This window comes from Cyprinodon tularosa, unplaced genomic scaffold (assembly GCF_016077235.1).
Source record: "Cyprinodon tularosa strain WSP-4 unplaced genomic scaffold, ASM1607723v1 ctg186, whole genome shotgun sequence".
NCBI classification, from domain to species: Eukaryota; Metazoa; Chordata; class Actinopteri; order Cyprinodontiformes; family Cyprinodontidae; genus Cyprinodon; species Cyprinodon tularosa.
Window position 1 is genome coordinate 1540750 of NW_024038652.1, and position 144179 is coordinate 1684928.

Below are 144179 nucleotides of genomic sequence, written 5' to 3' on the forward strand. Positions count from 1 at the left end.
ACTTCAACCAATACCTTCACCTCATCCATCATCTGTGCACCTGAACATAAACGTATCCTAGGAGACTTCCACAGTGGCAAATTCACAGATACAATTTTATTTCATAGAATACGGGTTGTCAGCTTTATTTGTTGCAGTAAAAGCTTGATGGTTTCTCATCTGCTCTAATACCAGGTCCCAGTTCAATTTATATAGTAAGCATATTTAAAGTTCATTCAAAGTAACCTGCAGTAATAAAACCTGTAAAAAACATAGAATCAAGACATGGCTGACCTTAAAAATCATGTGTGAAAATATAACGAACCCCACGGTCACACTGGCTTTAATCGGCACAAAATGGAAGAAGATGCTATGTTTTCCCAGAATCTAAAGCAATCAAACAAAGTAGGACTTTAAACATTAGACCCTCAGGAACACAATGAAGAAAGATATTTGATCAGGGAGAAAAATAATCTCTATTAACTTAAATATAATTTTAAACCTATACTTCAGTTGAGAATTAAGAAAAGATGACTTTGAAAACCCTGGATGGTTTCAGTGCATGTAGATGTTTAAAACTTAACTATAAATCCCAATTTTCAAAATAATTTTTATCTTGGAGATTGGATTAAATGAAATATAAAAAAATAATCAAAATATCTTAAAAAATGTTTTGCAACTCCTTTCTATTTATCTAAATCTACTTGAAAACTGCATTGAATCCACGGTTCACATTTTAATCTCCCAGACAGACGTCTGTGTCTTCCTCTGGATCCCTGAACATTTCAGAGCTCGAGCAGCTCGGTTTAATCCACCTTCTGTGTGTTAAAAAAGCTCTCATTGCTGCTAAACTGCTGCCAACCTGTTAAAGTCACTTAGAGGGAATGGACCTTCATAAAACATGTACACCCAGGATAAAAAAAACAAAACACTGATATGTTCTATTCCTGCAAAGAAATTCAAAAACAATGCAAACGCTTTTGGCATTTATTTAATCATATTTAGTGACTTTTAAACAATTGTTTTATGTCCTACCCTGCTAACGTGAAACAATTTTGTGAAAGTCACTAAATATGATTAAGTAAATGACAAAAAAGTAACTGGTTGGCTTAAACTTGAGGATGTGTCGATGCTTTTGTATAATATCGATTTAGAAAGACAGCCAGTGATGTAGAATATGAGGTTTATATAAACAAGCAGAACTTTACATGGAATATATGTTTGAGCAGATTAGTGTGATTTAATATTACATGTTAAATAATAATTCCCACTAGCTCACTGATGAGCCTGCTCAGTCGCTGTGATGTCATCTTTTGCTCTGTTTCCACCTCTCCCCCAGTGCTCTGCCTCACCATCCGTTTTTCCCCTCCTCCAACGCTTCGTCTCCCTCGGCCTGATTTAGACCTCTTGCCTGAGAGGAACATCAGAGCACAATGGGTTAGTGCTGGCTGAGCTTAAGTGGAATGAGGAAACCTGAAAATTCTCTTTCATTAAAAGACGCAAACAATCGGCTGCATGAGGGCGGACTTATGAGAGGAGGATGAGATAATGCAGGCAGAAAAGCAAAGGGGGAAAGGGCAAGGCTATGGGGGGAAAATGGGAGTTTAAGTGAAAGTGAAGGTCATGAAGAGGGCCCAATGAGGAGGGACTGATGGCAGCTTTCATTACTAAATGTCATAAAGGGAATAAATTGTCTCCTGACATTTGTGACTTGATCTGGTACTGCACACAATTTTGTGCTTGTGTGTTAAGAAGAGAATTATTTATTTATTATTAATATTCATTAAAGGAATAGTACACCCAAAACATGATTAGCCTTCATTTTCTACTCACCCCCATGCTGAACAACACTCTGGAGTACTTTTTTGATATCTCAAATGCATCTGGAGATCTGGGAGGCTTCTTGCTGTCTGCTGACATTCAAATAATGGAGGTCTATGGCGCCCGAGGCAGAAAGGTCCATAAAAGTCCACAAAAAACGTGTCAATATTCCTCCATACTGCTCGTCCAATGTATTCCAAGTGTCCTGAGTGGGTAGCATCCAGAATTTACTCGAAACGAAGTCATTTAGAATGTTTTTAGAGCATAAACAGTAGTGTATAGGATTTCCTAAAAGCGCGTTCACGAGTCTACGGAAACCGCGGCAGACCAAACCAGATGAAAGTGCGCATTCAGCTCGGCAAAGAACTCATGCTCTTCCTCAACACTGAAGTCCTCAGACATTTTTCTTTCGTTGTTTCTTTCTTTGCACAGGTAAACAGCACATTTCTTCTTCTACGCTTGCATTATCGGCAGAGCAGACGCTGAATGCGCACTTTCATCTGGTATGGTCTGCCGCGGTTTCCGTAGCGTTGTGAACGCGCTTTCAGGAAATCCTATACACTACTGTTTATGCTCTAAAAACATTCTAAATGACTTTGTTTCGAGTAAATTCTGGATGCTACCCACTCAGGACACTTGGATTACATTGGACGAGCAGTATGGAGGAATATTGACATGTTTTTTGTGGACTTTTATGGACCTTTCTGCCTCGGGCGCCATAGACCTCCATTATTTGAATGTCAGCAGACAGCAAGAAGCCTCCCAGATCTCCAGATGCATTTGAGATATCAAAAAAGTACTCCAGAGTGTTGTTCAGCATGGGGGTGAGTAGAAAATGAAGGCTAATCATGTTTTGGGTGTACTATTCCTTTAATGCTTAGAATTGTGTTTTCCCATTGCTCTGGAGAGTTTCTTTATTGCAGTGCAGTGGGATGGTGGTCTATTCCCAAGGCGTTCATGGACTTGCTTGATATTATAATGGTTAAAGCTCACAGACAAACAGAAATTGACTTTTCAAAAACATCGACTGTTAGAAGGGTAAAGGTATCATTCATTAATAGTAGGGCCCAGTTTATCTACAACAGCAACAAAGCGTCACTGATCGAAGAAGAAACATGTCACTTTCTTCTTCTTTATTTTGGCAGGATACAAGCCGCTCTCCCATTTAAATGGACTCCTAACATAATTTCTAATACTTGCCTCTCTCTGCCAATCTTCACTGGATTGTCTATCCTTGGTGTTTTCAGTATTTGTACAGTACCACAAGCATCGCCAGCATCCTTGCATTCCTGTCCTCAGCCTATCTTCAGTGGATTCTCATCAGGTCCTGAACAGTTTCATCAAGTCCTGTCCTGAACAGTTTCTGCCTGTCATCAGTTTGTTCTTCCTACTGTTACGCCCCCCCCCCCCTTTACTGGGGAGAGAGGGAAGTAACTTGACAGCCACAAAAAAATTCAGAGACCAAGTGAATGTTAGAAAAGAAAAATTAGGGATTTATTGGTTACAGAAAATCCCAAGCAACTCATACAAATGGTGGGGGAGAAGGGACGGTTAGGTGGTGCCAAATCAAAGAAAATAATAAAACAAAAACAGGGCCTACGTACGGTCTAAGCTAAATAAAACAAATGAAACAAAACCCTGCTAAACTAATCTAACAAAAAGATTCAGCAAAACTTTACAAGGGTGGCATCCACCTACTTACCTAGTGTGTTTAACAGAAAGTTTTCCTACGTGATGAAATGTACAGGGTACCCCAACCTTACTTTGTCCACTAACTCTCACCAGAGACCATTAAACACACAGAACAAAACATGCAGCCAGCAAGCCAAGGAAGGGGGTAGGATCTCTGAGTGGCTTTCTTATATAGGACCTCCCTGGATCCTGATTGGTCCAAAGGTAGAGAGAATCAATCAAGGGGAAATTGATCCCAGCTTCTGCTACCTGTGTAGAAGCAAAGGAAAGGGGGGAGGGGAAAGAAAAACAAACAGCCTGGCAGGCATGTAACACTACCTTCATCCAGTCTGCTCTGAGCCTGCTTCCAGCCTGTCAGCTGCCAACAGCTCAATCAAAACCTGCCTCTTGCTTTTCAGTAACCATTTACTCGTATAAAAGCCACAAGCTTGTCAGCCCCCGTCCAGGTGGCCAAAAGCCTGCCAGCAGTCTTTCTGTCACCATTCAGGCTGCTCAAACCCTGATTCCAGCCTGTCAACCATCATCCAGTCAACTCAAAGCCTGCCTCTAGCCTGTTGACCATCATCCACCTGCTCAAAACCTGGTTTTAGCCTTTCAGTCATCTGGATTCTTTAGTTTGAAATCAGCCTGTAGGGTCTGCCTTTAGGCCCCGTCCACACGAAGCCAAACCCTGGCCTAAACGCGCAAATTTTTCACCAAACCAGCCTCTCATCCATACAAAAACGGCGTTTCGGGGGTCTGTAAACGATCTTTTTTTTATTCAGCCTTCAGAGTGGGAAGATTTTGAAACGCCGTTTTCGCGTTTCCATCTTTAAGCTCTAACCGCATTTTTTTTTACACGCATGCCTCATAGCGTCGCCTCTAAACACGCATGCGCGACACAGTATCACAACAACAATGGCGCCGTACTGTGTTGAATGGTTGCTGCTCATGCTACTCACCCTGCTGTCGGGCTTACAACAGAATCTTCTTCTTCTGGAATATCTCCAGGAAGAACAGAGCAATATCGACCACATAGTTCAGCACCTGAATTTGACTGAACCACGAAAATGGACTCGCAGGGCAACCATGTATAAATATTAGTGCGCATGCCCAACATTTCGTCGCCTATTTTTGCTTTGGCACCACAGCGCCACTTACAGGCCTGGCATACATTTTGCAGCGTTTTCATGCATTCGTGTGGACGATCACATTTATTTTACGTCTCCGTCTTTACGACAAACGTTCTGGAAAATATTAGCGTTTCGTGTTCGTTTTGACTTCGTGTGGACGGGGCCTTACTCTGCCTCCCCCCGTCATCATCATCATCATCATCATCATCATCATCATCATCATCATCATCATCATCATCATCATCATCATCATCATCAACATCATCATCAACAAAAACTGACAATAAACCTTTTAACCCCAACATGTCCCATGTCTGGTTAAATATCAGGTTCTCATCACATCACATTATGTTAGACTCCACATATTCACATAGTCTCTCGCTAGCTTACTTAACACTACCAACATACAGAATAAAAACTTATTTCCAAACTATTTATATTTTGATTATCATTATCAAGTGTCCGTACATGGATTGTAGCAAAGGGCTAAAAGACAACAAGGCTTTTTATTTAATTTTCCAGCATCTCCCTCTGAGTTACCATGGAAGTCACTGCTGATCCTTCAATTCAAATATTTTGTTTAGCTACTAAGCCTGATCTGAATTTGCATTTGACCTGTACTCCTATCTTTATGTAATGGATCGAACAGTTACTATATCCTGTGTCTTTCCATTTTCCCCACAGCTTTCTCTCTGACCTGTGCTAGTTTTGCCTTTTTATATTTGTGGACTTATGCTCTCTTGCAAAACTCTAAAGACTTCAGAAAACGTCTTGTTTTTATTGGGATTAAATTATATCCAGATGGACTCTTTATACTTACAAGGTGACTATTGAATGCATTTCTTAGCACTGGATTTGACTTAAAGCAACAGAGTTAAGGAAGCTCAACCAAATTGTACTTTTCAGATCTTTACTGGTGAAGAGTTTTTGTCAAATTGTGTGTTATTTCACGTCAAAATTAAAAATATATAAACTAAAAGTCCATCATAAGTTTACAGTTGTAACCTGATGAAAGGGGAGAAGACTTAAGGGCTAATAAGGGGAATTAATTCATTTGAAATAAACTGTAGGTAGATAACATTCTTGGTTTTATGTTCTTCAGGTAGACGGACACATAATTTAATTCTTTCAGTATAAAAATAAATGAGGTCTACCTGTTTAGAGCTGTATCTTTCCTCAGCCATCAAAGATTCCACTATATTTACTATAGAGAGCCTTCTTCATGCAAAGGAAACTGAATCCACTGCCATCCACACACTCAGCCATCACCTACATTAGGAAGTACTTACCATCTACAGGAAAGGCAGAAAATAGCATAATATCCTGAACAATGTAATGTTCCCAGAGCTAAGCCATTCTATAAAAAAAAAAACACCAGCCTTGTGATCCCTCTGGTCACATTTAAGAATTCTTGCAATTCAGAGACAGATGGGTTCATATTTATTTATTTTGCTGCCAGAAAACCATCAAGATTTTGTTCTTGTTTTTTTTTTTTTTTGTCAGCCTACTAGCTTCTGTTCCTCTTACTTTGGGGACTGTAATTAGAGCTATGATACATTAAATATCTAACAAAAAGAAATTATACTATTAATTATTTATTGTCTGACTGCCTGATTGCATGAGGCAGAAATAAAGAATTTGCACCATTTTGCTTTTTTAAATCCCCTTTTCTATAGTATTCATTTTTGTTGTTTTGATTTCTTTATGAAAAAGAAGTTTATATCCTGCAAAGATTTCTTTTTCTGCATTAGGTGCCTAAGGCGGTCTGTTGAAGATGTCATACTGACAGATTTTTCAAAACAGCTCCTCAAACACACACCACCCTAGAGATGCTTTAAACATTCATTATTCCACAAAATATTCCAATCTAAACCTGTAATAGTGAAACAAAGAACAGCGTATTAATGAAAGAATGTTTGAATATAAAACCGCTTTAGAAACTAAATTGATTCACAGAAAGCCATGAACAGATCTCCCTCCAGGCCTGAAAAATGTCTGCTTTTTTTCTGAAACATAAAGGAGGAGCTGTTTAGATGCGGTATTATGTCGCAGACCTCCTTCAGGGACGGCGGTGCTTAAAGTGAGTTCACCCTCTGCTGTGTCTCTTCATGCATCAGACCCAGATATAGAGGCTGGTTCACCAGTTCAGTTACTGATGACAGCACAGGGTGAGTAGCAGCTCTGACAGAATATTAATGGTTGCCATAGAAAAACAAACTATAAGCAGTCGGGACATGTTGCATCTTGTTTGTTCCTCGAAAAGGAAGTAAGATTTTACGCTACTTTTGCCATTTCAATTTAATAAAATCATTTTTTTAGTCTACTCCAACTGCTGGATTTTGTTGGGTAAATTAATGAAGCTATTTGCAGGGAGTTTCATGTGTTCAACCAGGAGTCTGCTTGTCTATTTCTGAAACCCCTTCATAATGTCTCCTTTTGTGCATTCAGTTTTGTAACATTTAAAGGCTGTATCATGAAGGTATCGAAAGCCAACATTAAGCTTATATTTAAGATAAGAGATGGGAGATGAGAGCAAGTAAAGTTTCACTCACAAACGTGCATGAAAAAAACTACCAACTGTTGAAAATTTGTGAAAATAAACAAACAAAAAAACCCACAACAGTCTGGGGTACAGATTGAAAAGTATTTCAATCAACAATGTTGGAAATGCTACTCTAATAACACAGGTGATGCATGGAGTCCTTTTTTTAGGATGTAGGGTTAAATGTTTATTAAAAAACCAATAAAACTGAGTAAAGATTTCTTTCATTTCTTTTCAGCCGTCTCAAGGATTACCCTCTAGAAGATTTTAAATCATTTAGATTTAACCAAAATGCTTTTATTTATTTATATTTATTTATTTTTACAGTATCCTGTGTGGCAAAGTGGCAATAAGAATAACTGTCTTGATGCCAAAAGGAGCCCAACAGATTTTACTTTCACAAGTGGAGCAGTATGGCAATTGCCATACCGCTCCACTTGTTTCATGCATATAAATTGCTTTATTATAATTATGCAGGGAGTTTTACAGTTTATATGGACACTGCAATGTAAGTAGAGCAGAAAAACAGAAGAAGAAAAAGGAAAAAAGAGAAAAGAAAAAAAAGGAGAAAAGATGAAAGAAAGAGGAGTTAGAAAGGAGACAATGACAAAACATTTTCAGTCTGCTTCAACACCTGTAATGAGATGAAAAAAGAACAGCACAACCGAAAGACACGGTACGAGATATACAATAAAGCAACACCTTGAAACTATCGCTAAAGTAATTTTATTAAGTCTGACATGTACTCTGTGTTACCTGAAGATATAAATGTGGGGTTTCTGTTTGGAAGTGAATCTCTAAGTACCTGAAGCCTAGCACCTGTGACCAAAATGCTTTTAATGGTAGAAAAATGAAACATAAATATTAGTTTTGAAAAAAACAGATAAATTTGTATGTTTTTACTAACATTTCATAAAAAATTGGCATCACTTTGTATCAGTAGTTATATTTTTTAAAAATAATTGTCTTATTTTATTTAATTAATTATTATTATTAATTATATTTAATTATTTATGTTGCCTTAATGCCATGGCTTTTTTTCTTCACATACAGCACTTTGAATTGACCTGCCAGTTGCCACTGTAATGTGCTATATGAATAAGTTAAAAATGTTCAAATGTTGTTATTTTCAACCCACAAAATTATACCAGAGTTTACGCATTTAGGGGTATTTGAAAAAAATGGTTTTGTTAAATATTGACATTTCATTAAACAATGTTTGTATTGATTTTAAATACCAATATAACTGGAATTTATTGGCATTAATCTGAAATACCAAAATTTTGATATTTCACTGGATATTTGCATTGATTAAAAAACAATATCGAGATATTTCAACAGAAGATCTTTGTATTGACCCAAAATAAACATCCATGTCATTGTGTAACTTTTAAAACATCCACCTCATTTTGGGAAATTCTCGCCTGTTTTTTATACCCAAATGGAAAAGCAAATAACTTAGGAACTATAAGGCCAAATTACATGTGTGAAACATTATTTGAAAGCTAATACCTTCTAGTTTCTCAATATATACATAAAATTGGGTGAGTAAAACACAGCCAAAGCTGCATCAGTTCAAAGAAGACTCAACGTTTTTTTTTTTATTGTCGAAAATAATAGGTCTTTTTTTTGAGCAGCAGTAATAAAGACCTGCTTTGTCATGGTTACATTTTGAGATGCTGCTATATCTGTGTTAATTGTGCTTTGGTGCTCACTGTGTCCATAAAATGAACCTGGTGTTTGAATTGTGAAGAATCTAAGCTTTCCAACAATGTCTAACATGTCTATGTTGGTAAAGATTTTGCCTGTGTAATTTTCATGCATACAGAGTTATTATTTTTAAACACTTTAAAACGGGCCACCGGTGACCCTGTGGGTTTTGAGAGGTTAAATGACCTTAAACCTCCAGCCACCAGCTGGCAGTGCACCTTCTAAGAACTTATTATTTAGCTTCTCTGCTCCAGTAGCAGCAGAGCAATAAAGATATTGTGAGGATTTCCAGAACTGTATTATTCTAAATATAAATATTTATCATCTTTGTTCATTTATCTAGATATATCGGGAGAAATACTATTTTGACACATGTTTTGTGATACGTATCGTATCGCCAAATTCTTAGCAATTTACACCCAAACTATTGGTTGAGTCAACATATTTAAATCAACCCAGGGATAATAGAATTCAACGTTGTCATTCCACTTTTACAAGTAAAGAGCAAAAAAAATGAATTCTCTGCATTAAGCCATCCCCTTGGGGTGCAGTGGGCTGCCATTGTGCAGCACCCGGGGAGCAGTGTGGGGTTAAGGGTCTTGCTCAGGGAGCTCACAACCTCAGGATTCAAAGCCCCATCCCCTAACCACTAGGACGCCACTCCCCAATATATATATGACTGGGTATGCAAAATAGGGGAGGATTTAACATAACATAATAACATAAACAGCCTCAACAACAAAAATAGATACTTTTTTCCCATTTAATAATTATACTTTTTTTTTATCTTTAAGCTCTGTGAATTAAATATAGATTATATGTTTTAATTTTTGTATTGGATCTCAAGATCCATTACTTGCTGATCAAAGACCCCCCAACTTTGGGAATCAATGCGATGTGCTTTTTGTAACCAATTGACAGAAACATCTTTACTGCTATTTCATTAGTCAGAAACTCCCTATTTTGCTGACCATCTTTGCTAATCAGCCAAGTTTTTAAAGTAAGACATCCTTACCAGCACCCTAATCTTAAACTATCATCACTCTATGATATTTAGGTCAGGACTCTTTCCTGAACTTTGAAACATTTCACTTCTCTTGGAAGAAACATGTTGGTAAAATTACTATCCACTTGCACCTAAACTCTATCTAAAAAATTCAACATTGATCATGCTGGCATGATAAACAGAGTGATAGATGAAATATGTTGCTTCATAGAATTATAAAAGCTTAAAATCTGTTTTCTATTCCCAGCTGTAAGGCAAGAAGTGAGGGAAAAAAAGAAGGGACCAGTAGTGAGAGGGGGGTTGTTTTGAATACCTTCACAAGGCGCTGTGATTGCTCCACTCATTAGAGATGTGCCGAGCAGCTGCAGCTGTGCTAACAACCGGCAGCTGGATGCTGTCAGAAATAGGCCCATTGAACAGTCCATGGATCTTTCGAATTGTCATTTTACGTCTCCCTTCCTTGTCTTTGCTAAAGTGACGGTGCATGGAAATTGGAAGCAACAAGCACACCAGCTGTTTAGAGAAAGGCTGCTTTCAATTTGAAGGCATCCATGCTGGGAACTGGTTACTGGGCCTGTTACCTTCAGTATACGGCTGGTATTAGAACATTCATAAAGTAGCATTTGTAGAGTCTGATCACTGCACTGTGCATGCTGCACGTCTCTGCTCGTCTTCTCGTCTTATTATAACCCTGAGCTCTGCCCTGAAACATTATACTCCATCTGCTTCCAGTGTGTTCCACAACACTTGCTTTACGCCATGCATATAATAACATCTCAAAAAACATCTTCTGGTATCAGGAGTCAATAGCAACGGTCACCAGAAACCCTGGGGGGGTTTGTAGCCGTGAGGACACACTCCCACACACAACTATCTCTCCATCGTTTTTCGTTCATGTACCGCCATGCTGGCAACATGCATCCCTTTGTCCCTGATTACGTAAAACTGATGCCCCCAGCGCAGTGTAAACTCCTGACAGAAGTTATGACCCCATGTCTGCAACGCCCTCCTCACTGCTGCCACTGGAATGATGACGTTTTTCAGCGTAGAGTCACACGCAGCTGAGTCACAGCAGAACATGCATTTAAAATAAATACTGTTTACACTACGAGCACAAACTCCCACATTCTGAACTCAGAGACATCGCCATAGCTGGCTCCCAGTCAGGACGAGAGAGAGAGCTCCAAATGCCAAGGAAGAAGAAAAGTGCGGCGTGTGTGGGGGAGTGAAAGGAACTTTGTGGATGTTTTTGTGTTATTGAGATGCTTTCGGTGAAGATGATCAGCCCACGGGAGCTCCAGCTTTCTCCGTCTGCCACACTGACCCAGCTTCAGCTAACGTATCGTCACTAAGCGTGTGTCTGCCTCAGTCTGTTCACTCAGTGGAAGCGGTGGACGTTAACACAGCAGACATAGTCTGATCACTGAGGGCCCGGTGATGTAGGGACAGAGCAAAGCTGGAGACGTGTGAAGACACGTGTGTGTTGCTCATAATTTGAATCCTATAAATAGATGTCTGACATTTGTTTTCACTTTAATAACATTTTAGTGCCTGAATTTTGATGGTGAACAATTTTTTCCCTTCCTGTCAGCAAAATGTCAGCGCCCCGACATCTGCTGCAACTAAGGGCACCCTCTGACTCTCCCTTGCTGCACCTCGCTCTTCAACAAACACAGCAGACTTCTCATCGGGGCCCAGCTCGCCGTCCCCGATGACCTCATCCATTCTCAGCTCTCACACGTCGCTGCCTCCGAGTCCTTGTCATCCTCTGAGGCCTCATGTCTGTAAACAACAAATGTGCACAGAAATCCACACGGCGGTTGTGAGTTAGTGTGTGTCTGTGGCGTGCATGTTATGGGCGGGGCTAATCGCCCTCATCCTGTCACTTCCTGTGTTCTTCTGTCTGCTCAGGTTTTTGGAGGAGAGTTCAGAAAGACGGCATATCATTGACCATTGTTATGAGCAGCACAGATTGTCTTGTGTTGAAGTCGTCTTTTTATTTTCGTATTTCTACTTTGACACAAGAAATTTTGACTCAGGTCTTTGGCAGAGGAGTGAATTTGCATTTAGGGTCTTAGAGGTCACATCTAAGACTTCATCTATTTCTGCATTTACAGTCAGAGGTCCTCGGAGTAAAGCGCTGCTTACAGATTTTTGACATATGCTTTTATCCAATGTAACATTAAATAATACAGACTGTAAAGCAGTTAGACTAACTACAAGCATTTCAGTTTAATTCAAGCCTATATTTTACCTGATTAATTGAACCTCCTGAATTTGCTTTGTTTTAAAGATCACCCATCCAAAATCAACTCAAGGTGTATGTATATATATTGATTTATCAGGAAATATTACTTATTTTCCAGGGTTGTTTCTCCAATCCGGAAGGAAGATGCTTGATTTTACTGTGATTCTGCCTCCATGGCATTATCCATTGAAATCATGGAATAAGCTTTGTGACACTGCTATCACGCCATATAATAGAATATATAACATATAATATATATAATATAATGTAATTCTCATGCGCTTCTGTTACAAGCACTTATCTAGCACAATATCCCATTAGCTCTGAGCTTGAACAGCGTTAAAAGTCAGATTAGCTTAGTGTTGTTGCCTGTCCTTAAAGGTATAGTTCAGGTTTGTGCACTTTGAAGTTGTCTTGACTTGAACCGTCTGTAGCTGAGATGTAAGAGTGTCACTAACATCACCAAGCCTCCTGCTCTGAGAAACAGCCGGTAATGTACCGGGAAAAAAAATAGTTCTGATATGGTACGGGGGCACAAATAACCCAAAGTTTTTAGCTAGAAAGAATATACATGTTTTTTTTTTTACTATTTCAAAACTGTTATAACATTCTAGAGCTATGTCAGACCTGGATGTCCATTAGTATTATTTTTGGGCTGCTATCACTCTGCCACATAGGTGCAGAAGACAACAGACATAAACTAAACAGCTCATCTGTGTATCTGTAAACAGCTGTGTACTCCGACGTCGAGAATCAAGAATCCACCTTTCGTATTCCATTTACAGAGTTTTTTAAAGTGTTTAACAGAGACGTTAGCACCTCGACGTCGGAGTACACAGAGTGAAGCGAAAAGACTACAACTGTGTAAACAGGCCCCATTTCCGTTTCCGGTGGCAGGGGAATATTGACTATTCCAACAGAACTCAATGGGATTTACAAAATGCTAAATAAAACACTACAGGAACGTTTTTTCTTTACGAAACTTTTTTTGGAACGTCATTGAACAGCGCTGACGACCCGGTGAGTAGCATATTTTAAAAAGAGAATGTTTAAGGTTGTTTTAAGGACATTATCGGACATGCACTATGGAAGCCATTCTGAAGCAGCCAGGGGGGGATTCTAAATGAGCCAAAAAGCAGAGACAGGACCAATTGTCAAAATTTTGGTGTCGATCATTCGATTTCATCCTGGACACTACAGAAAATGGGCTAAAAGTGTTAAAAACCGGAATTCTCCTTTAAATAGGCGACAATCACCTGAGTGGACATTTTTTTGTTTTTTACTAAATATGTGTAGCTTTTTTTTTACCAGTTGAAATCGTTTAAGAAACAATTTAGACACTACACTAAATTAATTAATTTCCCCACGTCTGAATAGTGTCATGATTGGGTTTAAGGACTTAGCCCACATGCAGAACACAACGGAGTCTGAAGGTAAGTTTAACAAGGTTTATTGAAAGATGTACAATGATATAATACAGGATCTGGTTCTGGTACTGGTCCAGGACTGGTCTCAGAGTTTTCTGGAGAGATGAGAGTATGGTTAGCCAGGCTGATGATGGATTGATAGAGAGAAGAATCAGGATGTACCTTGAGGAGATTGTAACAGAGCCGTGAGGTGAGATACCGTAGGTCCAGAGTCAATGATGTGGCAGAGAGTTTAAGCAGCAGCAGCGTCTAGTTCCGAGCTAGACGGTTTCTGGCTTGGGTTTGTTCCTTGCTCTATTCAAGAGCTGAAGAAGGAATCCAAACTGAGATCTTCAGGTTTGGCTTTCATGAGCAGGCAGGCAGGTTTCTAGGTGGAGCTCATCCAGAGCTTCAGGATTTCCTGTGAGCACAAAAGACAAAGGCGATTAGAAGACTAGTTCCTCTCTAGAGTCTACTAGTAAAGTTCAGACGTTCTGAGGCTCAGGTTCGCTAACCAAACTAGGTCAACACTCCGGCGTCGAAGGAAGGTCTGGCAGCTGCTTAAGTAGTGTGGACCTCTGATGAGCTGATGATCTCCAGGTGTGTAGAGGAATCAGCTCAGGAGGCCCACAGCGCTCTCTGCTGGAGATCAGGTGGCAGATCTCTGGATCCTGACAAATAGCTGATTGTTTCTAAATAAGTGTAGTGGAAAAAAATACCTCAGATTAAACGTCCCACACAGGTCTAACTGCTTCCATCCAGGGCCTTAAAAACGTCCAAACCTCTTATCCTATGGCGTCTGCTCTGAATGAATTTGTCATTATTCAATTAAATGAATAAACCTTTAAAACCTTGAGTATGAAAATGGCTCCAATCAGGAGATGAAGTAGAAAAAAAGGTTAGAAGTTTGTTCTCACGCCTGTCCTTCTACCATCGACAGTCTATGTTGGGAAGGAGGGTACGTCTCAGACAGTCACCAGTCCATCGCAGGTCAACCCAGAGACGTGCAACTAAATACACGCACAGAATCACAACTAAGGGACAGTTAGTCACTAATTAACCTAATACTGTCATGATCTGGCCTGTTTGCTCTCCCTTAATTGGTTATTTCTTTCACCTGTCGTTTTCCCTCCCTGCCTCAATTATCATTTATTCCTCTCACCTGTTTCCTTTGGTTTATATTCTGCTCAGCCTGAGCATTCGGGGCCAGATCATTATTTGTTTTTCCGTTAGCCTGTCTGTTCTGTTGATTGCAAGGTTCTTGTCCTGGATCCTGGCACCAGTTGTCTCCTGCTTGTCCTTGTGAACCTGCCATGGAGCTGTATGAGGCCTGGATCCTGTTCTGTCTGTTCCTGTCTGTTCTGGATCCCTGACCAGGATCGGTTTCCTGCAAGACCTCTGGGACTGCAGCACTGGGACATTCTTGGACTGGACTGTTAAACCAGGTCAGTGACCAACTCAGATAATCATCTTCTGTCAGATGATCGTGGTCACTTACCTGTGTTTTTCCCACTAACAGAGTGTCTGAGATTGGGCGGTGCCCCACCCCCCCACCTGCACTTGCCGTTTGCCACAGATCCTACCAGCTCCCCTTTTAGTTTTGTTCTTCATTAAATAAATGTTTTGAACTTGCCTATTCACTGTCTCTCCCTGAATACTGGGTCCTTCTGTCCTAGCTTCATGACAAATAGTGGTGTTTTTGATCTGTGGAGGGAAGCTGTTGCACTGATATCTCTACATCAGCTTAAAACTTTTCATAGTTTTACCTTTCTTAGCTTAGTAAATGTAATGTTAGGTTAATCTATTTATTTCTCACTTATAGAAAAAAAGTATAAATATAAAAATATAAAAGGGGCCCAACAGATTTTGCTTTCACAAGTGGAGCAGTACGGCTATCGCAATAGTGTTCCGCTTGATTTATGCATGTTAATAGCTTTATTATAAGTATGCAGGGAGTATTAGAGATTATATGTTATGTTATTATTATATGATGGTAAGGTAAAAAGCCATCCTGAAGCACTGAGTCAGAAAAACTAAAGCCAGCAGAACTGAAAGGCGACCAAAATACTAATCTAGTTACTAAAATGCTCTAAAACAGCAAACATGTTGTAGAGGTTCAATTCTGATCAAATTTTAAAAAAATAATGTCAGTTTATGTTGGACAATACAAACTAAATCTCTGCCTTTTGTAATAAGTGTACCCCATGGACCCTGACTTATTACAGCAAAAGTGGAAGTTACGTAAGACAGTATGGATTGGTCAAATGTGTCTGCATAAGGCCAGCTCTGATGAAACCAACTGAAAAAGGCTCATATGCTCTGCTGAATCAAGGCTCTACCCCAAAGGCAAACTCATCATCTTCTTCCCTGCTGGAGCACCAACATCTCCTCCCCTCCTCCCTTTTCCTCCATGCCAGACCTTTGCTCAACCAAATTCAATTAACTTCAGCTCAATCAGTGCGTTTTAGCACGTGTCACAGCTTGAAGGTGAAAGTAAGGTTGGCTCCCAAACTTAGTCCAAGCGAGGCTGAAAGGTGGAGCCATTAAAAGCTCCAGAGGCTGGATGTTGGATTTATGTGACAGGCTGCCTTAAGGTGTTAGCATCACTGAGCATCATGGGTCTCACGGAAATGATCTGACTCAGACAGTTGCATATATTTTCCGCTTTAGCCAGAGGAGAGCATCCCATGCCCTGCTAAGGATAAAAACTGCTTCACACCCGACTGACAAACACAGAAAACAAATGTCTGAACTTCATTAAAAAAAAAAGATTACTTGATGACCTTGAGGACACAAAGCCTTTAACAAGAATTCACATCAGAGATGGCAAAAGTACTCACTTTCCGTACTTGAGTAAAAGTACAGATACTTGTGTTAAAAAATACTCTGGTAAAAGTGGAAGTACTGATTAAACTTCTTTACTCAAGAAAAAGTAACAAAGTACAGGCTTGTAAATTTACTTAAAGTATAAAAGTAAAAGTAGAAACCACTTTTTTCATGCCGTTGCCTACATTTTAAATGGATGTCTGCCAATAGGACTAGATCTCCGTTGTGTTCATTTTCAATCATCTCGTCGTCCATGCTACTTTGCTAACGCCACCGCCACCAAGCTGCAATGATTTGCCGCCAATGAATACCGCCGAATCTGTCCATTCACCTTGTAGTGGTGCGTCAAATGCAACGTAGATTCCCATCCAATCAGATTGAATTTGGTATTGATGACGTGAAAAATTATAATGGTAACTCCATTGAAATGATTCAAAACTGAAGTAACGAGCCAATTTTTAAAAATGTAAGGAGTAGAAAGTACAGATATTTGTGTAAAAATGTAAGGAGTAGAAGTAAAAAGTCGCCATAAAAATAAGTAGTAAAGTAAAGTAAAAATATCAGAAAAATCTACTTGAGTACACTAACAAAGTATTTGTACTTCGTTACTTCCCATCTCTGATTCACATACATCAGAATTTTAAATATTGGGTTCATCTTTGAAGTGGGACAGTTACTAAGGGAACAATAAGAGCTACGGAGGGAAGGTCTAGATCGGGGTGGCCAATTTCACTTCCTGAGGGCATGCTATACTGGCACTATGTGATTAGAACTTGGTCCAACACATTTGCATTAAACGGCTCAATGATTTCAATATATAGTCAATGGCTCAATGCGTATACCTCATATTGTAGCTCCCATCTCTTTTCCTTTTGCAGAATCAACAGTAAGAACACTATCCAAGGTAAGAGAGGACCTCAGGGTCGCTGTGTTGAATACTGACAGCCTTCGCCTTACTTATTACGAGGCAGACCCACACATGAATGATAAAAGCTTACCAGAAAGGGAAACAAAACATGAACAAAAGATACACAAATATAGCAAATGGCTAAAAAAGAATACCACAATACCAAAACATATGAAGGTCAGGGCATTTGCATGTGTCACAGATAGGGTTGGACATTGAGAATTGAGCTTTTTATCCTGTAGGAATGTTTTATTTTCGATTCCTAGTTTCAAAGCGTATTCCACCGACCCAAAATACAAGCTGCTTAATATGAGTGAGGAAGAATCCACCAGTACTGCTTAACGTTGAATAAAGAAATGACCAGTCAGCTTCCTGCGACACTGAAGACGAGATTGTATCATACATAAGACAGCGAACAGCAAACATGATTAATCACTGCTGGAGTCAGGATGAGAGCCTAATCTCTGACCCTCTGCTCTGGTGTTATAAGGTAGGGTCATTGAGGGAATTTGTTCCTCCTCTTAATTCATAGCGGTCCTTCTGAGCTGAGCCTTTTTTAAAGTTGTTAAAAATAAAACTTCATTGAGAAGTTGAGACTATTTCATCCAGACACAACTCCTGTTAACCATCTCATCTATAACATTTAAACTTTTATGATTCTTTCCTCTTAATAGAACCAGAATAGAGAATCAATATAGGAACCGGAATCAAAACAGAACCAGCAAACCCAACCCTTTTCACACAGAATACACATAAGGAAATAATTAATTTTTGTAAACTCTATGTGGTGGGCTGTTCCTCTATGTGCTGTCATGCAAAGGCTGCTGGGTAACTGTACTGTTCCAAGCAATGGCTGGTAGAGTCCTGCAACGGGTCGGGTACCCGCGGGTCCCCGACGGGTCACCCGCTAAAATGCTCTTTTGCGGGTGAAAAATACATAAATAAAAATAAACGGGTTGGTAGTTGGTGATTTTTTTTTATGCGTGTGTGTTGTTATGGACATCAGAAATGTTCTATTAATCAGGCACTGGGGTCACCCTTGTTGTAGCTTAAAGCCCTGCCGGCAGTGTGGGGACTTCCCTCCAAAAAGGCCACAGTCAGTGCATACACGTCTGCTGCAGTGTTAATGGCGCTGTTCTGCAGCGCAGCGTACTATAGCCTATTACTTGATGTGTTAACGGGTCGGGTTGTGGGTTAAATATCAATGGGTCGGGTCGGGTTCGGATTTGAATTGAAGATATCCGTGGGTGACGGGTCGGGTTCGGTAGTCATCCTAACGGGTTCGGGCGGGTATGGGTTGGTAAAACTCGACCCGTGCAGGACTCTAATGGCTGGGTGTGTCAGCAAAATTTGAATGAAGCATACCGCTTCCTGCTCCTAGTTCCTTCCTAAGTTCATCTGCCTGGCTGTGTGTTTCCTGGACGGGGCCGCCTTTTACAGCTGCTTTTTGTGTCTCTGCTTCTGTCTCCTTGAACCCCAGTCGGCCTCAGCAGATGGCCGCTCACACTGAGCCTGGTTCTGCTGAAGGTTTATTCCTGTTAAAAGGGAGTTTTTCCTCTCCACTGTCGCTACAAGCATGCTTAGTGTGAGGGATTGTATTTGAGTCAATGAGTCGATGCAATCAACTGGTTTTCCTTAGATAGAAAACTTTGAATCAATTTGACTGTAAGATCTGCTTGAACTGTAAATTGCCTTGAGATGACATGTGTTTTGAATTTGGCGCTTTAGAAATAAACTGAATTGAATTGAATATTCGGATTGAACTTATTGTGGTTACTGTGGACACATTGCCACTGGGCTGAAGTGTCCTTACTGATATGCAGAGGTGTCAAAAGTACACATTTTTTACTTAAGTAGAAGTATAGATACTGCAGTTTAAAAACACTCTTTACTCAAATAAAAGTGAAAAAGTATGTGCTCCAAAAACTACTTAAAGTATAAATTAAAAACACCAGCCAGATGCCACTATATGAACTGAAAGCTCTATTTTAGGACTATTTCTATAAATTCTCTGAGATAGGGCCAAGGATGAGGGAGGTTTTGTTGGTCTCCGTCTCCCGATACGCTCTCGCCTGTGTCCGACCTTTCAGACATTTCAACATCTTTTTCTGAATCCCACATTGTAGCATGGCATAGACAATTCACGTTAGCAGTTTGAAGAACACCTGCTTGCTTCTGATGATTTCCTTTAGCTAACCAATGAGTGTTTGCCTTCTATGACTCATCCAATCACACTAGTTTTCACTAGATGTGGGTGGAGCCAATGATCTGCATTGGATGGAGCACATGACGGGAAATAAATATTTATAAACATTACACCAAAGCCAAGAGTAACGAGTAACGTTTGTTTTAAAAATGTAAGGAATAGAAAGTACAGATACTGGTGTGAAAATGTAATGAGAATAAATCAGAATTAGGAAGAAAAATAAGTAATGGAGTAAAGAATAGATACCTAAAAAGTGTACTTAAGTAAAGTAACAAAGTATTTGTACATCATAAATTGACACCTCTGCTGATATGAGGTAAATCAAGTAATTTTCCAGAGACTTCTTTATCATCTAATTAAATGATTTAGAAGTGTTGGAGAAAGGACACATGAAAGTTTCAGGATCTGGCTGAGGAACTGGAATTTGCTACCCCTGCGGAAGAATAAGGATGTTCAAATCCATTCCTCGAGTTTCCTGGTTTCCTGACACTTTTAGACACGTCCCTCCTCCATCATAACTGTACTGAACTATTCTATATAAAAGTACGTTGACATATCTGAACCACCCATACAAATGCAAGAGCTAGAGATCCTATTGAGAATCTGTGGAGAGATCTGAGTGTTCATTAGCGCTTTCCAGTAAATCTGAGCTGATCTGTGCTTCTTGCAAAAAATAAGCTTGAAGGACTAAAAGGTATCTGCTGATCACAGAGTTGCTGGGGCAAAACCATTTACTGTAAATCAGGGTTCCTCAGTTCCAGTCTTTAAAGTTCTGCACCATTTAGATTTCTGCTTCCATGTCAGACTCAAAAGGTCGAATCACCTCCTTAGTATATGATTGATTGATTGACTTAGGTCTTGAAGAAGAAATGCCTCTAAAGGTGCAAGACGGCAGACCGCGAGCACTAGAATTGAGGGGCTCTGTTCTAGATCTACTTTGTAGAGACATGCATCAAAAGACATACAGTAATAATGCAACAAGGAGATTCTGCAAACAACTGACTCAGCGAAATCCCAGATAAAGGCCAGGATTCATGCATCTACTGTAAGGTTAGAGTAGAGGACATTTGGGACAGCTGCATCTCCAGATGGTTCTGATGAACCGGGGATATTCCAGGCCAGGAGGCTCCTATGTTAAGAACAGCTGAAAAAAGTGATTGACAGCGATCCTTTCACAGCCTGTCATGTCACATGTAGCCTGAGATGATGACATTTTCCTCTTTCTTTTTACCTAATAAGCTATTCATCCTTTTCTCCATCCATTGCAGAATTTAGACTCACACTGTTTCCAAATGGTTGAAGTAAAACATTTTAGATCTAAATTTCACAAGCTAATCCTATATTTGTCGAATGGTTACATTTTTTTTGTTTGTTTTTTTTTTAGCAACAATGATTTTCTTAAACTTTCTCAGCTTGCATCTAAATGTCTCCCTGAGTGGAGAACTTTACAGGGCGCTCTACCTCGATGTCTGAATGAAAATGGCCACCCAGGAGATCCTAGAAGTCCTCATTCTATTTCTTAACACATGTCAGCTTCGCCCTATCAGATATTCTCATCTCTTTTAAATGTAAACTCCTAGAAGCCACGTGAGTCACGCACGACATGACCACCCACGCCTGAGTGTGGGGGCTGATGAGTAATTCTGCTTGGACTGAGGCAGAAGGCAAGTCTTTGAAGACAAATCCCAGCAGTGAGGAAACTCTGAACCACAAACACTGTGCTCTATTGCATATCTCATAGCCAGTTCTGTTCCCTGAATCTGGATTTCAGGTTTTATATCTGTGAGAAAAACAGTCAGTTCATGATAAATAAGAACCAAGCAAGGCTGGAAAAAAGCATGACTTGATGGATCTGCAAAAAAATAAAAATAAAAGTAAAGACTGACTGTAATTTCTAAGTTAGTATTAGAAATTCTTTAATGATATTAAAGAACATTGAGGTCATTTAACATCATCTAAAGCATATTTCTAAAGCAGAGAAGAGCTACAGGGACAAAGAAGAACCTGCAGCTTATCAAAGCGCCTTGCAAATGTGCTCACCCTCCTTGTAGTCAGATTTGGTGTTAATCTAATCAAAAACCTCAATATATTTTATTAACATTTTAAAAGGGTCATAGAATGCGAACCCAAGTTTACATTGTCATAGATGAATAACGATAGTTCAGTGGGTGAAATGGACATACAGAGAAGTTCAAACCCCATCGACACCTAGCCTGACGTAGTCCTACTCAATTCTAGTCAGAATGAGTCTGATGCTGCTCCATAGAGCTGTGATTATGGGGCGTGTTTCGAACGAACCAGGAAAAAAAATGCCTCTGCACTCAATTGGATAGACCTACAACCAATAAGAGCAACGGAGTGCGTGACGTATGTTAAGCGATGCATAGTTGTTGTCAACAAAAATCAAAGCGTGCAGTTGCACGCCTAGAATAAGAAGATGAGCCTTGATCGCGTTTCTCTGTTCCTCTTTTAAAATTAATTTGCTGTCGATATCTTCTAGAACAGACCTAATAGCAGAATCTACTCACCTCAACTCTCCAGCGGCAGCCATTGTTGTTGTCACCCAAGCGCGCTTTGGTGACGTGGTTGATGACGTTACTGTTGATCATCTGTCCATCATCGTATAAAGCCCGCCCTGACAATTTGATTGGCCCGCCAGATATTGTGCGAGCATACTCGCGCTACTATCGAGCAATGCCAGACCGAACTTCCCGACCTCAAACGTTTGGGCGGGACTAAGTTCGGAATGGCACCCAGGCTATTCGACACCTCCTTTCCCTGCAAATCTCACAATTCTTAACTTCCACCATAAAACCGGCGAATTCAAACGATGCACCGAATTGACGTAAACTCTGGGATGTTGCCTTACCTGGCTCTGGCCTGTACTTCTGTCACGCCTCAAAATTGACATACAGACCAGCCCACTAGTTCACTGGCCCAAGAACATGAATGGAGGCAGGTGTAAGACACCAGTTTAGCTGTTTAGCCCACAGCTAGGTTTACTTCTACAAGAATTACTAAGCAGGCAGTTTCTCTATTGATAATGAGCCAGTTGGGCCGCTGACTGGACCGGACTGGGCACTCGAGCTGAGCCGTCAGCTCCTGGGCTGGTTCGGAAACCCCGGCGGACGGGGTCAGGGAGCCAGTCGGGGACGGAGCGACCGAACCCAACCCAGTGACTGTATGCTTCCCCCCACCTGCCTTAGGGGGGCGCTAGTTTCCAGGCTTCCGTCACCGGGTCGGGTTCGGTCACTCCGTCCCCTGCTGGCTCCCTTTTAACAAGGCTTGCATTAGGGCGCATAGAAGAGCAAATATGCCATTTTCAGCCCAACCAATGTTACACACCCTATTCAGCGACCTTAAGGACCAGCACCAAATACTCTATATAATAATTTTATGACCCCTTTAAGAGAAAGAGCAGCATATGATGGTTTATAGTTAAGTTTTATTCTAGAAGGACACTCAAGTCTCAATATGATGCACTGTGATGTGCCTGGCATGTATTCAGCTTGGCAAAATTAACGCTCCCTAGAGCCACCTTAGAGTTACAACTCAAACCAGATTAGTTTAGAAACATCACTTTTTTCAACTCTTGCCACAGATTTTCCTGTCCTTATTTAAGATTGGACATTAGCACCCCTACCTTAGGAATATTATTATTTCTTGTATTTAACTCTATTGTCCCTTTTCCACCAGTAACCACTCAAAGGAATTTGCTGCAAGTTGATTGGCTTTTTCAACATTTTCTATTAGTAACCATTATATGAATTCTTACTTTTTTTTTTAGTGCCTGTTTACCAGAGGTTCCAACCACTCTCCAACACTGAAAATAAAAAGACTGAACTGTTCATCATTAATTGGTTTGGGGGTTGGGGTCACTAGTCACAGCTTTTAATTATTACTTCAATTAATAGTATTAATTACAAATGTCTTCATATGTTAAATCATTTTATGAGGGTTTATTGTGTATATAAACTCTATTATAGTAAGACAGCAGTATGTCAATAGCAGAATTAGCATAGGCAGAGTTAGCAGTAGGTAGCATTATTAGCAGTAAGCGTTAGCAGCAGGCACCATAAAGGTCAGATTATACTTCTGCAACCGCACACATCAAATGATGCTTGGGTCTGGTCGCGAACCAGTTCTGCTGGTATTCTTCTGCACCGTCTGTCTGGAATTTCTAGGGACGCACAGCAGTTTCCCTCCAAAGCACAAGGGGGAGCCTATTTAAGAATTCGGAAGAACTTCAGCAGATGGTCACGAGAACTTCGGCGGCACCGGCAGGAGTGTTTATCTAGGGTGACCCTATTTTCATTTGGGAAAACAAGGACACCTTGGAGCGGAGGGGGGGGGATCTCTGTTCCCATGTATAGAGATGTCTGTGGCATGCACTCACTTAACATAGGCCTACGTAATCCTACAATAACACGATATTTACAGTTGATTTATTAAAAATGCTTTTCAATTAAAGTCAACAGCAATAAATACAATAACAAATTATAATTTTATTCAAAATGTATTTATTAAAAAAATGCTTGGCTGCCCGGTCTGAAAGCGGGGAAACTCTTTAGTAAACCGTCGGTAAACATACATTTGCGCTTTTGCATGTTGTTGATGTACTGACAGCCACGCTATCTATCTTCTGTTTAAGAACAGGGCTGCCCGCACTGACGCGGCTCAGGGATTAAGTCACACGCAGCGTCGTGCGCAGTGCCCTAGTGCCTGTAAATTTAATGGTCCAATTAAGGTAATTTAAAAAATCAGGACATTTCCTCATTTTGCCCCTCATTTCCACATTTGAATTGAGAAAGCTTCCTGGAGAGGTGGCGAAACGTCTTCAAATCTTGAAAACCAAGTCCAGTGGATATTTTTTGAATTTTTACGGAATGACATTTCCTCACTTTCTAAAAAAAAAACGGGACGCCCAGGAAAGGACGTGAAATACGGACGTTTGGTCACCCTAGTTTATCTTTCAAAACAACAATGGCACGTCTGCAAGATATCAAGATCTCTAGAGTTGCTACACATAGAAGAGGAACAGGTCCTGTTAATGGCGTTGGCAAAAAGACCGATTAGCCTTTCGTCGTAGTTGTCCATTGTAGTTGCTGATGAAGATTCCCAGTCATCCAGGTCATAGTCATTCCGTAAAAGTTAAAAAAATATCCACTGGACTTGGTTTCCAAGATTTGAAGACGTTTTGCCACCTGTAATTACCTGTTTTAATGACCTCTGAAGAGAAACACCTGCTTGCACTAGGTTTTATTTTGGGATGTCAATTTAAAGATGAACACCAATAAACGCCTGAGTTTGCAGATTAAAACATCCATCCATCCATCCATCCATCCATCTTCCTCCGCTTATCCGGGGTCGGGTCGCGGGGGCAGCAGCTTAAGAAGGGAGGCCCAGACTTCCCTCTCCCCAGCCACTTCTTCCAGCTCTTCAGGAGGAAACCCAAGGCGTTCCCAGGCCAGCCGAGAAACATAGTCTCTCCAGCGTGTCCTGGGTCTTCCCCAGGGCCTCCCCCCGGTGGGACGTGCCCGGAACACCTCACCAGGGAGGCGTCCAGGAGGCATCCTAAACAGATGCCCGAGCCACCTCAACTGGCTCCTCTCGACGTGGAGGAGCAGCGGCTCTACTCCGAGTCCCTCCCGGATGACCAAGCTTCTCACCCTATCTCTAAGGGAGAGCCCAGCCACCCCACGGAGGAAACCCATTTCGGCCGCTTGTATCCGCGATCTCGTTCTTTTGGTCATGACCCAGAGTTCATGACCATAGATGAGGGTAGGAACGTAGATCGACCGGTAAATCGAGAGCTTCGCTTTTTGACTCAGCTCTCTCTTCACCACGACGGACCGGTACAGCGCCCGCTTCACAGCAGATGCTGCACCAATCTGCCTGTTGATCTCCCGCTCCCTTCTTCCCTCATTCGTGAACAAGATCCCAAGATACTTAAACTCCTCCACTTCGGGCAGGACACCCCACCTGACCCGGAGAAGGCACTCTACCCTTTTCCGGCTCAAGACCATGGCCACGGATTGGAGGCACTGATCCCCATCCCGGCCGCTTCACACTCGGCTGCGAACCGATCCAGCGAGAGCTGCAGATCATGACCTGATGAAGCCAATAGGACCACATCATCTGCGAAAAGCAGAGACGCAATCCTAAGGCCACCAAAACGGATCCCCTCAACACCTTGGCTGCGCCTAGAAATTCTGTCCATGAAGGTAATGAACAGAATCGGTGACAAAGGGCAGCCCTGGCGGAGTCCAACTCTCACCGGAAACGAGCCCGACTTACTGCCGGCAATGCGGACCAGACTCTGACACCGGTCATACAGGGACCTGACAGCCCGTATCAAAGGGCCCGGCACCTCGTACTCCCGGAGAACCCCCCACAGGGCCCCCCGAGGGACACGGTCGAACGCCTTCTCCAAGTCCACAAAGCACATGTAGACTGGTTGGGCGAACTCCCATGCACCCTCCAGGACCCTGCTGAGGGTGTAGAGCTGGTCCAGCGTTCCACGACCAGGACGGAAACCACACTGCTCTTCCTGAATCCGAGGTTCGACTATCCGACGGACCCTCCTCTCCAGCACCCCCAAATAGACCTTGCCGGGGAGGCAAGGGACACAGATAAAAAAAAAAAAACAGCGTTATTGTAATCATTATCTGCATTGGCTCTTGAGCCAAACAGGCTTGTATTTTCTTGTTAGCGACAGTTGTAGAAAGCATGGCTGCTTGCTAACAGCTTGCTTTGCAGCGGCTACATGACCATACATGTCTGCTGCTTATATGCGAGTTGCCACGACGCATCCACCTAATTAATGTGAATGTGCTGAGAGCAGCCCGGAGTCATTCCTGCCCACCGTAGAGAGGCTGCTACATCAGTCTCACGCAGAGCAGGAAAACAGGGACACAGAGAGTACATATGCATATCGTTTTCTGTTCTCTCTCTTGGTATGGTTTGGTCAAAACAGTTCTTGGTTTTCTTTGTTGCTCTTGGAGAGCCCGTTGCTGATGAAGCAAGAGTAGCTGCTTGTGTGAGGATTATTTTTGTGTGCGTGTGTTTCAGAGCTGCAGCTGCTAAAGCCAGAAACTCTGACTTCTGGCTGCATTCATTAGCTCCTGTGTTTTTTTTTTTAGTGAGGATCTGGCACACGGCACAGAGCAGGCCTTCAGCCCTCATCTGTGTCTACTCTTCCCCTGCCCTCCTCTCCAGGCTGTGTGTGCCCGTGTGCACGGTCAGTCCCATGGGTGATTGAGGAAAGGGGGACACATGTGCTCCTCTTTGAAAGCAAAGCATAGGAAAAAGCAAAGCAATCTAGCTGCCGAAGGTTGTATGATACCTTTCATCACCTGCTTTGAGTCCAGCCTAGAACATTTTCCGTCCCACGGTTGAAGGGATTAGTAGATGTGCTTATTCTCCTGTGTTACACACACACTGACCTCTGTGAGGTATGTTTTACATACAGTTAGCACAAAACGTTGTGTGTATGACTTTTATTGTCTCTTAGGCATTTGTGAACCTTTACATTAGTTTCGGTTGGCTGCAGCTCCTTGTGTGTCACAACAGTTTATGATCCATCCTCTGAGGATGCCTAAACAAAGCCTGGGTTATTTCTGGGGCAGGAAGCCCTAAATGAAAGCGTTGCCGTTTTTATTTAGAAGCACAAAACTTTGTTTATCTTTATACAATGACACACGGTATGTCTATTTCACCGCCTTTGTAATTTAAGCTAAATCCAATGTTGTAACTTGTGTCATGCACAAATGTAAGCCACCCCTATTATCCTTACCACAGAGGCTCCTCATAGATCTGTGCTTAGCCTCTTGCTTTTTTCCCTGTGAAGATTTTGCCAGTTTTGCCTGCTTTTGCTCTTCTTGAATTTTGCCTGACCGACAGGCAAAGGGTCCTAGGTCATTCAGTCTGCTGGCTGTGAGGTTCACCTTGACAGGGTGGACATGGATTTAAGGAGAGACTCACTGTGCTTTTTCTTTACTTGTGAAAGCAGAAAAAAGGATTTTTGCATCCCTGGGTTCACCAGATTCCCTGAAAAGGAACCAGTATGGCAAATACCACCACCACCTCCAGAGACATCTGGATGAAATTCACTTTTAGCATTCTTCCACCTATCCTGAAGCTGTTCAGTGCCCTGCTGTTTTGGAGCTCAGACAGGGGCAGTAAGAAATTAGTGTAAGAGCAAAGGCAAAGGAAGCACCAGAACTGGAATAAGGTGCCCAGCCATGCCCCCTCTGGAGCTAAGGTGCCACAGCAGGATATCAGAGGAGCCTGCTGGGGAAATGGGATCAGAGAAGGGAGAGGCTGGAAGTTAAATGCAGAGGATCAAACAAGAACAGTGGTAGATTGGATAAGTCTGCCAGGAACTCAGTGCTGAAGGCAGGGTAAAGGCTGCAGGTGGCCAGGAGGAGGACATCAGAGAAGCCTGCCAGGGAGACAGAGCAGGGAGAGGCTAAGGTTGGCTGGGGTTAGTCTCTAGAGCAGGGGTGCCCAAGTCCAGTCCTCAAGAGCTACCATCCTGTAACTTTTATATGCATCTCTTCTCTAGCACACCTGAATCTAAAGCCTCAATCCCCCATTAGCTCATCAGAGGCATGGTAACGAGCCACTCATTTGATTCAGGTGTGTTAAAAATTGTTGCATGAAATACTTGCAGGATAGTAGCTCTTGAGGACTGGACTTGAGCACCCCTGCTCTAGAGGATAGCTTTGGGAGATGAACGGAAGACATGCCAGAGAGCGACGGAAAGAAGTCAGTGGTTTGCCAATGTCTGAGGCAATGCCTAAGGTAGGATGATGAAACAGTCAACAAAATCATACCAAATTCCCACTCAATTTCCCCCTTCACCTCGCTCTGCTTTGCAGCGCTCCAGAATGCTTTCTACATAGAGATCATTTGGAATCAAGCATAGAGATTTGCACCAGGTGTGAATGTACCTTAATGACTGTCAACAGTCAGGTTTAAGTCCTTTTCAGTGTTTTTGGTCAAAGCTGAATTATATGTGAAGTAGAAGTGTTACTCTAATCCTGCAGAAAGAGGCGAGGGCCGTGCAAAAGGCATGGCTGTTTGCCTGCTTCCAGGGAACCCTATTGCATTTCTTCTGTTTTTTCGTTATTTGTCAGTATTATTGTTCTTCTCTTCTAAAACGTATTGGGCGGAAAAGAACAAAAATGCAGATAAAAACAAAAAATATATATATTTCACTATTTGTGTGCAAACAAATGTTTTTGTTGCTAAAATAAATATAAGTTTGCTTTAAACATTTGAGATATCAAAAAAGTACTCCAGAGTGTTGTTCAGCATGGGGGTGAGTAGAAAATGAAGGCTAATCATGTTTTGGGTGTACTATTCCTTTAAGGATTGTTTCAAATAATTGGTATTGGCATGAGCCTTGAAAACATCACTTGATCGCTAGTCTGGACCACCAATGTGTTCTTCTCCCGCTGTAGACCAACTGCTGCATGCTACCATAAGGTTTGTGGAGCCAATATTACCTCTCCCTCTCTCCTCTGACATCTAAAAGACGTTTTCTTTCCACCCACTGTTGCTAAATACATAGTTTCTCTTTTTTAAACTATTCTCTCTAAACCTAAGAGATGGTTTTATGTAAAAATTCATCATTCATTTCTGCAACACAGACCATCTGCTTCAGCCCAGATGATTTTCATTTGTTAATAGCTCCTTGATTCCCCTTCGTTCAGCAGCAAGTTGTCTTTAAAACGTCTAATGCCATAATACACTTAGTGCTGCCACTTAAGTTGCTATTTATGTTTGCAAACAATTAAACATGTTTCTGAATTTGCTAAAAAAAAAAAAAGTTTGCTTTTGTGTCATTATTTTTAAGGATGTTGTAAAGTTTTTCCAAGATTTAGAGAAAACAAAATGCTGTGTCAAGTTTGTCATGCTCTCCCACTGTTAATGTTACACACAAAGATGTAATCTGCTCAGGCAGCTTGCCACTCTCCTCACTGTTCCTCTGTTTAAAGTTGATAGCAAACTCCCACTTCTGAGTGACAACAAATGTCGGGCTGTAACTGTGACTCACGCTGCAAGGATTCATCAAGGCTCGCATCATCTGCCAGGCTCCAGACTTTTAGGAGGGGAAAGAGTCCTTCAAGCTCAACCAACAGTCTTTGTACTCCAGCGTCTCCAAACGGCTGAGAGCCGTCCAAGAAAACTGTTTGAACTTTAAAGCTCCCCAGATCCTGCAAGCTGACGTCTGTAAACAAGAGTCAGCTTGGTCGTATTTACTACCCCGACCAGAATGCTAAGAGGCCTGCGAAGCCCCATTATGCCATTTTGTTGTTAAAGCTCATCATATGAAGGTCATTCTATTTACTTTAGTGCTGCATAATGCAATGAGAACAGCTGACTATGCAAGGAAAAAACACATTTTATAAATGGAAATCTGTTAATATTCTCAATCAAAAAAAGCTTTTGAGAGCCTTTTAAAAAATATATATATATATAAAATCATATTTTATTTGTTCAAATGAAGTCTTTTTTTTTCAAATGTTATTTTTTTATGATATTTTTTGAAATAAAATTCCCAGATTGAGTTTAATGAATTGCATTGTTTTCATATTACATTTTACAGATGTAAATCGGTTTACCTCTAGGGGTGACTTTCTTCTGCAGTGAGGATCGACGACACATTTCTATTAGTCTGCTGGACTTTAGCAAGAACATTTCAGTTGGTCTAGATCAGGGGTCTGCAACCTGCGGCTCCGGAGCCACATATGGCTCTTTGGACCCTCTCCAGCGGCTCTTAATAGTGGCTAAAATGAACATAAAGAGCTTAATAATTTACTATAATATATACCGTCCAGTATCAATAGCTTTAGCGTTTTTTATAAGATGGAAAAGAACGAGATTAAAAGAACCAGAAATATGTTTTAGGAGACATTTTTCTATGAATTAGCTTGAAAATTATACTTTTTAACATTAAAAATAGATTAATTGATGTTTTGAGATGGCAACAACTAATTTCCTATACAAGATTTTTAAAAAAAAAGGTTTTCTAGATAAAGTCATGGTATATTTTGCGGCTCTAAACAACTTTTATTTGGTCGTACTCTGGGCAAAAGGGCTCTTTGGATATGAAAGGTTGCAGACCCCTGGTCTAGAGCCTGAAGTAAAGACAATTTCATCTGTGAAACACAATTTAAAAAAGATTATTTGTAAACCTGAATCTGAAAAAAAAAATGAATAAATATAATTTGATAATATAAAATCTTTAAAAAAAAAAGGTAAGAAATGAAGGGAAAAAAGAGTAAAAAGTTCAATCTCAGAAAACATTAAGGAAAGTCAGTATGGTTGCATTTGTGCTAAAGTTTTCACATAATAAATTGGCCAGGTGTTCTTCAAAAATAATCAAAGCCTGAGATGTTTTAGAATCTGACCCATAACTGTTTCCCTGACCTGCCTGCTGTTTCCTTGGTCTTCGTGATATTGTTTGTTCACTATTGTTCTCTAACATAAAGGATGAAATCAAACAGGTTTGCAATAATTAGGTGACATTTTAAGGCACATCAGAACTCATCTTTTTATGCCAAATGAGAATTTATTAATTATGTGCTTCTTCATTTTGTTTTTTCCACATAATATCTCAATAGAATCAATTTAGTTTTTTTGTCGAAAGGTGAGAAAACGTGGAAAACTTGAAGTGGTGTAATTATGTTTTTATATTTGGCATTGCTGCTGGGGACAATGCAGGTAGGAAGGTACTGGAGCAGCACTAGGATTGAGGCTCCTCATAGGGGCCTCAGGGCCCTTCACCATCTCCTTATCAGAATAGATGTTGGCACTGCCCTCCCTCTGGATGGCTACCAGCAGGCCGAGGGCCCGGGGTAGAGGGGAGTGAAATGTCAGGCACAAAATGCAGATTCATGCTGACAAGCAGTGCAGAAAGCATGTTTGCTGGGACTGAGGGAACCTTGATATTTCACAAAGTCAAATGAACATGTCAGCCAACAGTGCAGGCCAGCTATAGGGTTATTTAAAGGAAGCAGGGGCTGCTTACATCACAGGACGTACAAACTGGTTTGTTTTCCTCAGTCTGCAGACCGTCTGTCTGTGAGACATTACAAGCTCTCATGCAGAGAAGTTCAATGAGTGAGGCGACTCACGCTGTCTCAAATTAAACCATCATCACATCACTGCAGCGCCGTCACCTGCTGGATTGACAGTTGGAACCGCTTCCTGTGTTTTATCTGTGTTCTGCACAAAACCCATGAACAATATGTGAGCCACGGTCTGAGCTGCTATCAGCAGCAGGACTACAGAAAAACAGGATCCATATTTAACCTTAAACCCATCTCTGAGTTAGGAAATCAGATCTCAGCAATTAATCATCACTAACTTTCACATTTTTCACACAAACATTTTAGTTGATAACGGAACAATTTGCACTTTAGAACAGTTGGCTGTACTCCATCAAAAGCGACTCCTCAGACATGCAAAGAGTTGGAACATTCCATAGACATTACCACCAATTAACGTCTCTTGATCTAAACACAAACGGATGCCCGCCCACGGGACATTTAAATTCAAGGACTCAACGATTTTTCTTTTTTATTCTGGAAAGGAATTAAAAACTGTTTTCCTTTGAATCTGTATGAACATGTAATCTCTCTGAACATCTCGCTTGTGGCTGATTCTGAATACATTAATCTGTATCTACTAGCAACTTTTTTTTTTAGCTCCTGTTCCTTCACCTTTTGTGGGACGAGTTACATGAGTGGGAAAGAAACTCTAAACTGCTGCAACGAATCTGAACAAACTTTAGTTTTCTGGTGCCATTATGCAACGTAAACATACATAGATGATGACTGTAAAAACATTATCCATGCCTATATGGAAGTAGCCTTGTAAGACCATCCTGATCTCGCGAGCTTTCAAGATTTCCCTCGCTAATCAGTCTGGAGACTCTCCGTTAAAGAAAATTTGGAGCCGTTCACCAAACGAACGTCCAATCAGCGTTGGCTTTGAGGCGGGGTGAGGTGTGATGCAACGAGAAGCGCGACAGTTCAGTCTGAAGAACATGGCGGCTTCAGCCGATGAAACTAGCGTTAGCGTGGCTATCGAGCAAGTTTTATGGGAATTACAGAGTATTTCTTCACTGAAAGAAGAGCAAAACACTGCTCTGGAGGCTTTTCTCAGAGGAAAAGATGTTTCTGCTCTTCTCCCGACTGGTTTCAGCAAGAGTAGCCTGGCTTGTGGTTGTGTTTTCATCATCGCTCTGTTAGTGCGTCATATGCTTCGTTGATCTGATTGGTTTATTTGGCCCGTCTATCACCAACATAGGCCAACCAGCTAACCAGTATTTTCGCCCCTTCCCAAAATTACTTCATATGCAGAGCAAATCCATCTGGCAGAGTCAGGTTAATATGGAAGCTTCTACCACCGCGACTCGACCCCTGATTAGAAGAAGATAGATGGATGAATGGATATAAAGCATTGCATTAAATATTTCGGAAAAAAAAAAATCAGCACCTTTTTTAAGAAGCATAAATGAAAGCTAAAGCTGCAAAATCACCAAACATGACGCTGTTACAGTTTTGAAAAAAGAATGATTGTAATTCTATATTTCCATGTTTAAAAATATTGTTATTCCCAGTATAAAGGCTTTAGTATAAAATACTTTTATTTTTCTGCTGTTTTAGCAGCTAACAGCTTTGAGGTGGTGGTAAAGTTACCAGTTAATATCTGATTAGAATTCACAGGAGATGTTAGTGTTAAAATCTGAACGGTCAGCTTCGAAAGATGGCCGCTCACACTGAGCCTGGTTCTGCTGGAGGTTTCTTCCTGTTAAAAGGGAGTTTTTCCTCTCCACTGTCGCTAAAAGCATGCTTAGTGTGAGGGATTGCTGAAGAGTCAATGAGTCGATGCAATCAGCTGATTTTCCTTAGATAGAAAACTTTGAATCAATTTGACTGGATGATCTGGTTGGAAATTATTAAATGTTTCAATGCTGTTTTTAATATTTTATTATATTTCTTTGTTTATTATTGCTTATTCAGGGTTTTCTGCCAAACACAACGCACTGCACATGCAGAAACACTGGGAGATGAGAAAATCTAAAAACTGAACACATCCTTTAACATATAATCCCTGCAGAAAAGCATGGTTGTGGCAGAATTATGCTGTGCAGATTTTATTTCTATTCTTTTTTTTCACAGAATCAACAAGAAAACAGGAAGAACTTGTGATTTAGGGGAATACTGGGAGAAAAAAAAAACGGTCAGATGTTGTAACAAACCTTAAGGACAGAAAGAAACCCTAAAAAGACAGATCTACATTAGAAACTTTTAAATTTAGAAGCAGTTTTTTTGTGTTAGAATTATAAAATCAAACCGCAGACCTAAAGCAACCTAAAACATTTTTTTAAAGACTTGAAAACCACTTTTTTTCTGTCTGACAAGAAAACAAAATCTTATTTTTAAACAGTTTTATCCCTCCCTGCTTTTCTGATCTGCTGAATCTGTCATTCATCACCATTATAACCCTAAATAAAAATGAATGCAAGCTTTTTTCTCCAGAGGTCAAACATTCATAGATAATGTGAGACACAGTTGGCTGCAACATGGGACTCAACGGAGCTAGGCAGAGATCAGCCCTTGACCCACCCAACCCCCCCGTTCACCCTGTGAACAATTAGAGATAAATGAATGTTAATAACTGGAATGAAGGCAGTTTTTCCTAGAGAAATTGTAAGAAATGGAGCATGCAGTGCATCAAATTGCATACAGTACATGTAACCAACAGCAAACTGATCTGTGCTTTTAGAAGCAACCAGAAAAGGATCTTCATTAGAGAAACTCAGTCCTTGGCTGCACACAAACAGCAGGAGGAAACCGGTTATTTTTAGACCGATCACCAAAGTGGCGAGCCCGGACAGAGAAAGGCAGGAGGAAGCATCCAACAATGTTTAAAAAAAAAAAAAGAACTGGAGGACATTACAGACAGCCTGTTGGCCTGATAATGTCAATATTATTTCTGTCATCTGAACGCCCGGTCCCTGACACGGAAACAGGCTGAAAATGAATAACTCCCACTCTCAGTGATGGTGCTACAGCTGTTTAAATACAACCCTCACAGAGGGTAATTCCAGACTTCCTCCTCTGCAATCTGCTGCATCACAGACATGTGTCTCCGCTGGCAGAGGTCAACATTCTGGGAATGAAACTCGTTTCCTTGAATATTGATGGCTTAATGATATAGAGACAGTTTGTATCTTTCTGCTAAACATGATCTAGTGTTCGCTGCCTTCTATAAAATCAATGTTACAGTAGTTCATAATAACGCAGTCATTTTCTCATTTCTTTATGTCATATTTGCAAACCTTAAACATTTTTTCTTCGGTTTTTAATGTATTGGACCCAAAAGAACCAAAGAACTAGAGCTAAGTAAGAATGGATTAGAACCGCCTCTAAAAAAATGCACTTTATAGGTTCTATAACTTAAGTCTGGGGTTAGCTGTTTGTTAAAGGCTTACAATGATTAAAGGTACATTGTCACTTTATATGCCTAGATCATAAGAACCAAAATCCTGTTGATTATGAACAGATAAGACTATGTGTGTCAACCTTATAATGTTTTGATTGTCATTTTTGAGGCTAAATAGAACCTCAGCACCAGGTGCTATTAGCTGACATAAACAGATGTGGCTCCGTCTGCTGGCAGTACAGCTGAACCACAAGAACAAATGGTGGCCAAAGAATCACCTACTAAATACGTCCTGATTGTGCCGAAACATCTAGCTCAATATAGAGAGTTTGGAGACAAGGGCTTAAAGTCGTAGGGAAGCGGCTGTTCCAACCGTTGCCTTTCCAAATTCTCCCGAGTGGTGCCTGACTTTACCTGAGTGAATAAAGTGAATGTGATTGGTCGTTTATCAAGGGGGCGGGATTGTTGTGGCGAAAGGTTTGCAAGCAAGTTTGATTGTGGCCTGTTTTCTCTGAAGCATCTTGCTAACCAGTTAGCATCTTAGTGCTACCAATGGGAAATTCCATTGGGACCAAGTAGCACTAAATTGGTGACTTAGAAACGACGCTGTCAAGGAACGCTATGGACAGCGGAAACATGCAAGAGGAGGAGAGTTTAGTGTCGGAGGTCGTGGATGAGTCTCTGCACGGGAGGAGCTGGTCAATGACCTGAAAAGAGCTGGGATCACTGCTGCCCTGCTTAAAGTCGTAGGGAAGCGGCTGTTCCAATGGTTGCTGTTTCCGGATTCTCTCGAGGGGTGCCCGACTTTACACGAGTGAATAGAGTGAATGTGATTGGTCGATTATCAAGGGGGCAGAGTTGTTGTGGCGGAAGGTTCACAAGCAAGTTTGATTGTGGCCGGTGTCTCGGAAGCATCTTGCTAACCAGTTAGCATTGGGACCAAGTAGCACTAAATTGGTGACTTAGAAACAACACTGTTAAGGAACGCTATGGACAGCGGAAACATGCAAGAGGAGGAGAGTTTAGTGTCGGAGGTCGTGGATGAGTCTCCTCCGTCATCCATTTTTTATTTAGAGGAGGAAAGCGGGGACGAAGATGTTGTGGAAGAGGAAGCCAGGGCGGCAGAAGCTTGGTTTGGTGTAGAAGGCTTCAGTGTTGCCAACTCCTCAGTAAGGAGAGTAGCTATTGGCTGTGCTAAAAGTCACTAGAAGTCGCTAAATGACGTAATCGCCTAATTTGCATAATCTGCCACAGGAAGTGATGTGCATGTTATTGATGCTGTGGGAGAAATAATGTCGTTACAGAAAGACAAAAAGTGAGTAAAAAAACTGTATAATAGTGTTTTTACTCACTTTACTAAACAATATATAGAGCTACTTTTTTCAGGGTTTGATTCCCACTCTTTTCTCTATTTTAGACTGAGACATAATGATTCTCACCAGCAGATCAATGTTAATCTTAGAGAGGAAAACACAATGGACAAGGTGATTAAGTGACTGACTGTGGCTGTGTCAATCAAATGCTGTTATTTATTTAAGATAAAATATTTCAAGATCAGTTATTTTTTTTAGACCAAATAACATTTTACATTTACATCCCGCTCGCTCCCGCCTTGAATGTAAGTCAGGGCGGAGCGGCACCGCGTGATCAATTTGCGCCGTCAATCCCGGCGCATGGCGCTTCATTTGCAGTCTGGACGCTGAGGGTAAACATCCTGCGGCTCTGACTGCAGCGCTGAGAGGGACTCCTGCAGGAGCGGGAGAACGGGGTTGGGATGGGGGAGGACAAGAGTAGGAATGATACATGCTTTCACGTAAGAGTCTCCAAAAGCCGCCAGTGACACCGTAAAAAGTCGGCAGATTTGTCGCTAGTGGCTTTTTTGAAAAATAGTCGCTGGAGGGGTCTGAAAAGTCGCTAAACATAGCGACAAAGTCGCTGAGTTGGCAACACTGGAAGGCTTCCAGCCGTCCATGTTTGAGCCCTTGCCTCGCAACGCTGCCAGTTCTGTTAGCTCTACGCCTGCCGAAGACACAGGCGTCCATCCCCGTGAACACTGGGGCGTAACTCAACGGGAAAGGAAATAATTCTTATTTCTTATTTCAACTGTTGCGTATATTAGCTGTGAAATATGAATCAAGATGCTATGACCGAAAAGATTTAATTGACAGATGACCGTTGATGTATGATTGGCTGAATTTAGGTGTTCAGGCTGACGTAGAACTAACTGGCCTGCAGAAGATAACAAAAAAAAACAAAACACAGATTTTAAGACAGGATTTTTTTTTTAAATAGAAATTTTTTTTAATTTTGAATAGTCTGATAAAGACTACATTTATATACATGTTTAACTCAGAATGATTTGACATTTAAATATGACTTCCCTAGGACTTTAAAGCATTGCTAGCACTATTAGCTAGAACATGAATCCAGATCTCTATCTACTTTGACATCTGAATGCTTCCTGCGCTTTATTGAACACAGCTCCAGCTTTAATCCTATTGGAATCAAATTTCTTCACCTTTTCACACTTAATCATGGACTTTTCCTTGTTTGCAAAGACACTTATGTGCCTAAATTGCTTTGGCTTGTTGTACTCATGCAAGTGATGTAATCCCAGTCCCATGATGTTATGGTAAATATGCACATAAAGCTTTATTTATAACAAAGTGGGCAAAGATAAAAACTAAAAGACAAAGATATCAAATACTACACCAGCAGGATGCCACAGTTTGTCATAAAAACATTGTAAGCAACCAGATTTTAGGTAATAGTGTATAAATTTAAAAAATGTCAAATATCGGACCATGTAACTTTAAAGTTATTTTTACAGCATGTTTCCTTCCAGTATCACCTTGTATTTATTTCGCCATCATTCAACCACCCTGCTCCTGCTAAATAAACTCATCCCCACGGTATGATGCTGCCACCACCGTGTTTTATGGTGTGTTCAGGGAGACTTGTGTTTATTTTTTCACTACGCCTTCCATGCCAGTTTCTTTTAGCATCTTCTCTCACACGTCCCTGACCTGTCCGCTGTGTCCTTTGATCCCGTTTGTCAAATATTTTTCTCTAACGAACCTCAGAGGCTTTTACTAACCAGCTGTATTTATACTGGGATTGTATTTTACTAATTAGGACTGTCATAGGATTGACTGTAATAGTGGTTCTACAGACAGAACAAACAGAACATATATTGAAGTCCATTATAAAGACTAATATACACATTAAAGATACAAGCTTAGCCTACTTCTAGAACAATATCCATTTATTAACAATTTACCAAAACATTCTCCTCAAATATAGAATATCCAGAGCAATAAATCTGACAAATAATCCTTTATAAACACAGACTGCTCCACAAAACCCAAACAAACTGCATCCAACCCCTGTTGGTCCACAGTGCCTTCATCAACACTAAGTCATTACCCTAAAACCAGCAGCGTCTCCTAGTGGCGAGGTCAAAAACAGGGGCAAAAACTTTGAAAGCTCCAAAGTAGCTTTTCAGCTATATATATATATATATATATATATATATATATATATATATATATATATAAATCTATTCATTTATTATTTTATTGTTCTCATAACATATAATTATATTTTAGGTCAAATTATTAGGACATTTATTATCAAATGTAGCATTTATTATTTAATTAGATATTCTTTAATTTTGGCCCTTATGGTCCTCCATAATCATCTTTTAACCCGCACTTTAAGATGCCTTGTTCTAAAGAAGCTTGAATATGAACATTTATCTTCCAAAGAAAAAAATAATACTTATTTTTAGTTTAAGGCATAAGGAGTGGGTGTGGTGACCCAAAAGGAAAAAAAAAAATATCAAAGTATTAATCCACACAGAAACAGGCTGCTAGCTTCTAGGATTCCTGAAGCAGCTCATGAAGACCCGCAGCCTCAGCCCACCTATCCAGCTCACCCTCATTCTGTCACACATGTAGATTTGTCAGCTGCAGTTTGACGTGTGACGGGCAGGCGGGCGGGTGCGAACTCAACACCGCCGCACGCAGGCCTCGTCTGGCAGTCTTCCTCCAACTGGTGTTGTTATAATCAGATTAATTCAGGAGCTAATTAGTTCCTGTTGGGCTCAGCCTGACAGCCGACAGTTACACAGATCCGTATAATAACTTATCTAAAAGCTGATTAACACATCAATCCTCCTGCATGTGTGCTCCTGCTAAGAAGCTGTGTAGTTGTAATGATCGGTAAAATCAGAGAAGACTCAAGCATCCAGATGTGGGAGCACATTTAAGTAACTTGTGTGGGATTCACAGATTAGAACTAATAGCTTTCCTTGAAACAAGTCAATTAATGGAGCTGTACGTTCATCAAGAAGCTGAAGTGCTTGTGTTGGTGGAGCTCTGCAACAGGCCCGTGTCGTGCAGCTGTGGCAGCATAATAAACCAGAGCTGCTGTGATAGGTAGTGACAGCGGCGCAGCCTTAGCCACGAGCATAAACCGCATTTGTTACGTAAGGGCTTTACTGTTGGCGCCCTGTCACTGCTGTTAGAATTCATTGGATTCATGTTTTATTAGGCCCCAACCAACGAGGAAGGCAGATCAGACCAGCTCTGCTGGGGATTCAAGCACGAGCTCATCCTCTTCCTCATCATCATCATCAACTGTAGCAGAGAGAGAGGGAACATTAACCTCACCTGGTTGAGAAACACACCTGGGTTTGCTGAAAGGGAGACACTGAACTTTATGAAGCAAAAGGAACATTAATGCCTTTAATATATTACTTTACATTATTGCCCTGTTTGTATTTTATCTCATTTTTGTTTTGGGAAATTTCTACTTTCCCTTTTTAATCTTGTTGATCATAAATACAAAAGCTTACAGGCGATAGCTACAAGTTTAGCTCCTCCCTGCTAGTCGGTGCAGCACTTGCCAGCTGTGGGAGGATTGTCGATATTCCTAACTTTGACAAAAACGTTGTAGCTACCTTTATAAATGAATATTTATTCAATATCAGGTTAGTTGCACTAATCTGCAAGATGAACCTGGAAATTTTTTTTCCAATTTTGTTGAACAGCTTTTTGGTTTTGAGGGAAATTTTGCATTTTAGACAGTTTGGTAAATAATTTGAAACTTTTTTTAGGCCTTTGAGATTTAAATTATAAACTGAAAGAAGTAAAGATTGTTGCTACCTGCTCATCCAGGAAGATCAAATCCTGCAGATTCTGAATATATCAAATAGTATAGCTCCTAGCTACTGTTCCTCTGATGTCATCAGTCTAAGCCCAGGCTCCCCTCAGGGCTGCGTCCTGAGCCCCCTGCTGTTCACTGTGACGACACATGACTGGGTCCCCACGTTCATCACCAATCACATCCTGAACGTTGCAGATGACACTACGGCGGTGGGCCTCATCAGAGACGACAACGACCTGGACTCAGAGAGGAAGTGGACTCTGGAGGGAGACTCTGCATTGCACTGTAATCATCATACTTGCACTATATGATGAATGTTCAAAATACACTCACCGGCCACTTTATTAGGTACCCCATGCTAGTAATGGGTTGGACCCCCTTTTGCCTTCAGAACTGCCTCAATTCTTGGTGGCATAGATTCAACAAGGTGCTGGAAGCATTCCTCAGGGAGTTTGGTCCATATTGACATGATGGCATCACACAGTTGCCGCAGATTTGTCGGCTGCACATCCATGATGCGAATCTCCCGTTCCACCACATCCCAAAGATGCTCTATTGGATTGAGATCTGGTGACTGTGGAGGCCATTTGAGTACAGTGAACTCATTGTCATGTTCAAGAAACCAGTCTGAGATGATTCCAGCTTTATGACATGGCGCATTATCCTGCTGAAAGTAGCCATCAGAAGTTGGGTACATTGTGGTCATAAACGGATGGACATGGTCAGCAACAATACTCAGGTAGGCTGTGGCGTTGCAACGATGCTCAATTGGTACCAAGGGGCCCAAAGAGTGCCAAGAAAATATTCCCCACACCATGACACCACCACCACCAGCCTGAACCGTTGATGCAAGGCAGGATGGATCCATGCTTTCATGTTGTAGACGCCAAATTCTGACCCTACCATCCGAATGTCGCAGCAGAAATCGAGACTCATCAGACCAGGCAACGTTTTTCCAATCTTCTATTGTCCAATTTCCATGAGCTTGTGCAAATTGTAGCCTCAGTTTCCTGTTCTTAGCTGAAAGGAGTGGCACCCGGTGTGGTCTTCTGCTGCTGTAGCCCATCTGCCTCAAAGTTCCACGTACTGTGCGTTCAGAGATGCTCTTCTGCCCACCTTGGTTGTAACGGGTGGTTATTTGAGTCACTGTTGCCCTTCTATCAGCTCCAACCAGTCTGGCCATTCTCCTCTGACCTCTGGCATCAACAAGGCATTTCCGCCCACAGAACTGCCGCTCACTGGATGTTTTTTCTTTTTTGGACCATTCTCTGTAAACCCTAGAGATGGTTGTGCGTGAAAATCCCAGTAGATCAGCAGTTTCTGAAATACTCAGACCAGCCCTTCTGGCACCAACAATCATGCCACGTTCAAAGTCACTCAAATCACCTTTCTTCCCCATACTGATGCTCGCTTTGAACTGCAGGAGATTGTCTTGACCATGTCTACATGCCTAAATGCACTGAGTTGCCGCCATGTGATTGGCTGCTTAGAAATTAAGTGTTAACGAGCAGCTGGACAGGTGTACCTAATAAAGTGGCCGGTGAGTGTAGAACTCACCTCAGTGTTTCTACTGCATTTTGCACCATGTCTCTCCCACACTGCTGCACTTTATAAATGGAAATGTTCATCTTCACTGCTAAGCTGCTGCTCAGTCACTGTCAGTAAGTTTTATGTAAACGAAATTTTGTTTTGTCTACAGTCTAAGTCTGGGGTCAACAAAAAGGCTCAATCAATAAGGACACTTCAGCCATGATCATTGCTATATAAATATTGTATATGATCGTTAGGAAGGAGTAAGGACCGGGGAAGTTCCTAGCATCTATTCAGATCATCATAGGGAACTCTTCTTGGTCCCCAGCTGCTAGGAACTAAGGTTATATGTTGATATATTGACGCGGTATCGATCTATTTTACTAACAAAATCTCACAACAATTTGCAAAATATCACGAGAGTTTGTAACAGAACGATGAAATTTCACCAGATTTTGAAAGTAAAATAGATCGATACCGCGTTTTTAAAAATCTATTTGATATCAGCATATGAAAATATATTTGAGTATATTATTTTTCAAAGTGTCAGAAATGGATAACAAAACTGCTATTTTCAAGGACTACTTATTTTTGTCCAGCTTTAACATCGGTATGGATATCGGTTATCGGCTACATGAGTTTTAAAATATCAGCATATCGGATATCGGCTAAAATCCCAATATCGTGCATCCCTAGCCTGGACAGAAAAAAAAACGGCTAAGCCCATTACTCTGCAAAGAATAATGGGTCAACATCTCATGATTTATGCAAATCTACAAATGATTTCAGTCTTGCTCTTGAGGACCAAATCTTCTTAGTGTTTCTACAGTCTCTGCTCCTGTGCATTTAAATCAGATTATGGAACCCACTGCAGGGCTGAGAGACAACCCACTATAGATGCAGGGCGCTGCCATTTTTTCAATGCGTACTGGAAAAAGGTCAATTCAAATATTTTTTTATATATATATAAAACTATTAAATCATTTAATTTAAAAGGCTGATAACAAATTAGTTTAATCTATACTCTAAAGCTTTTTCTTTTAAGCATAAATGACCCCTTACTGCTGCTGCCTCCTTGCCCAGTCTGAACCTGGGGTCTTGTCTGGTGTGGTAGATCTGGGCTTTTAGTGCTCTGGTGCTTAGAGGTCTGGTCCTGTGCAGCCATGATGAGTGCCTCTGTGCTGTCCTTCATTCCGGCTTTGTCTAGCCATTGGTAGGATTTCCTGATATCCGCCAATTCGGTTACGTTTCGGTCGAACATCCCATGTTGGACCTCCAGCATCTTATGTTTCCCATTATCTGAGAAATTCACTGAGCACGTTGTCTGTTGGATCCTTGTCCTTGATATACTTATGGATCTTGGATGTTTCATCTTGGATAGTGGCTCTTACGCTCACTAGTCCTCGGCCTCCTTCCTTACAGCTAGCGTATGGTCTCAGGGTGCTGGATTTGGGGCGGTAATCCCGTTCATGGTTACGAGCTTTCGTGCCTTAACATCTGTGGCCTGTCTCTCATCCATTGGCCAGATTATTATTCCTGCAGGGTATCTGATTACTCTTACAGCATAGCTCTTTATTGCACAAGACTTGGTCTTGCCATTGACCTGCCTTACTCTGAGGTATTTGGCCATAGCTGCTTTCCTTCAAGGTTTCCATTTGCTCGTGGGATTCTGAGGTACTTGTAACTGTTGTCAATGTCTGCTATATAAATATATATATATGGTTTCGTTTTACCCCGACTTTTTACACACACTTGATGCACAATGATGCACGTTCTTGTGCATCTCCCCTTTACTAGAGGTTATGTGAGGTGAATTTCTCTGTTGTGAGATCACCAGAGTCACATCTTATTTTATTCCATTGGTAGATTTTACTTACCTACTCAAATGATGGGAGAATATTTAATATAATCTGTATATTTTAGATGAGTTTTTACAGTTAAATGTGCACCTCCAGTCCATCTCATAATATCCAATAAGGTTTTTTAGTTATACAATGCAAATGGGAGATGGAAGGTTGGAATACGTTCAGACCTCTTGGTGTAAGTTGGCTTAATGTATGGCTGAATAATCGGATTGTTAAGTGTTTTGTTTACCCTGAGCTGCAGCGATGGTGGCAGCTCTGCCCCCTCCCCTCTACAGGCAGGTATAATGAACGATGCGTTTCAACAGGCATCAGATGGAATGATTTATTCATAATAGCATAATAAAACGATGAACATTGAAAGCACTGACAGCTGAACCCAAGGCCTCTCACACACACAGCATGCACCATCCCGACCCCAGAGTTCAGGGACGCCGAGCATCACTTCCTGGTTCTCAGAGTCCTCCCTCCCTCCCGGCCAGTTCAGTTCTCTCCTTGTTCTTTTTCTTTTAAACCTTTAAATATATTTGATATAAAAACGAGCCCACGTATGATGAATCATGTGAAGTGCCTCTTCTGCCCCGCTCTTCTCCCGTTAGCACCCTAATGCCACGCCTCAGAATGAAGATGACGCCTCTTCCTGTTCATGAGCTCTTCTTAGGGGGTGGGGGAAGCGAAACTGAACCGAAATAATGGAGGGGGGTGGGACGGTAATAAAAAAATGGTTTAATGACCTCCCTGAAAAAAAAAAATAAAATAATGAAAATGATAAAAAAAATGAGACCCCAACAGCAAAACGAAAAGAGATGTTGGGGGGAAGTGGAGCTCTGTATACTGGAGGCACTTTGGCACAGAGCGAAGCCCCCCCTCTGTGGAATGACAGAGTTGGGCTGAAAGGCGTGCAGAGCCATGTGCTGTTACACAGATCCTGGAATGATTAAAAAAAACAAATCAAGGAGTGAAGAAGAGAGCACCTGACAAACATGGAGGACGAGGCCAGCCCCTCCTCCAGTCTATGTCACGTTTTTTTTGGGGGGGGGGGGGGGTGTGGGGGGGTGGATAAGAAAAGAAAAGGCTTGGTGCCGGTGGATGAGGAAGAGCAGCTCGGGCCGGGTTAGAGAGCGAGGGAACGGCGGCGGGTAAAAGGCGGAGGAAGAAGAGGTGTGATGAAGCTGCTCGGCAAAGCTATACAACACGAACAGAACGGTCCTGGTGAGGAAGCAGTGAGGAGGGGGGAGCGCTTTGGCAGTCCCATGGTTTGGCAAACAGAAGGGAGGTGCTGTGGTCCTCCTCCTCCTGTGCAGGGCTACTCCCTGTCCCCCCCCCTCAGCCTCCGTTCACAGGTAGAGCTCCTTGGCTCTGATATGCTGCAGTTTTTCCCTCAGCATGCGGAAGGAGGGCCGCATGGCGGGGTCCAGGGTCCAGCACTGCTTCATCAGGTCATACACCACAGGGGGGCAGCCGTCCGGGGCGTCCATCTTGTATCCTTTCTCCACCCGTGGCACCACGTCTTTAAGCGGCTGGGGAGACAGACGGAGCCACGTTAGAGCACCGTTTATGAGTGATTTACTTCAAAGCTACAAACTATGGAGCGGAATTTGTTCCATTATTGTTTTAGAAGCAAGAACACATTTTGTAAGAAATACATCCGAAAGCTAAAAAAAAAAAAAGAGGAAAGGTTTTGAGGGGAACTTTGCTTTAGGGGTGACGGATATAGCGAACAGACTCGTATCTCGACTTTCCCCACACACAATAGTTAAAATGATACTGTCCCAACCATGGAGTCCAATTTCTAACCCTAACCTTATCTGATTTTTTCTTTTTTGATTTTATATACTCTAATAATCCCAGAGGGAAATTACTTCTCTGCATTTAACGCATCCCCTTGGGGAGCAGTGGGCATGCCATTGTGAGGCGCCCGGGGAGCAGTGTGAGGTTAAGGGTCTTGCTAAGGGACCCAGAGTGACAGTCTGTGGGAGTGGGGGATCGAACTCACAATCTCAGGATACAAAGCCCTATGCCCTAACCCGCCACTCCCCCTTATCTATTTACCTAAGAGTTAAATTTTTCCCACACACTTTGAATGCATCATTAACCCCTCCTACATAGAATATAACTTTGTTTTTTTTGTTTTTTTTTTACACACACTACAGCAACCGCCAAAGAAATATAGCAACAGCAGGTGTTTCAGCTGAACAATATATGATAGAGGTTTGGATTTCACACCGAGGGCTGCAAAAGGTAGCCGTATAAATGTATTCCACCACCTAAAAAGTTACCCACTGCAAAATCATGTAAACTCTGCATGTCAGCATCTCCCCCCACACCAAATAAAACACTAAATAAATCAGCTGTGAAGACGATGACGTCGTTTGAAAAAGCGATCTCTAATGAAAGGAAAAGGAAGATATGGAGGGAAATCACAGACGTTATATGTTTTGTTATTGTAAATGTTTTAGATGCTCTAATACCTGTGATGTGATTTTTTTTTTTAGAGGTTTTGCAGCTATTCTCTAAACTTGGCCCTGTTCTACATTTTAAGACATTTTTTGTGCTTCTTTAAAATTCTCAGCATGTTAAAATCAATCCTAGTTTTGAGATGCTCTAATAATGCTCTAATTTTTGGACAGTATTTCCACTTTTGTTTTTGTAATTTTTGGTCAATTTTTTTATTCTGCATTTTCTTTTTTAATTACGCACAAAAGAGGCCTTTTATATTTAGCATTTTATTTAGTCTTGTGTTTTTTTTGCCATGTTTCCTGTTTGGCTGCTTGGATCCTGTTAAAGGTCTAATACCGACACCCAAAGACGTCTTGTGGCAGGAAACCTTTGAGCTGGTTAAAATAAATAAATAAATCCATCCATCTTCCGTCACACTTATCCTAAGTGGGGTGGCAAGGCTTAGTGGTTAGGGGTGGAAAGGTTCACAAATTCCACGGTTCGGTTCACGGTTTGTGGTCACGGTTTTCATTTCGGTATACGTTGATTGTTAGCCTGACATGTTGGTCATGTTGCTGTTAGCATAAACAAAACGTGTTGCACAATGCTTGCACACTGTTGCACTTTTATCCACAACTTTCTTTCCGCCGTCATCGTAGGTCACTCTAAATGCAAAGTGGTCCCATACAGCAGACCTATAAAGCGCTGCTGGCGCGTCTTCCAACTCCTGTTCTTTCCCACTCGCCATACCCACACAATTCTCCACAACAACTGATTTTATTCTGCTACACCCGGCTACGCTGCTTCGCTTCTTCTTCTTCTTGTTTACTACTGGTGGTTGGCTTTGGTCGCAGTACCGCCACCTTCTGCTCTGGAGTGGAAACGCTTCGCCTATGAGAAAAAGGAGCAGCGCATGAACCGAACGCAACACACGCGAACCGAACCGAGACAGTCGAACCGAACGGTTCGGACGGTTTTCATAAACCATTCCATCCCTAGTACTGATGTCTATCTCCAGCTGTCTATGGGCGAGAGGCGCAGTACACCCTGGACAAGTCAGCAGTCCATCGCAGGGCAAAACAGTGAAAAACGGGACAACCAACCATTCACACACACACACTCACACTAGGGCTGGGCCATATAGAAAAAAAGCTTATCGATAAAAAAAAATGCATATTGATCGATATCGATAATTACTGAAAAGATTTGAAACCATATTTTATGTGCAGCTCTGCCTGGACTTCTTATAATATTGCTAAATGATTTAATTTTAATAAAAAACACAAACACAGACTTCAAATTAAATCTTTATTTAACCAACTTTTTTAACCATAACAGAATTGTTTTAAAGAAAAATAACTTAAGAGACCTGAGTTATGTTATTAAATACTGACAAAGAATAAACTAAAGTGACCAGAAAAGTGACCAAAATAAATATAACAAATAAATAAATGCCCCCCCCACCGCCGCCCCCGTTTCCTGCTTTAACCTGAGTTATTACTTTGAAGTTTCTGGCCCCTCAGCAATTTTATCTCAATTGTTAGAACTACGTGGGAAACTGCCCAGAACTGAATATATATATATATATATTTTCCCGAAATTCCGGAAGATTCCTCTGAGGAGAGCCGCGCCGGGGCCTACACAGCTCGTATTCCTGCGGCTGTGAGCGGCTGAGATGATAAAAAAAAGTTGGTTTCGTTATCAGACTGGTTTTCACTGGTTCCCGACACATTTTCTAGATGACTGTGGTTTGTTTTTTGTCCGACTTGCCATGACCGAAATACTGCCAGACTGGCGAACTACAAAAACCTTCTTTGAAACAATTTCCTCCGCCTCTCCTTGCTGCACATCTTCATGTGCTCTGTGTTGTGGTTTGAGAGGGCGGCGCTTGATGACGGCGTGCCTGGGTCCGCGATTGCGATTGGTTAGGAGGAAGCAGTGACTAGAATAAACCTACATGCTAGGCTACAATGAGTAGGAAGGAAAACTACGTTTCTTTTTTATCGAACTTTTATCGACCCTCTTTTTTTCTATTGCGCCACACGTCTATCGATCGATATATATCGTTATTGAATTATCGCCCAGCCCTATGTTATTCCACTCCATAACGCATGAGGGACAATCATAAACTAGTTGTGGGTCTAGATAAGGTTGAGGCGGCGAGGAAGTGGGGGCAAGTTTGTCCTACAACGGAGGGACATGAGGGCAAAAAGAGCGGGGGTCGAGGTGGAAAGAGTCCCAGTGTTCTAGCGCACCTCTGTCGTCTAGCTGGTCCAACTTCACGAGTCGTTTATGGCAATGGTGGACAGACAAACAAAACAAGCCGGTAAGGTACCAAACAGGGAATACGCATATTGTAGAGCGGATGTAGATTTGACCAATCAGAGGCCTCCTGTCTGCGGTCACCTACAATTTTGGAGAGGTTCAGTGGAGTGTCTGCAGTAGGGTTGGGGGCACATTTGCGTTCACTGCGACACACAAGCAGACAACCTGGTTCCTGAGCATAAATCAGCCTTAAGCTTTGCAAATTAGTAATTTGAAGAAAAGGCCCTGCACCATCAAAAAGTACCAAGAACTTATTTAGTAACAATGACATCAGCTGAAGGATCCGGATCTAAACATTTCAGGGGAAGACAAAGACGAGCTAATGAGCTGAAGGCCGCCATTAAAGCTGAACAGAGATAAACAGCTTGACATTTCTATGGGAATAATCATCCTTTTATTGTATGTATAACAACATTACATAAAAAAACTGAACATTGGGTTTCAATCTACCGTAATAACAAAAACACTTTAGTGTGAGAAATTATTACTTTTACAATTTCAGTTAAGAAAAAACTTTGATCACATTTAAGGGTAGAGTACAAAAAAATTCATTTCTATTATCTTTATTTACCGTTTAACCAGGCCATTAAAAAAAAAATACTCAAGGGTAAGAAAGCATTACTATTATTGATCATAACCGACTTAAAATGTTAAAAAAATGTAAAGCTAAAGAAGAAAATCTATACAAAAACTTACAAAATCCATATTAACAACACATTTAGTGTATATGAGTTAGAATAAGATGAGCTTCCTGGCATCCAAATGATCGGACAGCCAATAATTAGAAAAAAGAAGTAGGTGTTTCTCTGGTGCACTTTTATTTATTTTTTATTTTATTTTTTAGAAGATGCTTGTTTTCCTTAAGTACAGTAATCCATGATGGGTAGAGTAGCAAGAAGTAAGAGTAGGAATGATCTATTATATTTATATTCAAATAAAATGGAGATAAATTATAGTTTTTCTTTTCTAACGTAAGAGGTTCTTACCTACCTCTGGTTTAGGACTATCGAGATGCCTGTGTATCTTTTTAAACATTAGCAGAGAACAGATTTTTCATAATTCTTTGAGAAAATGTAAACTTAAATATTTTCTATAAATGTTCAGACGTGGTTAAAGCTGCTGCTGTTCTCCTATTGAATATGTCTAAACTCTGGTCTATGTGCTGAAGCCTGCCATCTGCTGGCTCATCTCAGACATGAGAGAGAAGGAGAAAGCCTGCTGAGATACTTACAATTCTAGGGTAAGGCACGCGGCCGAAGGAGTAAATCTCCCAAAGAAGGATGCCATAACTCCAGACGTCCGACTTGGTGGAAAACCTCTGTTGGATAAAAAAAACAAACAAACCAATTAACACATTTTACACGATGCTGACACCATTAGCAGGGCTTTGACAGCTGCTGCCGGAGGAGCTGCTGTCATTAAAGCAGAGATCTAAACATGGAGAAACTAAATTTAGAGGAAGCTCATATTTGTGAAGCTTGTTTGGGAATCTTTAGATGGAGCATCTTTGGGGGATTTTATGACAACTTCTTTAAAGCAAAGTGATGGATTTAAGAAGAGAGAAAAGCTTGAACTTTGTGACTTCAGGAATGGCATAAATAACACAATTTATATGCATGGATTGGAGATGAGTGTTTGTAGGACCTGAAAGTGAGGTGGGAGTCACGGTTAAAAGAAAGCATAAAGCCTGTTCACCTTCTCTCTTAGTGCTTCAGGGGAGGTCCACTTGACGGGCAGCTTGGCAGTGTCCTGTATGGAGGAGGCCTCCTTGGTGAGACCAAAGTCGCTAACCTTGGCGATGTTGTCATCAGACACAAGCACGTTGCGCGCAGCCAGGTCTCTGTGGACAAAGTTGTTGGCCTCCAGGTACTCCATGGCTTCACACACGTCGCTGTAGGGGAGAGAATCAGTTCAGAAATATCACTGTGATTCATGGAAGATGAAAGCAAACGGCCATCTTATCTTAACTGGATAAAATGTAAGACAGATTTTCCATCATTTTTTAAAGCAAAGAACACATTTTGTAAAATAAAATGTGAAAAAATATATCTAGAAATGTAACGTTGAAAATATTTTCAATAGAAAAAAAAAAACGATTTTCTGTTCTTTTCTCAGACTTTGAATTTCCTCTGGAATGAGAAGCAAAGCAGCTTTTCTATTGGTTCAAAAACAATGGCTTATTGGTAAAAAACAATCTATAAAAACATTAGAAAAAACTTCAATATGCAAAAGAAATAAATTTAAATGACAAAATCTGAGAAAAACAGCTAATTAGTCTCAAAATCTTTATTTAAAAAAATGGATGTACCGTAAATTCTCTAATATAGGCCCGGGCCTTTATTTCACTCAAGTGCATCGCGGTCCAGGCCTTTATTGGAAAGAGGCCAGAATTAGAGACAGGCCTCTATTGCTATTTGAGCAAAACAGACTACCAGTGGAATGAATAAAAATGAGATTTTGTGTCTTTTTGAACCTATAAAACACTAGGTTCATTTATTGAAAAAGTACAGTTACCATGTCTCGCTTGGTTTGAAGTAAAAAAAAAAAAAAAAAATCCTCCAATTCTGTTTAATTCTCCTCCTCAGTTTTTCTCCTCCTCTTCATCTCTCCCTTTAATCTCCTCATCACTCGCGCTCCTCATGTTCTGCTGCGTGTCTGTTCTCTTCCTCGCGCAGACGGGCAGCAGTCGGCCTGTCGTCCAGCTGCGCAGGGCTGTGGTACTTGTATGTTACTACCACAAGTATAATGTTGAGGTATGCCCAGAAAAAACGTTTATAGCCCCGGCCTGTATTAGAGACCGGCCATTATTTACCTCCTCTGACAGCGAGACCGGCCATTATTAGAGACCCGGCCGCTATTGGAATACAGGCCAATATTAGAGAATTTACGGTATTTCAGGGTTTCATTTGCCGATTGCATTTTTTCCCCTAATTTCATTTATAAATTGTGTTATTTGCTTAGAACAATAATGGAACAAAATTAACTCCATAAAAAAAAGACAGAATAATGCGCTTTCAGGTAGTTAAACAAGTACCGATGTCTTTTCTAGTAGATATTTTCATCCTTTTCTGCTTCGTCTTATGCACATAAAAACTACTCTATGCTTCCCTCTATTAATGAAAAAAAAACCAATCACCTTACAGTGGATTAATGCACAAATACCGACAGACTGGAACATTTGAGCTCATTTCATGTTCGTTTTTCACAGGTGCTCGAAGATAGCAATGTCTTACCAACAGTTTAATTAAAAAAGGATTAAGCCAAAGCCTTTATGTGCCAATGCAGCAGATATTTGTCAAAGAGAACCATCTGAATTATACATCTGCCTGTAGACAAACGGTTCTGGTATATTTCCAGCTTAAAGGCTGACGCTGCCACTGAGATATTCTGAAGAACCCCAGACAGCTAAACAAAGACTTTTTGATTCATAAGGAAACCAAAGTGAAAAGACTCACAGGGAGAACTTCAGCAAGCAGTCCCCACCAAGAACAGTCCGTCCTCTGGAGCGCAGGTAGTCCACTAGGCTGCCCTGTGGGATGGTTACATTCGAAAAATAAAACACCTGGTGGTATGACCGTGAAGATCTCTACTGGCAAATAACTGATACACCTTTAATATTTAGAATGTTTTGTGATTTTATCAGATGGAAACAGACAGAGACTGCCTGACCTTAGCCATGTATTCTGTGACGATGTAGAGGCTGCCTCTCTCCTCCACAATAACACCAAGCAGCTGCACCAGGTTGTTGTGCCTCAGTTGCCTTTGGAAACAGACGAAGGGGATGAAGGATGCCAGTGGTGTGCAGCAGGTTGTAATTAATTTAACAGCCAAAAATAAAACATCACAGAGAAATGAGGAATTTAGAGGATTGTTTCAAATTTGGGAACGAGAGGTTAGATGATCAAAGGACAAAAAGGAAAAGTCTGATCTTACGTCATGACGGAGGCCTCGGCGATGAAAGCCTGCGCTGTAGCATCGTTTTTGATACACTTCACAGCCACCTTGGTCCCTCTGTAGTCTCCCACCATCACATCTGGCAACGACAGATGTTTTATTTAAATGAGATTGATCGTCTTCAGAGTTTAAAGCTGTCATAGCTGTGTTACAATTGTTGTGATCCAACACTCATTTAACTTCTGCAGCCAATACAGCTGAAACCTTCAAACTGGTTTCAATTACTGTTTCTGCTTTCACTTCTGACCTGATTCCGATACTTAGAGCTGGATATCTATAGATCCTGATACTTTTCCGACCCCAGAGTTGTTTGCTCTAATGTCATCATTACTACTGTTCTCTAAAAGCAAGCATCACATGTATGAATGCACACATGCATATCCTAAAAAGCAACCTTAGGTTAGAAAATGGTCAGAAAACTAAAAAAAAAGGACAGATTATCCTTTAAAACAAATATCCGACCATAAGGGTTCAACCTTACTGGATTTATTAAATAAAAGATGGATAAAGGTAGAAAATCTGAGATGTGTAACCCAACCTAGATGCTGATTACAGATCCTACATCCCACAGGTAAATTCGGCCTGGGTGGTGAGCGAGGACGATAATGAGGCTTTTTTTTTTTTGGTTAAACCCAACAAGTCATCTTAACCAGACCGCATGGTCACTAGTTATAGGTAATAACCAATTTTTAAACTATCGCACACAAAAATATGTCAGATTATATCTCAGGGATTATCTGTTGCAGACATGCTTGTGGGAAAATTCCTTACAGTTAAATGGTGGGCTGAAGTGTCCTTCGAAACTTAGGCTACGTTCAAACTGCAGGCCCTGATGCTCAATTCCACGACTTGTATGTGATCTCCTGTGTGAACTGCAGTCATACAACGAGCAAGTGTACCGCATGCGCAGTAGAGGACGCAATGACGTCACAGGCCAGCGTGCTCTTTTTTTCCGGAGGTAAACATGAATGGTAGTACCGGCCCGCATCTAGCGATAATTTCCAACCATAAAAACAATCTTTTCCATGTGGTTAAACATAAATACTGCTCTCCGCATCATCGTCTGCCATGGTTGTTGTTTTTCTTTCCGATCCTGCGTAGCAAGACGCAGAATAGTGTCCCATGTCTGGTATTAATGACGTTCAGGTTGGATGAATGCGACCTGGCCGTTCAGACACAGGTCGCATTTGAAAAGATCAGATTCGTATCGGATTCAGGACAACATAGCCAAGTGGCCTGAGTCGCATTGGAAAAAAATCGGATCTGTGTTGTTCAGATTGCCATGAAAAGATCAGATCTAGGTCGCATATGGGCCAAAAAAATCGGTTTTGGTCACTTCAGGTTGCAGTGTGAACGTAGCCTTAGATGACACAGGTGGTTGGTCATAAAAGGCTTTTTACATTACAGACTTGTGGAATGTTTATCATTGCTCCCAAAAAAACAGAGGCTTTCTCTGGTGTTAAAATGTTTATGCAGCAAACATTTCCATTTGTGCTGCTTTTGTTTTTTCAAACAATAGTATGAAACATTTCTGCAGCAGAAATTTTAGTTCATGCTGATTTGAATTTAAAATGTTTTAGCCAAAGATTAAAGGCCAAAAGGTTTGAGCAACTTTAAAGCCGAATTGACTGACCCTGAGTTTTTTTTTTTGGTTTCAAGAAGGTGAGGAGGCTGGTTGACCTTTAAACTTTCAATATTATCTTTAAAATGGTAGCAGTACAAACTAAAACATTTTTCTTTTTTCTGACTCCTCTTTTATAGCGTGGAGGTCAGACCTGAGTGAAAACCAGAAATCTGTCCTTACTACATAACATAAGAGACATCTAAGAAAATGATCGAACATGGAAAGAGTGAAACTAAATCGTGCAAAGATCCAGTTTTAGAATATGAGCTTTTCAAGGCAGACACGTACAGGTGCTGGTCATAAAATTAGAATATCATGAAAAAATAGATTGATTTCAGTAATTCCATTTAAAAAGTGAAACTTGTATATTATATTCATACATTACATACAAACTCATATATTTCAGATGTTTATTTTGTTTAATTTTGATGATTACAAATGACAACAAATGAAAATCTCAAATTCATCATATCAGAAAATTAGAATATTACTGAAGACCAATAAAAACAAAGGATTTATAGAAATGTTGGCCAACTGAAAAGTATGAACATGAAAAGTATGAGCATGTACAGCACTCAGTATTTAGTTGGGCCTCCTTTGGCCTGTATTACTGCAGCAATGCGGCGTGGCATGGAGTCGATCAGTCTGTGGCACTGCTCAGGTGTTATGATAGCCCAGGTTGCTCTAATAGTGGCTTTTAGCTCTTCTGAATTGTTGGGTCTGGTGTATTGCATCTTCTTCTTCACAATACCCCATAGATTTTCTATGGGGTTAAGGTCAGGAGAGTTTGCTGGCCAATTAAGAACAGGGATACCATGGTCCTTCAACCAGGTACTGGTAGCTTTGGCACTGTGTGCAGGTGCCAAGTCCTGTTGGAAAATGAAATCTGCATCTCCAAAAAGTTGGTCAGCTGCAGGAAGCATGAAGTGCTCTAAAACTTCCTGGTATGTGGCTGCGTTGACCCTGGACCTCAGAAAACACAATGGACCAACACCAGCAGATGACATGGCACCCCAAACCATCACTGACTGTGGAAACTTTACACTGGACTTCAAGCAACGTGGATGAAGTGCCTCTCTTCTTTTCCTCCAGACTCTGGGACCTTGATTTCCAAAGGAAATGCAAAATTTACTTTCATCAGAGAACATGACTTTGGACCACTCACCAGCAGTCCAGTCCTGTTTCTCTTTAGCCCAGGCAAGACGCTTCTGACGCTGTCTGTGGTTCAAGAGTGGCTTGACACAAGGAATGCGACAGCAGAAACCCATGTCTTTCATACGTCTGTGTGTGGTGGTTCTTGAAGCACTCACTCCAGCTGCAGTCCACTCTTTGTGAATCTCCCCCACATTTTTGAAGGGGTTTTGTTTCACAATCCTCTCCAGGGTGCGGTTATCTCTCTTGCTTGTACACTTTTTTCGACCACATCTTTTCCTTCCCTTCGCCTCTCTATTAATGTGCTTGGACACTGAGCTCTGTGAACAGCCAGCCTCTTTAGCGATGACCTTTTGTGTCTTGCCCTCCTTGTGCAAGGTGTCGATGGTCGTCTTTTGGACAACTGTCAAGTCAGCAGTCTTCCCCATGATTGTGTAGCCTATAGAACTAGACTGAAAGACCATTTAAATGCTTTTGCAGGTGGTTTGAGTTAATTAGCTGATTAGAGTGTGGCACCAGGGGCCATCAATTTTGAACCTTTTCACAATATTCTAATTTTCTGATATAATGAATTTGAGATTTTCATTTGTTGTCATTTGTAATCATCAAAATTAAACAAAATAAACATCTGAAATATATGAGTTTGTATGTAATGTATGAATATAATATACAAGTTTCACTTTTTAAATGGAATTACTGAAATCAATCTACTTTTTCATGATATTCTAATTTTATGACCAGCACCTGTATACTAGAATTAACTATCAAATAACTTGTCCCTGTCAATATATGTAAAACAGAGTAAAGTCAACGAAAGGAATTGGAGAGCAGAGATCTAAGGGTTTTATTCTGCATCAGTTACTCACCTCCAAACTCCCCCTTCCCAATGCTCTGAAGCAGTTTCAGCTCCTTCCTGTTCAAGGCCCAGCCACCTACCAGGAAGATTAGAAAAACTTAGTTGTCTGCAGTAATAGTACAAATGAATAACTGCATCCTGACAAACCAGAAAATGTTATAATCTATCATGTTTCACTCCTATTATGGCTCTTTTCTCTTAGTATAGCAAACTTCGCCAATTTGCCGTGTCAAATGGATGCATGAAGTTCAGCAAAGGCAAACCGAGGAGGAGCAGGTCGATACGGATTAAATGTGACTGCTGGTCATCCCAGGAGTTTAAACACACAGAAAAGATTAATTATCCCCATAATTAATGCCACTAAGCTAGAGACGACGGCATAACCTCAAAAGGCCACGTGGGTTTAGCGTTACGCTGTGCGTCCACAAGGTTAACGTGGTGAGAAGTAAACAAATGTCCCAGCGAGCCTTCAGAGCCAGTGTCCTTGTTGGGGGGTGTTATAAGTTCAGTGTGGCCTTACTCCTGGAGAACTCGTCCTGCGCCGCCACTGTCCCCTCCATCAGCTTGGGTTTAATCAGTCTGGTGCAGAGCCCATCAGCGTCTTTGGTGTAGTGCTGCAGACAGAGTTTGATAGAATTAGAGCCTCCCCTTTTATAGCATAGGGAAGAAGAATCAGCCACTTTAACATCTGATTAACAGATCTATACTGCACTGAATGACGTTTGATTTTCATTAAATAATCAGATATATATGACACATGATGGACCTGAAAGGAAAAACATTACAGACAATAACTCTAAATGAAAGGTCAAAACACACCGCTGGTATCTGGCAAGCTCTGATCTGATTTCTTAAAAAAAACTCCGACCATATGGTTCTTTTTTCCTGTTCCGAGCTCCAAACATGACTAACTTCACATTCTTTAAAACACGTTATTGTTTGAATGCGTTCCTGTCTGTACGATGGAAAGTTTTCACCCAAATGAAAGCCTGTGTGATAAATAAGCGACTGTTTTAATGTGTTTTATTTTGCCAACATCTCTCTCATTTCCTGTCCTATGTAATTATTTCCTGTCAAACTGCTGTATAGATCCAATAAAATTGTGGGATTTCTGTTATTTCATATCATAGCAAAACATTTTATTAGTCAAATGGGAGTAAGGCCTCTTTGGAGAAGCTGCAGAGGTTTATACCTGAACAGAACAAACTGTTGAAAGGACCGCTTTCCTTAAAGCAACGTTGAGTAACTTATGACCAAGTATAAGTTAGATTTTAGATCTATTCAATGTTCTCTTAGGTCAATATTCAGCACTGTTGTGTACTGTTGCTCCGGGGGAATAAAGTTTGAAGTTATAGGTCTAGCACCCCTAGTGGATAAAAGTTGCAGTAATGCTTTAGTAGAATCTTAGCAATAAGAAAGCTGTAACTGAAAGAGTCTTACTTACAATTTGCCACAAAACATAAGATGTTCTGCTCAGATAAGGCTAAAGCCCTGAACACATTCAATACAATTTTCAGTCCGATCTGACAGAAGGCTGTGTTGTACGAGGTCGTGATGCTTGGCATTTGAGAGTCAATGTGGATAAACATCTAACACGCTGACCCCGTAGTAGGAAACTGGAGAATGTGGAGAATAAAAAGTCGGACCCTACCGCTGTAACCCGGGCTTTTAATGGTCCTACAGACAGACTGCTATGTGCCGGGAAAGCTACTCGTTCTCCCTCTACTCTGCTCCACTGTGCTGTGAACAGGATTCCTACAGCATAAGGCAAGTTAAATTCAAGACTTTTCAAGACTTTAATAGCACATGAAATAGAAATTTAAAACCAAATTCACAAGAAACACCTGCTTGCGACAACTTAACCCAAAGGTTTATTTTAGCACTAATGTTTCCCACACAGGAAGAAAGCTAAAAACACACAAATGACAGATATATTTGAACAATTATTAAACTGAATTCACAAACTTTGTTTTAGCAGGGAACAAAACAAATCAGTTTTAAAGCCCCAACATAACCAGTGCTAAGTCTTTTTTGCAGCTATTTTTCTTTGTATGGTTTTCTTAGTATGTTTGATTTGGTGATAAGTGGAGGCGTTGCAGAGACAAGGTTGGAACTAAACTGAGAAATACCGGCTGTTTCTCTCTAACTCCATTTTGAAGCTTTGTGTTTCGTGTTTCGCATGTGCGACTCCACTGCCTTAATTCCCATCGTTCTGAGCTTGAATGACTTCTTGCATAAATCCACTGAGCCTCATGTATGTTCCCTGGTTTTAGCCATGGAGAAAACTCTTGGCTGGAGACTATTTTGGTTACATTTACACTTGATCATATTTTCCAGACAAAAAGTTAATGGCGCATCTCCCAAATGTCCCGGCCGCAACAACGCTTTATTGGTTCCACTATCGGGACGGAACCAATAATGGAGAGCCGTTATTATTTTTAAATTTAAAAAACAAAAGCGTCAATTTTAATGTTTTATTTAGATTACACAAATAAATCATAATAAAAATGATCCTATTTATGATGTTTTAAAAATTAAGACCTATGAAAGACTGATTTAAGACATTTTAATACCAATTAAGGCCTTAGTTTTATTTTGAAGACTTTTTAAGGACCCGCGGGAACTCTGTGTGAAGCTCAGAGGAGCTCCAAGGAGCAGTAACAGATGGTGGAATAAAAGCTGGCCATAAATTAGGAGGCCAGACCAAAACAAGGAACCTATAGCTCTGAAATAGTTAAAACAGCTTGATGATCAGTGTCCATTCAGGAAAACAAAACATGTTAGTAATTTACTTCGAGAAATCAGATAAGAAGCCATGACATTATCCAATTTTTCTTTTTTAAAGAAAAAGAGGGGGGGGGGAAATCAATAATATGGAGTCACTTTTGATTATCCCATATGTTTTTATTACACTAGTAGCCTGACCTGGATGTGGTGGCTGCCTTTTGTGAATGTATGTGCTGTATGTTTCCCATGCCGTCTGTCATATTTGAAGTATTTCCATTACAAGGTGTCAGTGATGGGCAGTAGCGCCGCTACATGTAGCGAAGCTATTAGTTTAACTACATTTTCCAGTAGCTTGACCGTAGCGTCGCTGCTTTATTTATCAAGTAACTTTCCTGTAGTGACGTTATTGTTTTGATCAAGTAGCGACGTAGCGTCCACAAACGCTACAAAATCCAGGGCATAACTAAGAAATGAAACCAGGTTTTCTATTTTGAAAAAACAATCAGCCACAAAACTACTGTAAATAGCAGTTTCAGCTGACGCTCTTATAAGCGGCGTAGTAGCACAGGCACACTCAGTAGGGTTAAACAAGCGCACCCTTTCCCAGGCTGTCGTTCTATTGGCTGGAATAGGTGCAAGGCGACGATCCAACTGCAATCTGAGAGAGCAAAAAAAATCCGCAAGCAGAGCCTACGGGTTTGCGAGCGTATCCGAGACTCGAACAGAGCGCGGTTTGTGCGCGAAGAGAAGGAGGCAAGCGAGATGAGAATATCTGTGCAAGAAGCATTAAATCTGAGAGAAGAGAAAAGATTTGAGAGAGAGCGCATGTTTGGAGTGTGAGCATTATAAGATTTGAGTGCAAGAAGATGAAATTCTTTTCTCAGATTGAAATGATGTGCTCTTGCATTATGGCAGGATAATTCTCCCATATGTGCCACTAAGATACTCTAATTAGAGAGCAGTAGTGAAACTTCCATATTGTATTTCCATGGCCTAGTTTACCTGACAGGATGTTTACATAAATCTGTTTTTAGGCTTATTTGCACAGATATTTTATTTATGGTGGAACAGCTCTACCGTATATATAAAATAAATACATAAATAAATAAATGCTCAATAAATAAATAAATTAGCATTCAATTAATTGCCCCCAAAAATACAATGAATAAATATGTAGGTAGAAATTAAAGTATATAGTGAGACATATATATATGTATCACTTAATTAGCTTCTTTATTTTTTTCACCTTTTTTGTAAACAGTTTCATTTGTTACTTGAATCGACTGTTTAATTGAGGTCTGAAGAAGTTTTCTCTAAGGGAGACCCTAAAGAAATAAGATGCCTTTTGTAGGGTTTTGTTTTCCCTAGAGATGTCCATTGAATGCAAACTCATAGCCATGTCTCCATGTGTAGAACAATACACAGTACCTTTCATTTGGTTCTAATAACAGCAGATTGTTTACTAGTTTGTCTACTAGTAATTACTTCAGTTTTTATTTTAATATGCTGATCATAAAGCAATGTTTACACTGTGATATGTCATTGGCTGATCTTTAATAAATATTTTAACCATTGTATCAGACTCATTTTGAATTGATATTAGGTTGGTACAACGTTAAGTAGCTTCTGATGTAGTTAAGCTACTTTTAACACATTAGTGTAACTTAGCTTGCTATAATTCTTTAGGTGGTAGCTTTGGTGTAGTGAAGCTTAATTTATTGTTGAGTAACTGATAGCTTAGCTCACTACACTGGACAAGTAGCTTGCCCAACACTGCTAGGTGTGACAGAGGTCACTTAAACCTACAGCCTCATGCGGCTTTAATAACATCCAGCTTTCTGTCGACCAGGCAGAAAGGAGGTGCAATTTAGCAGGAGACAGGTCAGGACACATGGAGTTCTCAAATTAGAAAAGACTGGAAATAAAGTTCATGCAACTATAAGGAACAAAAACTGGAAGTCAATTTTGTTCTCCATCAATCCAGATGGACTTTAAGATTTCATTAAATCTAAAAATGCATACAAGCTAACCCTTTTCTTAAAAACAGTTTTACTTTGACTGAGCGCTCCCTAATCGTATGCATTTTGTTATCATATATAACAAGCCCCATCAAGTGTTTTTATGTGCTTTCTTTATTAATTGCTTTATTTTCTATATGCATATTCAATAATTATGATGTAAAGACTATTGTATCAATTTTGTTTGTAACAAATTTGCTTGATAATAATAATAAAAAAAAAAACTTCAACCACAGACTGCAAATTCACCATCACCACCACCAGAGGGAGAGCAAGGCACAGGAAATGTGTCTGAATTAGCAGCTCTCATGCTTGCAAATGAATCCACACACAAACATGTCCATGGATTTTGGGGTTACATTCAAAATGCATCTATTCTTCAAATATTTGGTGTTCTTTTTTTAAATTAAAGCAATAAAAAGAGCCTGGTTTTGTTTGGGTAACATGTTGCAGTTTAAAAAAAGAGAAAAAACAAAAACAAAAAGCCCAACATAATTTTTTTTTAACTGTCATCGTTGCTAAATCTAGACTTTCCTGTGTGTAATTTACACTGAAGGCTGTGATTATGGTGCACAAACACACAACAAGTGCATAAAAAGCTCTTTTTTTCCTCCATTCACACCATTGTTTCTGTTGCTAAACATCACAGCATTGCTATGGGGGCCATAACGGACAAGCTGTCAGCAAACCGTGTGTTTAGGTATAAATAGAGGGCATAAGCCTTATGAGACGGGCTGCCACCAGTGACAAGAGCAGAAAAACAGCAAAGAATGTGAGGAATCCCATCTAAGGCTATTTACAGGGGAATGCAGACAGTCTTCCGGATAAAGATATGGAGAGACCGGCAGAAGGGGAAAACGAAGGAGAGCAGGGAATATGAGACAGCAGGGAGGGGGGGGGGGGGCGAGAGAGATGGATAACAAAGAGGAGGACAGAAGGCAACATGCCAGGTGTCCAAAGAGGGGACGATGGAGACAGGAAGCAGAGCCTGGAGGGTGTGAACGAGATGTCTGATAACCATAATGCACCGGGAAAGGAGACCATCTCCCTGCCAGCTGGCAAATTCCTACCATCCACTTCCAAAGCCTCATGGGGTGAAAAGATGATGCCCAATTAGCAGTGTGATAGCCGCCAATCGCTCTCTGTTTATCTGAGAGGATGAAAGGCCTCGCTTTCTCCCGCCCCCTCCTCTCTGTCCTTCCTCTGAACCTGCCTTCAGATACGGGGCAGGAAGGAAGAGGATCAAACGGCTCTCTGAACGGTTCTTCAGTCTTCATATTCAGGGAAAGCTGGATGCAGAGTGTCCGTCTTTTTTTGGATTTATGCAACGAAAACCCAGCAAAAAAGCATAAAACCCGAATAGCCATACTTTTGTACCGAGACGAGGTTTGCAAAGTGTATCAGGGTTTCAATGCAACTATATTGCTAATATTGGCAGCAAGTTAGCATTATACTTAATATTGTTCGCGGGTATCTTCGTCTATTAACCATCATAATTTGATTTTATGCACATTCTGCGTAACAAAAACGTATTTTATCCATCTGATGGTGTAAAATCAAAGGGATTTAAATCATTTCCTGGTCAAAAATATATCGAAGGAATAAAACCAGAGTTCAACTCTCACCTCAACCAACTGCATGAGATTCTCGAAGTACTCCTCCTCGTCGATGGTGAGTTTGCCGTTGTGGTAGATGATGCGGTAGTGCTCCACCTTGCCGTCGCAGCTGACACACAAGGTGTAATCACCGGGGTAGTTGGTGCTCTCTCTCACCAGGAACAGACCCGTCTCTGGTGGGTAGAGGAGCCGCTCCGCCTGCTCACGAGTGATTTTCCCATGAAACCACCTAAAGCCACAGAGAAAAGGCAGGTGAATTCTAACCATCTATCCTGCAGGACGCGCCTCTTTAAGCTACTATCACATGTTTAAAACTACAAATTTAATTAGGTTAAAATGTGAAGAACAACATGTAGTTTCAATGCATGTCCATACCCCTAACTCTGATCCCCCCAAATAAAAAACAGTCAAATTTCCTCAGAAGTCTGCATTTAAATAAAAAAAATATTCAATTAATCCCAAAGGGACATTAAACTTTGTAGTAAAAAAAAAAAAAAATTTTTTTCATTGTAACTTTGCATGTTTTGCATGATTGTTTTTTTCTTCTTCAATTTTTGTGTGTATATATATATATACATATATACATATATACACACATACACACCTCAAATTTCATGCTCTTCACTTCGCTCTTGAAAGTTGGGCTTACAGACCGATTAATAAAAAGTTGCTTGGTTGTAGGACAGCAAGCGATTGTAAAGCTCTGCAGGATATGAGTGGAGAAGGAAGTAAAGTCGCCTTCTGTGTGCAGAGTGCTTTAAAAGAGGCCCAGGCAAATTCAAGACTTAATAAAATTAAGAATCTGTGGCAGTTCAGAGGTTCAGGTGGAAAGGGGCAAACATTTAAGTGTTGCAAAGCGCGTAGAGAATTCCCTCAGTGGTTTTCTGAAGCATCGACTCAAAAACAGTTAAAAAGTATTAAATACATGAAAATGTTTTTTTATTTTTTAGTAATATGAGCAAATGATTAATACATCTGATCTTTCTGGAGGATATGACTACACTGCTACCCATTATCAGACAGAACCAATCAGTTTTTTTTACTCAGACATCCGCCTGGTGTGCCAAGGAGACGCTTCCTCAGACGTAGCAGCTAAAAAAAGAACCAGAGACTACATTTGGCCACAGCTTCTTTACTAAGAAAAAAAATAGTTTAGTGGTCTGAAAGCATTTCATGCCACTACAATGGTGAAGTTAAAACCCTCTTGCATTTACAGCTTTTATCCGAAAGAAGAAGCAAAAAACAAAGTAGGGCAATAAAGGGAAGCTGAGAGCAGCGCTCCCACTCGGAGGAGACATCCAGGTACATTCAGAAAGAAAGTACCTGATCCTAAATAACAGGAAACACACAGAAAACTGAAGTCTGGAGGCAGAGTAGGAAACCGACAGGCAATCACTGCAACAACAGGAAAATGTCCAAACGTGGTGGACGGGGCAGGGAGCACGGCGAGCCAGGAACCTCGCTCCTGAGGTGGGTGGGGGGGTCTGGACTTTTACAACATGATTAAAAAAGGAAGAAAGTAACCACATCTGTTCAGTGCTACGTGATCAGACCTTCCTAACCCACCCCCCACCGCCGGTCCCCTCCGACCAGGAGACAAATAGCACTGCGGCTATTGACTTCTGCCAATCTGGGCAGAGTTTCCATGAAAGCAGGTTCTTCCTCCCTGTGTTTGCTGGAAATCAACTTCTCTAATTGACTCATCCTGTTTTTCACTGCTTGCCTGTGCCACAGCCCCCCCCCGCCCCATTTCTTCGCCTCAGCTCTTCTTGTTAAAGCAGCTTAATGCGGGTTGAGTTGATTAGATCAGCGCATGCAGCCCCTCTGATGGACAGAGGCTCTTTAACTCCCACTAATCTGAGAGCGGACACCAAGCTGTGTGGACGTCCACAGATACGCCGTGTGGAAAACACAGTGGCGCTTTGTCCAATGAAATCAACTGCAGGTTTCAGACATGACATCATAGTTAAATGGGACAATCATAAACTTGCTCGGCCCAATGTGGAAGGAGGAAATAGGACGCCTGGGCAGAATGTCCCTGTTGTTATCGCATGTTCATGCTAGGAGGAGTAAAATATGCCCACAAGGGGGCAGCAGAGGAATCAAAAGCACTGAAAGCTGCCAAGATGGCATCTTCTGAGGAGAAGCAACAAGTGAGAGTAAGAATAGGGACAGAAGACCACAGCTGAACCCTTATGTAATCCAGAAGAGAAGGAGAGCCCATTAATGAACCATCTGTTTAGGATTCATTCAAAATGTTCCTAAGTGACTAGGAGTAACAGAGGATGGCTGATGGATGAAAAAAAGAAAAATTTCAAATGGTAGCAAATAAAACCCTGAAAAAAAAGATGGAAATGTATTGTTATAGTAACAATGTCTAAGAGAGGAGTTATACTAAGATCAGAGTTTAAATGATCATCTAATACAGAGTCCCCCTCCTAAAAAAGACATGTAATAATTGTATCCTTTGTTCAAATAAACGTCAATAAACTAAAATGAATTTTTACATTTATTAATTTTCTAATTGACATATTGTGTATTTAATATTTCTAAAGAATATTGTATACAATAATGGTGTTTATCTAATTTTGGCCCTTAAAGGTCACATCTCGATCAAGCTGAAAAGTCATATGATGACCCCCCAACTTTTACTGACCCCTGCTGGGATCCTGACCTCCCACCTTAAAATCCCCAAGCCTCGCAGCTTTGAGTCTAAATAAAACTTTGGCTTCAATCATCAACAACAATTTTTGTATATTGGGTCATCTTCTAAATAAATTATAATTCAGTACCTGAATGAATAAATAAATAATGCCTGCTAGCCAAGCAGTTCTTTGTATACATCTATACACATGATACTGAGATGAAAAATATCCAGAAATATTCATCTTTATATTAAAAACCTGCAAAACTACAAGAAAGCCTTGATTTGGATAATGAGGAGGAGTTTTAACACTTTAGATTCAAAGATATTCATAACAGATAGGATGGCACCGATTGTATTGATCTGCCCGATGTTGGAAAAAGCCTGACCTGCTGATTCTCCTTTTGACCAATAACGGTTTTTGTAATAAACGTGGATTTCAGTCGTCTTAAAATCCACTACTTTTCGGGTTTCAGTCTCTTCCTGAATAACTCTGAAATCTATCAAAATTTTGATTTATCCTGGTATTTATTTTGAAATAAATTCTCATTAAAATATAAATATCTTCACAGTTTTATCGTTTAGTTTATACCAGTGTTTAACTCGTTTAATCTGACAGTTATTAGTTGTAAATGAACAGCACTAAGCTGACCATTTATGAGGCGCTTTATAAATAAAAATGGTATATCTATGCTCTCAGACATTTATTGAAAGTTTAGAACATTGACAGGAGGAGGGTTTTTGTAGAAAAGATTTTTTCCACATCCTACCAATCTCCCATAATTATGCTAATGCTAAAAATGCTAATTATAATAAATAGAGGTTAATCGATCAGTGCATTCCACAATAAAAAGTTGAGGGGGAATAAAAAAAGTTAGAAAAAGGCACCTTGAGATGATTGTCAAGCAAATTTTTATCCACAAGTTTGCCTCAATGCAATGTTGCACTGATGCAGTAATTCTTGCAAAAAAAAAAAAAATATATATATATATATATATATATATATATATATATATATATATATATATATATATATATATATATATATATATATATATATATATATATATATATATATATATGTATGTATAATCCTAGTAGCATAATAGGAGTAAAGGCATGTTACCCTCAGACCGGCTCCAATCTCACACAAGCGCACGCCAACATGCCCCAGCTGGATGACCCAGTTCACACTGGTGCAGACAGACGACAGCAAATGAACAAACACAGCGGGAGCAGCAGCCTGTTTTAATGCTTCCTGTTGGAGAGTCAGCGGCTGTGAGCTAAACAGGCAACGCTGACAGGGACAGTAACTATTAGGGTCAACGATCTGATGGCTGATTTCAGAATAACAGATTACTTACAGGAGATATCACCTTTATATAAAATAAAATAAGGACAGCCAAAAAGGCAACTAACTGCCAATTTCATTAATAATGAAAAACATGAAAAAACACAGAGTTACAGATGGCGACTACAGTTAAACTTTCCCCCCTTTCATTTTATGAATAGACAGATTATTCTGAAGTTTTCAGGGCATTCAGCAATTTTCTTGTCAGTTCTTCTGTCTCTTGATTTGCACGCCGTTTCCATGCGGTTGTCCTCTTTTTGAATTGCCACATTTTCAAAGAGCCACAGATGCAGCACCCAGATGCTGCAGGCCTCAGAGACAGATGATAAAGATGAGAAGAGACACAATAAAGGTGGAATTTCCATGGAGCTGTGTTCTCCCTCCGCTTCGGGAGACACTCATTCACACAGCTGGGCAGCAGGCTCTGGGACAAATGTGCACAATGTGCAACCCATGTCCCATGCCTGCAGTCTTTATTCTGTAGAGTTTGTTTTAAGAACACCCAGCTGCTTTTACAACACATAATATGCTCCATTAGCACTCTGGTACTCACGGCATAAGACTGAGCTTCCCTCCTGATTTGACTCCTTCTCTTTTCTGGACATAGTTGGCTGGGATGGTGCCCTCTCTGCCCACAGTGTTTCTTGCTTTGTACCAGTTTGGATCCTAAAAGGGTCAAACACCAAAACAGTTGACTTATATCTGGAAGGCGGGGGGTAATGAGTAAACCATCCCAATAGTCAAATGAAATGACTGCTGGTTGGAAAATCCTATTAGTGTGCTGAAATTGTTGGAGGCAGTAATAATTACTAAGAGTAACGATCAGATTTTCAATCTTGGGCTGCTTTTCTGCTGCTAATTAAAAGAAAAAAGGAATAAAGGTCCTGTCCAAACTGCTCCTTATTGCTGCAGCTGGTGGCTAATATCCATGAAATATCAGAAGCTGATGGGTTTGAAATGCTTTTTTAAATTTCTTTTAGTTTTAATTAAGTTAATTTATCTGAAAAAAGAAATTGCAGAAAACCTTAAAGTCATACATTAGAACTGTAATTAGAACTCAATATTCATTTCCTCTTTCTTCTGTTAATATACTGTATATCACTTCTACTTTAGAGGTTACATTTTATAAACAATTATGAGACCAGTTTGTATAATTAAGTGTATTTTTTAACAATGCAGCCCAGTCAACAGTTCAGAACCTCTCCTGGTCCATTTAGCTTTATCGTTGGGAACACTAACCTGCAGGAGACTCAATCACTCGGTAAAGGAATTATCTCACTGCTTCTGCTGACTTCACTTTGTTTCTTCATTCAGAGCATTCTGAGGTTTTCCTCAGATAAGTGATGCAAACTAGGGATTATTAAAATAATCTAAATGTCATGAATCTTTATCGATTGTTTAACAACTGGTCATTTTCTTAAAATCCAGAGTTTTCTGTTATACGAAGAGGATCTTACATATATTTTAATTCATTTTTCCAGTAGCATTAAAGGCACACTATGCAACATTTTTCAGTTTATTAATGTGTTCCATAACGTTATGGATGATTAAATGAGTCATTTCAGGTTGAACAAAGGTATTCTCGGCCGCCCTGGTGGTCTGTGGGGGAAATACCGCAATTGCAATTGCGAGAGCCCTCGGCCCGCACCCACAGGCTCAGAAGTCTCGCGAGAGTCGGTCTTGCTTTACGGCGAGAACTGCTACACGCCCCCAGTTAAAAGCATGCTCGTTGCTAGCACAGTGGCGATCTTTGTGCAGTTATGCTACGTTCACACCAGACGCAGCAAAAGCAGCAAAATCGCGTCTGCTGCTTCATTTTTGCTGCTTGTACCAGTTAGTTCTGACGCGCGGCTGAAGCAGCTTTGCTGCTCTGGCTGCACGGTGCAAAAGTGTGTCTGACGCGCGTTGGGCGGAGCTTCACTATCCTTTCTCTCCCTTGCAGCTATATTTGCTGTGATCAGTGGGAATAAAGTAGTTTTAATATGTTTTTAAGTGAGAAAATACACCTGAAAACGTAATCAGTGCAGTCAGTTCATTCAGATTATTATCCTGCCTTACAATATTTTTTCTGTCGGAGCCGCTCAGACCCCCACATACCAGCGGTGCGCAGACAGTAGGGATCCCTTCAGCAGCAGCCTCTGGCCGGGTCGCCTCCTCGCGGTTCACCGCGGCAGCTGGTAGGTGTTTTTCATCTAAATAATCCAAACTGCAGGCAGCAGGATAATAAAAGCGAACATATTCTGCCGGCAGATTTCTGCGTCAGATGATTAAATGCGCCCGACGCGCTGCTTCAGCTGCTCAGACGCGCTGCGCCTGCTGCTCAAAACGCGCTGCGGGACCTTTTGCTGCGCCTTGACGCGCATCAACCATTGACTTTGCATGTAAACTCGCTGCTTCTGTCGCGCCAGCTGTGTCCAGTGTGAACGCAGCATTAGTCATTCGTTGCGTTCGCCTGTCTGCTAAGCTCAAAACAACCGCGCCTGGCTTGACGGAGAAACCAGGAGAACAGCTGTGCATATTTACGACAGTGCACTTTTACTTTCGCCCTCTGGGGGGAGCCTCGCTGGAAAATCAACACCGGTTGCATAGTATACCTTTAAATGCTGACTAAATAAAAAACACTTTAAACAGATAGTTGTGGTTGCTCTTGGCTCCATTAAGTGCATTAAACTTACTAAAGCTTTCCAAATCTACTGTGCTAATTGCTAGCATGTCTTTTTTATCATGTTACAAACATGTTTGTCTAACGTCCTCTACTCTTCTGTCATCACATCATCGCCTTGAAGTTGCTCCTGCCTGTTGCTCCAACCAGCCTGTTGCCTTTTAAATTGAACACTGTCCTAATTAAGACTACAGCTCTTATTTGTTCCATCTTGTGAAATGGGTTTATGTATGTTTTTCTAAACATTAGTCTCTCTGAGGTTTTCTTACCCTGGTGACTCCAATAATGGTCAGCACATCTCCTTTACAGAAAGGCAGGTCCTGTTCAGTGCCAGGCTTGAAGTTATACTTGGCCACGCACTCTGTGCCGGACGACCATGGCACCTGCTATGCAGAAAAATCACAAAAAGAAAGACCTCTGATTAGTGGAGCTCAGTGCAGATAGAGAATAAAGCTGAAAGTCATAATAAACAGATGTTATTTTAATAAATGTCACTACAGAACTTCTAAACACTCAAAGCTGAAACTTTATAACTGCACAGAATGTTGCATGAACGCTAAACAAAGGGAAAGAAATGATCTGTGTGCAGCTCTATGCATTCAGTGCCTGTAGTAAACACTGTGGGGTGGGGGAGGGGAGGATGTAGTGTTTGAATTTTCATATCCTTAAAACTGCTGAAATAGTTTCCTCTGAAAGCTCCACATGAAATCATCCTTAAATAAAGTGGATACCATGAAATAAGATACAGCAGGTGTTGGTCAGCGGCTTTGTTCCCCAGAAGAAACAAAGGCTAAATCAGGCAGAACATCACAGACTGGAAATTAAAAATAAGGATATAAACAACTGCATTAACTTTATACCAAAAACCCAAGTGAATTCTTTACAGCCATCTAGGTTTTCCTCTAGGACGCTTAAGTTTGATCTAGAAGTCTCTAAAAGCACAATCTCTGAAATAGGGCTGCAACAACGAATCGATAAAATCGATAAAAATCGACTTTTAAAAGCGTTGGCAACGAATTTCATCATCGATTAGTTGTGTCGCGCGATTAATGCGTCATCCGCCGCCGCCATCATCACTGCCACTTGACTGAAACGGGGGAAGAAAAAAAATAAAAAATTACGGCAGAGTGAGCCAGCGCTGCAGGTGCGCAGTGTTGCCAACTCAGCGACTTTGTCCCTATATATTTAGCGACTTTTCAGACCCCTCCAGCGACAATTTTTTTTAAAAAGCGACTAGCGACAAATCTGGCGACTTTTTACGGTTACTGGCGGCTTTTGGAGACTCTTACGTGAAAGCATGTATCGTTCCTAATCTTGTCCTGCAGCAGCAGCTGCTGCCGTAAGGCGCCTCCCCCATCGCAACCCCGTTCTCCCGCAGGAGTCCTTCTCAGCGCTGCAGTCAGAGAAGCAGGATGTTTCAGCGTCCAGACTGCAAATGAAGTGCGCATGCGCCGGGATTGACGGCGCAAATTGATCACAATAATTAAAATAGCCTTTATAAATAAATTAACTTGCAAATTATGAAGGAAAGGCTTTTAAAGTTTAAATCTTCTGGCAAAGATAAAGTAAAGAAGATCCTGCAATTTATGGAAGTAAAGCAGAATAAAATCCAGCAAGATCAGTAATATGTCAATTAATTATCTGCCACATTCCCATGTAAATATCTGTCTTTGGAGGATGTGTTTTTTAGCACCCCTAGTTCTCTCATTTTTATTCCAAATACAATTTATAATTTGAACCACAGGGCTATTTTTATCTCTATGGTTCAGTATTTTCTCAAGCAGCAACTTTAACTGCTGTACTTTCCTGTCTTAAAAGGCAGAACTCTTCTAGTCTAAAAAAACCTCATTTGTTGAAATGGGGGGGCCTATTGTTTGAACCCCTTAGGGGCTTTAAAAACAAAAATGTCTTTTTTTGCGCTTTATGAAACAAAGTAGCCTATATTTTGTGGATGTACAGCTACATTTCTCATGTAAGTTTGCGTAGTTTTAACACAAACATTTATTTTTCATATTGCACCAGTACAGTTAATGAGCAACCTGTACTTGTGTGCTTGTTTGTTCTAAAATGTTTATTGTGGAACAAAGAGGTTAGTATAAAAAATATTTTTTGTCCGATTCATCGATTAATCGAAAAAATTATCGTCCAATTCATCGATTTTTAAAATAATCGTTAGTTGCAGCCCTACTCTGAAAGTTACTTAAATTTCACTGTAACATCAGCTCAGGGATTAATGCCATGTTAGAATCTATTGTCATAATATATTAAAAAACTGAGCCGTTATCCAATATTTTTATATTACTACACTGAGACTTTAGTCAAATTTGTAATCACTGTGTTGTTTTATCATGTAAATGCAAGAAGAAAAAGTAATATTGGTTCTCAGAATTGGCTAATAAATATGGGCAGCACATATCAGGGATCGGTTAGACTTATGTCAAAGATAATCGGTATGTCCCCTAAATATACCCTGAAATGTTGGGCATCACTGAATTACACATTTGATCTGTGATAGGAGTCTGATAATAAAAACAGCCGTTTGGTTTCTATGAGTTTAGCTAAAAAGAAGCTGGGAATTAGAGAACAGGAAGGTTTTAGTGCTAGCGCTGGGCACTGAGAATCGATTGGATCCTGTTCTTATCTTTCCTTTTTACCAGAATTGTTTAATTTTCCTATTTTTGATTCCTAGTTTCGATGCCAGATCCCTTGACTGGAAACTGAAGCTGCCTAATATCAAGGAGAAGGAATCCACAGCGGAGTGTGCTAAAACGTGTGTTTCAGCTGCAGAATCCGAAAGTGTTTAATATAGAAATGACCCGTCTGCTTCCTGGGATTATAACAAGCAAAAGACGGAACACAGCCAACAGGCCTAAACATCACCTAACCCATCTATAACCTGCTGCACCGCTGTGGTAAAAGGTACATTTCAACAAGGAATTTGTTCCTCCCTTAAATTCATAGTGCAGCTTCTGAAGGTAGAACAGAGCCTTTTTTTCTTAATACTTTCTTCTTCTTACTTTACATCTTAACAGATGCCCACCTTGTTTCCTATGTGTTCTGCATAGAATGAAAAGCACTTTAATCTCGATCTACCATGACTGTAAAACATCACTACTTCCACATCTGTGAAACTGAGATTTAGTAAAAATCTCTAAGAATATAAACCGTCAGGATTCCTTCCTGCTGCGCTGCTTCCACACTCAGAATCAGGTAAATAAAATAATTAAGTTATCTTATACGACAACTATCTGAGGCAGACACTGATATATGTAATAGGTTTTTTAACAGAGATCTGCATGTGAAAATGCAACTTTGTGAAAAGAATATCAATAACATAATATTAGAGTTCATAGGTTTGATATGGATATACTGGTTGAAACGACGTTTAGTAAAGGGATTTACACAAAAAGTAAGATGTTCAAGAATTAAACTTTATTGAGAAGTTCAGACCTTTTAATTCTGACAGAGCACCGATTAATCAACTAATTTATAACATGTAGACTTTTATGATCTTTTTGTCTTAAATAAATAGGAATAGAGAACCAGTAGAAACCGGAAGAACAGAATCTTGAAAATTCAAACGACCCTATTTAGTAGAGATGTCGGTGACTGCTGCAGAGAAAAGCTTTTCTATCTCCACAGATCTATGGTGTGGATTTGGTCTAATGAACAGTCAGTGTTGGTCACATCCTCCGCTCATGTGATGACTTATTTAACTTTGGTTTAACCAAATGTGTCATCTTGTCAGATGCTTTAAAGGTTTAACTAAATCATCCGGGTTTTTTTTAACAAATAAAATTGTTTCTACGTGTAATCCTGTTCAATAACAGACTTTTGACCCATGTCTTAAAAACAGGCCTAGAAACCTACTTTAAGGCCACTTTTCAAAGTGCTCTGATTCACCATTAGACAGTTGGAAGCTGTTAAAAAAAAAGAGAAAGAGAGGCTTACATGGATCCCAGACATGATGAGGGGGAGTTGGGAAGCAGGTGTCCTTGGGCAGGCAGTGGTCACTGTTCAGCTAGTAACATCAGAGCTGCAACACACAACATTAAACATCAGGAACAATGTAAAGTCAAAACAGGCATTTCTGTGTTTCCTAACTCTGCATTTCAATTACCGGTACTGTCAAATGAAATCCTCCATCATGTCTAATGGTAAGAGATGTCTGCATTTATTAAGGTTAAGTTTTTTTCTGACCTTCTTTCTACATAAACAGCGGGTCTCAAAACCAAGGTGGGAAAAAAAGACCATATAGAAAATAATTAAACTGATATAAAACTTATAGGTTTAAGGTCTAAGAGGTTTAGGTTTAAGAAAACATCATTTGGATGTTTTTTAACGACTGATTCCTTCAAACTGTCTCTAAATACTGCTGCAGATTATCAAAGCATATGAATTCACCTTATTGTTGCCACCTATCTGGCACAACAGGAAAACCAGTGGGGTCTGTTGTTGATGCTGAGTGCTATTATCATTCTTAACTCATGACCATCATCTGCGATCCAAAATATAGATTAGAAATGAATTAGATCAAAAAAAGAACAATAGATTAAATAAGAATCAGAATCGAATATATTGATATCCAGCCCTACTGTGTTGCTCAGTGTAATGTTAGGGGGGTATATTAGATATTAACCGAATTAATATCCAATTTAACAGGCAGTTAATAAAGAATATATTGATGATAGTGTTCATTTCTGTTACATTAAAATAACTTTATAAAGAGATTGTAGTTTATTTTGTTGTAATAAGCTTACAGCAGTTGACTTCACTCTGTTCAAGTGTTTATTGGAGGTGTGGATTTGCTTTAAATCGATCAACCAGTGTTTGGGATCTACCTTTAGGTAAGCGTCTCTAAAAACACGGCTCTTTATTCCTCAGCTTGGCTGGTTTTGGAGTAGGGCTGGGCGATAATTCAATAACGATATATATCGATCGATAGACGTGTGGCGCAATAGAAAAAAAGAGGCTCGATAAAAGTTCGATAAATAAACGCAGTTTTCCTTCCTTCTCATTGTAGCCTAGCATGTAGGTTTATGCTAGTCACTACTTCCTCCCAACCAATCGCAATCGCGGACCCAGACACGCCGTCACCAAGCGCCGCCCTCTCAAACCACAACACAGAGCACATGAAGATGTCGCAGCAAGGAGAGGCGGAGGAAATTGTTCCAAAGAAGGGTTTTTGTAGTTCGCCAGTTTGGCAGTATTTCGGTCATGGCAAGTCGGACAAAAAACAAACTACAGTCATCTGTAAAATGTGTCGGGAAACAGTGAAAACCAAGTCTGATAACACAACCAACTTTTTTTATCATCTCAGCCGCAGTGTGTAGGCCTCGGCGCGGCTCTCCTCCGAGGAATTTTCGGGGGAAAAATAAAAAAATCAAATATGTATATGTATATATATATATATATATATATATATATATATATATATATATATATATATATATATATATATATATATATATATATATATATATATATATACATTCAGTTCTGGGCAGTTTCCTATGTAGTTTTAACGAGTGAGAGAAAAATGCTGAGGGGCCAGCAACTTCAAAGTAATAACTCAGGTTAAAGCAGGAACCTAAGCTGAACCATAACGAGGTACCAGCAGCACCTCTACAAGAATAGGGGTGAGAAAAAATACCCCATAGAAATGCTAGGCTAAAGGGGGAGTTGATTTTTGTTTGGTTTTTTGTTCTTGTTGAGTGGAGTTTACATGGTAGCCTAGTCCTACAATCTTTTAATTACCACAAGCTGGTGGTGCACTATTCCCACCCAAATAGGGTATTCTATTTATTTGTTATATTTATTTTGGTCCCTTTAGTTTATTCTTTGTCAGTATTTAATAACATAACTCAGGTCTCTTAAGTTATTTTTCTTTAAAACAATTCTGTTATGGTTAAAAAAGTTAGTTAAATAAATATTTAATGGGAAGTCTGTGTTTGTGCTCTTTATTAAAATTTAATCATTTAGCAATATCATAAAAAGTCCAGGCAGACCTGCACATAAAATATGGTTTCAAATCTTTTCAATAATTATCGATTATCGATATATGCATTTTTTTTTTAATCGATAAGCTTTTTTTCAATATCGTCCAGCCCTATTTTGGAGTCTGATTAACTGGTATTTGGTCTAAGTTAATCCAGCTACAGATTTGTCAATGTCTTGATTAGGGCTGCAACAACGAATCGATAAAATCGATAAAAATCGACTTTTAAAAGCGTTGGCAACGAATTTAATCATCGATTAGTTGTGTTGCGCGATTAATGCGTCATCCGCCGCCGCCGTCATCCCGGGGAAGAAAAAAAAATATGGCGGAGCGAGTCAGCGCCGCAGTTGTGTTGCAAACTCAGCGACTTTTTAGACCCCTCCAGCGACTATTTTTTAAAAAAGCGACTAGCGACAAATCTGCCGACTTTTTACGGTGTCACTGGCGGCTTTTGGAGACTCTTACGTGAAAGCATGTATCGTTCCTACTCTTGTCCTCCAGCGGCAGCTGCTGCTGTGGGGCACCTCCCCCATCCCAACCCCGTTCTCCCTCTCCCACAGGAATCCCTCTCAGCGGTGCAGTCCGAGCCGCGGGATTTTAGTGAGGAGTTTACCCTCAGCGTCCAGACTGCAAATGAAGCGCGCATGCCCCGGGATTGACGGCGCAAATTGGTCACAATAATTAAAATAGCCTGCGCTTTGTAAAGTGAAAAAAGTCGTAACATGCAACTTTTGTAAAAAACAAATGAGCATGGCACGGAAGCACCACTGTTATGACGCAGCACCTGAAAAGAAAACATGTTGGAGCCTTCAATGGCAGTGAAGATAGCTGATCAGCAGGATGAGTAACCATGTTTGTTTCATTTTAAAGTGGGGAAACGTAAGTTAGTTTCTCAGGTAGCTCATCTGATGCTTTCCTTAGCTTGTTAGTAGGTTACAGACAGTGATAAGGTTGGCTTCTTATTTTACTTTTAATTTCATTTGAATTAGCTTAAGCAGCGTTTATATTTTCTTTATAAATAAATTAATTTGCAAATTATGAGGGCAAGGCTTTTAAAGTTTAAATCTTCTGGCAAAGAAAGTAAAGAAGATCCTGCAATTTATGGAAGTAAAGCAGAATAAAATCCAGCAAGATCAGTAATATGTCAATTAAATATCTGCCACATTCCCATGTAAATATCTGTCTTTGGAGGATGTGTTTTTTAGCACCCCTAGTTCTCTCATTTTTATTCCAAATACAATTTATAATTTGAATCACAGGGCTATTTTTATCTCTATGGTTCAGTATTTTCTCAAGCAGCAACTTTAACTGCTATACTTTCCTGTCTTAAAAGGCAGAACTCTTCTAGTCTAAAAAAACCTCATTTGTTGAAATGGGGGGGCCTATTATTTGAACCCCTTAGGGGCTTTAAAAAACAAAAATGTCTCTTTTTTGCGCTTTATGAAACAAAGTACCCTATATTTTGTGGATGTACAGCTACATTTCTCATGTAAGTTTGCGTAGTTTTAACACAAACATTTATTTTTCATATTGCACCAGTACAGTTAATGAGCAACCTGTACTTGTGTGCTTGTTTGTTCTGTCTAAAATGTTTATTTTGGAATAAAGAGGTTAATATAAAAAAAATATTTTGTGTCCGATTCATCGATTAATCGAAAAAATAATCGTCCGATTCATCGATTTTTAAAATAATCGTTAGTTGCAGCCCTAGTCTTGATGCATCTGTAGCTTGTAGTTGATGACCATAAGCAATGCTAAGATGCGTTACGATTTCCTATTTCAGATGTAAGGTAAATAAGCTTGGTCTGACTGCAATGCTGAGGGCAGGGGTTTCCCCCTCAGGATTCTGCTTTCTTTAGGTTTTTTTTTTTTTAAATCTATATTTCCCAAACAGAACAACAATCTGCCAGCAGCACAGTAAATAACAGCAGTGTTAACTCGACCAATTCTGTCACACAGGCCCCCATTCAAAGCATCTTACTTCCAGCTTGTGCCAAAAACAGGAAGTTGAAACCAGGAGGGTGGAGAAAGACGAGGAGGAAGTAGCTGACACAGATTTTCCAATGCTTTATGAGGGAGGAAGGGATTCTATGAGGACAGCAACGTGGGCAATAGTGTCTCTGTCTACTTTTACACTAATCACATCTGATCTCAGCTCACAGGGCGACGAACAGCATCTACAACCACTTCATTTTTGGTCCAGACCCTAAATGGGCAGCAGCTAACGACCATCATGGAAAGTAATTGTTTCAGATCTTTGTTGCTGCTGGTCAAAAGGGGCGACTTCCCTTCCAGAGAGCATCAGAGGCGAAGCCTCACAGCAGGACCGTATCCTGTGTTAAAACAGGAAGCAGGCTAATTGCAGAGCAGAACAGATGTGTATGCAAACAGAGTCAGATTCGTCTGAGGCCAAACCACTAAGGTGAACCCAAAGGAACCCGCTTCTCTCTTTACTTCTCAAACAGCCGCACAGGAACGCAGCAGGGCGAGGCCTCAGCCACACCAGCTAGCAAAGTGCAAGAGAAGAGACAAGGCGTGCTATTCTTATCTCATTCCAAGGCTGAGGAATGCCCGCCAGCTATTCAAGAGCTTTAGCATTAAACTGCTCAAACCTTTTCCTTTTTTCTTCTTCAGGTACTCAGTGGTTGTCAGGGAGGCCGTGTGACTTCTCAGTTTCCACAGGCGAACCGAGATGCTTTACATAACTTTAGATAAAGCACTAATTCCACAGGATAGAAAGTTAATAAATTATTTCTCTGAAATTCCCAAGAAATGCAACAGATTCTGTTTGAAACTAGATCAATTACAACAAATATAATTAGACTTAGTTCAATTTGAAATCTTTGAATCAATTTGACTGTAAGACCTGGTGAACTGTAAAATGCCTTGAGATGTAAATTGGCGCTATATAAATAAACTGAATAGAATTGAATTTGTGAGACTGCGTAGTTTACAAAAAAATAAAAACAAGAAACTGGAAATGGTCAGTTTTGAAAATTTGAAACCAAATATGAAAACAAGGATCCATTAGGTAACAAATGGCTATTTAATTTCTCGTTGTTTTAGCACAAGGTTTAAACGTCCTCCTGACAAACACATGCTGCAAACATGAGGGTCTGGCCACATGAGTCCTAAAAAACAATATCTTCTGGTGAGGTGAGGTGTAAGTAACCACTATGGAATAACAGCCAGAAACTGAATAACATAGAGGCACATTTTACATGTTTCCCTTTGAGCCGGGATGATAGTGATGCTAGCTTTGGACCCAGTTTGTTGAAGGGCACTGATTGATGGATTCTTCCAGCAGCTTAAATCAAATCTAATATAAACAACCTCGTGTTGATAAAATTTTCAAAGTGTCATCCCACAATGATTATGTTGATAAAATCAATATGAGGTTTAAGACAAAATCATCGTCATCTTGAGCTAAGCTACTTCCAACCTCTTACCATCTTTATATTATTATATTCCTACAATTCTTCTTCCCAGGTTATTTTTCCTTTTTCTTCCGAGTTACAATATTCTTTTAGAGGATGGTCTGATGAGATTTTTGTCATTGTCAAATGTTTTCCCGTCTCCCCTAAAAAGATTATTTTCAATTGTCCCAAGAAAATTGTAATTTAAACAATAAGTCTCCAACAAAAAACAATGTTTAATGCACCAATTAAAAACCTCCTGACTTAATTCCACAGCTGCTCAGCAAATGATTATAAGCTTCTACTAAACTTCACCACCTTAACAATAAAGTTATGTCTGCTGCATGTTTTGAAATCAGTTTAACTTCTCTATTTGAAATAAATAAAAAAAAAACCTAAATTTAGTGTCCTGATTTTAAACATATCCTCTTCAGTTATTTCTTTAGATTCTGAAGTACATTAGGATCATTTTCACTTCCCCATCAGAGCCCAATAATGATGGTTCGGTGAAAGGTTAAATATTGTTTTCCATGGAAAGTAAACACAGTTAACAAATCACATAATAAAATAGCTCTGAAGTACCACAATTCAATAAACACATGCCATAAATCATGAATAGATTTTAATTTGTGATCATCTTCTCAGTAAATAGTGGACAGTTTGGCAAGAACTTAAAGAAATGCTGCTTTAAATGTGCCTTAGAGAGCTGCAAGAGGTTTATACAGCTATAAAGAACAGAGAAAAACGTACTTCTCCTCCCCCACCTGCTGCTAACTGAAAGGAAAGCTTCCAGACAGTTTATCAGGTTAAAGGAAGGAAAGATTTTCCCTTAAATAAATAAAAATAAAAAAACAGCAAATTGACATCTATGATCTATGTCTAGTATAGGGAATCGAAAACCGGTTCTTGTTCAGAACGGGTTCCGTGTGTTGCAATCCCATGGCACCGTTTGGCAGCTTGCTTAATGATTCTCTTATCGATTCCAGGTGCGTTATAGATTTTGAAAGGCTTTGCATTAAAAAATACTGCACAAAATCAGTGCAATGAGTGCAATTCAATACCTCTGCTCCAGAGTGTCAACGTCCCCGCCCCCTCCTCAAACACTCCGCTGCACCTCTCCCAAATTGTAGCTGACCGCAGTGGCGCAGAAAGGATGCCAGCTTATTTTATTTGTCACTGAAATTTCGGAAAACAATAAATGAAGTTTGACCCGCTAGAAGAGCGAGGTGCGCGAGAACGCTGGGACCCTTTTTCCACCTGGATCCCTGCTTTTTATTGCCCTCATGTCCCTCCGTCGTCGGACTAAAGTCGCCCCCACTTCCTCACCGCCTCGGCCGTATCTAGACCCACAGCGTGTAGCAAAGACCACGCTGCAATATTGGGCATAAATCTAAAACGTCTATGTCAAGCTCACTGTGACACACTGCTGCAGGAGTATAACCAGGAAGCGAGGTAGGAGGGCAAAATAGGTTTAGCGCCACCGCAGCACAGGAGGGAGAATTACGCCCAGGAGTAAATGGAAAAAATTGACCGGAGGACAAAAAAAAAAGAAAAAAAATGAATCGATACTCTTGCGAACGTGTCGATGCATCGGATCGTCAGCTGTTGGATCAATGCATCGATACAAAACGATTATCATTTAAGGGAATCGGAATCATGAAAATCTTATCAATTCCCAAACTTAACTATGTCCCACAGTGAAATAAACCATAGGCCAATCAGGAATTACAATATTGTGAAAATCACGATTATTTTGCACCACAACAAAATTGTTTTCCTTCATTGTTTCATAATCTTAGTTGTTTTCATGTTGCATTTTCATTCAAGCGAACATTTATTTAATTTATAGAACTGCAGACAATAAGTAAAAAAGAACAAACAAAAACTTGTAGAGTATGGAAATGTTGGTGCAGTAAAGTCCCTACAAAGTCCTGCAGCAGCAGAGCATGACACCTTCACTGTAAGGGATGGTGGCAGAAAAAGAAAAGAGTGGAATATGAAAATAAGTTTTGTCTGTTATGCAAAAATCCAGTATAGGTTGATAATAAAAAAGCTTACAGGGTGGAGGCTTTGCACAGAGGACAGCTTGGAACAGTCAACAAATGACTCGTTGCTGTGTCACATTTCCCTTTATGTAAAGCAGTAGACAGTAGAGCTTCCTGCAGTAGTGGCATCTAAAGGTCTATGCAAAAAAAATAAAATAAAAAAAATATGAACATTTTTTTTAAGTGAGAAAATAGGCATCAAGCCAAACTATCATATTTAACATATAACTGAAGAAACTTTAAGGTATGTAGATAAAATAGTTATAAAAAAAAAAGGTAGGGAAACATTAAATTAAATCCACCACAGTTAATTGGAAGTTTTAATTTTTTTTGCTTTGCGTCAGCTAGTTGACCAGGAAGCTGGACATCAACTGCTGCATATGCAGGGTCACGGTTAGTGCAAGAATCATCCTCAGACATCCAATCTTTTCCCTATGGCTCAGCTGTCTTCCATCCCAGCAGTCAGGGCGTCCACATGCTTCAGTGTTCCCATGGCTGTCACATCCGGGCTTAGAGGAAAGCTAAAGCCAGTTTTTATGCTGCACTGCATCTTCTAAATGTCAAAACAAAAACTTCTAAAAGACAAAAAAAAAAAAAAAAAAAAAAAGCTGTCAAACTGAAAGGGCCAAGAAATACTTTTAAAGTAAACTTATGGGGGGAAAAACAAACAAAGTACCGGTAATGTGCCTGAGTGTGTCACTGCTGCCTAAGAGTAGAGAACCAGCAAAAACAATTAAAACACTAAACAGTAAAGTTTAGTAGAAGCAGATTGATTTTCAGGGACAGAAAAAAAAACAAAAAACTATCTGACCAACTCACACTCCTAGACAACATGCACATGTTACTACTACATCCGAGAAAAAGCTAACAAGAATCACAAAGCTACGTTTTTCTCCATTTTTACCTTTTATGCAGGCCAAAAAAAGATCATAGGGGCATGAGGTATTAACAAAAAGTACGACTAGCTCTTGAAAGGATGATTTCTCATAATGCTGTGTTAAAAACAATTTTATTTTTCCAACTCTTTAATTTCTAGACATTGTGTCATATTACCGTAACAAAGATTGCTTAAAAAAAAAAAAAACATTTTGCACAGTGTTCACAGCTAGAATTAAAGGGACACTATGCAACATTTTTCAGTTAATTAATGTGTTCCATAACGTTTTGGATGATTAAATGAGTCATTTCAGGTTGAACAAAGGTATTCTCGGCCGCCCTGGTGGTCTGTGGGGGAAATACTGCACTTGCAACTGCAGGAGCACCGACCCGCACCCACAGGCTCAGAAGTCTCGCGAGAGTCGGTCTTGCTTTACGCCGAGAACTGCTACACGCCCCCAGTTAAAAGCATTCTCGTTGCTAGCACAGTGGCGATCCTTGTGCAGTTATGCTACGTTCACGCAGCAAAAGCAGCAAAATCGCGTCTGCTGCTTCCTTTTTGCTGCTTGTACCAGTTAGTTCTGACTCGTGGCTGAAGCAGCTTTGCTGCTCCGGCTGTGTCTGAGGCGCGTTGGGCGGAGCTTCACTATCCTTTCTCTGCCTTGCAGCTATATTTGCTGTGATCAGTGGGAATAAAGTAGTTTTAATATGTGTTTAAGTGAGAAAATACACCTGAAAACGTAATCAGTGCAGTCAGTTCATTCAGATTATTATCCTGCCTTCAATATTTTTTCTGTCGGAGCCGCTCAGACCCCCACATACCAGCGGGGCGCCAACAGTATGGATCCCTTCATCAGCAGCGGTTCACCGCGGCAGCTGGTAGGTGTTTTTCATCTAAATAATCCAAACTGCATATTCTGCCGGCAGATTTCTACATTTTAAGTTAATTTAGGCGTCAATAAACTGTTTAAGAGGAGAGATCATCAGCGCTGTGTCTCTCTCCCTGCGTTAAACGCACCCGACGCGCTGCTTCAGCTGCACAGACGTGCTGCGCCTGGTGCTCAAAACGCGCCGCTGGACCTTTTGCTGCGCCTTGACGCGCGTCAACCATTGACTTTGCATGTAAACTCGCTGCTTCTGTCGCGCAAGCTACGTCCAGTGTGAACGCAGCGTTAGTCATTCGCTGCTAAGCTCAAAACAACCGCGCCTGGCTTGACGGAGAAACCAGGAGAACAGCTGTGCATATTTACGACAGTGCACTTTTACTTTCGCCCTCTGGAGGGAGCCTCACTGGAAAATCAACACCGGTTGCATAGTATACCTTTAACCACCATTACTTTATTAATTTGCTGATAAATGTTATTAATACCAATATGTAGCATAACTAAACTGTCCTGTGTTTTAGGTAACGGCTAAGGAATATCAGTTACCCAGTTTAGACCAAATCAGATGGAAAATAATAGATTCCAAGTACTGAGAGTTGAATCCAATCAATTGTCAAAATTAACTTAAATGTTTCCACTCATGTTTTTGTTTTTTTTTCCTCTCTCTTTAGTAGGAGTTTTTCCATTTCCTGGTCTATGAAATCCCATTTCCTTGTGTTTTTATGTTATAGGAAATCAGTATCAGTACAAACAGCCTCTTTGATTTGATTCTTATGGACCTTTTTAATCATTTATCCTTACTTTCAAGCATTTACAGACTGCAACCAGAAAAAAGGGATGCAAGGTTTGACAAGAGACTTTAACAAGATAGACTGTTTTCTGCATTTATGATGCATAATTAGGGGCATGTATGAAAACAGAGCTTTGTACACCCACTGTGCTGGGAATAAAAGGGCAACAAACTGTGGCTGCAGGCTATTCCACAGCGCTGGGGAAATCTCGAGTGTAATACGTCTGTCAACGCCTCCCAGATCTGACAGAAGACCTTTAAAAAAACATCTCAAAGGAAATGTAAATAACTCATTTAATATGCCCAAGTCGGCAGACTTTGACACTTTATCAATGCAGTACATCTGCAGAGGTAACTAAAAAGTGCAACCTTAAAAATTAAATAAACCCACCCATCCTCCTTGTTCACACTCAGTTTTGAAGAAAAAAACAAAAGGAATACTTGCAGGTTAAGCATGTTTTCTGAATAGTGTAAAGTCAGTAAGCATGCCATTAATGTGTTTCTATTAAGGTTTTTAGTCCACCCATAATCTGCAGAAAATAATCCTTAATCTATGTAAACTACAAAATGAGTGACGGCCGTTTTCCTCTAAGTTCTTGTAAACCAGACTAACTGCACTCTGCAGCGGCGCCTGTGTGTGTGATTGGTTGACTTTGAGCTAGAATTAAAACACCAACATGGTGAATGAAGCATCTATCTTATTATGAAATGTGGTATAAAGCCTGGAAAGACTTCATGACAATCAAAGCCGCATAAGATCAGCATATGAGGAGCAGCTGAGGAGACTACATGCAGCAACTAATGCTGACATGAAAGAAAAGAATATAGTTGAAAGCAAGCTGATAGATTAAACAAAAAATGCCATTAATGGTAGTCCAATTTTATTGAAGTAAATCAATAAATCAAGGTTTAAAGAAACAAAATAAGAAAATGTATGTCAAAACACGTGTTTCTGGTCTCCCATTTTTTTAAATAAATGTAATTCTTCAAGAAATGTCAGTAATATAAAAACATTTTTTTTTAAAGCGAAACCAAATCCCACCTTTACTTTTATTTGCAGATAACCTGAATAAATCAGGCCTTTATTGCACCATCTTTGTGTGACTGGGTGATATTAAAAGTTTAACTACTCCCGGCCGATTTAATGCGCACTGCCTTCTCGTCTTCAATACTGTATGCCAGGTTTGCTAATGCTAGTCAGTGCTAACCAAACGAAACGTTAAACATTTCAGCTCAGGAGAAAAGTTATAACTTTATTGTTATCTTTGGACCCCTTTCCCAAAGCTTAAAGCTTGATCCATGTTAGCTTCCGTTTTTTTCTTCCTAATCAGAAATGTGAAACTAAAAAGACGCCATTTCTATGTTCTATTATTGAGCTTCTAGGGTCAGTCTGAAATCACAAACCTACCATTCTCATTAATACAGAATCCCTTTATTTTGACATTGGCATCAAAGCCAACAGTAAATATTTAATTATTTTGGACCAGTCAAAATTGATAAAAACAGATATTTACATATCTTTTTCTAAATAATAGTTTTATCCAGTATCGCTTTTGACATTTTCTGAATGTACAATTCTTTAAAAATGTAATCATTTTGAAAAAAAAAAAATAAATTCTGCAACCATTGTCAAAAAACAGCCTTAGTGCCTCCCTCTATTGGTTGAAATGTGGGTAGTGCAGTTAAATTATCCTATTTGTTAAAACCGTATCATCTACGCCACGGCCCCCGCCGTTCAGGTATAACGGTGTGTTCAATTTACCTCTGAGCTTGGAAATCAGAGTGGCGTAGTCTCCGAAGTTATTGTGTTTGAGTTTCCTGCTAATGAAAGGTTCATGTTTTTCCCCTTTTTCAATTGGCCAAGTTCACAACCATAACAATGACAGTAAAAGTATTCTTAGTGATACTCCAACTACGAAGTCCAAATGGTCTGCATCATAAAAATCAAATCAAGTAAATTAAATCAGATCAATAAAAACAGTGCGATATTCTGCCGTTTTCTAATTGAACGGATAAAGCAGTGCAGTGTGAAGACACTGAAAGGTGGGCAGCCCTATATCGTGCCTCTGTGACGTAACAAGTGACAGGCCTGGGCTGGCTGTTGACAGATTGCTAGAGCGAGGATACAGGAAGGAGAAGAAAGAAAGGAAGAGGGAGACAGAAGAACCCGCCCACCCATTTCACTCAGCCCCAGCCCCTCTCTGAGCTCTGGGAGGCTCCTGCCGTGGAGAAAGCAGAGGGGGAGGAAGGGTAGTGATGGCTGCTTATTGTTTAAGCTCTGAGTGCTGCGGTTCCATGCTCAGCGCACACTCATCCAGATCTGGCTATTTATATCCACACAATATCCATGCAGACAGAGGCAGGGTGCAGCCGTTTTCATCATGGCATACATTATGGAGACGCTGCACCGAAGGGTCTGCCTGCTGAGAGGGTTTCCATTCTCTGATTCTCTTTTTACAGGATATCCTCTTTTATAAATGGAGTCTTGGATTGTGTCTCCAGAATTGTAAATCGTTTTCTTTTAAAGGCGAATATTGACAAAAATAAAATCAGCATGTAATAGATAGAAAAGCTGATGTTAAAAGTAATCTTTAAAACCAAATTAAGACATGGCATTATAAACCCATTGGGTGTTAACTAAGTAAGGCAAACAAATGATAGAAAAACACAAAGAACAGATAGTTTGTGAATCTCACTCACTATTCTCTACATTACAATGAAGTCATCTTGACTTTTACATCCGGCTTCCCACAGAAACCCTCTAAAAACAGAACCACAGCAACAGCATTGTTTGCTCGAACCACAACCAGTGACACTAACCTCCTGGACCAAGTATTTCTGAAAGGACATTTAAACCCCAATTCCAAATTATGCAAGATATGGGTGTGATTTGTGGTTTTCTATGCAGAGGTCTTACTGGCCTTTTCACACTGACATTAGATAAAAGTATTACCGGGTTCTGTTCTGTCAAAGAGAATCCACATCAGTGGGTATTAACAGCATCTCTATTCCATTCGCTGGCAGACCAATACTAGAGGGGTTCTTTCTTTTTCTTTTATGAGTCGATACGTGGGTGAATTTGCATATTCAGTGCAAGTGCATTCAACAGTCCTATGCCTTGAGGTCCTGTAAAGCACATGCATTGCTGCTACATTCATTTGCTATCGAAAAATTTATGTTATGTCCAATGTGTTAATAAATGTTTCTGTTCAGATAACCTGTTTACTAGCCTGAGCAAAATCATCAAAGCTATTTTGAAAAGGCTGAAAAATCCAAAATGAAATCAGCTGCTGTTCTGTAAACCTTGGGAGGGTCCAAGCCTATCCTATAAAACTGTTGTAATGACGGACAGAAGCCGTATTGTGGCAGGTTGAAGATGCAAATGTGGTGGAACCACGGATTAAACTGAGACTTGTATTACTTAGATATCATTTTGTCCTACTTATTGTGGAAATAATGGAATTAAAGATAATATTGGCCTTAACCTCTAGAACCCTACGGACCCACCGGTGGGTCCAGCTGCTACGTGACCTCGTAATTTTAACAAACCCCCAGTATTGATGTAAAAAACACATTTGGCACAGTTTGGTGACATTTTTGGATAAATGTGCCAAAATGGCCCCTCCGCCTAAGAAATTTCTCACTGATACCATTCTAAAAGAAATATGATTCATCTGATTGAGTCCAAATTTGGTATACTTTTACACAACATTTAGATTTAAAAGTCTGTACTACTTTTTGTGCTATAAATAATATTTTGGTAGTGTTTTGCGATGTTTATTTCAAAGAAAATTTTGGCGAGGTTCAAAAAATGCAAACTATTTTGTATTTTGTCCCTAATATTTCAGGCAGGGTCAAAGCTACAATGGTGCTGACACCAGAAAACCATTCTATGACATCTTACCTTTACAGACGTACCAAAAGTTTCTTCTTAAATCTAATAGCTGTGAGGCTATAAGTGATTTACTTTTGTGTGTTTTTGTCAGGCAGAAATTTATTTATATCCCCTTAGGGTGTAAGAGGTTAAGAATTAGGCCCCAAAAAATCTGCAGCACAGAGGATCAGTCAGACCGAAAATAATCAGTTTCAGGCTTAAAAAAAAAAACCATCAACTGATCTCTAGCATATATAAATTTGAACATTTAATCAAATGTTTGGACCTAGATATGGACAATAATTTAATATAAATGGGGATCAACACCTAATTAAGATCAACGGATAACGTGTCCAATAAAATAAACAGTTCCACAAAACTCTGATCCAACATTCTGGAGGGGGTAGGCAGAGGATAGAAGTAAGAAAAACAGGCATTTTCATTTTGTGGTCCTTATTTCTAATAATAAAATATTTCTAATAAGGACCACAGATCAAGACCAAAACATTAATTACTAATTTAGTGTTTTGGGCTTGAATACAGTTTAGCATGTTGCCAACTTTAAGCGCAGGTTATGGATTTCTGCAGGCCTGGATCTCTGTATTGTGTCTGTCCGACAATACTGAAATATTTAATGTCAACACCAACCTTGGAAACCTAAGGAGAAGCTGAAATTAGTGCAGGTTTACTGTGGTATTACATCATTCTTCCTTCTAGTTACACCTTTTAATTACTTTGTTTCTCATACAAACCCCCCTGAGGGTTTAATAGTCACTCTTCTTGAAAAGTTGTTTTAGGGTTTTATGTTTACTACCTGAGATCTTCTCACTTTCCATGACCGTTTCATTTGTGGTAAATGTTGAAAGACATCCAAGTCATTCCACTTTGTAAACTTGCTCACGTAGGTTTCTTCAAAAAACTACATTTTGTAGTGGGACTTCTATTTGTGAACTCTTAAATATTATATTTTTGACAATATCATTTAGCCCTGTACTGACCCATTAATACCTGGTGCGATACCATTTGCATGGTCTTGTACTTTTATCTGCTCCAATGCTAAAGTATTATGTGCTCCAATGCTAAAACAGAGGCTACGAGCACCATTTTCCATTCAACAGCCAATATTATTTTGCACAAAAGTACTATGGTCTGGTAAGTGGACATAATAGCCCAAAAAATGAAAACCGCAAGAAGAAGCAACAGCACGAGGAGCGGTAGGGTAAATTGACCTGACAAAGCAGTAAAGTGAACTTGAGCAGTCTTTAGTAGATACAAGGGGGACTAAACATAGTCCTATAGTTGTTTAGATCCCCATTTGTAGAGTGAGACAGGATTTGTTAAGCCAAGGTATTTATGATTTGAAAGGAAAAGCACAACCAGTTAATTATTACCAGCTTTATGCATATCTTATACGATATATTTTGGTGGCAGTCCAAATCTTCTTTCAAAGATATTGAAGGGACACTACGTTATACTTTGTTAGAGCTGAGAATAGACGATACAAAAAAACAAAATTAAAAGTGAATCATAGGCTGACTAGGTGACAGTTCATGGCACTAACCAGATGTAGAACCTGAAAGATGTGTCTATGTTTGGCAGGGGACTGACCCTACAGAAGAGCAACACTGCAGAAAGACATGCAACAAGAGGACTGTAAACGAAATCAAGATTAAGCTCAACTCTGATTGTTTTTATCAAAGTTATTGCGTTTTAAATTTTCTCTTATCAAGTAACACTGGCAGGTGTACTGGGCATATAATAAATTAAATTAATGGCACTTTGTGCTACATGCAAGAAAAAAATAAATAAGGTAAATTAACTAAATCTATAAAGTATTCATCGAATCACTCTCACCGACACTTATAGACTGGGGTTTGGGCAACTTTCAAAAGGGGAACACTGACAAAACAATGTCACTGTGACGACTCAAGGATAACGATTAAAGCAGTCTGTCTGGATCCTTTGACTGAACTGTTTCTGTAAATGCATCTTGAGATGACATGTTGTGAATTGGTACTTTATAAATTGAATAAAGGATAAACTGAGAGCTGCAGAAGCTTATTAATCAGCCCTTTAATCTAAGACAGATGTGTGGTAGCAGGAAGATGGAAACAGTATGCCTAGAGGATCAGGGCTGAAAACACTGCCTGAAAGAAACAAGACTTTTGGCTCAAAGGCAGCCTTGGCTTTAACACCTAGGTCAGCCATGTCCAAAGTCGGTCCTGGAGGGCCGCTGTCCTGCAGGTTTTAGAGTTTTCTCTGCTTCAGCAAGGCTGACTGTCATTGATAAATGATTAACAGACTTTTGCTGAACTAAAATCACCCGATTCAGCTGTGCTTAAGCCAAGAAACATTAAAAATCTGTTAGACCGACTTTAGACGTTTCTGACATAGCTATGGGATATTTTAATAGTTATTTGATTACTAAAGTAACCAGATAGATGCACACCTTCTACATTAGCTGTACCCCTCCCTTTTTCCCAGCATAACTATACCTGCTCATATACACACAGCCAGCCTACCATCTACAGACAGTTTTGTCCTTCTTCCTCTCTGTCCTAATGTAGTTTAATTGTTGTTTTTACCAAAAGTAAAATAAGGTAATGCATTGTGGATAAAAAAAAAAGCCAGATCCTAATTATCGATTTCAAAAGTTTTGCGTCTTTGTTCTGTGTATGAATAGTGCAGCATCATCTGTGTTGTTTTCAGTCAGGTCCACAGGTTTCAGTGAAACCCAGACTCCTGCTAAGCAGAAGTGAAAAAAACATCCTAACGTGTTATTGCAAAGTTTACGCTGCTTTGCTAAGTCAACTTTGTTAGGAGAGAGCTGAAATTCAGGGTCTTTTGCCTCAGGACACCTACTTGTATCTCCTAAGTCTTTATCTGAATCCATTTAAACAAAAACTCTGCTGTTAAACCAAAATTAAATGATCGCAAGAAAATCATGACTGCATAGAGAACAGATATGAAGTTGTTGGACAGAATACAATATGAAGCTGTCACAATACTAAGATTTTAAACTCAACATCAATACTCAGTACAATATTAGTCAATATAATTTCTGATCCTGTGCTGATAAAAAAAAAGACAAATCAAAGGCATAACAAGTAATTCTATTAACATATTTTTTCTCTCTATATATGGAACAGACTTTCTGACCAGAGTCACAATTGCTAGTTAAAAAAATTATGCAAGTAACTGCAAAATAAAGATCCCAAACAGTTAGATAATATTAAAATGTTGTTTGTGGTATTATTCTTTTAAATGTCACAGCTACAACATTTTGTAGTAATTAATTTAATCATATTACAATATTTAATAATACATCTTCGTCTAATGTGGCGCATCATAAAAGTATGAATCTTGCTAAAAAAAATGATCAAAAAAAATTTGGGCAGATTAGAGGAAATAAATGTTTACTTCTGGTTACACTGCCAATGTCAACATTGAGGAATCCATCAAACATTAAGGTTTGCTGACGTTGTTCAACTGGCTAGTCAACACAACAGAGGGAAAGTGTTTGAGTGCACCACTTAGTGGTTGGAAGGAGTCAGATTGTTAGCCATTACCAGTAATACGCCAATTATCCAGAAATCTAAAATTAAGAATAGAATTAATACATGCAAACAACACTTTTCAGTTTTTGAACGCCATTAAACTGACAAACAAAAACAGGAACGTGCCAGAAGAGATATAATCACGATATATCCAACAATATTTTGAGATGTAAGAGAAATCAAAGGGCACTATAAGTTAAGCTAAGAATGAAGAAAAGCGTCATAAAGCCTGGGTTTAAAGGATTTATAACTTATGACCCTATTATTAGTTTAATTTGAGATGTATAAAATAAATTTTCAGGTAATATTCAGCACTTTATGCATATCAATACTCGTTGGCGGGCTGCTCTTCTCAAGAACTGCTATGTAACTTGAGATGGTGACATCCATCACTAAATGAATCATTTGACATAGAGCAAACTATGCTAAAAGTTGTTTTTAGGCAACATAACACATCCGTCCCGTTCTTGATCAGATAAAAATCATATTTAATCTAGAGCGGTGAATGCGTCTTTCTCTTCCCCAAGAAACCCTATAATCTCTCAACCTTCTGGTTCAAACTGGTTCATAAGCAGATTCCAGAATATGGAGGCAGGGCGCTTAAAGTCGTAGGGAAGTCATATTGTCAAATCATTGTGACCTAAACATGTATATAAATGTACTCTTTTATCAGACCATATTATCCCAAAAGTTAGAAAATTTCTATCTTAAAAAAATCCTGTCTTAAAATATGTGTTTTTTTTTTTGTTATTTTATGCAGGCCAGTTAGTTATAAGTCAGCCTGTACATCTAAATTCAGCCAATCATATATCAACGGTCATCCGTCAGTCAACGTTTTTCGGTCATAGCATTTTATTTCATGTGTCGCAGCTAATATACGCAACGGTTGAAATAACAATCCTTTCCTTTCCCATTGAGTTGCGTCCCAGTGTTTCCGGGGATGGAGATCTGTGTCTTCGGCAGGCGTAGAGCTAACAGAACTGGCAGCGTTGCGAGGCAAGGGCTCAAACATGTACGGCTGGAAGCCTTCTACACCAAACCAAGCTTCTGCCGCCCTGGCGGCCTCTTCCACAACATCTTCGTCCCCGCTTTCCTCCTCTAAATAAAAAATGGATGACGGAGGAGACTCATCCACGACCTCCGACACTAAACTCTCCTCCTCTTGCATGTTTCCTCTGTCCATAGCGTTCCTTGACAGCGTCGTCACCCATTTAGCCCTACTTGGTCCCAATGTAATTTCCCATTGGGAACCTACTAGCACTAAGTTGCTAACTGGTTAGCAAGATGCTTCGGGGGTCATTGGTCACAATCAAACTTGCTTGCGAACGTCCGTCACAACCACCCGACCCACTTTATAAATGACCAATCACATTCACTTTATTCACTGGTGTAAAGTTGTGCACTACTCAGGAGAATTCAGCAATGCAACGGTTGGAACAGCCGCTTCCCTACGACTTTAATTTTGCAACAGAGCAATGCTTCACTCATTAGGTTAAAGGTCTAGTGCCCCTAGTGGCTGAGGGTTACACAGTGTTGCTTTGAACGTAATTGTTTAACAAAGTTCCCCTTTTGCATCGTACAATATTTATTTTTAACATTTTATGTTATTAAAAGATTGATCTGATTCTGACTTTAAGAGAATTTTACATCATTTTGGTAATTAAGAGCAGATTGTAGATACTACAAAACTTAATGTGATAAATCCAAAATGTACCGTTTTATCAACTTTAGATCATACTGCTGAGCCCTACCGCACCGTCTCTCCAAGATGCTTGCACACAGAGGAAGCTTAAACATACAAAGGGTTGAGAGAACGATGGAGGAAAAGGCTTGAACACCGCCCGCTGTGGCTGCCGCCGTTTTCATCTCTCCCCCTCCCCTTTGAAGGCTAAGCATGACAACCCCGCCATTCAGAACAGAGGAGGAGATGAGGAGGCAAAGCACCACGATGGTAACACAAAGAATCTAATTAGAGGCAGACACAGTGGGGTGTTGGTACAATATGGCAGCAGCATTAGCAGCAACTGCAGCTTCGAATCTCTTGAATAAAAGAAGCATTCAGCGGCAGCAGAACAGACAGAATGGAGAGAAACCAGACTCGGTGGGCTGAGGAAGAGGAGAGGGAAAGAGGAAGCTACAGGCTGGCCAGCCACTAGAATCACAAACTATCCTGGATTGCTATTATGGCTCAGAAAAGGGATTATAGAGATTACCTGCAGAGCAAGTAATCTCAAACTGCTTGTAGCTAATAAAAAGCAGACAGATGCAGGACAGCAAATATGAAACATGAAAAAAATGATGCTACAGGATGGAGAGGACAAGGAATCAAGGACAAAGAGTGGAAGGAGAGTCTGTGGGAGTAAAATGCATGAGAGCGGTCCTTCCTGTGCCAACCATGAATAATCCAGGCTCCACCCATCGATGCCAGCATGCTAAATTATTCATTCACAACCACAGACTTGCATTAGTGCACAGTGTGGAGCACCCTTCAGTTCACCCGCCTTGCATCAACAACGCTCATGTGTTCACATGCATGAAGTGTTTCCAGCTACACTCAGGGTGAGAAAATACATTTTTCATAGCTTGTTCACAATTTACCTCTTAGGCAATGATGCTCTTTAATGACGTTAGAAGCAAACGCTCTGCTGCACACATCTGTCAATCCCTCCATCAGTGAAAAGGAGGAATAAGTGAAAAAGAAATGCTACAACACTGATCATTAAACACAAAACCACACTGTATTCAGATTGAGAATCAAAAGTCACCATTTAATTATCGTTCATTATAGATTCTGCAATAACAGAGCAGCCCGAGAGACAGAACTAACTAGGTCACTAGGTTTATTTTCCAAGTCTCAATTAAAAATGTAGCCTAATTATTGAGGAGGCAACTTTCAGAATAAACCTGTCCAAAGTTACATTTCTTGGTTTTGGTGTAAGACAAATGAAGCACAGTGTTTTGATCACAAAGCAACCAACATAATCCTATGTAAAAAAAAACAACAACAAGCATATTCATCACTATATAAGAAGGCCTTAGAAGAGAAAAACCCCAGAAAGATTCGCTGATGCACACAGCAGAGCTTGGCGTTTGCAGAAGCAGCAGCAGTAAATACTGGCTGCAGAGAGAGGTGCCCAGGAGATTCCTCCCCTCACACTGAACCCGATGACAGCCCCGTTCACTCACAGCTCACTTACAGGCCCTGTGACTGATAACACCTGATTTAGACATCAACATATAGGATTATAAATGAAAAGAACGAGATCCGGGGATCTGTGTGTGCCGATTCTGCCCCTCTCTCCACGGGCCCACACAAGCCCCCTTATCATCCAGGATGTTTAGACTTTCGTTCTAGTTTATATCTATGGTGCAGCTAACCTAAAAACAGCCAGATGCATGTCTTGCTCTGCCTAGCTCCACTCACATACATCTGGGACACCGCTCATTGAAAGTGATTTCCCCAACCGAATTTATGGCCTGGCCTATCAGGACGCAGGGCGGGTGTGTCCTGCATGTGACGTAGTGGAGAAGCGAGTTCTGTAAGTCGTTCGTCTATACTTTTTTGGTTGGCTTCTTTTTAAAAAAAATAAGTCTGCTGTGCACAATGTTGCCTTTTATCCGCACACTTTCATGGCACAAAGGACGTTGATCATTTACCGACATTGCGCTGATTCCACTGTTGCTATATCCAAGATGTCGGCTGTTCTGTTTTGTTTTTTTTCCTGCGTAGCTCTCACAGCGTCACGTGTTAGCTTCGGTGTGAGTGGTTGAAATAGCACGTCGATAAAGATGACAGACAAGTGGCCTATCCAATCATATGCAAGGAGTTTTGATAAGGCCCAGCCTTCAGTAAAGGCAATTCCTATGGCGGTGTCCCAGATGTACACTATATTGCCAAAAGTATTTGCTCACCTGCCTTGACTCACATATGAGCTTAAGTGACATCCCGTTCCTAATCCATAGGGTTCAATATGACGTCGGTCCACCCTTTGCAGCTAGAACAGCTTCAACTCTTCTGGGAAGGCTGTCCACAAGGTTTAGGAGTGTGTTTATGGGAATTTTTGACCATTCTTCCAGAAGCGCATTTGTGAGGTCGCACACTGATGTTGGACGAGAAGGCCTGGCTCTCAGTCTCCGCTCTAATTCATCCCAAAGGTGTTCTATCGGGTTGAGGTCAGGACTCTGTGCAGGCCAGTCAAGTTCATCCACACCAGACTCTGTCATCCATGTCTTTATGGACCTTGCTTTGTGCACTGGTGCACAGTCATGTTGGAAGAGGAAGGGGCCAGCTCCAAACTGTTCCCACAAAGTTGGGAGCATGGAATTGTCCAAAATGTCTTGGTATGCTGAAGCATTCAGAGTTCCTTTCACTGGAACTAAGGGGCCAAGCCCAGCTCCTGAAAAACAACCTCACACCATAATCCCCCCTCCACCAAACTTTACACTTGGCACAATGCAGTCAGACAAGTACCGTTCTCCTGGCAACCGCCAAACCCAGACCCGTCCATCAGATTGCCAGATGGAGAAGCGCGATTCGTCACTCCAGAGAACGCGTCTCCACTGCTCTAGAGTCCAGTGGCGGCGTGCTTTACACCACCGCATCCGACGCTTTGCATTGCACTTGGTGATGTATGGCTTGGATGCAGCTGCTCGACCATGGAAACCCATTCCATGAAGCTCTCTGCGCACTGTTCTTGAGCTAATCTGAAGGCCACATGAAGTTTGGAGGTCTGTAGTGATTGACTCTGCAGAAAGTTGGCGACCTCTTCGCACTATGCGCGTCAGCATCCGCTGACCCCGCTCCGTCAGTTTACGTGGCCTACCACTTCGTGGCTGAGTTGCTGTCGTTCCCAAACACTTCCATTTTCTTATAATACAGCTGACAGTTGACTGTGGAATATTTAGGAGCGAGGAAATTTCACGACTGGATTTGTTGCACAGGTGGCATCCTATCACAGTTCCACGCTGGAATTCACTGAGCTCCTGAGAGCGACCCATTCTTTCACAAATGTTTGTAAAAACAGTCTGCATGCCTAGGTGCTTGAATTTATACACCTGTGGCCATGGAAGTGATTGGAACACCTGATTCCAATAATTTGGATGGGTGAGCAAATACTTTTGGCAATATAGTGTATGTGAGTGGAGCTAGGCGGAGCGAGAAATGCATCTGGCTGTTGTCAGGTTATGGTGCAGCAGCATTATGGACAGAATATCATGTTATTGTTGCAAGAAAACAACATTTTCTAAATAGAGGTTTGAAAAAAATGCACTACAGTCATAAAATTTCCCCAGTGGATGATTTCTGCACAGAAAGTAATATTATATATCTAATATAGTAAAAAGCTAGAGGTCGACTCTCTGGGATGACTGTTAAAAGCCTTTAAAAAACGCAGATACTGGTTGATTTTTCTCAGACAGAACAATTTATTTCTAAAGCTTTGCTTCACCAATGTTTGATATCTTTAATTAGGAAAGTAGGTTTCCAGAGTTAGAAATAATAAGTGTATATTAGCTGTTTATAATGCAGCTCCAGCTGGATGGAACAAAATGTAATGCAATGAGCCAACAGCTGCATCTCACAGCCCTAAACGGACTGGCTCTAAATGCATTCAGGCTAGCAGGTTCCAGAGAGGCCTGGGAAAATTGGTTTATATGAGTGAGGTCAAATAAAGGCCCTCTAACACCAGGAATGATGCACACAATGACTGGAGCTGCAAGCATGCTCACACAATTGAATTCACAACCTAATATTCATCCAGACTGCATCTATTGTGGTTAAAGCTTAAAGTGGGAGGGTCGCTGCTATTAAATGATCGGGACAGTCCTTCCCTTAGAGACACTTGATACAAGCAGCTTTTCCTTTGCAATGGGAGGATCTGAGTGTTTGGTTTTGCAGTGCAATACACTTAAAGGCAAATTAGACTTCTGCAACTTCTGAAAAATGTCACTTGGGTCTGGTCCCGAACCAGTTTTGCTGGTATGCTTCTAAACCTTCGGTCTGGAATTTCTAGGGACGCACAGCAGTTTCCCGGCAAAGTGCAAGGGGAAGCCTATTTGAGAACTCGCGAGAACTTCAGCAGATTGTACTTCCAAACCTCCTCGATTAACCTTTCGTCGTAGTTGTAGTTGTTACTTGGTTTTTAAAAATGGCGTCCACACAGCTGGGAAGGCATGCCAAGGACCAATCACAGCTGCTTTTTGTCTGCGCACTTCCGCTTGAGGTCTGTGCTGGTTTGCGACCGTCCGACGCATAGTCAGGATTTTTTTGAGGTGCGTGGCAACAGTTGCAGAGCACAAAGAATATTTGTCGGTTGCAGAGGCGTCAGAAGCTTAAATTGGCCTTTAAAGATGAGCAGATGGATTAGCCTTTGGACAATTTTCCTCCTGTTGAGTGTCATGTTGGCTGAGAAGAAGCATGGATTAATTTTTCAGAGCAGTGGTTATTGTTGATATGCTACTTGAACGCAAGGCATCGAGTCATGATCACAGCTGCCTGCTAAAGGTTTGTATTCACCGGAAATTTAGAAAATAAAAATGTTCATCGCAGGTTTTTTGCCAGAATATTTCAGCGCTACAAGCATAGCGCTCCAATTCTTTATGACTGACATCTGGTCTCCCACCTCCAGGACTCTGACCAGAGGTTAGGCTTAATCTTGTAGGTGCGATGAAATTGTGAAACCCATGCCCTTCAGACGCTGTCATCAATTTGACAGTGACGGATACCAGGTCTGTCCTGCTGTTATTTTGGATGGGATTCTTATTGCTTTTAATTGTCCTTTTAAACACAATAAGTAAAAAGTTACACAAGTAGAAACATTTATTAACAGATTAAAGATATCATTATCAATGACAGCTAATGGAGGGAGCTGCAATGCACAAGCTTCAAATGATCTCAAGGCTTGGCTGCTGAACGCACTGATGAATCAATGAACGAATGCAGTTGTAGACCGATAAGGCCGACGTATCGGTCTAATTCTGGAAATGATGCCCTGATGGAGCAGAGGGAGAGTTAAATCATTTAACTAAAACTCCAAATCTAAGCTTCTCCAGGAAAATATATATATATATATATATATATATATATATATATATATATATATATATATATATATATATATATATATATATATATATATATATATATATAAAAAAAACAAAAAAAACAACAATTTTTTTAATACGAAATAAAGCAAAAACACGTCAAAGAAAGTCCCTGTGCACACACTAAGGACTCTCTTACAATCAACCACCCAGCAAAATTAAATCGTTTAGTTTCTAAGCTTTCGGCGGGACTATCTTTCAAATAACCCAGCAGAGCATCAGTGAGCAGAAATGGACAAAAAGTCCAGAATCTCAACATCAAGTCCGCGGCCATCCTGATTATCACAGATTTATTCTTCTGGTGGATTTCTAAAATAAGGGAGCTGAACTGAACATGTCTATATTTATCGAGAAGGAGCTCTTCCTGCTGACTGCGTTGTTTTCCTGGCACTTCTCTCACTGCTATGAGTGTGAAACATGAGTGATCATGACACAGGTTGGTATGAAGGAAGGCAGAGCCACCAGAGATGGAAACTCCCTACAGTAAACAATAAAGACGTGATGACGAAGGTCCAATAAAGGAAACCATCACATTGAAATCATGTATCCAAGATAAATATTTGAACTGAAATGACTGTTGCTAAAGAGAAACCAAATTAAATTGTTCTTTTTTTTCTTCTTCTTTTCTGTTTATCTTTTTTAGAATCTGTCTAATTTAGCCCACTGATACTTATTTTGTCTTAATATCAGACTGACCCAGTTTGACAACGTAACGAGCCACTTTTTTTTCATCGCACCGTCAAAACACACCGTCTCAACACTGCCAGGGTTTTATTTTTAATGTCCTTGTAGAAAAAGGAAGCTAAATGCGCTCAAAAATGCTTTTGGAGCCGTTCTCGCTGACCTTCAATGAGTGTTATGTTCTAATTACAGCTTAACTTGACATGGACAGCTTGAATAATTGTCCAGTAGCTCTCCCTCTACAGGACCTTCTGAAAATTGCACCGCTGTAAACACTGACACAGCCCTTTATGACAGCATATCGGGACCAAATGTCTAAAGGTGGGTTCTGCACATCATCTTATGTAAACTAATCTACAGCAGAATTTTGATTGCAGATTATTTCTGTACAAGTCAGTGAAGCATCTATCTGATCTCATGCAGTGACTCAGGCCTCTCTGTGTTTTATAGAGGCACAATAAAAATTGATTAGTGCCATGGTAGTAACACCAGAGGTTAGCAGATATGGGTAGTTCAAAGACCAGTAACATTTCCTGGTCTGCATCAGTTCTGGATCATTGTTTATGTTCAAGGTCTCACCAGAGGAAGCCCAAATTCACGCTTCTTTGACCCCCCTAATGATCAGATACAGGTTTTTCTTCCTTTCCATGTCAGACATTTTTATTTACTTATTTGTTGTCCCTGTCATGTCATAAACCTCTAGATGCTTCAAGTCTACCGTTGCTTTTAATGAGACGAATGGAGCATGTTGCACTGCCCCTCAACTGGCTCAAAGAATTGTTCTCATTTCTCTCATTTGTTGAGGAAAAGAAACCAAACAAATTTGGCTGTAAATTTCCTTGCAGAAAATGTACATCAAAGCACATCAGTCCAACCAATCTGATAATTGAACCCAGAACCTTCTTGCTTTAAGGCACCAGTGGAACCCAATGCTCCACTGAGCAGCCTTTTACTTTATCAAATTTCCAAAAAAACATCTATTTCTCATTTAAAGCTTCTGAGTTAGAGTTAAAAATGATTTAAACCTATGAGCTAAATAAAGACTACAGCTAGCTGTCAGGACAAATGGAGTATAGCAATAAGGAAGTCTTAACAGGGTGAACTTTGGGTTGGCTGAAGCACACTTTCTGTTATCGGTATTTCACGTAGAAAATAATTAACCCTGCTTTTTAGAGCATCATTAGAAACAGCTGGGTTAAACATTAATAGTGTCTTTACTTTACAATGCTGATGGGAATAAGAAACTCTGGTGGACAGAAAAAGGAGAAAAGCACCAATGGGGCCGTGCATCCTGGATCGGACGGCTGAATGCTGGGTTATAAACATTAGTATTGAGGCTTCTGAATGTTGGAGTTCTGAAGCTATGGCAGAGTGTAGAAACAATAAAATAAAAAGCCCGTCTTTCTACGGGAACATCAATATCTCATTTAGGGTGATTCATCTGTTGATTATTTTCTCGATTAATAATCGGATGGCAAAACACAGGTAAGAGTATAAAGATGCAATGTGAGAAGTTCTGAAAAGATCATACTTATGCACAAAATTTATATATTTTAATACAATTTTTGTATAATTGCTGCTTTAAGTGGATTGCTCTCTCATTTAACATGTTTAAGTCTCTATACTCCAGTCAACAATTAGTCTATTATATTAGTTGAATATATTCTCAGTAACTAATTAATCTGATTACGTGTTCCAGATTTAACCTTATAATTAAAAGAAGGGATTTTTTTCTTCTTTTTTTACCCAGAGCTGCCAAATATGATAAATTGCAATATTGGATATTTACACCATATTGCCCTTTTAACACCATAAAAACACGACCACAGCTCATATTACTTCCTTGCTTCAGATAAAAAACCACAATCCTTTACAACATCACCATCTAATGACTTATCTGCTACCTTCCCCTCCTGACATTAATATCGGCCCAGGTTTAATTGTTGGAGCGACTCCGGTATGATGCAAAATCACTAATATTAGCAGATAACCGATATACTATAGGGTTACAAAAGTATCGATACTCAAAAAAGTATTGATACTGAAACGTTGTGTTAGGTCCTGTAACGACCTGATCTGGAATAAACTTTGTTTCTTTTTTTACTCCTGTTTTATAGTCCTTTTTAAATGGTTTTACCCAGTTTGAGTTAAGAGTAGTAAATAACTTGCTAACAGGAAAAGAACCGTGAGGAAGCCCCCGAGGCCCAACGGCCTTTTTAAAGGGACATAACTTCCTCATTTAACAGTTGTGTCCGGATACAATACTCATTTTCAAAAGTATCGATACAGTGCTACCACCGCTGGCACTTAAACAGTCATTAAAGTGCAGAATAGAGGAAAATGAACACTGTGTAATTGAATAATTCTACGCACTTTTCAGTTGCAGCTGCTGAGAATTATTTTTGTTTCTTAACCGGTTTGGCTTGTGTCATTGTTATGTGTGCAAAGCATAGCCAAGGAAGGAACACTTTATTTTATTTTAAGTTTTTTATCAAGCTTGCTTAATACTGTGCACAGCAAACAACCTCAAAATGTTGTTCTTATTGTTTATTGTATTTATTTATTTATTGTATTTTAATTATCAAAATATTTCTGTTGAAATTTGGAGTTTTTATCCTTGTGGTATCGAAAATGGTATCGAGTATCGAATATTTTCCTTAGTATCGGTATCGAGTTGAAAAGTTTAGTATTGTGACAACCCTAATATACTATTAAACAAATTGCATCTTTATGTTTCTGTTAAAAAAATGTACTGAGTGTGCATCTTTAACAGGGTGTGGAATAAAAGCCTAATTATTAACTTATTTTATATTTAACTAACCATCTGTTTAGGACACATGTGTCAAACTCAAGGCCCGCGGGCCAGATGTGGCCCGCCATGTCCTTTTATGTGGCCCGCTAGAACTCCCACAGCCGTCATTTTGATGGTTCTGAGATTTTAAAGGGAAAGAACTATATTTAAAATTAAATTTATGTTGCTCATGTTAACTGACTTTTCCAGTTTCTATATTTCCTTCATTTTCACTTTTGAAAGTGAAAAAATATTTTCACTTTTTTAATACAATTAAAACGTAAAAAATAAATATGGTTAATTCTACCTCGATCCCCCACAACCGCCATTTTGACGGCTCAATTAGTTGCATTGTAAATTTCGTTGCCTAGCAACCAACATTCTACCTAGAACTTTTTGGCTAATATGGAAAAAGTGGCATTCAGAAGAAACCTAACAGCGAAACAGGCTTTAGAAACGCTTCAAAATATCGATGATAGTGATTCGGGCGGAGGGGGAGAGACCGATGAGGAGGACTGGGTAGGAAGCGGCTGTGTGACACGTGTGTTAGAGCAACAAGCAAGCATTTGTTTTCTATGCAACTGTAATTGTCACTTGAATAAGTTATAATAAATAATGAGTTATTTAACATTAAGGAGTCGTTACATTTATTTTACATTACATTCAATTACATTTAGTTACATTTATAAGTTACATCTGGCCCTTTAAGAACAGTAATTACGCTGATGTGGCCCTCATTGAAAATGAGTTTGACACCCCTGGTTTAGGAGGAAAGAACAAAAAAATGCTGCTGATGGCGTATTTAACAAAAAAAGCTAGATTTTCCTAAAGCCCTTGCTAATAAACATGTAAGACTTTATACAGTCTAAATTAAAGATTTAGATGATCTTTTTTGGCTTCAGTTTCCAGGGATATCATTTAATCATCTTATCTATAGGTTGGTCCACATGCTAGTCATGAAGTGCTCACCTAACGGCAGTATGCACTCCTGCTTCACATCCACATTTCAGGGGCTCATGTATCAAGTGAGCTTCAGTTCAGTTGCAGGAGGAAAACTGTTTGACAGTTCATAACAAAAGAAGAGGTAGGCCTCAAACGAAAGCAATAAAAGCAGATGAGATTTGGGAGATTCTCTCACCTGATGGTGGAAGAGCAGGTAGGATGATCTTAAGGAGATTTAGGCATTACTAGGCTACTATATCATTATAACATATCTTGGTTATTGATAAAAGTAACATTAATGTTCATGGTTTTAGTTATTTTTTTTCCACGAGATTGTTTCAAGAGGAAAAAAAAATCCAAAAATTGTGTTTACTGAAAAATGAATGCAGTCATCAAGCCACCGAAACAGTTGTGAAGTCTTTATGCTGTTATTTATTCCCTTTTTGTCATTTTCTTTAACTTTTCTATGCTTTTCCTTCCTAGATTACCCAAAGCAGCCAAGCAGCAAGATAAGATCAGGGAAATGGGACGGAAAGCTCTCTGACATGCCAGTTTCTAGAAACGTTAAAAAGATGAACATGGCTCTGTTTGTCTGGAGGTTTGGAGAGGGAAACCTCTAGAGCCTGGGGGTGAAACATTAAAACTTAGAGGTGAGGAGGTAAAGATCCCAGCCACAGACAGAGCAGGAACGCTGCCTGTAAGCATTTTAGACTCCAGTTTCTGCTGTGCAGCATGACTGACACCTGTTCCACCAACGCTTCTCATTTGGATGGTCATCATTCCATAAGTGATGCTTTTTCTAAAATGATTAGGAATAAATTATAAAGGAAATTGCTGAGATTAAAACTGCTAAAAGCTGATTTCATGATTTATTGTCCATGAAAGAGAAAAGGTGTGTTTTGTGTGACCCGGGCTGATTGGAATGACGGTTCATGTCTGCGGCCTGACATCCTTTTTCAACAAGCCTCAGCAGTATTTACAAAAAGGGCCAAACATTTGACTGTTAATGAATCCAGCAAGTTTTGTAGCACTTCTCTCCTTGGTGGGAATGCAGTAGTTCACATTAGGGCTGCAACTATCGATTATTTTGCAAATCGATCAATCAGTTGATTACCTTTTCGATTGATAATCGGATTGCCAAAGGCTCCTTACAGAACTTTTTTAAGAAATTAAGACCGGTGGAAAAAACCTTTCTACTGGAGGAGTTCTGGGTAGTGCATATTGACTGACAAAAAAAGTTTTTGTTAAAGGCAAAATATGACTATATTAACATAATATATAATAATTATATATAACATTTCACAATTTTGATATAAAGACATGTTTTAGAGTTTCTATACTCCAGTTAACGTTTAATTGATTACTAAATTAGTTGACAATTGTTTCAATAATAGATTAATTATGATTAATACGATTATTTCAGCCCTAGTTCACACAGATACTGAGGGACAGCGATAACGAAAAGGGATCTAGAGCAGAGCCTTTAAAATGGGCGTACATCGCTTATGGTTTAAGGAGTCGCTCCATAACTAAATGAGCTCAACATGAAGTGCAAAACAGTAATCCAAGCATTGGGATGAAAGGATGAATTCAGATATCATAATAATGATGGCGTGGAACAAAATATTTCTAATATGGACCGAAAGGACCCAGGTTGACATGTAAGGAAGGGGCCTCAGCAGGTCCAAACAACAGGACACCTATTTAAGGCCATGTAAGCTTTAATTACCTCAATACAATTCAAACGATTAGTTGTAAAACAGATGTTTTCAGGATCCGATGGTACTAAATCTGCCGGCCATCAGCGCAGAAATGAACAGTTACATTGCCTTTAGGAAAGACGGGCCATAGTGGATGCATTTTCATTATAAAAATTAAAGACTATACATTTTTCGTTTCAATTCAGACAAGAAAATTGATTTATCAACAAATCAATGAAATAATGAACAATGAATAGCCAATGGGACAGCTGGAGATAAGGCAGCATCCCTCACATGATCAAAAAATGATCAGTGAATAACTGAACCAATGCAAGAAAAAAAAAAAAAACCCTTGTCAACATTGGCCTAAATCATCAGTACACTGATGTACCAGTCCTTCTCTAGATAGGTCACAATGAGTCCAAGATAATTGCAACTTGTTTATAACTAGTTAATTTGCAATGCATTGTGGGAGATGGGCAACTCAAACCGTGTCATTTTTTCATATGCAACCTTTTCTAGTTCTGTCAGCCTTGATGAAATGATGCTGGAACGCAACAGCAGTTTAAAATAGAAGCGATCTGAAGACAATAAGAGTGTCTGGGAAACACATTACCGCCCCAGGCCAGTAAAAAAAAAAAAATCAGAGACTGAAAATCAAGAAACCATTAAACAAACAGGGGTACAAGTATTACTGTATGATGCATGTGCTCTCTCGCTGAAAGAGGAAACAGTGCAGGTGCAGAGCCTATATCAGTTTCCTTTTCCTTAACAATTCCTCTTCAAGTGAACCATGACACATTTCCCTGCTTTGCATTGCAAGCTCTGTAATAAAAATGCATGATTTATAATATGCATGCTCCTTATCAGACACTGAAATCTGCCCGTCTGGCTTTCAGTTAAAGTTCCAAGCAGAAAGCATCCATGTAGAGTGACGTCCTGCAGCTAGCAGGGTATACTATTGTGTTGGACATAAATACATTTTATCCTGTTAGGCTTTGCATGAGAGTCTCCAATAAATCTGTCCTCTTTTATTGCCGTCGCTGATTATAAAAGATGAGGAGACGAGTCAAGGAAGAATGTAGAGGTCAGCTGGCCTTGGATGAGCTTCAAAACATGTAATGGGATGGATGCTGTAGAGACAGAGGAGCCATTTCTTCTCAGCTGAGGACATACGCATAACTCCAGCTTAACATGAGACAGCAACACAGCTCAGATACTCTGAGCCTCAGAGAGACACAGAGACAAGTCTTCTTCTCTGCATCAAAATGTATTCAGAGCTGATTAAATGACGGCCAACATGCAGCATTCAGAGCAGCCTTCTCCTGCTGCCTGAACCTCCACTGGATTATCAGCGTTCATCAGAAATGCTTCAGCGTTCCGGTCCAGCACTGTAACCTGAGAGCTTGTTGTTTATCAAGCATTTTGACCCCCCAGACACAAAATCACCCTCTACAAACATTTTTCAGACGAGAGCAAATCAGCAGCAACCTGCTTCACTTTAAGCAGCAGTTAACATTTTCATTCTACGATTATGATGAGAGCAGAGCTTCAGGTTTTAGGAGGTAGTGTTGCAGAACTGCTAATAATTTAACTGTTGCAAGTAAAAAAAGCACATTTTGTAAGTGAAAATTTCATTTACCGTATTTTCACGACTATAAGGCGCACTTAAACGTCTTTTTTTTCCCTCAAAATGTGCGGTGCGCCCTATGGTGCGGTGCGCCCTATGTGTGTTGTAACTGCGACTTTTGAGGCCACCTCATTGAGGAGATGATGAAAGAGTGGCTGAATGTAAGGAGACCAGCTGTTTTTTTCCACTCATCACCATTAATATGTAACTCCATGCGTGCCCATCTCACAGCTGATGTGAAAAACATGGGGAAACAAATTAACGCTGTGCTCGCTGTTCAACCGCTCGACATCGGTGTGAACCGGACCAGGCAGGTGCAGCAGAAGCAGCGAGTTTACATGCAAAGTCAATGGTTGACGCGCGTATAGGCGCAGCAAAAGGTCCCACAGCGCGTTTTGGTGCAGCACGTCGGGAGCGTTTAAGCATCTGATGCACCGCCAACGCGCTGCTGCTGCTCAGATGGAAAAATTGAAGTTTTGCTGCTGGACGCGCCGCATCAACCAATCAGAGAAGCTGATCTGGGAGCTGGCAGCGAGACAGACAGCGCTCTGATGACATATGATATTAACGCAAATGAAAAGGCTGGGTGGATGGATGAGGAGATGATGAAAGCGTGGCTGAGACAGGTGTATGTGAGGAGACCAGGTGCTTTTTTCCACGCATCACCATCGCTGCGTGCCCATCTCACAGCCGATGTGAAAAAAAGATGAATCAAATGAACGCTGTGCTCGCCGTTATCCCGGGGGTCTGACAAAGGAACTTCAACCGCTCGACATCGGTTTGAAGCGGCCGTTCACAGTAAGGCTGCGAGCGGCGTGGGAGCGATGGATGACAGACGGAGACCACAGTTTTATGATAAATGGAAGGCAGCGCCGGGCAGATTACGCCACTGTTTGCGGATGGATTGTAGATGGACTGTGTCTGCTGGCTCTGTTGTTCAAGCTTTCGCAAAAGCCGGCATTATTTCTGAGGAGCTGCGCTGCACGGAAAGTGACTCTGGCAGCGAAGAAGGGGAAACTGGCATGTCTGATTTAGCGCAGCTGTTTAATTCAGAGGAATGCTGAGGATAACAGAGGATGATGACTTTGATGGGTTTGATTAATACTTTGTAATAAATACATGAATAAAGCACAATCATACTCAGGTTTGCTCCCGCTCTATTTTTCTACCTGAAAACTTAATTCAACAGCAGCCTCTGGGCGGGTCTCCTCCTCTTCACCGCGGTGGCTGGCAGGTGTTTTTTCATCTAAATAATCTAAATCTTGCAGCTATATTTGCTGTGATCAGTGGGAATAAAGTAGTTTTAATATGTTTTTAAGTGAGAAAGTCCACCTGAAAACTTAATAATTGCAGTCAGTTCATCCAGATTATCTATTTCTGTCGGAGGCGCTCAGACCCCCACATACCAGCGGTGCGCCGACAGGAGAAATCCTTTCGTTCACCGCGGCTGCTGGCAGGTGTTTTTCATCTAAATAATTTTAGCTGCAGGCACCAGGATACCGGTAATAAAAGCGAACATATTCCGTCGGCAGGTTTCAGGATTTTAAGTTAATTTAGGAGTGACCACAGCGCTGTGTCATCTGCGATGTGTGTCTCACGGCCAGCTGCCAGGTTTGATTAATACTTTGTAATAAATACATGAATAAAGCACAGTCATACTCAGTTTTGCCCCCGCTGTATTTTTAAATACGCAGTAGAGGTATTTAAAGGTAGTAGAGGACATGTACCTGTATATAAAAAACGCGCCCTATAGTCCGGTGCGCCTTATGTGTGTGTTAAATACAGAAGTGGGACACATAACTGAGACTGCGCCTTTTAGTCCGGTGCGCCTTATGGTCGTGAAAATACGGTAAGAAAGCTGGAAATTGAACATTTGACAGTATCACTGAAGATGTTTTATCGCTCCCTTCTATCTCCCCTTTGTTTCATCTTTTCTCTTTTTATTTTCTGTTTTTCCATTCCTGTAAAAAAAGAAATTGAAATTTTGAAGAAAAAAAGATTTTAAAATTTTGTTTTATGAAAATAGGTGTTCACTCCTTTTCTTTGGATTTATTCTCAAAACATTTTATCATTTCAAATTCATTTTTCACATTCTATTCTTTAATAGATGTTCTATGGGTCTGCTGGACGTTAGCAAAAAACATTTTTACTGGTCGAGCATATGAGTTTTATATTAAGCTTGAAGTTAGGAAAATAATTTTAAGACTCAATCTGAAATAAATCTGAGAAAACGTGTTTTTTTTTGTTTTGCAACAATAATGGAACAAAATTCACTCCATAGAATGTTAAAGCCCAAAACTGAAGGTTGATCAAACCTGCTGAGACAACAAGATCTGACCAGGAGATATAGTAAGTCTGGCTTACCACAAAACACCTCCATGTCAGAGAAGAACCGCAAACACATAAAAAGCTCACCAATCAGAAGCAACGCTCCCCGACAGCAGCCTGGAGCTAAACATCAGGACCCTGATTAAGGCTAAAAAAGCATGACAGCCCAATCGTTCCCACATAAACTTTAATGGAGTTCAGTGTTTAGTAATATTACACCAGTCTGTCACACGTGAAGCGTTTCTGTCAGTCCTGCCGTGGCTTGCCGAAGTATGTGCATTTCAACATAACATATCACATAACCCTGATGAACTTAAGAAGCTGAAATCTGAAAAAAAAAAAAAAAAAACCCAAGGACCAAACAGGCCTCTTAGACATCGATGAAGAGCTTTTGGGAAATGACTGTTTAAATAATCGTCTCTGTGTGTCGCATTCTAAATGTCTGGGGTTTAAACCATTTTTTTTTTTTTTGTCTTTGCTTTACAGGAAATAAACTATAAACATGAGATTCTTTTAAATAATCTGCTGTTAAAGGTTGATGTTAACTCAGAAATGACTGATAGAAGTGCAGCTCAAATGTAAAAATCATGAAAAAGTTGATTTTAAATCACAGAATTTGAGTGAAACTCGTTTGTTATACGGATTCATCAGAGAGGGAAATATTTCAAGCCTTTATTTTTTGTCATGTTAATGATTATGGTATGAAAGTGATGCTAAAAAGTAATCTAACTGGTTTATCTGTAATAAATCAACTCAGTTACCCTTACTCAGGAACAGACTGGCCATCAGTGGATTGGAGATTTTAAAAAAAAGAAAGAAAAATTATCTGTTCGTGTATATTAATCAGGTCTCTGCCACATTCGCTACTTTATGTTTCTGAGTCCTGCTTGGAGCAGGAGAGAAGGTCAAAAGGAAAGCAGCAGAGACGGTAAAAAACAAAGAAATAAAATTGACAAACATGAGGGAAAGTATTTTCCCAGTCTGCAATAAGCAGCTAAACGTGCGCTTGTTCTTTTTCACAGCTTCTCTCAGCTCCAGTAACGATGCATTTAGGACTACTTAAATAAAGTTAAGCTGAACAATACCTTAGTATATTGTAAAGCACCAAACTGAAATAATAGAGTCATTAATGAGTGAATATTTAAGAACTATTGTCTTTAAAAATAAGTCATTACTTTTTGGTGAAAAGATTCTTTGTGGATGAAGCAACTAGTAACAGTAACCTGTTACTTTTTTTCCAGTAACTGATCTGAAAAGATTGGAAGATTACTTAGTTTCAATTAGAGCTTAAAAATTATTGGATTAATCGATTATTAAAAATAATCGTCTGGGCTCCTCCAGCATGGATTTCTGCATCAATGAAGCCTTCAGGTCATTTTTGTTGGGTCTGCTGTTGAGTCGATGTCTTTTTCTGACGTCGGTCCACCAGATCCCAATATTTGCTGTCGATTTTATTGCCATTATTTCTTTCTCTGCCTTCATTGACATGATAAATAAATAAAAAAATCTCGATGTCAAATGTTACACAAATGTTCATTGGAGCAAAAAAGAAACTCCTATTAATAAATAAAACAAAATGTTAAAAATGATGGCAAATGTAGGCAGCGGCAATGAAAACATTTAATGTGATCTCACGTTATGGCTGCTGAATACGCCGCAATGAACATTCCTAAACGTTAATGCATCAGCAGATGCTGACACAAGGAATAAAAACAACAGATACAAGGAAATAAAACATATATTGGCCAAAAGTATTTGCTGGCTGATTCATCCGTCAAACTCTAGTTTGATCTTCCTGTTGATAAAAGATTTTCTTTCTAGGGGGTCCGGTTGGTTTGCAGGCCAATTATTCCCAGGAACACCAGCATGATTGGAGCAGCTGGTGGTACCTGGTAAAATATGGGCCGGTTAAAATATGGGCCGGTTAAAATATGGGCCGGTACAAAGTCCTTTTGAAAAATGAAAGCAGCTTCTCCATAAAGTTTCTCAATAAACGTAAGCATAAACTGGTTTAAATGATCCCAGAAGTCATTTCAGTAACGAAAGAACAAACATGATCTTACCATTAATGTACTTTTTTTTTTACACAACTTTCTCCTTTGTGCCTTTAAAATGTATAGCAAGAAAACTATAGTATCCTGGAAAATGTGTTGCATCCACTGCACAAGCTGAAGAATAAGCTTTTCCCCCCTTTTTTTTTAAACCAACTCAAGTTGTGATAAAAACAGAAATCAATATCCTGCAAGGAGCAGAAACAAAATTGTTTTTTATATTTGTGGAGATTTCTTCCTTTCTTTTCTTTTTCTTTAATGATTGACCTTTGATTAGTAGTCGATGTTCACTTTCTAATCAGAAACAAATTAGATCAATGTTAAAGTAACGAAGTAGTGTGCTTCTTATTGAAATAATGAAATTATAATATTTATTCAAAGCACTACCAAAGGCCTGATGATGCCAATGTGGCCCTAGAATAAATCAGTTTTTATTTAGAGGTTCAGGAAACATCTGCAGGTGTTTTGCTATATTTCAAATTTTCTGATAACTATAACTTTTCTCATTTGTAAGCCATAATAAGCCACTATTACTTCAGTCCATTTGTGTTGACCCTATATAAAGGAGTCTCTCCTCCTGAAATCACATACCTGTGTTTGAAGGCAGCAAAAAAATGGGATTGATCACTCAGATTATCTCTCAATGGACTAAATTATGATAGAAGATTAAAAGGGTTCACCGAATATAGTGTTTAGCTTTCACAGATTCGCTGAATTTACACCTCTGACCAAATAAATCTCAGCAAAATGTTGAATTGCTTCCCCATATGCCACATTATCTTAGTTCTTACCTCATCGGCGGCGTTCTAGGAGAAAAATATAAATAAAATGTGTTACTTGTCCGAATATGGAAGCAGAAGCTAAGGGGAAAAAAGGGGGTGACTCAGTGGTTTGGGTAAAAGCACCGAAATAACTGATTAAAACCAGGCGATAAAACAGACATAACTAATGATTTTATGTTTTCTTTTTTACTGTGTTTTTAAACGATGTTATAGAAAGAAAATGAAAAACAAGGGACACTGTTAAACCTGTGCAGATAGAGAAATAACTGAAATGTGTCCGATAATGGATCTCGTGACGTTCGTAGCTGAGGCTAACGCTGCTTTAATGTTAGCTACACGGAGCTGTCTGTTCGTTTTCCTCCAACAATGGGGGATGTAACCTTTCCACCAAACCCGAAGTTTAAACCACCTTCCACCCCGTGGCTCCTGGTAAAACGCTGCAGCTACACACTGAGACAAAACGCTCACTGCGCTGAGGATAACTCACCCAGGAGATACCGCTGAGGCGTCGGGCAGATGCGGCTGCAGGTTAGCGATGAACGCCCATCAGTGAGGCTCCGGCGGCTTGTTGGGCATCCAGTTTTCGCGCGACTATTGTCGGACAATCCGAAACGTGGCTTAGCTGCGACGGTTTCTCTGTCCTCTGACCGCATATGTTTTGTGTTGTTCGTCTGCCAGGCCTGGCGATGCTGCTGCTGCTGTTGCTGCTTGAAGGAAATGGGCTCCTCTCTGTCAGCGTTACGCGCACGCGCAGACAGGATGAGAAGAAGAGCCACGGAGCGAACGGAGAGCGAGCGCCACCGCGTGGTCAACAGCTGACAGCGTCAACTGATAGCACCCGTTTTTTTTATATATAACTACAAATATTTAAAGTTACGGAAGAGGATTGGGGCCACTGAAAAAATAAAAAAGTTAACTGATTTTTTTTTGAAATTTTATTTCACTATAATGTAGCACAAATCTCAGATTTCTGACTTTTTTCTCAAAATTCTGACTTAATCTCAGAATTCTGACTTTTTTCACAGAATTCTGACTCAAAATTCTGACTTAATTTCAGAATTCTGACTATAATCTCACAATTCTGACTTTTTTTCTTACAATTCTGATTTAAATCTCAGAAATCTGACTTTTTTTCTCAGAATTTTGACTTTAATCCCAAAATTCTGACTTTTTTTCACAGAATTCTGACTCAAAATTCTGACTTAATTTCAGAATTCTGACTATAATCTCACAATTCTGACTTTTTTTCTCAGAATTCCGACTTCATCTCAGAATTCTGACTTTAATCTCACAATTCTGACTTTTTTTTCTCAGAATTCCGACTTCATCTCAGAATTCTGACTTTAATCTCACAATTCTGACTTTTTTTTTCACATTTCTCTCTTTAACCTCAGATTTCTGTCTGTTTTCTTACAGCTAACAAACATGTTAGCATCAAGCCGTAGCCATGTCTGTTTTAGAGACTAATCTGTCTCTCTTGTTTTAATCACCTTCTGCTCCTTCATTAATTCAATAGCATCACTGGGGACCCCTCTGACACGTAAAAAGTTGCCTAATTGCATAATTTCCACCAATGTGTTACTGGTCCTCCCTAACAACTCACACCGTTATCAGTGAAGCTGAGTGCTCCCAAATCTCTTCCTTTATGGTGCCCATCTACATTAAGATCCACAATTCTGAGATTAAATTCAGAATTCTCAGATTAAAGTCAGAATTCTAAGGTTTTTTCCCATATTATACTGAAATAAAATTTAAGAAACAGCTAACCTTTTTTGTTTTTCAATGTCCCTAATCCTCTTCTGTATAAAGTGGTAAGAAATTTAGGCACTTTTTAAAATCCTTAACATACAACCTAATTTCAACGGACGTTTAAATAAATGTTAAGTTTCATTTACCATTAAATAATTCTTCAATCAAGTCACAACAATATTATAGAATCGATTTGGAAACTTCTGTGAAAAACTGAAACTTTTTGATATAGGGAAGATCTTTAAAAACTCTACCTAGGTTCTAACTTTAGTTCAGTCATGCAACAGCATCCTTGAATGCACCATTGTTTTGCTAAATCCAACCTTAACCATTTGTTCCTGTTTTGGTGGCAGAGGGGTGAATGTTTAGAAAATGAGGATGAGAGGAAGTTGATGCCAACTTCTGAATCTGAACACAGAATACAGATTCTGCCTTCTTCTAAAGGAACAGAAAAAAACTAAAGACTTGCTGCGTTTTGAATACATATCAAGCCTAATTCTTTGTTTCCCAATCAGCAGCTGACAGCCACTAGTGCTCATCAGCAGGCTAATGGCTGTGGATCCAGTTGAATCCTTTAGAGCACAGTAACCTGCATTCCTATAACTTGTTTTTGTCTTTATCACGCTGATAGAGATCTTTTGGTTAGTTTATTTTTTTTCCTGTTGGGTCATTTTCTTAGAGATGTTGTCATAAAAAAAAAAAAAGTAAAATATTACTCAGCTTCTCCACTGGATGGCGACATTTATCTGTGATGATCTAGTCACCTAATAACTTCTTTCCTTCAGGGTAACTTAAAACCTGTGCAAACAAACAAACAAACAAACAAATCTAAAATATTTGTATGAAATGTTTAATGATAAAAAAAGCATGTAATTTTCCTCAGATTAATGTTCTGCGAGACAAATATTAAAAATGTGTTTGCCCCTTACAGATTCCCTTTAATCTGTTGTCTAGAGGCTGTTTTAGCTCAGTGAACTTCACTAAGTTCATGTTTTGTCCACAGGTCATAGGTCTGACTTTGGTTAATTATGGAGTCCCAGATGATTACAAGGGGCTTTCCCAACCTGTTAGCACAGACAGTTGTTATTTCCTTTGGTTTTGAGATGATTGCTTGTTTTTCAAAATCTTTCAGCGGATCGGGTCATAATTAGACCAGAGTTGGGAAATCGAGCTTATTAAAAAAAGCAAATCTCTGTTTTCATAGGTATTTCAAGACTAAACAACATGCTGTTTACTATGGCAGGGCCAGCCCTATGGGGCTCTGTACAAAATTCAATTTTGGGCCCCTTTATTTCCACCTAATAATATTGATTCCTGCTATCAACATTTAAAGATCAAATCATTCGCACACCTACTATGAACTTATTGCAGCTCTGGCAGCTCGAGCTGTTTACAGTCTCCTAGTACTATGCTTCATCTAGCATTACTAAAAATTATAAAATAAGTTAGTATGCAATTTATTAATATTAAAGGTCTTTCTGAGTTATTCTTTTTGGTTCCAACAGCAATATAACATGTAGAGCAAGAACAACAACAAAGAAATAAAATAGCTTTAATGAAAAAATTGGTGAATACATGTACACAATTAATTTAAATAGTCAATTAAATATAAAGCTTATCTTTCTTGTCTACAGTGATTGACACTCGGACTGCCCAGGGTGTACCCCGACTCTCGCCCACTGACTCCTTAGATAGGCTCCAGTCCCGCCACGTCCCCATTAGGAAATAAGCGGTGACACTTAATGGATGGATGGATCTTTCTTGTCTAAAGTTAATAGGCCTATACACTGGCCCTTTTCTGCTCTGTGTGCTCTGTTCTCTTTTTATTCATGTATGAGTAATTATTCTGAATTTTGAAACATATTTTTATTTAAAAAAAGATAATCTTATTATGGAATTTTGGGTTTTTTGTTGATATGTTGATATTTTTATTTAGAAATCATATTACCTGATATCCTGCCAGGACTCCTAGGGACAAACTGGAGCTGTCAGGAGTGGACCAACACATGTCCCAGTGGATTTTAGACTCACTGGCAGCCCACAGCTTTGTCTCAGATAGGTTGGTTTGCAGTACGGGGTGACAGACTGCTGCACCAGGGAGCGTTGTCACAGATCCTTCCTTCCAGCAGCTGGAAGACTTTATAACCACCACTGTTCCCAACAACCTCAATAAGTTCCTACATTCATGCTGATTTTTGCACAGTTTCTGTCTTAGTTAAATAACATGCTGCTGTCATTTTTTTGCACATCTCTGTGGTTGCTGCTATTTTCACATATCCATTACTGTAAAATATGTCCACACCTGTTGTTGATTTTTTATTCTCCAGATACAGAGTATTTATATTGTAAGAACAGTGTGCGGTACAATACTCTATTTGTTTTATACACTTTTCTAAGGTGCACATTGTGTGACCTCTGCCAGTATAACCTTTTCTACTGTAAACACCACAATTTCCCCATTGTGGGACAATAAAGGGATTTTCTGTTCTATTCTACCCGCAAAAGAATCAACAGCAGCCCCCCGAATTGCCTTGGGACCATAAGCAGTGGCTTAATTTGTTTATGCTTTGGACAGGCCCTGTTCTCCAGCAGTCTTCATCCAATACTGACTTTGACACATAGATAACATGGCATGCAACAATTTAAATGTGTTCATTTTGAAATACAATAAACAACTCTATCAGTCTACACACTCACACACACACACACACAAACATATATATATATTATTAGTATTTTATTTTTCTTAGTTTTAGATCCACCTAGTTTTTGTATTCTGTTACTTATTTTATGTTTTTTTTTTATGTTAGGCCAACTTAGGTTAGGATGAAGAACTGTCTGTTACACACTGGATTTGAAAATTTGAAGGATGGAGAGCCACCCTATGGACACAGTGTGAACTGTGCATTAGCCAGTTTTGCCCCCTGCTGGAAGTTTCATGGTTTACATGTGAACTGGTAGGATAATTGGACTGATAATTTACAGGAAAAAACAAGCAGAACTTGAAGCAAGAGATGTGGAATACAGACTTCTTCAGTCTTTTGTTGAATATTTTGAGTTTTGTAAGATTTAGACTGTATTTTATTTTATTGATTGTACATGATTATACTGTATGAATGCAGGGTTATTCATAGTTTGGTTCCAAATGCTAAAACTGAAATGGTAGCTATACCAGTGACGGCTGGTGGACTTTTCTCAAGTGGGGGGCTATAAATTCAACATAGAATTCTAGGTTATCGCACCAGTATATTTCTATGAATGCCAACAACAAAAAAGCATAATAAAAAACATAATTTCACAGGTTTACTTTTATGCTTTTATGCTTTGTGAAGGCAAATCTGTGTTTTGCATGCTCCAATATTGTATCACAAACTTAGAAAAATAATGTACGAGTTTAATAATGGAGCTCTCCTATACATTTGTATTTGCAGACCTATTTACACAGTAACAGATTAAAACATTTAAATAAATCAAACATCACCGCCAGATATCTGACTCAATAACTATTAAAACAACTATTTGGATGGATGGATGGATGGATGGATGGATGGATGGATGGATGGATGGATGGATGGATGGATGGATGATGGATGGATGGATGGATGGATGGATGGATGGATGGATGGATGGATGGATGGATGGATGGATGGATGGATGGATGATGGATGGATGGATGGATGGATGGATGGATGGATGGATGGATGGATGGATGGATGGATGGATGGATGGATGGATGGATGGATGGATGGATGGATGGATGGATGGATGGATGGATGATGGATGGATGGATGATGGATGGATGGATGGATGGATGGATGGATGGATGGATGGATGATGGATGGATGGATGGATGGATGGATGGATGGATGGATGGATGGATGGATGGATGGATGGATGATGGATGGATGGATGGATACAGAATAGAGCTTTCTTCCATATGCTGTAAGTATGACACGTCCACCTCAGTAATTGTATAGCTGAATATCATTACTAAACAGGATTCTAATACATCTTTGTAAATGATTATTTCTCACATAGTATACCGTTCATGCACGCATACGCGTCGGTATGTCATGGCATACAGGTACGTATCCATTCTGGCAGAGAAAGACCTCTGTAAAGAATAATAGGAGTCATTTATACTTCAATTTTCAACAAGACGTCATGGTTCATCGTATCAGCTTTTTAAAAAATCTATAAAAAAAGCCCATTGTATTTTTTTATTATCCATACTATTTATTATTTCTTCTAGAAGTTCTAGTAGAGCAAGTGAAATAGATCTGTTATTTCTGAATCCATATTTATTATTATTTTGTATCAACTGCTGTACATACCAACATATTCTTTATATGTAGTGCTGCTGCGCTTTAATTCTTAGAGGTTCTGTTTTGTGTGTACATGGATAAGGTCCGTGTTCATCAGCCAACTAAAACTTCCCTATGAAAGAATAAAAAATTCTGTTTTGAGCCATTAATGTTTCCATCATACCAGGTTCTCTGTTTCCTCTGCCATTTGTCGCTGTTATCCAGGCAAACAAAAGGAGGACAGATATTGTTTGGAAACATGGCAGACATCAGGTCGTCAGAGTGAGACTCCAATTCCCTGTGGGCCCTGAGTTCACACGCACATCGACATGCTCTCTAACCAACCCCCTGTGATCTACAATGGCTGCACTGGGATGGACCCCCCACTTAGGCAGTCATATCAGTCATAACACGTAGCAGGGCTGGCGTGACAAAAACAGAGAAACATCGCACATATCTGAACACCTGCTCCTCCTGTGATGAGACATCTGGAAGGACTAGACACAAGGAAGAATAGGAGAAGCATGACTTCCATTAAGTCTGTGGAGAGGGTTTATTTTTGAACCAAATTTTAAATGTTTTGATAAGATACTGCAATTTATTGGGAATGTTGAAGTTTCATTTCTTACCCAGTTTGATTTGAATTTTACGTCACTTCAATTAAATATCTGTTTAATACAACCTCAAACTTTGTTTTAGACTTATATAAACTAAGAAATAAACAACCGATATATTTTAAACATCTGAAAGCCTTTTTGTCCTTTGGATTCAGTCCCTCCCTGGGTTTAATTACAGCTGTAAGTCTTTGGTTTGTGTCTCTGCTATCAAGCCTGCCTTTGAAAGCATCTTTTTGGAAAGGTTTGAACAGTTTATTGACACCTATAAACAAATGAATTGTTCTTCCGGGTTTTCGGAGGGAAAGTCCAGGTCGGCTCTGAGGAGGAAAATGTAAGTGGATTTATTGAAGGAATGGGGACATGGGGAGTTTCCAGGAAGGAGGTGAGTCTACTTACGGAGACTGAGACTGGCAGCTGATGGTGATCAGTTTTCTCTCTTCTTCCCATCAGAAGGAGACGAGAGATGGTGGAGGTAATACGGTTAGATATGGAGGAGTCGGTCCAGGATGGCCTTGGTTGTTACTCAGGTCAGAGAGCAGGAATCCAGGAATGGAGATGGAGATTAATAGTTTATTTTCCTGAGATGGAAGACAACACTGGCTTTGCTTCGATGAAATTTTGTTCAGTTCAAGATACTTCTATTTCTTAAAGTGCATCAGTGATAAAATGTAAAAACTGAATGTTAGAAACTTTCTTCCTAATGTCAATGATGATCTCCTTGATTTTCTCCACATTCAGGACCAGATTGTTGTCTCTGCACCATCCCACCAGCTGCTCCACCTCCTCTCTGTAGTCCAGGTTGTTTTCGTCTCTGATGAGGCCCACCACCGTGGTGTCGTCTGCAAACTTCCTGATGATTGTTGGTGAACCTGCGGACGCAGTCATCAATGATTCTCCCATATTTCAGTTATTGTACTGAGGTCTGCGGTAACACACATAACAGTTCCACTAAGCCCTTGTTCCTGCTGCAAAAAAGAGCAATTACTGTAGGATTATCAGTAAGAAAGGTTACAGAGAGTATGACAGTCATTTATTTATTGAAAAGAAGTTATTCAAATGTTGTTTAACCGAAAAAAAAAGAAAATGTTGCCAGAAAATGGTAAAAGCATTTTTGTTGCATAAGATGGTTACCATAGGAGAAAATCTAATTTACAGAATATGTATGGTCAGAACGCTCATTGTTGAAATGGAAATATCCATATGTTTATGGCGTTAAACTGTAGTGTGCTGTGTTTCATTTTTTATTTTCTAGAAAACATACACCAGTGACAAGTGAGCAACATAACATTGTTTTTAGAAACAGGCCAGTCTGTTGGGATTTCCCTCTATGTAAATATATACATACATATTGATACATAATGAAAAGCATATATTATTTTAAGTAATGAGAACTATAAAATGAAATGGCCTTTAATTTTATATACTGTACCCTTGACAACTGAAGTGCATTAGGTAGCCTCCAGCAGCATAAATGTATTAAAAACTGTGCCAATATTAAAACTGTTTAGTTAGATTTGTTATATTCAGATTAAACTACAACCATTAAAGAAGTCTATAAATCTTGATCATTCTCATGAGCAGCCTGAAGCAGACACATTAAAAAAATACATGTTTCATCATTACACATGTAGGTTAATGCAAAACTAATGAAAAATAATGTGTTGTTTAATAAAGTTATAGTGAATCCTAATAGGAATATATTTTCACAATCTAAACCTATTTTATATTAATGTGTAAATAGATACAACTGTGTTTTTGTTTTAAATAATCTATTATTATTTTTGATACGATGTAAATGTTAAGTTTAAAGTTAATGTATCTTTCACTTTTCAACATTCTGATAATTTTCCTTGTCGAATTTTTTCAATAAAAATTACATTGAAAACATAAATGATATTCTTCAGAGCATCTTTATAGCAGTTTCAAAATCAATGTCTTTCATGGGGCCCCAAATTCCTGGAGACGCCCCTGCAACTCCGAGCCAGCTCCCATGTCAGAGGATGAAGAGAGCACATCCAGTTAGTCACAGTCAGAGAAACAGGACTACACTGGAAAACAGGCCAAGCTCCAACATCTAGAAACAAAGGTGTTGATGGCAGCAGCACAGCTGATATTTCTCTCCAGGATGGAGTCACAGCCAAACAGGAACAGACCAGATGAAGCTACTATGAGAAAAAGCAGAGAGAGCAGAACGTTAGAGATTGAACTAACAGATTTTGCAGGGTGAAAGAATAGAGATAGAATGAAGCAGAATGATGAAAAAGGGGGTCCCTATGTCCTCCAGCAGTCTAAGCCTATAGCAGCAGAACTATAGAGATAGATCAGGATAACTTGAGCCACTCTAACTAAAAGTGTAGGAACCACTAGTAAACCTGCAGATTGCGATACGGAACAATCAGATCTCTGATATAAGATGGAGTTTAGCCATTTAAGGCTTTTTCTGTGAGAAGGAGGATTTTATCCAGAATTCTATTTTGAATTTAACAGAAAGCCAATGAAGAGAAGCTCGGATAGGAGAGATACGATCTGTAGTTTTGAGTTTTCATCAAAACTCTGGCAGCAGAGTTCCTGATAGTAAAGAATTACAATAGTCCAGCCTTGAAGTAACAAATGCATGGACTAGTTTCTCAGCATCACCCCTGGACAGGAGATTTCTCAATTTTGCAATATTACGCAGATGAGAGAAGGAATTTCTAGAAACCTCTTTGATTTTAATGGCAGATCCTGATCAAAAATATCACCAAGATTTTTTACTTTATTAACTGAAATCAGTTTTTAAGATTTAGTTTTACAAGGTATATTCTTTTCAATTTTCATTGCAGATTCTCTTTTCTTCAAGCCCAATAGTAACGTTCACTTTTGACATGTTGACCAATAAAAATATTTATTGCTAACATCCAGCAGTCCAATAGAAATGTGTCTTTGCTATTTGCTTCAGAGGAAAATCCCACCCTAAGAAATGAATAAAATGTGCTGTAAAACACAGGTTGAAAAAACTATTCATAAAACGGAATCATGAAAAGCAAAATGGGGGGAAAAAAAGTGAAATATAACATTTAAAAAATATAAAATATTTAATTCTAACTCTCTATTTTCAAAATGAGAGACTTATACAAAGTTTCTTTCCTGGATAGTGTTTTTTTTTTCAAATTTAAATTAAACTGTATTTTTTAATATGATAAAAATATGATAAAATGATGGTACAAAATTTACTCCATAGATGGATTTCCAAACAAAGATGGTTAACTTTAGACTAAACCAAACCTTTTTGTCCATCCTGCATGTAAGACAACCTTATCAGAATTGTGTTCTTCAGTTTTTTTTTGTTAATCCATAATATAAATTTGGCTCCAAACTAAAGTGAGAGTTACCCTTTAAAGGGGCAGTGCTAATCCTATTATCCTGTTATCTATTGCCTGTGGTGCATTAGGCTGATAATGAAAGACAACCTTGGAGAGCGATTCGGCTTGGCTCAAAGTCTCTTTGATAAATAAATCTATGGGGTGGCAGTTTATTCCCTTATGTCTGTCTTATGGCTGTCTTCGTATCTCTAGGGTGATCTCAGGGAATTTGGCAGCCTCACTTGTGTACACACATTCACACTTCATCCCTCAACCGCGCCGACACATGCAACCGAACATGGCTAAAGTCAAAGTAAGGCCTCAACTACAATTGCTGTGATTACTTTTTATTGGTCTCGTGCAAAGTCTGCCAATGTGTTTCAGAAACGCATAAGAACATGCAGATAAGCTCAGGAATGTCCGCTGCTTGAAGTCATGCAAAGTGTTGATTTGATTGCCAAGCTCAGAGGAAGTAGGAGTTGCACTGAGATACACTAACTGCTTTTCAAACAATCTACCGCTACAAAAACTGCCCATGCACACACGCAATCCCCTCCCTGTCACATACATGCAAGTATCTGCTTTCGATACTGTGAGAAAGAAATCTCAGTAGTCAAGTAGCTCAACCAGGTGACTATGAATAAGCAGAAATGCTAAAATAAACTAAACAGTCCCTGAAGCATGATGAGCAAAGGCGCAGGGGTGCTAATAAATTGGTGCAGGAAACGTGTCAACAAGTGAGATTAACATGAATAAAATTGATTTAAGACAGCCTTTTTTTACTGGCATGGCATGCTTAAATGAATATTTGCACAGTTAGGAGATATTTAAAAAACACAATCCAAAAGATATAACACAAGAACGCAGCATCTGTTTTCTTTCACTGTTTATGTAGAATCACAGAAATCAGATACATTTGACTTGATCACAAAGCGAGCTGCTGTCTGGCCTATTGGTGCTGAAGTTTCACTTAAGTCAAACAAGATAATAGCAGATCTAAACTTACAGACTTCTACAATAAACAATAAGGTTAGAAAAAGACACGTCAAATCCCCATGTCACTGAGTTATGTCAACGGAACCAACAGCTGGGCACTGTTTTTCTTTCTGTCTCCCATTGTTGATTTATCTGTTTACTGGCAAAGATTGCAGGTCAAGAGTACTGCAGTTTGTTCCTGCTTTGGAGGTGCTGTTTATGTAAGGCTGTAGAGCGGCACACTAATTACAGAGTGCAGAGGATGGGTATTATGATGACAGGCCTGGGAAGCATATCTGTCTGCACGGTAAGAAAATAAAGCTCTCCTTGCCAGCTATCTGAAGTACTAAGCAAATACTTCCACTAAGCTCTGATGTTAAACCTAAATCACACAATTTAATACAAAAAAACCCCAAAGAACTATAAATATACTGTTTTAAAATTTGTGAGAATTTTTTTCCTTCTTCCTGCAAAACCACATAATTTCTGGGAAATCCTAGAGCAATTTTGCGTGCAATGTTGCATAGAGATCTAAGCGCATGTTTTTCAAACTGGTTCAGTTCAGAGGCAGGGAAGGTAAATTGCAAAACAATTTATCAGGCACCTTCTAAAGCAGTGATGCAACAATGAATCAGCCAAGAATAGAAGTTAACATACTTTCCCTGTTCAGTAAATTAAGAAATAAAAAAAGGCCCACTTTTCTTGAGGGTGAACAACATCATCATCATCATCATCATCATCATCATCATCATCATCATCATCATCAGCCTGTAGACAGGAATCAAAATAAAAAAAACTTTTAGCTAGGAATATTTCATTGGTGTATCACATCTTCAGGCTTTGCAGGGGTGTCTGGGGGTATCCTCCCTCAGAAAAGTTTGACATTTACAATAGAATAGAATAGAATTCAAATTTATTGTCATTACATTGTCACCAGTACAAAGCAACGAAATGTAGTAAGAGACATGTGTAGACTCTGATCTACTATTTCCTGCATTTTGAGAAGGAATGCAGCTAACTTTTGTCTTTGTTTGAACACTACTATTGTCTTGATTATGGGAAGTATGTGCGCTTGACTAGAGGTGGAAATTGCATAAGGAAGACATGAGATCATTTGTAGGTACAATGTTATGTTTCATAGGTTAATTCAAACAATCAGAAAGTGTAACCCTATGTTCACAACGGGATTTGAGCAGCAAAAAAGACCCTGCTGCTTCATTTTTGGTACTTACACACAGATCAGATGTGTTCCGGTGCATCTGACACTGCTGTGTTAAGTGGCAGAGAGCAGCTTTGCTATATTTGCTGTGATCAGTGGGTAACAAGTAGTTTTAATTTTTTAAGCAAGAAAGTCCCCCTCAAAACTGTCTGTGCAGTCACTTTGTCGAGATTAGGATCCTGCCTTACAGTATAATTTTGCTGTCAGAGCCGCTCAGAACCCCACATACTGGCGGTGATCTGTCACTGGGAATCCCCCGCAGCAGCTGCTGCAGGTTTTGGAATTTTAAGTTAATTTAGGCATTAATAAACTGTTTCAGTGGAGTGATCACAGCGATCTGCATCAACAGCGCTGTGTCTGTCTCCTTGGCAGCTCCCAGATAAGCGTCTCTGGTTGGTTGATGTGGCACATCAGCAAAAGTCCAATATTTAACCGTATCATGATTGTTTCTAAGGCTCGGACCCATGTGCAATGAAGCCAAACAACGAGACAGAATATAAAAGTTCAACGGGTTTTATTGAAGTGTATATTGAGTTCCTCCGAACTCGGCTCAGCCGGAAACTGGAAGACGTAGGGAAGACAGACTGTTAGGTTCAGGCTCAGTGGGAATTTGGAGTTGTCAATCATGAAGGAGAGGATTTGTGTCCACTCACGTTTCCAGAGAAGAAGAGACATAGACTTCAGTCTGTGTGTTGGTCTTCCAGGGTTTTTTTGATTCGGTGGAGGGCGGAACAGGGTTTACCCAGAACTTGGACGGAGTGGAATGATGCAGCCGCTGGTTGCAACTCAGTTTTCCTCTGGTACTTGAACAGGTCGTGGTGAAGATGACTTCCTTACTCAGAGAGATCTCAGCGTGCTCAAAGGTGGCTGGATCCAAACCTCCTGTTTGGAATCCGTCGCTCAGTGTAAGACTCAGTTGATCCCACTTGGGAGAAGGCGGTCCGAAAAGGTCCAGTTTGCAGGAAGGCTTCCTGCCGAAAGGCAAAGAACAAACAAAGTTGAGTCTCAGGGAGAAACAAGCGCTCAGTAAAACTCATTATGATCTCAGCTTGGCTAGAGGACAAAACCTTAAAATGCAAAACTCTGATTAGACTCAGCAAAACTCAGCTTGGCTAGAGTAGCCTAAACTGGCAAACACTCTGGCGTCGAAGTAGTGGCAACCAGCAGCTTAAGAGCAGTCCGGTGATGAGGCAATCGCTTGCAGATGCGTGAGGAGGCGAACCGGAGCCAGGCGCCTCCTGGTGGTGGAAAAAAGAAAACACAGAAACAACCCACAAAAGCTGGATTCCTGACAAACCGTAGCATCTGCTGCATGTGAAAATGTGAAAATTTGTGCAAATATTCTTAGGGAAAATAAGGGCGTACCAAACCTGTACATCTAAAAACAGGATGTAGAATTTGCTATTTGTTTAGTAAATGGTGTGCAATTTACACTGGTATGCATTGCTAGCTAAAAGCCTGCTGCTGATTACCATTTAGCACAAATGAGGAATTTGCTTTGGTCGTCAGATGCTACTGTATATTAACAACATACAGCTACAGACTTAAAGGACTTAAAAATTCATTTTGCAGAGGAAAGGCACCATGGAAGATGTAAAAAGCATGAAATAATAGTAATATACAATATGTGGTAATTTGGTAATTCTATTAAAGATCCCCATTAGCAGTTAGTCAACAAAAGCGCTTCAGGGCCTCAAATGGAATTTGGTGTGAGTGCAGCAATGTGTAAAGGTAGCTTATTCCAAAGAAACCGATGATCTATATATAAAAGATCTCTTTAGGGCATTGGTTTTTGGACCTGATAAAACAAGCTGTCCATTACTGGAACCTCTAGAGCTGTGATCATGAACAGAATTACTAAAATCTCTATGTGATACATTTGTGATATGTGCATAATTCAATCTGAAAAACTCACACTAAGAGAAAAGACAATTAGTAGAAATGTATTGATTAAAGTACTTTGTCTTTGGCGCTCAGACCTCTGCAGGAAACATAGCACTTCATTTTGATAGATGTTCAGTCTGTAGACCACTGGTTAGCGAGATGGTCTGATGAGCTTTATGAGGAGATCCAGTGGCTTACGTGAGCTGATACTAGAGCTTCACTCAGGGACCTGGAAGATCGAAGTCCAGTTGGATAACACAGGCTGAGAGAACCTGTCCATGATGAGCAAGCATGGAGTGACAGTGGAGAGGAAAAACTCCCCGTTGGTAAGAAACCTCTGGCGAACCAGGCTCAACATGGCGTTCTTCTGCCGGACCGGTTCAGATGAGACAGGGAATGCAGTAAGAGTCCGGGAGGAATGACGCTCTGATGAAGCTTTAGCTACGATGGTGGAGGAGGGGATGGAGGTGGGTTAAAACGGTGTCATCTGAATGAAATGCCCCCTGCGCACAGGAGCAGACAGGTGCGTATCAGAGGCCTTTTAAGATTAACTTTGGATGCCGATTGGCTTTCGTGGAGTTGTGGTTCAAAACTGATTGGCTGTGTCACAGGTGGATGTAGGAAAGCAACGAGTTTCTTCAGTTGAACTTTCACCTAGGCTCCATAAGCTGGAACATATCAATAAAGTCAATACAGTATATGCAAAGTGAAAGTGCCAGTGAGGGAACCAGGCCTTGTTAATGAGAATAGCTGCTGATGGAAAGAAGCTGTTTTCACACTGAGAGGTTTGTGGTCACGATGGACTGCAGCCTCCTGCCAGAGGCGAACTGCTGTGATCTTTCCTGCTGATCTCTGAGTCCTGGAGGAGTAGCTACATTTTCTGAAGAACGATTCACGCTCCCAGCAGAACGAACAATAAGCTGCATTCTGCCCTTGTCCCTGGTGGTGTACCCAACGGTGAAGGAGGAGGAGGTGAGGACGAGCTTAAAGATGGAGGAGTAGAAGTGCACCATCATTGTCCTTTGTAGGCTAAACTTCTGAAGCTGTTGTGTCTTGGTGGTGTGTGAGCTGATGTTTAGCTCCTGTTTGAGGTCTGAAGCGATGATGGTGCAGCAAACACACCCGTCCAGCAAACACACAGCCAGGCAGACGAGTTCCGAGCCAACTCCCATGCCAGAGGATGAAGAGAGCACAGCCAGTCAGTCACGGTCAGAGAAACAGGACCACACTGGAAAACAGGCCAATCTCCAGCATCTATAAACAAGGGTGCTTCTTGCTATTAGCTGATAAATGGCCTGTACTTGTATACCACCTTTTGAGGGCATACATACAGTCAAACAGGCATTCAGTGACATTGCGAGCCAGAGATGGGGTTTAAACCAACAACCCTTTGGTTCCAGGGCAAACTCTTGCAACCAACACATTTACACACTACGCATCACTCTAACAGGCAATTCCACCAAATAGGTAGGCGGGCTCTAGGTGCCGTTTTGCCCCATCAGCTGAAATGTTCCGCTGACCGTCCTTCCTTCACTGAACAGATTCAATATGAGCAGATTAATCATTTCTGGAACTAAACCCAAGGGGTACAAATGATCAGTCTGGTTTGCAAGGTAAAAAAAAAGACTAAAGTTAAAATTTGACACACCAACCACTCTAATTATTGAAACTCGTTTCTGCATGAAGTACAGATTTCAGAATCAAAACTCATCTTAGGACCAGATTACAACTGAAAGAGCTGCTCTGTAAAACTGATCTAAAATAAGGGAGAATTTCTTAAAATAAATGTCTTTTTAATTTGTTCAGTTAAATAAAATGCGTGTTCTGCCAGTGGAATTAGTTTTTTGCCATTAAAAGATTAAATAATATGCACCTAAAATAAGATAATAGGGTTTTTTTTTTATGGTTTAGACCTAAATCCTCTTATTCCATTGGCAAGTTCTTTTACTTACCAACTTGAAGCAAATACAAAATATGCTTATTTTAAGAAGAATTGACTCCCTTATCTTTAGTTTTTCTCTGTCGCAGCATGTGCAAGTCCAATAGAAAACCTAGAATACCCTTAGAGAGTTTGCTCTATGTTTCTGTAACCTTTAATACTCCTGTGCCTACATTAGCCACTTATGTAAGAAACCTGGAATGAATTCAGCTAACCGAGGATAGGTCATCATTTCTGTTAGCTTACACAAGCAGGAACGTGGGAGATCTGTAGTCGAGCCATGATAAACAGTAACCAGAATCTCTGTGCTTCTACTGGGATATTTTTGGAGGTTTTAACAGTGCCTCTAACTCTGCACGCTTCAGAAAAGCTTCAGTGAAAACAAACAGTATTAACTAGTTTCCTTAACCTTTAATGTTTTGCAAAAATAATACCTTTTTACGTTTCCACAACTACAACATTTTATGGATTTTAGTTTAATTCATTATGTGACACATAAAGAAGATTTTTACTTTTAAAGTAGAATGAAAATAATACTCTGTTCTATGTTTTTTCTTTAAAAAATGCAGTCAGCTCTTCTGAAAGCAAATAATTTTATTTAAGGTGTCAAACTAAAGGGAGCTACATACCCCATTCTTGTTAAATCTGTAAATTCATCACCAAAGAAAAACGTACACTCTTAGATTTTCAGTGTTTGAGCTGCATTTTGAAATTTTATTCCACACTTGTTTAGCCTAATTTAACTTTGCGAGAATTAATTCCTGGTGAGTTAAATTAAAGCAACTCAATGAAGAGTTGATTTTAAAATAAACACTTATATATATCAGTGAATCTTGATTTAATATATAACTAAAATCGACTCTATTTGGAGTAAATTAAACTCTCACATTATGGCGTCAGTGTAACTCTAACACTGTACAGGACAGAAACATTTGTTACGTGGCTCAGTCTTTTACATCCTAAATAACGAGATGTTAAACTTAAGCAAGTTATGTCAATTAGTTCCACTAAAAATAGTTGATTTAATATTTATAGGATGATATACCTGCTCCTGACAAAATAATTGAAGTAATGACAAATTAAGATAATTGTAGACTTAAAGGTATAGGGGAGGATGTTCTTTTTTCAGGTGCATCATTAACATAAGTGGTTCTCCTGATTGATAAAAGGAATAGTACACCCAAAACATGATTAGCCTTCATTTTCTACTCACCCCCATGCTGAACAACACTCTGGAGTACTTTTTTGATATCTCAAATGCATCTGGAGATCTGGGAGGCTTCTTGCTGTCTGCTGACATTCAAATAATGGAGGTCTACGGCGCCCGAGACAGAAAGGTCCATAAAAGTCCACAAAAAACGTGTCAATATTCCTCCATACTGCTCGTCCAATGTATTCCAAGTGTCCTGAGTGGGTAGCGTCCATAATTTACTCGAAACAAACTCATTTAGAATGTTTTTAGAGCATAAACAGTAGTGTATAGGATTTCCTAAAAGCGCGTTCACGAGTCTATGGAAACCGCGGCAGACCAAACCAGATGAAAGTGCGCATTCAGCTCGGCAAAGAACTCATGCTCTTCCTCAACACTGAAGTCCTCAGACATTTTTCTTTCGTTGTTTCTTTCTTTGCACAGGTAAACAGCACATTTCTTCTTCTACGCTTGCATTATTGGCAGAGCAGACGCTGAATGCGCACTTTCATCTGGTTTGGTCTGACGCGGTTTCCGTAGAGTCGTGAACGCGCTTTTAGGAAATCCTATACACTACTGTTTATGCTCTAAAAACATTCTAAATGACTTCGTTTCGAGTAAATTCTGGATGCTACCCACTCAGGACACTTGGAATACATTGGACGAGCAGTATGGAGGAATATTGACACGTTTTTGTGGACTTTTATGGACCTTTCTGCCTCGGGCGCCATAGACCTCCATTATTTGAATGTCAGCAGACAGCAAGAAGCCTCCCAGATCTCCAGATGCATTTGAGATATCAAAAAAGTACTCCAGAGTGTTGTTCAGCATGGGGGTGAGTAGAAAATGAAGGCTAATCATGTTTTGGGTGTACTATTCCTTTAATCAATCTGGTGATATGTTTCTGCACATGCACACTTTCAGGTGTATATGTGTGGGGAGCTACGGTTTCAGCCAGACATTGAAGCTCGTCTTTCTCTCCACGGTTCTCTGAAAATGGCAGAGTCAAGAGAGAAAAAGTGCCTAAAAAGTGTATGAGAAGTTATTAGATAGAAAAGGATAGCTAACTGGACTAGTAGCACGTAGGACGGCCTTATGTAAACATATAATCAGAATGATTGACAAGTAGGAGGAGCACTTATTGAGATGATCCACCCGGAATTAAAAGATTGTCCTCCATATCTTTAAGCATTAAAACTCGAAAATGTCTCAGAGACTCTTCTGCAGGCTTTTAAACTCCTCTTCCCCTTTTATTTGCTCTATTCACTTGTGCTTTTTTCATTAGTGTTTGTGTAGTTACTAGATATAATAATACTGTGTGATTATTAGCTAATAAAGCTACCATTGCATTTTAATCTATGGTCTTTTTTGTTTCTTTTAAACAGTGAAAGGTTTATCACGCAGGCTGGATTAATTATTTTTCTGAACATCTGAATGAATAAACAGAGACAGATGTATTCGGATTTGGTTGGTGATTAATATTTTCGCTGATAGCCATAGTCTAAATTACTAAGTTAGTCGAGAGAACTAGATTTTAAACATCCATTCCAAGAGTCAAACTTTTTAAGTAAAAGTCTTAGAACCCTGGTGAGCAAGCAAATAACAATTATAGATTAGAGTTATAATCATTCAACTAATAAATATTAAATGGTTTTACCCTTGATTTGAAAGAGTTATTCATTACCTATGACTCACAGCTCTAGTTATTTAATATGTTCATAATGTTCTAGTAAACTTGCACAACAATGGATTGTTAATGCATCACACATCATCCTAACGCAACTGTGGGTCTGCTGATGAATCCATTCCGTACTGACGGCACAAAGCTGTGAGTGCCTGTTAGAGACTCTTTAACAGTGACTATAGCTTGTCAATAGTCCTGTTAAGCCGGGCGTACACTGTGCGATTTTCGGGGCAGTTTTCCAGTCGTGCGAGAATCTTTCGATCAGGCCAACTTTCTGCTTGATTGTGCATCGTGAGTCGTGTAGTGTCCTGACCGTCGAGGGTGAATCGTTCAGAGTGCATGCGCAAACAAGGATTCTTCTTTTTCATCTTCCTCTCAGATGTAAAAACAGAAGCATGGCTGGGATGCAATGAGTGAAATGCAGTTCTGTCTGTAAAATATACCATAGTCGTCAACTTTTCTTCTTAACTTTTTTTTTTTTTTTTTTTACCCCTCCTTGAACCGCCACCTTAACATAGTGGAGGGGTTTCAGTGCCTGGGTGATCCCAGAGGCTATGTTGTCGGGGGCTAAATGCCCCTGGCAGGGTAAACCAAGGCAAACAGGCTCTGGGTGACAGATCAGACGAAGAGAGATTCAAAAACCCTTATGATGAAGACCACATCGAGGCACGTGACGTCGCCCAGTACGGCGAAGCCGGGACCCCACCCTGGAGCCAGGCCTGGGGTTGGGGTTCGTCGGCGAGCGCTTGGTCATCGGGTTCTTCCTCGCGGGACCCGGCTGGGCCCAGCCCGAAGAAGCTACGCGAGGCCATCCCCCAGTGGGTCCACCACCTGCAGGGGGGACAATGAGGGACTGGTGCAAAGAGGATTGGGCGGCAGCCAGAGGCGGAAACTTCGGCGACCTGATCCGCAGGCGCTTAAACTCCACCGGGAGGAGGGTCAGGGGACGACCCAGGACACGCTGGAGAGACTATGTCTCTCGGCTAGCCTGGGAGTGCCTAGGGCTTCCCCCAGCAGAGCTGGGGGAGGTGTCTGCAGAGAGGTAAGTCTGGGAGTCTCTGCTTAGCCTGCTGCCCCCGCGACCCGGTTCCGGATAAAGAGGAAACGACGAGTACTTTTCTTTTTAGGGCTTTCAGCACAAAATTGCACAAATTGCCAAGGCAGCACGTTTCTCTATAGTGAGCTTAATATTCCCCTTCTATTTGTTTGGCTTCCGGATTGATTAGTCAGAGCAGCTTCATCTCACTGCGGAGCTGGGTCCGACGTGCTTTTAAGTCGTACAGTGTGAGCAAGTAGATTGCATGAGAGCGTCGCACAGCACATACATCGTGAGCTGTGAGCTCACACTGTACGACTAAACCCTGCGGTTTGGTCGAACAGTGTGAGCAGTAGGAGCGTGCAACGATTGAAATAAATCACAGTGTACGCCTGGCTTTATGGAGCCTAAGCAGGAGTTTAATTGAAGAAACTGATGACTTACTCTCATTCGCCTCCGACGCAACCTAATCAGCTATGAACCACAACTCTACGAAAGCCCAATCAGCATCTGGAGTTCATCTTAAAAGGTCTCCAAATCCACAACTCAGTCTGCCACCCAAAGCTCAGGCAGTGGTTGCACTATGTCTGACTTCCTGATTCAATCCACCTCCATCCCATTCTCCACCATCATAGCTAAAGCCTCATCAGAGCATCATTCCTCCCGGACTCTTACTGCATTCCTTCTCTGATCTCAATCGGTCTGGCAGCAGACCGCCATGTTGAGCCTGGTTTTGCCAGAGGTTTCTTCCCAAAGGGGAGTTTTTCCTCTCCACTTTCGCTTCTTGCTTGCTCTCCATGGACAGGTTCTCTCAACCTGTGTTATCCAAGCTGGAATTCCATCTTCCAATACCCTGAGGGAAACACTAGTATCACCTCAGGGAGTCCACTGGGTCTCTCTATACAGCACCATCTCGCCAACCAGCAGTCTGTGGACTGACCAACTTCTTCTGTCTCTACTCTTACACCAGCTGCAGGCCCGGGGAGAAACATCCCTGCTCTTTAATCTTGTTCATGCATATTTTAAAAAAAATCAGCGCCAATGTTTCCTGCCGAGGTCTGAGCACTAAAGACTAAAGTAATTGTATCAATGGAACTGATTTAGGGGTATTTTTTTTATTTCTGTGTGAGTTTTTCATTTTGAAATTTTGGATAGGGTGAGCGTTCTATACTTTCCCTGAAAATACAATAGTTTTATGTGTCTATTACAATCATCCTACATTTCTCACCTGCTAACACTCGTCAATTTTGTTCAAGACCCTGACTAGACATTTGCGGACATACAGAAGGAGTAGTCAAGTCGCATTTGAATGTTGGTTCGTACAATGAAAGGACATACCAGCTGTGAACTTTTACACTATACGATTGATTCACACTATTTAAGTTTGGACTGTTTGGATCCACAGTGTGTCCCAGGCCTCACCTGTTTCAACATCTTTTCTTGTTATTTGAATACAATTTAACCCTCTTATGTCATCATAAAACGGTTACATAGGACAAGCAGCATCGCACTACTCATTTGGTGTATAAGAAATAATCCTTAAGATAATTTTAACATGAAAAGATGTAAAAACAGTATACATATGTTTGCAAGGACACATATCCTGTTATGTCCTGCTAAAATTAAGTTGCTGGTCTGTGAATAAGGCAGATGATTTATTTCTATCTACCTATAATATGATGTTCTGATTCTTTGTTTTTTTCCCAAATCATTTAACTAATTTTCCCTAACTATGTAAAAGCACCAAAGCTTATAGGTTGATCCTTCCACACGTTAATAAAATCTTCACTGAGGATCACAAAGGGGGGAAAAGAGCAGATATTATTTTAGCAGAGTTAAACCCTGATTCGATACCCGCAGCCTGTACTCTGGGTCCCTGAGCAAGACCCTTAACCCCACACAACCCCGGGCGCTGCACAATGGCAGCCCACTGCTCCCTAAAGGGGCGGTTCAATTGTAGAGAGTACATTTTCCCATTGTGGGGAATTTCCTCATTGTGCACGTGTATTTATTTATTTATTTATTTATTTATTTATTTATTTATTTATTTATTTATTTATTTATTTCTATTTTTGTAATGGAGTTTTACAAATCACTTTATCTTCATTTTAAGACCAATTACAAAAAGTTGCTCTTCATCAATAAAAATGTTTTTGCAAATGTCCATTAGACCAATATAAATGTGTCTTCCTCCCTCACTCCAGAGGAAACCCATCACAAAAAATATTTTTGTAAAAATGTTTTCGTTTTAAAAAAAAACAAAACATCCTTATTATTATTTGATAACAGCGTCTTGTTGTGTAAAGCCAATGTATTTAAACTCAACATCCATTGTCACATTCCACCTTATTTTTTCACCCTGCTTGGGGGCGACAACACTATATATTTACATTTTAGATAAGAAAGAACTTATGTACATTTAATCCAGTAGAAAAGATCACATTGTGTTATTATCAAAAGTATAATAAAAAATAAAGAGAGGAATCATAACAAAATCAGTTTCTTTTACTCAAAGTACACAATTAATAAAACAGCTGCGTGCATTATTGCCCTCCACTGATTGTACCTGCTAACTCTGCACACTCCCACAGAAACAGCTGGAGAGCCACCCACTGAAAGCTTCCACACTGAACATGCAGTAGCTGACTGACTCAATAAAGTTTACATAAATGTAAGCACAAACAATAAACCAAAATGAACTAAGAGAGAGGGAAAAAAAGAAAACTGGAAAAACCTGGCCTTCAACTCTAATCATCTCAGCTCTCACGCTAACCAGGAGACAGAAAGCACAATCGCACGCTACTGTCAGAGTGACAGTACTGACACTGTTGCCTCTCTCACGCATGATACTGAAAAACTTACTCCTTGTATACTGAAAATACACCTCTTTTAGCAAATTATGAGTATATCTAATTTTTTATTATTATCATCAACAATCACAATGGTTAACATTTTTACAATGGCTGCATTTGCACAAAGGCCTGAAAAAATCATCAAAACAAAGCATTGGACCTAACTTGACTTTTTAATAGTAAGTTCCAATGCAACTGATTAAAAATGAAGAAAGAAGTAACACTCCAACTTGCCAGAGAAAACGGTGGTGGGTCAGTGAATTCACCTGTGTGAACAAGGACAGAAGCTGGTGTCCTAATTACCACAAACCAGCGATGTCTTTATTTACAAGGAAGTGTTTTGTCATGCTATGAATCAAATTCTGAATGAACTGGGCAGAGTTCCAAGTCAAACAGCCTAATGAATTACAGGTACTGTAGGCAGACACTGATTTTTACTTCAAACAACCTTCCCACCACAAATTTAGAAGGGGCTGTGGTACAGCTTGCACTGCAGAGCACATAACTCTAAGAACACAGACTTTTTAAGTTGAACTTTTTCCTATGCCAATGATAGATTATTACATCTTGGTCATCTCTTTTTATTCTATAATTTCACTACGTTGTTTAATGTAAAATTATATGTATCTATTGATCAATACACTGAAAAAAGAGAGAGCCTTTACCTAACAATAATGGAGAAGTGGAAAGGTGAATGCAATTATACTGTATGCAAAAGGAAATTACCTCGCTGATCTTACTATCAAAGAAGTTGAAAAGAAATGTTGGGTGTTATAATAGATCAGAACCGATACAGCATTTAGCTTCACTAAGTATTTATATCACTCAATAAGACAAACATTTATGCTTTATACATTTTCCAGCATTTCAAATCTACATTTAAAAATGTGACCAGTTTGGCACAAATTTCCACTCAGGCATTTCTAGCCAGAAATTTTTTAGGTCACTTTATGTTTTCTAAACAGCCACGCATTATTACCGGTAGTTTTTTTTTAAATATTTAAAAGTTTTGCATATCAACAGAATTGTTACCATTCTTAAAAAAACAAACAAACAAAAACATATCAAGCTTATCAGGCTGCATGAGGAGTGTCACTTTTTAAAAACTCATAGATCATTTTAAACACAAGAAAATTATTTGACCTGACCTGTTCTAATAAAGCTCTGCTATGTTTAGGGTTGTCCTGTTAGACATGGGATTCAAAAGACGCTCTTTATTTTGCATGCATTTTTTCTTCCACTGCATGTCCCAGTTCAATAATAGTACATATTCACATCATGATCGGGCCGCTGATGTGAGGTGTTTACTTTCTACTGGACATTATGCAGCAAGTGGCCCAAAAAATTTTACTTTGGTCTTCTCTGGCTGCTTTGTTTAAGACTCAGCAATGCTTTCCATTTTTGGATGATGAATTTTATGGAGTAAGATGAGTGTCAGTTAAAAAAACAAACAAACAAAAAAAAAGTATGATAAGGGTTCGAATTTGTAAATGTAAGTAAATAAAAAGGAATACAATTAAGATTTGTGGCAACTCCAGCACATTATGTTGGCAACTCATAGATTTGTGAAATCAGGTGTCTCATTTGTAAGAAGAAGCTGAAATAAAAATATACATATATAAATATGTATATATGAATATATGAATTACAGAGTTGGCAGTACAAAACACAATTTACAAATGTGTGATAAAATAAAGTACAACTGAAAAATCTGGGAGTTGAAAAACAAATTTGTAAGCATGACTCACAATTTGAAAAGTACAAAATCTAAATTTAGAAGCATGAATCATATATGTACATGAACAAATCTCAAATGTACAAGTAATGACCCATGTAACAGTACAGAACACAAAGTTCTAACCACAATCATTTACAAATCATACATTTCTGACTTCGAAACACATATGTATGAGTAGAAATTGTATTTTACAATTGCAAAGCTCAAGTTTACAAGTACAAATGTATATATATATATATATATATATATATATATATATATATATATATATATATATATATATATATATATATATATATATATATATATATATATATATATATATTAGGGATGGGACGATTTATGAAAACCGTCGACTGTCTCGGTTCAATTCGCGTGTGTTTCGTTCGGTTCATGCGCTGCTCCTGTTTCTCATAGGCGAAGCGTTTACACTCCAGAGCAGAAGGTGGCGGTACTGCGACCAAAGCCAACCACCAGTAGTAAACAAGAAGAAGAAGAAGCAAAGCAGCGTAGCCGGGTGTAGCAGGGAAAAAAATCAGTTGTTGTGGAGAATTGTGTGGGTATGACGAGTGGGAAAGAACAGGAGTTTGAAGACGCGCCAGCAGCACTTTATAGGTCTGCTGTATGGGACCACTTTGCATTTAGAGTGACCTACGATGACGGCGGGAAGAAAGTTGTGGATAAAAGTGCAACAGTGTGCAAGCATTGTGCAACACGTTTTGTTTATGCTAACAGCAACATGACCAACATGTCATGCTAACCCTGAAATCCCTCATACTCCGTCAGCGCTCCGCCCCGCTGCGCTCCAGACCGGCTGCTCAAAGCAAAGCATACAGCCTCCACTGTGGCTCCCGTCCGCTCCGCTCTGAGTCCCTTGGAGATGGTAGAGGGCATGCGCCAGATGATTCAATTCAAGGCAGCAAAACATACAGAAATGATCCAGGGTTTCCGCGGATCATTTAAAATAATTACAATTCATTATTTTTGGGGGATTTTTTCATTAATTTCATAAATTTTTAGGGGATTTCGGTGTAATAATCAACATGTATCGAACCGAAAACTGTGACCAGAAACCGTGAATCAAACCGAACCGTGGATTTTGTGAATCGTTCCACCCCTAATATATATATATATATATATATGTATATATATATATATGTATATATATATGTATATATATATATATGTATATATATATATATATATATATATATATATATATATATATATGTATATATATATATGTATATGTATATATATATATGTATATATATATATACATATATATATATATATATATATATACATATATATATATGTCACTTCTATGTCACTTCTATATTTATATTCTCACAGATGAAACACCTCATGTCATGTTTGTTTGAGTTGACAGTAAAGAACGAATGCAAACCTCAAATGTATTTGTGTTTATTGACCTACATTAAAAAATTCAAACCCATATGTTTTCATTGACAGTTATCTTAGAATTAAGCACCATAGAATTTAACAATTTTTATGACATGTTTCAACTTAGGGATATTTGACATTAACATATTGTTTTAACCTTGGTGGGTAATTTTTCTCCTCCCCACTGCACAACAAAAACCTTTGAAAGAGCAGCTCTATCAACACTGAGATTAAATGACAGACAGGTTAACTGGAAGAAGTTCACAGCACCAGAACTGATTTATAGGTATCAATATAAGGGGGGGGATATATCTGTTATTAGCTGATTTATGTCTGTCTAATCTGTGAGTCCTCACAGTGCAGGAAGGAAAATGGTTCTTATGCTGTAGTACACATCAGACCACACAAACACACCAATTCTCAAGTCTCACCAGCAATTTAAAGAATCTAATAATCTAACGCTAATCTCTATAGACTGAAAAGGAAACAGCAGTAATTGGAGAGAACACATGCATGGAGAAAACATGGCTACTTGAAGCCCCCAGGCCAGGATTCACACCCAGGGCCTACTTACTGCAAGGCGGCAGCACTAATAACTGCTCTATTTTAGCTCCCAAAATGATGGATGCCCCTTATTGCCCCTCTGTTATGTTATTGACTTATAAAAACAGCTGTTATGCCAAAAGCATGAATGTGTAAAAAAATGAATTTAGAAGGAATGTATCGTCTAAAGTAGGAGAAAAACTCCAGCCATCCAATGTTTTTTTACTTCATACACAAAGCCAGTATCCAAGTTATGAAAGCGCGTTTTCTAAGGACGGCGTGCTGTCGGCCCGACCAAAGCACAGGTTCTTGCCCGTCTGGTGGAATTTGCCTCTGCCTCAGTGGCCCTTTAGATCATCCAAAAAGGCAGCCAGTTTCCAAACTCCCATTCAGTTCTCTCAAAGAGATCAATGGCCGATGTTTAGAAACCATTCCTGGAATCTCTGATGCTGTACTAGCAACAATCCACACACCCCCTCCTTCTTTGTGGCCGGGGGCTTCTTGGGAGCATGGCATTGCGTGTGAAAGGACCGGCCCTGCCCAAGCCACTCAGCACTTTGGCCCCATGCAATTTGGGCATTAGCTCCCTGGCCACCAGTCTGAGAACAAGAGATTAAAATAAAAACTTGAAAGGTAAACATTGCTTCCACAATTGATATCACTTTGGCCTTCCGAGCACACTGGGACAACGTGGCTTCCTGTCGGGGAGGGGGTGTAGGTTTCCTGTGCGGGCCAACAGTGACTGAGGGCAGGGAGATATGGAGAGAGAGGACAGGAGGGCACGGCGGCACGAAAGCCAGGCTTTAGGAGCAGACACCGAGAGGGAGGGGGACTGTTTATTGATTTTAGTCACACACATACTGTTAAGAGGAACTGTGGTACAAGCTTTTAGCACGCTATGGGAATCTTATGGTGGGGAGGTCATTGTTCAGTCTCAAGCTCATATTTCTCAATATGAACCACATTGATAACAGACACACAGTTGCAAACACACACTGGATTTTTTTTTATTTTTATATTGTGTAAGTTTTGATTATAAGGCACAAAAGATTCATTTGGCTTCAGATAATGTGTCTCAGCTGTTGTTACTCATCTATTGTTTGGTGTTGGGACATGCCAGAGTAAACCCTGTTTAACATACTGCTGGTCAGGCCACAGAAACTGTCCACTCAGACTTCCTGCAGACCGATGTAGACTACAGGAAATACTGCTCTGAGATGATTTAATCAGGAAGCTACAGTTTTTAGCTCTATGGCTGTGTGCATCCACAGCCTGGGTGGGAATTGATCCCGTTTTGTTCAATTTATTGTTTGAAAGGGTTTCAAAAAGGTGCAGGAGTTAATAACAGAGACTGCCGGGAAAATTCAAACTCTCCTTTTACTAGTGATTGCTTCATGACAGTTTGACACTACAGTCTAGCATTAAGGGCAGCAGTCCAAGCTTCCCTCCGCTGCACAGTCTAAAGTTCAATGTAAACAATTACACAATGGCAGCATGTTTTGGCTGGGGCTACCATTAAACTGCAGTCCTGTTACTTTTTGTCACTCATTTATTGAGACTAAAACAGGAGTTGATATGACATGGCTAAATATCGTAAAACAAACAATTCACTTTGCCTTTTCTTGCAATACTTTGACTTTTTTTTTAACACTTCTGTGTTTTTCTTTATCTCTTAAAGGTACAATTTCACGTCAGCATAATCTTTTTAGCAGGTGCAGTGAAGACAATTTAAATTCCTTTTAAAAATCGAAATAAAAATGCTCAAAACATTCCTTTGATAATTGTCAAAAAGCCTAATAGCAACTGTAGCTAAATCTCTTTATTTATAAAAAAAAAAAGTTTGAAAGAGCAAAAAACTTAGCTTGAGAATAAGGTTACCTTAAAGGGGTGAAATTGATGTTTAAAAGTATTGAAATTCACTTCCAAAATTCTGATCATTGCTTTTGAAGAAATTTGATGCACTTTATGTCTTTATACACATAAAGCTGTCAGCCTCTCAGCTTTTCCATGAGGGTTTTAAAAGGGAAGTAAAAAAGTGGTGAGGAAAATGAGATCATGCCACAATTTGTTGATTTTTAACTTCTAAACATTAAAAAAAACATTGCATCATTTTCCTTTTACTTTACAATTGAAAACCACTTTGTGTTGGACCGTCACAAAAAAAAATCCCAATAAAACTTGGTTGAAACCAATGTGACAACGGTTACTAGGATTTTGTGCACAGTAGTGAAGGACTCACTTGCATTCTTTTGTGAAACTGACACATACTGTATCGGAGGCTGAAAAAAAACCTTTTTATAAGAATGAAAAGCTGTGGCGCTGAGTCATGATGTTCTTTAAGGTAGTCTGCATGGAATCTGTGCTGATGGGTTATTGTGACACTGCAGCACTCCCTTCAATCACTGTTTTGTGTTTTCCACCTCGTTCCTAATGCACACTAAGGAAAAACCCTCATCTGCAGAAAATACCCATTAATGAGAAAATAACTCTAATATGAAAATATGCTATGATCTAAAACCAGTTAATATTTCAAGCACTGTCAGATCATTGACCATACCAGCCATATTCTTCCTTAAAATATTTCCCCTTAAGATAAAGTCTAATAACAGCAGATTGTTTACTAGTTTGTCTACTAGTAATTACTTCAGTTTTTATTTTATTATGCTGATCATAAAGCAATGTTTACACTGTGTTATGTCATTGGCTGATCTTTAATAAATGTTTTAACCAGTGTGCCAGACTAATTTTTAATTGATATTAGGTTGGTACAACGTTAAGTAGCTTCTGATGTAGTTAAACTACTTTTAACACATTAGTGTAACTTAGCTTGTTATAATTCTTTAGGTGGTAGCTTTGGTGTAGTGAAGCTTAATTTATTGTAACTGATAGCTTAGCTCACTACACTGGACAAGTAGCTTGCCCAACACTGACTTCTAAACATTAAAAAATGCATAATTTTTCCTTTTACTTTACAATTAAAAACCACTTTGTGTTTGACCGTCACAAAAAAAATCCCAATAAAATTCGGTTCAATTTCAATTCAATTCCGTTTATTTCTATAGCGCCGAATTCACAACACATGTCAACTCAAGGCACTTTACAGTTCAACCAGATCATACAGTCAAAATGATTCAAATTTGGTTGAAACCAATGTGACAAAGGTTACTAGGATTTTGTGCACAGTAGGGAAGGACTCACTTGCATTCTGTTGTGAAACTGAACCATACTGTATCGGAGGCTGAAAAAAAAACCTTTTTATAAGAATGAAAAGCAGTCATGATGTTCTTTAAGGTAGTCTGCATGGAATCTGTGCTGATGGGTTATTGTGACACTGCAGCACTCCCTTCAATCACTGAACAATCACCGTTTTGTGTTTTACACCTCGTTCCTAATGCACACTAAGGAAAAACACTCATCTGCAGAAAATACCTATTAATGAGAAAATAACTGTTTTAAGAAAATATGCTATGATCTAAAACTATTTAATATTTCAAGCACTGTCAGATCATTGACCATACCAGCCATATTCCTCCTTAAAATCTTTCCCCTTAAGATAAAGTCTTCAGTAGTTTGCTCTGCTTAGACTGGTGAGAAATTTAAAATATGTTGCCAAGGATCAAAAATATGTAATTGTGCAAAGTTTTCAGTCAAGACAGCGGTACAAAATCTTCCATAATATAAAACATCTGTATGTCTGGATAAAGGAGGAATAATTCTGGGCAAAGGCGGTTAATTTCTATGAAAAACCCCTTTCTAGCTTGAGGGAGCCTGTTTAATGCTCCTATGAAACAAAACCTTTTAAAAGCAGCTTAAAAGGGATTTGGACTTGATTTTCTTCAGATTAAACTGTTTTTATTTTTTAAGAAACAGAATGAAATTATGAACAGTTCCACATACCCCTCAATTTTGACTCAAAACCTCCAGATGTCTTTTAGAAGCCAGGACCTAAAAGGAATTATATTTTTCAACAATACAGGATCACAGCAATAGACATTGAAACATACTTACAGTATATCTGTGATATTACACTACATTGTTGGAAAACCATAACTGTATGTGGTAATGTTGCAGCTTCAATGATAAAGCAATTACAATATGATAGTGGAGAATTATGGCATTATTCTATACATGGGTAAAATAACTATCCAAGGAGATTGTAGTGTTTACCTGTTGGATATTACAGGGGAACTGAACCACTCACAACAAGTTACTGTTAAATAATGCTGTTATTTATAATTGAAAGCTGGTAACTTCTAATTTATGTGCTACATTTAGGACTAAATATTGGAAATGGATATGATTTATCATGTGAATTTTCAGCATCCTAAAAACCTTGCCCTTTAACAGGGTGCAGACTTTAGAGGGCCCCTGCATTTGCGTAGCAGCAACAGTGGAAATGGAGCTGGGGGCTGCTTGAAGACCTCTGACTTTTCCCCTCGTATTTCCAACTTCAAGGCGCATTCTTGTTCTTTTTCTGACTCGGAAAATTCAACTTGAGAAAACAATCAGAAAGCAGCATTAATAGGTCAAAAAACTACATGGATTAGAGCTCTGGTGGGGCCCAGACACTTAGTATACTCATTGTTTTTGCCATTTAGAAGAAAAAAAAACTTTGAGGAAAGCTTTGATCATCTCCAAACATAATTATGCTTCAAAAAGTAGGATTTGTAAAATGTAGCCAGTAGTCAGTTGGTGAAATTATGTAAATTCTGCCTAAAACAGGTCAACAGAAATTCTGCTTTATTGGTTTGACTGTTTTCTCCAACATTTCTATAAAACAGCCTGCTAAGGCTATGTGATCTATTATTGAACCTGTCTTTGCTATAATTCTTTGCTATAAGTTTTTCTTTTCTTTTTGCTGCAATCAAGGCATTCATTTTTAAAAGTGTCTGATTGAATCTGATTGAATTGTTTTTCAAACCTCTAGGTAGGATGTGCTGGGGTTTTTCTGTTGTAAAGACTAAGATGCAGCCCAGAGGGGGGCTGACAATACTTATATTAAACGTATACAGGAAGATCTTTTATTTCTGGGTGGATCACCTAAATAAGTGGTCCTCCTAATTGTCAATCATTCTAGATATATATTTACGTAAGGCCGTCTGTCTTGGGTTCTTGCTAACAGCCCCTGTTTTGGGCCTGGACATGGTAAACTTGAATCCAAAATGATGCAAAAAATCATGGAGGGCATGTCAACATCTTCAGGTTATGATTTCTATTCCACACCTCCCAAAAATAAGTGCAGAGTAGCAGGGAAAAATGTTAAAAAATAATATAAATACAAATGTGGTATTTACATCCTTTCAGGGAAAAAAAAATACTTTTTTAGTGCTGCACAGCAACGTTACCTTCTCTGTAACCAGGCCAGACTGACCCGTAGGGCCAGTGTGTTGACCCCCTCAGCTATCTTTTTGTTTACACGCACACTTTCAGGCATATATCTGGGGTGAGCTATGGTTTCAGACAGTCGCTGAAGCTCAATTTTTCACTGCGGTTCTCTGAAAACGGCCGAAAGTTCTATGAGAAAAAGTGTCTGCGAAGTGGATGAGAAGAAAAGAAAGGCCTCAGAAAAGGCAGATATATCCCATAATGCTTTGCATGGAGAGCTCTCCTCGCAAAGCATGAAGGCTGCTGCTACCCGACAGCGGCGACTAATAAGAAAGATGGCGCCGGCTGCATTCGTTGGACCAACGGGGAAGTTATCATCTGTCCGCACTTTACGTCACGTCCTCTTTCAACCACATGGGTTTGTTTTGTTATTTTCTCCATTTGATGACTGATAAATGGATTGAAAACATGCCCATCACTTATTACATTATGTTTGAACTAATACATGCCTGTTTAATTTAGACAGACAACAGCATGATGTGTACAGCATTTAGTTTTATTTCTGTTGATGGAACAATTTCATCCCTTACATCTTTTTAAACAATAAATGATATATAAGAGACAAAAAAAACATACAGCATTATGTTATTTTTCCAGAATCATTTGAAAATGCCCTGATTGATCAATTTTCTTTGTGACACCGACAAGTATTTCACCTCAAATATAAACATGTGCTTGGATCATAAAATTGACCTATAAGAAAATACAGACACACATGCACAAATGATCACATTTAGGGATACAAATATAGCTTTGGGATTGTCTTTTACAGTATAATGAAATGACAGTAATTAGCTTAAAAATATAAATGATATCATACTGTGGTATCTGTTTGCTTCAGGTACTTCTCTGACAGTATGTAAATTGCAGTGCCCTTCATAGTAATGCATATAAAACTGATCATTCATCCAAAAAGATGAAAAACTCTTATTGTCTGCTTAATCACTTCTACGTGGGAAACTCTTGGATTACAGGACAATATGGCAAAGAAATATGCATCTTCTTTTTCTTCATTTAGAAGCGGAGACAACGTACAGTAATATTGCTTTGAAGAGCTTCAAACTACAGAGAGATAGACCCAAATGTAGACAGCTCTTACAATCTGCATCAAACCCAGTTCTTTTACTTGCCTCTATGCTGTTAACTCTATAGATAGAGGTCACCCAGTGTCCGACATTCTTAGAAAAATAAATTTTTCACTCACACTTAGTGTAACTCTTAATCTATAGTACCACAGTCAACTAAAGCCACCTTCAGAGTCTTAATTTCTTAATAAAGAATAGCTTCACTGCTCATCATTAGCTCTCATTGTAACTCCCAGGAAGCAGCGTTTGTGTTTCATTGTGAGGCCGTACTCTGGAGTCATGTCCAGGGGCTCTCCAGGTAACCTGTAAAAGTGCAGCTTCTGGATGATGATCGCCAGGAAGAGGAAGACTTCATTTCGCGCGATAACTTCGCCGATGCATCGCCTCCTTCCTAAGCCAAAAATCAACACTTTCTCTCCATCTAGCTTGTTGACCTCTGTGCCGTCAGCGTTGAGGAAGCGTTCCGGGATGAACGAAGACGGGTCTTTCCACAGCTCTCTGAGAAGCAACAGTTTATTAATTAAATATATCTATATTGATTTCTGATTTATTATTTCAGCATGTTTCTCTCTTTGCAGGTGTCAAAATCGGTCTAAAATGTTAGAGTTCAAAACTAAAGAATAAAATATACAAAAGAAACTTACGGGTCGTGGTTAATCTGCCACTGGTTTATAAAGACACAAGTATCTTTGGGGATGAAGTAGCCGTGCAGAGATGTATCTTTTGTAGAGCTAAAACAACAAACAAATAAAGTGTCAGTCCATCATAAAGCCTTTCCCTATGTTAAACTTTGAAATACTCTGCATTTCATTGCCAGATAATGATTGCAGGTGATATTTAGAAGAAAAAAAAGACTTACCAGTGTGGGATTGTGAAAGGCAGGTATGAAGAATGACGGAACAGCTCCAGGATGAAAGACTCCAGGAGAGGCAAGTTG

The 144179-nt window shown here is 39.7% G+C and overlaps 2 protein-coding genes across 3 annotated transcripts in view; both read right to left on the reverse strand.

Moving 5' to 3' along the window:
* Positions 1-43792: 43792 nt before the first annotated feature.
* Positions 43793-111036, reverse strand: LOC119781958 (tyrosine-protein kinase CSK). Of its 2 annotated transcripts, none has more exons than XM_038282620.1 (13): positions 110783-111036; positions 72801-72885; positions 69119-69232; positions 66741-66853; positions 62202-62421; positions 56352-56445; positions 55842-55907; positions 52179-52278; positions 51915-52005; positions 51701-51774; positions 49941-50136; positions 49477-49563; positions 43793-45001 (listed from the first exon to the last, which is right to left on the reverse strand). In XM_038282620.1, exons 2-13 carry the CDS (start codon positions 72813-72815, stop codon positions 44819-44821), a joined length of 1353 nt encoding a protein of 450 aa, XP_038138548.1. In that variant the 5' UTR covers positions 72816-72885; positions 110783-111036; the 3' UTR covers positions 43793-44818. The 2 variants fall into 2 exon arrangements, with proteins under 2 accessions (XP_038138548.1, XP_038138547.1); XM_038282619.1 differs by having other exon boundaries at positions 69119-69235.
* A 32254-nt stretch (positions 111037-143290) lies between these two features.
* LOC119781957 (cytochrome P450 1A1) overlaps positions 143291-144179 on the reverse strand; it is a 2813-nt gene continuing 1924 nt past the window's right edge. Inside the window, exons 5-7 of the mRNA XM_038282618.1 lie at positions 144102-144179; positions 143887-143973; positions 143291-143740 (exon numbers count right to left, since the gene is read on the reverse strand). The exon at positions 144102-144179 is cut by the window's right edge and continues 46 nt beyond it. Of these exons, the coding sequence (XP_038138546.1) occupies positions 143443-143740; positions 143887-143973; positions 144102-144179 (463 nt within the window). The 3' untranslated portion in view covers positions 143291-143442. The remainder of the gene's footprint in view (positions 143741-143886; positions 143974-144101) is intronic.

Bases quoted from the DNA above. Each gene is read 5' to 3' on its own strand.
- LOC119781958 (XM_038282619.1), bottom strand. The intron at 52,279-55,841 runs GTGAGTAACTGA...TGTCGTTGCCAG, and splicing joins TGGGAAGGGGGAGTTTGGAG to ATGTGATGGTGGGAGACTAC. The intron at 50,137-51,700 runs GTGAGTCTTTTC...TCTCCCCTACAG, and splicing joins TGCTTGCTGAAGTTCTCCCT to CGACGTGTGTGAAGCCATGG.